The sequence below is a fragment of the Colletotrichum fioriniae genome (genome assembly GCF_027942845.1).
Source record: "Colletotrichum fioriniae strain IMI 355084 chromosome Unknown scaffold_5, whole genome shotgun sequence".
NCBI classification, from domain to species: Eukaryota; Fungi; Ascomycota; class Sordariomycetes; order Glomerellales; family Glomerellaceae; genus Colletotrichum; species Colletotrichum fioriniae.
Window position 1 is genome coordinate 1,748,386 of NW_027076841.1, and position 137,803 is coordinate 1,886,188.

General features: G+C 53.2%; 28 protein-coding genes and 1 non-coding gene across 29 annotated transcripts; 13 read left to right on the forward strand and 16 right to left on the reverse strand.

Annotated features, from left to right (window-relative positions):
- Positions 1–4,443: 4,443 nt before the first annotated feature.
- Positions 4,444–4,988, forward strand: RPL30 (60S ribosomal protein eL30; the record flags this gene model as incomplete). Its single annotated transcript, XM_053191318.1, has 3 exons — positions 4,444–4,490; positions 4,548–4,734; positions 4,890–4,988. The coding sequence occupies 3 exons, from the start codon at positions 4,444–4,446 to the stop codon at positions 4,986–4,988; spliced, it is 333 nt and encodes a 110-aa protein (XP_053051301.1).
- A 2,405-nt stretch (positions 4,989–7,393) lies between these two features.
- N0V96_005155 (uncharacterized protein) lies at positions 7,394–9,336 on the forward strand (the record flags this gene model as incomplete). Its single annotated transcript, XM_065757316.1, has 2 exons — positions 7,394–8,018; positions 8,069–9,336. The coding sequence occupies 2 exons, from the start codon at positions 7,394–7,396 to the stop codon at positions 9,334–9,336; spliced, it is 1,893 nt and encodes a 630-aa protein (XP_065614085.1).
- Positions 9,337–10,781: 1,445 nt separating this feature from the next.
- Positions 10,782–11,489, reverse strand: N0V96_005156 (uncharacterized protein; the record flags this gene model as incomplete). Its single annotated transcript, XM_053191320.1, has 3 exons — positions 10,782–10,865; positions 10,995–11,079; positions 11,272–11,489. The coding sequence occupies 3 exons, from the start codon at positions 11,487–11,489 to the stop codon at positions 10,782–10,784; spliced, it is 387 nt and encodes a 128-aa protein (XP_053051303.1).
- A 522-nt stretch (positions 11,490–12,011) lies between these two features.
- On the reverse strand, positions 12,012–12,143 carry N0V96_005157. Its single transcript has one exon. It is a non-coding gene; the product is annotated as a tRNA-Leu (tRNA).
- Positions 12,144–13,551: 1,408 nt separating this feature from the next.
- Positions 13,552–16,386, reverse strand: VAC7 (Vacuolar inheritance and morphology protein; the record flags this gene model as incomplete). The annotated part of the gene is made up of 2 exons (XM_065757317.1): positions 13,552–14,987; positions 15,231–16,386. The coding sequence occupies 2 exons, from the start codon at positions 16,384–16,386 to the stop codon at positions 13,552–13,554; spliced, it is 2,592 nt and encodes an 863-aa protein (XP_065614086.1).
- A 7,566-nt stretch (positions 16,387–23,952) lies between these two features.
- Positions 23,953–25,470, reverse strand: DIM1 (Dimethyladenosine transferase; the record flags this gene model as incomplete). The annotated part of the gene is made up of 8 exons (XM_065757318.1): positions 23,953–24,315; positions 24,371–24,445; positions 24,498–24,626; positions 24,686–24,853; positions 24,908–25,015; positions 25,069–25,206; positions 25,263–25,319; positions 25,372–25,470. 8 exons carry the CDS (start codon positions 25,468–25,470, stop codon positions 23,953–23,955), a joined length of 1,137 nt encoding a protein of 378 aa, XP_065614087.1.
- Positions 25,471–25,836: 366 nt separating this feature from the next.
- Positions 25,837–28,671, forward strand: prp1 (U4/U6 x U5 tri-snRNP complex subunit Prp1; the record flags this gene model as incomplete). Its single annotated transcript, XM_053191323.1, has 2 exons — positions 25,837–28,467; positions 28,525–28,671. 2 exons carry the CDS (start codon positions 25,837–25,839, stop codon positions 28,669–28,671), a joined length of 2,778 nt encoding a protein of 925 aa, XP_053051306.1.
- Positions 28,672–28,944: 273 nt separating this feature from the next.
- On the reverse strand, positions 28,945–29,459 carry N0V96_005161 (uncharacterized protein; the record flags this gene model as incomplete). The annotated part of the gene is made up of 3 exons (XM_053191324.1): positions 28,945–29,112; positions 29,184–29,287; positions 29,351–29,459. The coding sequence occupies 3 exons, from the start codon at positions 29,457–29,459 to the stop codon at positions 28,945–28,947; spliced, it is 381 nt and encodes a 126-aa protein (XP_053051307.1).
- A 1,985-nt stretch (positions 29,460–31,444) lies between these two features.
- Positions 31,445–32,482, forward strand: N0V96_005162 (uncharacterized protein; the record flags this gene model as incomplete). Its single annotated transcript, XM_053191325.2, has 1 exon — positions 31,445–32,482. One exon carries the CDS (start codon positions 31,445–31,447, stop codon positions 32,480–32,482), a length of 1,038 nt encoding a protein of 345 aa, XP_053051308.2.
- A 1,032-nt stretch (positions 32,483–33,514) lies between these two features.
- N0V96_005163 (uncharacterized protein) lies at positions 33,515–35,508 on the forward strand (the record flags this gene model as incomplete). The annotated part of the gene is made up of 2 exons (XM_053191326.2): positions 33,515–33,520; positions 33,619–35,508. 2 exons carry the CDS (start codon positions 33,515–33,517, stop codon positions 35,506–35,508), a joined length of 1,896 nt encoding a protein of 631 aa, XP_053051309.2.
- An 802-nt stretch (positions 35,509–36,310) lies between these two features.
- Positions 36,311–38,449, reverse strand: PTC2 (Protein phosphatase 2C 2; the record flags this gene model as incomplete). Its single annotated transcript, XM_053191327.1, has 7 exons — positions 36,311–36,672; positions 36,870–37,130; positions 37,187–37,393; positions 37,456–37,540; positions 37,607–37,680; positions 37,798–38,107; positions 38,414–38,449. 7 exons carry the CDS (start codon positions 38,447–38,449, stop codon positions 36,311–36,313), a joined length of 1,335 nt encoding a protein of 444 aa, XP_053051310.1.
- Positions 38,450–41,159: 2,710 nt separating this feature from the next.
- Positions 41,160–43,964, reverse strand: AXL2 (polarity establishment/cellular polarization; the record flags this gene model as incomplete). Its single annotated transcript, XM_065757319.1, has 2 exons — positions 41,160–43,788; positions 43,957–43,964. 2 exons carry the CDS (start codon positions 43,962–43,964, stop codon positions 41,160–41,162), a joined length of 2,637 nt encoding a protein of 878 aa, XP_065614088.1.
- A 1,273-nt stretch (positions 43,965–45,237) lies between these two features.
- EFM6 (Protein-lysine N-methyltransferase efm6) lies at positions 45,238–46,433 on the forward strand (the record flags this gene model as incomplete). Its single annotated transcript, XM_053191329.2, has 3 exons — positions 45,238–45,485; positions 45,677–45,844; positions 46,118–46,433. 3 exons carry the CDS (start codon positions 45,238–45,240, stop codon positions 46,431–46,433), a joined length of 732 nt encoding a protein of 243 aa, XP_053051312.2.
- Positions 46,434–50,697: 4,264 nt separating this feature from the next.
- Positions 50,698–51,570, forward strand: N0V96_005167 (uncharacterized protein; the record flags this gene model as incomplete). Its single annotated transcript, XM_053191331.2, has 1 exon — positions 50,698–51,570. The coding sequence occupies one exon, from the start codon at positions 50,698–50,700 to the stop codon at positions 51,568–51,570; it is 873 nt and encodes a 290-aa protein (XP_053051314.2).
- A 1,332-nt stretch (positions 51,571–52,902) lies between these two features.
- N0V96_005168 (uncharacterized protein) lies at positions 52,903–54,693 on the reverse strand (the record flags this gene model as incomplete). The annotated part of the gene is made up of 3 exons (XM_065757320.1): positions 52,903–53,359; positions 53,413–54,197; positions 54,418–54,693. 3 exons carry the CDS (start codon positions 54,691–54,693, stop codon positions 52,903–52,905), a joined length of 1,518 nt encoding a protein of 505 aa, XP_065614089.1.
- A 705-nt stretch (positions 54,694–55,398) lies between these two features.
- SUI3 (translation initiation factor eIF-2 beta subunit) lies at positions 55,399–56,869 on the reverse strand (the record flags this gene model as incomplete). Its single annotated transcript, XM_053191333.1, has 4 exons — positions 55,399–55,544; positions 55,609–55,632; positions 55,707–56,544; positions 56,858–56,869. 4 exons carry the CDS (start codon positions 56,867–56,869, stop codon positions 55,399–55,401), a joined length of 1,020 nt encoding a protein of 339 aa, XP_053051316.1.
- An 877-nt stretch (positions 56,870–57,746) lies between these two features.
- Positions 57,747–58,144, forward strand: N0V96_005170 (uncharacterized protein; the record flags this gene model as incomplete). Its single annotated transcript, XM_053191334.1, has 2 exons — positions 57,747–57,972; positions 58,041–58,144. 2 exons carry the CDS (start codon positions 57,747–57,749, stop codon positions 58,142–58,144), a joined length of 330 nt encoding a protein of 109 aa, XP_053051317.1.
- A 704-nt stretch (positions 58,145–58,848) lies between these two features.
- Positions 58,849–59,370, reverse strand: N0V96_005171 (uncharacterized protein; the record flags this gene model as incomplete). The annotated part of the gene is made up of 1 exon (XM_053191335.2): positions 58,849–59,370. The coding sequence occupies one exon, from the start codon at positions 59,368–59,370 to the stop codon at positions 58,849–58,851; it is 522 nt and encodes a 173-aa protein (XP_053051318.1).
- A 3,175-nt stretch (positions 59,371–62,545) lies between these two features.
- N0V96_005172 (uncharacterized protein) lies at positions 62,546–65,138 on the reverse strand (the record flags this gene model as incomplete). The annotated part of the gene is made up of 2 exons (XM_053191336.2): positions 62,546–64,750; positions 64,800–65,138. 2 exons carry the CDS (start codon positions 65,136–65,138, stop codon positions 62,546–62,548), a joined length of 2,544 nt encoding a protein of 847 aa, XP_053051319.2.
- Positions 65,139–67,284: 2,146 nt separating this feature from the next.
- Positions 67,285–69,733, reverse strand: DPB2 (DNA-directed DNA polymerase epsilon, subunit B; the record flags this gene model as incomplete). Its single annotated transcript, XM_065757321.1, has 2 exons — positions 67,285–68,947; positions 69,000–69,733. The coding sequence occupies 2 exons, from the start codon at positions 69,731–69,733 to the stop codon at positions 67,285–67,287; spliced, it is 2,397 nt and encodes a 798-aa protein (XP_065614090.1).
- Positions 69,734–70,204: 471 nt separating this feature from the next.
- On the forward strand, positions 70,205–70,959 carry N0V96_005174 (uncharacterized protein; the record flags this gene model as incomplete). Its single annotated transcript, XM_053191338.2, has 3 exons — positions 70,205–70,234; positions 70,297–70,829; positions 70,884–70,959. 3 exons carry the CDS (start codon positions 70,205–70,207, stop codon positions 70,957–70,959), a joined length of 639 nt encoding a protein of 212 aa, XP_053051321.2.
- A 1,940-nt stretch (positions 70,960–72,899) lies between these two features.
- Positions 72,900–75,258, forward strand: SNF1 (Protein kinase; the record flags this gene model as incomplete). The annotated part of the gene is made up of 4 exons (XM_053191339.2): positions 72,900–73,321; positions 73,387–74,222; positions 74,283–74,930; positions 74,984–75,258. 4 exons carry the CDS (start codon positions 72,900–72,902, stop codon positions 75,256–75,258), a joined length of 2,181 nt encoding a protein of 726 aa, XP_053051322.1.
- A 10,126-nt stretch (positions 75,259–85,384) lies between these two features.
- On the reverse strand, positions 85,385–87,461 carry N0V96_005176 (uncharacterized protein; the record flags this gene model as incomplete). The annotated part of the gene is made up of 3 exons (XM_065757322.1): positions 85,385–86,756; positions 86,830–87,055; positions 87,218–87,461. The coding sequence occupies 3 exons, from the start codon at positions 87,459–87,461 to the stop codon at positions 85,385–85,387; spliced, it is 1,842 nt and encodes a 613-aa protein (XP_065614091.1).
- A 3,773-nt stretch (positions 87,462–91,234) lies between these two features.
- On the reverse strand, positions 91,235–91,663 carry N0V96_005177 (uncharacterized protein; the record flags this gene model as incomplete). Its single annotated transcript, XM_065757323.1, has 1 exon — positions 91,235–91,663. The coding sequence occupies one exon, from the start codon at positions 91,661–91,663 to the stop codon at positions 91,235–91,237; it is 429 nt and encodes a 142-aa protein (XP_065614092.1).
- A 10,714-nt stretch (positions 91,664–102,377) lies between these two features.
- On the reverse strand, positions 102,378–103,025 carry NAT2 (DUF1279 superfamily; the record flags this gene model as incomplete). Its single annotated transcript, XM_053191342.2, has 2 exons — positions 102,378–102,649; positions 102,707–103,025. 2 exons carry the CDS (start codon positions 103,023–103,025, stop codon positions 102,378–102,380), a joined length of 591 nt encoding a protein of 196 aa, XP_053051325.2.
- Positions 103,026–115,232: 12,207 nt separating this feature from the next.
- Positions 115,233–117,753, forward strand: NTH1_1 (alpha,alpha-trehalase nth1; the record flags this gene model as incomplete). The annotated part of the gene is made up of 5 exons (XM_053191343.1): positions 115,233–115,376; positions 115,481–115,544; positions 115,613–115,737; positions 115,811–117,552; positions 117,606–117,753. 5 exons carry the CDS (start codon positions 115,233–115,235, stop codon positions 117,751–117,753), a joined length of 2,223 nt encoding a protein of 740 aa, XP_053051326.1.
- Positions 117,754–119,989: 2,236 nt separating this feature from the next.
- On the forward strand, positions 119,990–121,759 carry ICL1 (isocitrate lyase 1; the record flags this gene model as incomplete). The annotated part of the gene is made up of 3 exons (XM_053191344.1): positions 119,990–120,376; positions 120,442–121,337; positions 121,402–121,759. 3 exons carry the CDS (start codon positions 119,990–119,992, stop codon positions 121,757–121,759), a joined length of 1,641 nt encoding a protein of 546 aa, XP_053051327.1.
- A 793-nt stretch (positions 121,760–122,552) lies between these two features.
- N0V96_005181 (uncharacterized protein) lies at positions 122,553–123,935 on the forward strand (the record flags this gene model as incomplete). The annotated part of the gene is made up of 2 exons (XM_053191345.2): positions 122,553–123,670; positions 123,740–123,935. The coding sequence occupies 2 exons, from the start codon at positions 122,553–122,555 to the stop codon at positions 123,933–123,935; spliced, it is 1,314 nt and encodes a 437-aa protein (XP_053051328.1).
- Positions 123,936–131,863: 7,928 nt separating this feature from the next.
- On the reverse strand, positions 131,864–133,871 carry LAP2_1 (Leucyl aminopeptidase yscIV; the record flags this gene model as incomplete). Its single annotated transcript, XM_053191346.2, has 2 exons — positions 131,864–132,749; positions 132,811–133,871. 2 exons carry the CDS (start codon positions 133,869–133,871, stop codon positions 131,864–131,866), a joined length of 1,947 nt encoding a protein of 648 aa, XP_053051329.2.
- Positions 133,872–137,803: the final 3,932 nt, after the last annotated feature.

The window sequence follows — 137,803 nt, forward strand, 5'->3', positions numbered from 1 at the left end:
GGGATTCATAATAGGAAAAAGGTCAAAAGATGGTCGGATACAGGCCACACACGGGATATATGTGGCAGCAGTCTACTGGAACCAACAGCGGACAGGAAGGAAGGAAGAAAGCGGGATGGATGATAAGAGGAGGATAAGGGGGGTGTGAGGGGTGGATCTCTCCTGCTGGGCCACAGCCAGAAAGTACAAGATGACGGTGAATGGGTCTGTCACTGATTAAGGCGTCACCGACTAAAAAGGGCGGGTGCGGGCCAAGTACCTCAGTACACAACACCTACCATTTCGGTCATGTACCTTGCACCGCGCGCCGTTACGAGTAACCCCGAAGAAGTGGGCGAACTCGGTGGGACGGCGGGACAGGCGCGGTATTCTCAGACAACAACCTCAAGCTGAGGAGACACAGAGACACGCAGAGAGCCCAAGGGAAAAAGCAGATTGGAGGAGCCACAAGTGTACACTACGGCTACCTACTGGAGTCTGGAAGGGGGGGGCCAGGCGGGCGAATGGCGCAGGGTCGGAGTGAAATGGGGTGTGGATGATGTGCTCGCGTGCGGCGGGCAAGGGATCCAAGGACAAAAACACCACCTCAACTCCATGGAACCTTTGACTTTGATCCATGACTCTGGGACATTCCGGTTGTCGGTTGAGCAGATAGGAGAAGAGGAAGAAGGAATAAATGCAAGGTGGGGATTGGGGAGGTACCCAAGTTCCAACTTCCAAGCGCTCATCAAGCTTTGAGGAGGGAATAGGTACAAGCTTTAGACTACCGGCTTTTGTCCTCCCTCCGTCTTGATTTGAGGTGGTTTACTTAGACGGGAAGGCAAGAGATCACCAAGACGCCCATCCGCCATGCTCTCCCCAGAGTGTCAGAATGCCTGAGCGCCCAAAAGTTGACAGCCCACTCACCCACCTCATACATGGACAGACTTGTAAGCTGGGCTGATTTGACTGATGAGGTGCTGATGGCGGTAGGGCCCTCTTAGAGACTGGCTGGCTCGCCGTCTACTGGCTACGCGAAGGGTCTGCCACACCTTTCCCGTATGCAATAGTTCAGATGCGCCCTGAGCGGCGGACATGATGATTGATGAGACATGGCGGTAACACTCGAATGGAGGGGGGAGCTATGAACTCTGTTTTGTTTGTTCCCTGGTAAACGCAAGTTGGAGCGCCTCTAGAGCGGATACGGGCAAGACGGAATAGAGATAGGTCAGGTTATGTTCGTGTCATTTCTTGAGGCATGTCGAAATCATACCGCCAGCTTCGCACGACGGTTGCAGATACGCCCAGCAGACGGAGCCAACATCATCCCAAGAACACCTTCCAAATGAAACTGGAGACTACGAATTAGGGAGCTTTTTCTCCTTGGCCAGTTCCTCCTGTAGAATAGCATCCGTCTCGTAGGTAAAGCCACCGAGGGGTTGGTGTCACGTTGGTGGCTATCTTTTCCCGTCCAACAAGCAGATCCATGCTTGCCATGATGCCTTCTTCGTTAGTCGCAGCAGTCTGGGAAATCCCATCGAAATGGAAGAACCGCCCGCCAACTTATCACCGAGATCAATGCCCCTCCCAGCTCCGAGTCTACTTTGATATGCTAGGGCCCCATTCAGCATCGGAGGGGGGAAGGCAAAGGAGAGAGATTTTGTCCAATGTGTCACCCATTCCACTCTGGATGCTCTGGAAACTGACTCTTTTCGCTCATTTTCGGGTAGTTGGCGTCCATCATGCCGACTTTCGGAGCAAGCTTGGGAGGTTTCTCGAACCTCTCACGAGTCGTAAACGCTCAGGAGTCAGAAGGTCCCAAAGGTACTTTCCGGTATCCTCAACCAAACAACCCGGGAGGGTCTAGAGCCCAGAAAGACATCTCAAACTTCGCGGACCGGTACCTACCTCCCTATCCCAACGTCTCTCCAAGAAGTCTCACACCGAGCACCATCCGAAATCCCGATAACGTCATTTAGGTCACCTGGGATCTCAGTGGGACCTGATCGCCGCCCACGCTGCACCACCACCGCCGTCCCCCCTTCTGAGTCCTACTACTGAGAGAATTGAGTCGTCGGCTCGACCGCCTGCTTGTTCCAGGTTCTCCGTTGGTCGGTGTCTGCACCCCAATCTCATTCCTGCCAACCAGCCCTTCGCCCCCAGATCTGGTGTCGCCCTCTGACTGGCGCGCACCCATCCCGTCGCCCTGCGCTTGCACCTGCTGCTGCACCTCTGACAGGGCGCTGCTGTTCAGGCGGTTTAACGGGCTGTTCCTGCACTGGCTCCCAATACTACGATACATGACCGCAGTTACGCAAGTAAGATGCTATTCTTGCGTACTTTGTCCATACGATGTATCCAGGACCTGTGTCCGTAGAAACTCAGCTCACGGTGTCTGATTCAGCCGTTGCGCTTACGAGATCACGGTCACTTTCCGGGTCCCGGGAGAAAAGGGAAAAGATTTTTTCCCCTCTCCTCTCGTTTCTTCTGAGCATTTCTCAGCATGAATTACGTACTATTCGCCTCACAGAGGCTCCATCCCATACAGCATCAAACCTCGCCACATTGGAAATTAGATGGTGGTTCCCTCTCAGTGACTCCTGTCAGTGTGAAGACATCCCAGGCGAAGCTGAGCAGATGATGGTTGGAGGGGTTCGTCCGCGTGACCCAGCTGAGGCCGTGCCCGCTGCCCTCGTGGTGTCACCCTCTGCTGCGGGTGATCCACGGGCTCTAAAGTGTCTGGCACAGCATGTCACTTTAGAAACTTACCATTTCAGTTTGACATCATCCTTGGTTCAGCCTCACGCATCTTGGCTCATCTGCAGGTCTCAAAAGGATGGATGGTATCTGTTTTTATTTCCCGCTAGGCTCGATCATCAAGCGTCTTCTAAAGCCCAACTCATGAAGCTAGTACACAGTTGATAATCCCGTTCCCATTCGTCATGTAGCATAGAGGCATGATGTTGTGAAGTGTCAATGATTGAATTCCTATCTAGAGTCTGCCGCGGCATGACTCTCATCATGTTGACATGCAACCACTTTAGACGCCAGCCCGTAGAAACCCAAATCCCAGAAGAAAGCCGAAACCACTAACTTAAGCCTCGGAGGCGAAAGCATCGGGGAAGCGCTTCATGTTCTGCTCGAGGGAGCCGTGGTTGGCAAGGAACTGAACATAGGCACCATCGACCTTGACACGGCCAGCAGCCTTCTTCTCGAGGTACTCCTCGCGGCGAAGGGGGGTGAAGCCCCAGTTCTTGGAGATAATGATTTTCTGGCGACCAGGGAACTTGTACTGGGAGCGGCGGAGGGCCTCGAGGGCAACGGCCTTGTCTGTTTTATGTGTTAGTGACATCATTTTCCCGCCTTTCTCTAGAAAGAGGTGAGACGTACTGGAATCACGAGTGCGGATGGACATGATGATCTGGCCAATGTTGACACGGGCGACAGTGCCGTTGGGCTTACCCCAGGCACCACGCATACCGGTCTGAAGTCTATCGGCACCGGCGCAAGACAACATCTTGTTGATACGGACGACGTGGAAGGGGTGGGCGCGGACGCGAAGGTGGAAGGACTCCTTTCCGGCGGTCTTGACGAAGTACTTGTTGGCGCAAATGCGAGCGGCCTCGAGAGCCTCGGAACTCAGCTGCTCGTACTCGTTGGAGACCATGTGGATGCAGAGAGGGAAGTCATCGACAGTCGCCTTCTTGCGGCCAAGATCGAAGATGCGAATCTTGGGGTCGGGAACACCGCGGTTGAAGCGCGACTTGGGGTACGGCTGAAGAAACGATCAGTTAGTATGACGACCGATGTCTGGATGATGCTCCCAAGCCTGCGATAATCCCCTCCATCCCACTTCATCAAGTGCGTCATTCCGATCCTCGAAGATTCAAAGAGTAGTTGCCAGTTTCTCCGTTGACATGTCGCCTGTTCCTAAGTCGCACTTTGGTCCTCCTCTTTCAATGCGTGGGATTTCGTGGGATGTCGGAATTCGCGGGCGTCCAGAATTTGACGGAGGTCGCTCACCTTGTTCTTGCAGTACCGGTAGCAACGAGCGGGACGACGGGCCATTTTGACGGTATTGAGATCTCACGGGATCACTCGTTACTGCTATGTGTTGGTTAGTTGGTGGGTTGGGTTTGGTCTCCAGAACCTGGGCGTCACTCACTTTTGAATAAGTTGCGGCGATTGCGATCAGACAAGGACAATACGATTGATTTCTCAGCAAAGCGGAATGAGCAGGTGGCCATGCCGGGATCCACTTTAGGGTTAAGAGCGCGGTGAATACGCATCGTTGATTGGATGTGCCTTGCCGAAGTGACTCCCCGGCGTGTGGGGCTTACAAATCGAAAAAATAAACTCCAAAACTCCGCGATCATTTTTTCCTTTGCGAACGACAACCAGCCTCAACGCCCAGCGACCACCAGACCTAACCACCCAGCCAATTCACCCGACAAATCATTCGCAATGGCTCCCGTTAAGAAGGCGAAGAAGGACCAGAACTCCATCAACAGGTATGCTGAATTGCATCCAAATCGTCTTGCTTTGGCAATGGTCTAACCCTCTCGTAGCAAGCTTGCTCTTGTTGTCAAGTCTGGTCGCATCGTGCTGGGATACAAGGAGACTCTCAAGACCCTCCGCACCGGCAAGGCCAAGCTCGTCCTCATTGCTGGCAACACTCCTCCTCTCCGCAAGTCTGAGCTCGAGTACTACGCCATGTTGAGCAAGGTCCCCGTTCACCACTTCGGTGGCACCAACGTAAGTTGTTTTCGCACAGAAGGGAGCTGGCACTGCCTCGCTCCCTGCCTTCTCTTGCTACCGATCTCGAAGACCTCCAGTCTCTTGGTCAACCCAGCGAAGAAGTCTCTCAGGCTTTGGAGGGTGAATAAAGCTAACTTGCTACCCCTCTTCAGATTGAGATGGGAACTGCCGTCGGAAAGCTCTTCCGCTGTGGTACCTTGGCCATCATTGATGCCGGTGACTCCGACATCCTCAGCGACCAGGTCGCTTAAGTGGATTGAGTCCGGTCTGGCTGGTAACGGCGTTGGGGAATATGGTCGAAGGAAAAGGAAAAATGCATCCCGCAAATCGGGATCGCGGCTTGGGATATGCCGCTACGATACCTCGGGATTGTCAAAAGGACATGACTTTATGAAAGATCATAGGCACTTTGAATCAAAAAGGACTCGCCTGTTACTCAGCCATTTTACGATGCTCTTCGGTGTTTTTGGACTGCGGTGATCGTTGAATATCGAGTGACAGCTTAACGGATATCCTTGCCGTGCTGGATCAGAAGATGAGATGCGTTGTTACATGCCAGCCCCAACATCAATGTCACGGCCAAAGGCGAGGCAGTAGCTGGCTGCGATCGACTTAGTAAAGAATCCCTCATTGCTTTCGAGTGATTCCTCCATCAGATTTCACACCTTAACCCAGACTCGGCGCCAGGGACTTTACCATTATAAAGTTGGCTAACCACCCGCCATCCCTGTACTCGGAATGTAACCAGCATCTGGTTATCGAGTGTGTCGAGCCTAATGCCTGCCATTTTACCGGTTCGTGGTCAGGAAATTGGCCAGAGGTCTGACAGGGCTTTTGTGCCTTGAACCCGAATCTGGAAGGCCGTCAGAAGTTTTGCATTGATGGCAACATGAGAATAATTTCACGGTTCCCACCACGGTGAGTTCTGGCCGGTCTCGTGCAAAGTGCCGTCCAATGACTCGATGGGATCCCTGGGTACAAAGACGGGCCGAGCCCACTAACATCGACGGGCTCCGCATACCGGCTTCTCACCACGGGGAGAATAGGGGTGCAGGTTGCGTGAGACCCTTGGCCGTTGCATGTGCTTGCTAAGACAGCTTGGTGGCTTTCTACTATTGACAGGTACCTGACTACCAGTGCTCTTGACAGTTAACCAGCAGGCGACCGGAGTACAGGCTAAAGTGAAGCGAACGTGTACAAGAGCTACTCACCAAGGGCAATGCCTGGCTGTCTGGACAGCGAACGAGGGTGTTTCAGTCGACAGCCAGAAAGCATTGTGATCCTATTCGTTCATAACGGTTCTTGCGGTCTACGTGTTGTTGTTATTGAGAACGCGATGGGCTGGTATTACTAAAGGGAATCGATCTATAAACGTACTTAGTATTCCTCCATTTCATACTGGCCATCTAGAAGCCAGCTCCCCGAGTAACCCAAGAACTCGGAAAGAAACCATACAGCAAAGAAGGTTATCATTCATCCCATCTCATCCAAAGACGAGACGGCGTCTGCAGCATCTCATTCGCAGCGCTGGCCACTGCCTGGCACTGCCGCCATCGCCCGCTATCCACTCAAGCTACGAGCACCGGGTGACCAAGAGACGGGACTGAAACGAGACTCACCTCGGACGCATCCCAACGAGTGTAGTCTCAGCTCAGCGCAACGCAACGCAATACGGTACCGAACAATAGACTGGAGGGCAGCGAAAGGATTCATCGAAAATAGCACGCCAAAGAAAGTTTCCGTTGCCTGACCTACCACACTAAGCTGCGCCGTCAAGAAGGTGTCAAACCACCCGAGAGTTCCACGGTGACCTACCCGCAAACTACCTTTAGGTACCTACGGATAGGCTTTGCTGGATGACGGTCAGTCTTCAGAGGCGTTCGCGGGTAAAGTTAGTTGGTGTGTCCACGGCATTCCCGTCTTTTGCAGTCTGCACTCAGTCTGCACTCTGCAGGGCGCTCAAGCAACAAGCAACGCAACCCGGCGAAAACGTTTAGTGGCGCCGGGGTTGGGAGGGTGAAGAGCATTGTTCTCGTTCCATTCCTCGTTTCCTGGTTGGCCCACGTCTTCCCCTTCCTGCACGGGCTAGCGAATTAGACCCCCTGGAGCAGCCCCGAAATATCGGAAATTCACTGCAACCTGTGGACTGGACAACCGACACCGACACCGACACTCGCTGCACTTGCCGTCGAAAGAAGAGAGGAACCCAACCTATTAAGTGTCTACTTGGAAATACAAAGTACTTGTCTGAGAGGCGCTTCCTGCTGGGCTGACACCGTCTGACTTAAGCTTGCAAAGCTGCTGCTGCTGCACACCCTCTCGTTCTGCACCGCACTCCTATTTGGCTACTATTTGCCTTTCGCATATCTGGGGAGCCCAACGATCGACAACTTTCCCGCTGTTGTGTGTTCCGCGTCACCTGTTCCAAGAATAAGCAACTACATACATTTGGTGAGATAGCCTCTTCTCTCTGGAACGGAACATCGTCACTACAGAAATAACTTTCCGCACTGCCGTTGACCGCCAACCCTTTTTTTTTTCTCTCCCCTTCTCCCCTTCTCGACGAGTCTCCCCGCTTACCTCCGTTTCCCCAGGTAACCCTCCGCTGCGAACTACAACAACAATCATCGCCACAACAAAGCCTCACCGCGATACCATGTCGGCTGCTACAGCAAAGAAACCGCCCGCTGCGGGCGTCGGTCGCGTTTCCTCGACAGATTCTGCATCAACCCCTTCTGCTTCTCCTGCGAGAACACCAACGCGATCCTCTACGCCCACGGCCGCTTCTGCTGCGCGCAGAGCACCAGCTCGCTCAGGAACTCCCGTTTCCGCTCGCGCAGCTGCAACAAGGAGGGACTCTGTCCTGAGCAACAGCAACGGCAATGGTAGTTCTGAGGCCGAGGAGGCTGCGAGAGCCGAGACCCTTGCGCTATTGGATGACCTCAAGGAACGCCTTTCCAAGGCCGAGATCTCCTCTGATCAGTACAGGAAACAGGTCGAAGTGCTGCAGACGAGATTAGACGATGCAATCAAGGAGTCATCCAAACTGGAGGAGAAGGTACACGAGACGGAAGAGCAGATTGAGACGCTGAAAAATGAGAAGAGAGATGCCGCCAAGAAGATGCGTGAGATGGAAGCGATCTACGAGGCCGAGCGAAGCTCCATGACCAAGGAGAAGGAAGAAATGTCCAACAGAGAGGAGGAGATGCAGACCATCATCCAAAGACTGAAGGACAACCTGTCGCAGCGGAATGATGAGGAGGGCCGTCCTTCAAGACAATGCAAGTTTTATTCTGTCAAGCTAGAAGGCCTAAAGCTAACAGTTCTCCAGCGGCAGCAACATCTCCCAACGTTGATAACGGCAGTTTCGCACCTCCTTCGTCCCTCAACCGCAGCGATTCACGGAACAACTCGAAGCTTTTGCTCCAGAAGGATAAGCTGATCGAATCTCTGCGGCTCGAACTTGCCGAGGCCCAAATTAAGCTGGTCGAGTCCGAGAACCAGGGTGGCGGCAGACTGCAGGAGGTCGAACGCCTATTAATGGAAGCCCGCATGGCCAATGCCCGCCTCATGGAGGATAACGAGAGCTACCAACTGCTTCTCCAGGAAAAGACGCTCAATGGCGATTTCTCTAAGAATGATTTCAGCTACATGGGTGTTTCCGCCAACCAGGATGCGCTCAATGCGCTGGAGGGCCGGTCCGGAGGCGCAAGCTTGGCCGATGAGCTATCCGAGGATGCATCAGATGCCGGTGGTAACGACAATGAGCATGCCCGCCGCCTCGAATCGGAGCTCAAGTCCATGAAGGACCAGAACAAGGCGTTGACCCTCTACATCAACAAGATCATTGAGAGGCTCCTGCAGCACCAAGATTTCGAGCACATCTTAGATACCTCTACCGAGATCAAGCCGGCTGCAAACACCAACAAAGACCTCCCCGCTCCGCCGAAGGAGGGCGCTTCCGGAGCGTCGCTCTTGCAACGAGCCAAGACCATGGCCGTCGGCCCGAACAAGCCCAAACAAAGGCCCATGTCTTACATGCCTTCGGCCCAGCCAGCCAACTCGGCACATACGGACCCAGAGACGGCGCCTCGCATTCCTATCGGGAACATGACCCGATCCTCCAGCACCCGCCGTGCGCGCCCGATGAGCGAGCAGTTCACTGGTGTCAACCTCGTCAACCAGATGTACCGAGGGCCGGACGGACCCATCTCCCCGCCTCTCGGCTCCCCTCGTACTCCGCGAACGTCGCAGACCTTCTTCGGTGGCAACCCCAACGCGGCTGCGCGAGCACCCAGCGGCCAGCAAGCACCTACGGCAGGTAACTTCCCCGGCATGCGCAGCGAGACCTCGAGCACCAGCGGCGACTCGAACGACCTCACGGGTACGCCTCCCTCGCAGTCCCCTCCGCGGTCTCACCACGAGAAGCAGACCACTTTCGCTGGCAACAAGCCCCGTCCTCTGCGCCTGGTGCAGGAGAACAACGAGGCCAAGCAGGAGAACAATAAGCGATCCAGCTGGATGGGCTGGGCCTCCGGCTGGGGCAAGAAGGAAGAGGGCGCCGCTGCCCCCGGATCCAACGAAGCTATCCCCGAGTAATCGGCACATACTGACGCCGTTATGTTTATGACCTCCTTCTTTGCTTTGCATCGCATAGATTTCTTCCCTCTTATCCAACCTCATCTTAGTAACCGGACTTTGGCATTGTTGGATAAGGAAAGCAAAAAAAGACACAAGACGGGATACCCCCTGATCTGCGCTGCTTGGTTTTCTCTATGCACACGGGGTCTCGGTTGGCATTTACGGGTAGTGTACGAACGAAACATTGGGTCTGGAGGCGCTGTCCATTTCGTGGATATTATTGTTTGGCTTCTTTCCTCTTCTTATGGCTATATGTTAATGCCTTTTATATTTTGGGTACTAAACACTACACTATATCTACTCTTCAGTTTTCAACGGGGGAAAGGGAGGCAGGCAGGGACATTTGTATGGACTGCTGGAGATGGATGTGGATGATTGAGGTGGAGAGGGGAGCTTCCCTGGCGGTGTTTTGCTTCTTCTTCGATCACGAACAGGCAGCATTACCTTGAAAGGGTGCTGGAAACTTGATGACAAGCGCCTGCTACTACTACGATATGGCTTTACGGATGTATGAGTCCTTTTGGCTATGGCCTGGCTAGACGCAATGTTGGATAGATACATGAGTAATGCTGAGATGGCTTGACGTTAGTTAGACTTTTGTTCCTCGTCTCTCGTGATTTGTGCTATGTCGCGACTTGATGTGTCTAGTGTATAGTTCGTCCAGTCTCAAGGCCCGGATCAAGGTATGGCTTTTGTGAGGTTCGTGACCCGCGAAGAGGCTTGATTGTTCGAGAGGCTCATCGCAACGAGCGAGCATTTCACACCAAGCTCGAGGCAGAATCGTGACATGAATATTGACGGTAGCAAATAGTCATTTCAATTAATGAAGGCTCAACTCCTACGAACCTTTGCCAGCCTTGATAAAACTTACTATTCTCTTTCTCTCCAGAAATTACCTCAATTGTGATCCTATCTATCTTGTCTGTCTTCATCCGACAGACTATCCGACTACGTATATGCATAGACGCAACGTCTGCCGGAGACCCGACTAGATAGGGTCTTTAGTAGTCAAACGGTACGAAACAAGGGACCGAGCACTTCTCCCGCCTTGGTGCATTGCCAGCTCGTTGGACAAGCAACATGCTTCATCCTCGCTCAACCGGATCCTCGATGGCGGGAATCCGGGGGAGCATAGAGCAGTCAAGCCTGTCTCCAACTGTATATTCTCATATGAATGAACGAATCATTAGTTACACATGCGTAGTCTAAACTTTCCATACTGCGGTAATTTCGTCTTCGCACTTTGCTGATTCTATTTCAATTCACTGACACTGGAGCTTGAGAGGTAAGAGTGGTACATCTTGCTCCAGGACCTATTGTTTTGATTGTTTTGATTGTTTTGATTGTTTTGATTTTTTTGCATTTGTTTCTTTACCCATGCGCTTTCAGTGCTTTCCAAGCGCCTACAACCGGCTGCTACCGCTGCCGACAAAGGCGTCGAGCTTCTTCTGGTCGTAGACGTCCGCCTCGACCAGCTTCTCCCACTTCTACCGTTGCATTGGTTAGCAAAAGCTACCATCCATCTTTCCCAACGTGACAGAAAGGGAATCAGGCGAGATATAAGAGAGGAGGATGGGAAGAGTTTTGGAACGAAACAGCAAAAAAAAAAAACGTACCTTGTCTCCTGAGACCTTGATGAGGGTGGGCAGGTTAGTCACGTTGAACGGCGCCTGTCTCCACGGGTTCTCCTTTGTTCTCCATCTGTCATGAAGTAACTATTATTAGCACAAAAAAAAAAAAAAGATGTCATTTTCATAGGCCCCTTTTTGAGAGAATGGTTTCCCACAGATGATATATCAATATGAGAAAAAAATTGGTCGTTGTTCATGCGACTACTGCACACGAAGAATGGAGAAGGGGCACAGAGGTGTCGGGGGTGCAAGTTCAACTCACTCATCGGGCAGCCCCGCGTAAACGACCCGGACGGTCTCTTCACCGCTGCCAAACTTCTTCTCAATGTACGGCTCCGCGGCAGTGCAGTCGCCGCACCACGACCTTCCGTTGCGGTGCGAGGCGTAGACGACGAGGAACGCCGGCTTGGTCTCGCTGGCCTCAGCCACGAGAGCCGCGGCGACGGCCGAAGCGGGCTCCTTTGTGGTAATGACGGGCATGGTGTATTTGTGTACGTGTGTCTTTTCAGGGTGAAGGTTACGTTTAATGTGAGTAAGTAACCTGATGCAAAGCGAGCAGAATCAAAGTGCCTCGGCTGCTGTTCTCGACGTGTTATATGACTCGAAAAGAAGGCAGCGAATGGCATAATACACTCAGTCGTTTGCGTTATTTCGGGGGTGGTTCACGAATATGCAAAGATGGCATGTCCCGAAGCTTATCCGAACAGCCTCACACAATCGTACCCTTCTCGAGCCCAGCAGAAAATCACCAACATCTATCGCACAAAGCAAAGAGGCACATCTGGTTACCAATTCCGAATGCAACGAAACTTGATAATGGGACTAAGTTAGTAAGCAAGCTCACTCGCGAGGCCAAACAATTGCCAGCCCGCTTGGAGATATGAGCGAGAAACACAGAAACCCTGCAACACAAAGTCTAGTAAAAGACTATGGGTCTGTACGAACATCGTTCAGCACGTCAAATAACTAACTGATGTAGGACAAAAAAGTCAAAAAGATGTATGACAACTGTGAGATTCGAACTCACGCCTCTTTCGAGACCAGAATGCTCCCTGGTATCAGGGAAGATGTAGGTCGCTTTAAGGCAGCCTGTCATCTTGAGTCTGGCGCCTTAGACCGCTCGGCCAAGTTGCCCGATTCCGAATCACTCGTAGATTCTCGAGTGGATCAGATGTGGATGCCAAAATATTGTGCAGAGGAGGCTCAATAACCCTTTTCCTCCTGTTAGTCTTCATGCCATCGTGACCCCCCCTCTTCTGTTCCCTTCCCCCCCAATCTCCACCAGTACGCAGTAAATAATTATACCTTGGTCAGTCTGGCACATTCATCACCGGGTGCACTGTACTGAGAGAGTCGGGCTTCCTACCACGTACCCTACTCCGCACTACGTAAGAAGAGTCCGAGGACAATACACAAAAAGCAAACAAGAGATGTGCAAAAAAAGCAAAGATAGAGGGTTGCGGTGGGCTCGGCCCGCCTCCGATCGGAGAGGTCAACTTCCAGGGTGCCTGGGCATCAACCCCTCCTAAAACCCCCCCACGTTGCTTGGGGGATCTGTTTACTTTTACCCACAGATCGTCCCCTTGTGATGTAAAGGCGGTCAGTGGGAAGCCCTCGTCCTTTGATGAGTTGCCAGCTGGCAGGGTCATGCGAGATGCACACAAACATGTTTCGGGATGAGGGCCTTGGGTGCATGATTGCGGAGGATGTCTGTTTATTCTTGGGTTAGCGGGGGCTGGCCGGTGGCCAAGTAACTGAGGCTCTGCCATGTCAAGATTGTCTACGTGTGTGGGCCTTGTGAGATGAAGTAAACAGGTAGGCATGTTTTGTGGCAAATGAATGCCCAGTCTCAGAGAAGCTAGTATCGGCATTCTCTAGCTGTCTACCTGGCTCTGGGCTACCTTATCCATCGCGAACATCGCTTAGACTGCACAACCTCCAGTCGAAACTGACTTTCTTGTTTTTGTCGCGCACCTCTGTGGGCGGGCCTGACCCCTTGTCCTCTGATCTCCTCTGTTGGTCGTCAAGTTTCGTTACAATTACAACAGCGTAGTTGCTACTTTTCCCTTTCTAATGAACCCAAGAGCTGAAAAAGGCCGTCGCAAAGAAGATTCCCATACTGGTAAAGAAAGCAACGCAAAACCCAAATGCCCTAATCCTTGCCCCATATGAAGAACGGTCCTGTGCCTGAATGAGTGCGTTTCGCTGTCCTATCCCGTGATTTGCTGTGCCGAGGAATGGCATGTGGTCCACCAAAATTGTGGTCTGGCTGGATGAAGAAAGTCAAACGCAAGAAACAAAAGCTGCGTGAAAACGCCAGCTGGAGATACAAGAGTCATCGTGATCAGCGATGCTCTCAGTAAGAAAAGTATATACAGTTCGCTTTTGTCTGTCTTTGTTCCCAAGCATTTGTTGCTGGAAAGCCTCGCTCAACGCCGCTTTTCCCCCTGAAATACTATGCTATGCCATGCACGCTCAATATACAGAACAAACTGACAAAGAAAAATGATCGAAAGTGCCGACCTCCAGTGAGGGAGATGCCCTAAGGTTCAAGACCTGGAACCTCTCCAGGGAGTGTTGTGTTTGGTCGGAGAGAAGGATCGTTGGCCGAGTTTGGCTTCACTGTTGTTCTGCCAGAAATTGGTGCGCTTCTAACCCGCTGGCTCAACGGTAAAGAATAACGCACGACGCCTTTGACGATCAAGTCGAATTCATCCTGGATGATACGACCCCATCGCTCAGAGCCTCCTGCAGAGTGGTTGCCCGGAAGATGAAGTCTCATGGTGCCCGTCGATGCCGATACACCCTTATTGAAGAAAGACCCCTCAAAAGATAACGGGCTATCAAACTCCATAATGGTTCCGAGTCGCATGTTTGGAGCATTGTCTTCGTCTGGTGGATCATCGGGAGGATCATCTCGAATGTGCATGTCTGGATCTTCTAAGTCCCCTTCATGTGGCCGCTTCCACCAGTCAAAGTCGGTACCCGCGTGAGGCGACTTTGCAAATATCTCCAGATTCGCCTGATCGATAGAGACAACCACGATGTTGGGGTTGTGGGCTTTGACCGTCAGGTCGAACATCAGTTCTGGGTCGCTGGCCAAGACGTTCTTGACAGAGACCAACTGAATGTCTGTCAGCGGCTGCGAGGTCGCGAACATGAAGCCGATCGCGCCAGTAATGACGAGGAGCAGCATCATGGTGACAACCAAACAAGCTGCGAATCGATTCAGGTAGGATGGTTGCTGCCTGTACGTCTGTGATTCGAGATTCCGAAGATTTGCAGGTTGACGTCTGCTCCTCCTGGAAGACCTGACTGTAGACGAAATCAACGGGGTGCGCTCGTCGTCAGCGCCAGTGGTCGTAGTATCGTCGGCCGCATCATAACGAGCCATCTGAATCGACGATCGCTTTCCGAGTGCGTGAGGTCCACCTCTAGCGGAGCTTGCAACCCTGGGACTAGGAGGGCCGGATGACTGTCTCGAGGTGTTGCCCGAGAGCTTAGACCGAGCAGCATTTGGAAAGAGTGATTCGTTGTCGAAAAGTGAGGGGTGTGAGTTTCCTGGCTGTCGCCCCCAGCGACCAAAGTGATTGTGGTGGTGATGCCTACTCGTACCTCTGCCCGATCCTGGGCCCACACTCCTGCCGCTGCCCTTACCATCTTCATCGACGCCAAGGCTCTCTGCTCCATTGCTATTAAACGTGTTGACGAACTTCATACTCTTTTTCAGCCCGACAGCTGCGGCGGCGGCGCCGCTGCCCTGTAGAGCCTCGTGGATTGAGCGCATCCCCATACCGCCAGGTCTGTCGGCCTGGCTAATCATCGAAGTAGCGCTAGGTGTCCGCGAGTGAAATCTGCGCCTGTCCCCGACATCCGGAGGGTTACTATCGTAAACGAATGTTTCTTCCGAGTCTGACGTATTCGCCTCGTCAACGGCGCTGGCCACTTTAGCCTCAAAAATATCTGCTTTCGAGGATGCTGATTCAAGTCTAGTCAGTAAACTGCTCATAAATGGTATATTCCGTATAATGGGTAAGCTGCAAAGGGAAATCCAGATGCGATATCGGAACTGCCGCGGAGAGCCCACTATCTCTGCTCGCGGTCCCGAAAACGTTGTTTCGAGCGGCGACAAAGCATCAGTTGCTGCAGACACTGATCGCAGACTGTGCTGGTGATGCCGAAGGGTCCTAGAAGAGTACAAAATTGAATCTGGTGTCTCACCATTGCCAGAATTGACTGTGGGTTGCTTCCGGCTCGTCTTCTTCTTGTCTTTCTTGGGCCTAATCGTCTCGGTACTTGGCTTTGCCCTAAGTGTGCCGCTGCTGACTTCCAATTTAGAAGCAGGTGCCAATGCCACCTGGGGAATAGACGACACGGTTTCCGTCTCGACTATGAGAGAAGACCCTTCTCCAGTTGCTTTGCTCTTGCCTTGCTTGTTGGATAGCACACTAGACTGTCGCGTCACCGTCGGGGCAGGAGCGGAGCTCTGCGATCGTACTCTGAGCGTTCCGTTGTCGCCCATGTTATCGTGGGCCTGGAGGGCTCCCCTGCTAAGGCGAATGGTGCGATTGTTGTCCACTTGCGTCGCCAGGCTTTCGGCACTCACAGCAGCCTCGTGGGCCAACTTCTCGTTGACCTGCTCCAGCGTAGAGTCCATTTGCCCTGGCGAATTCGGCAAACTTACTTCCTGTACTGTTTCCAGAGTCGAGCCGTTTACGGTTACTGGGGTTCGCACGCCAGATGGTAGTTGCGAGTCGTCGGTTTCGCTCTCTGACATGGAAGGGAGGGTGTCCGGTTGTGGGGACGGAGAGGCTTTCGTGAGATTCACTCTCGTGGCTTCCTGCTCAGCTTTTCGTGCAGTAGGCGGAATATGAGGCTTGTTGAGCTGAGGAGGGGGCGAGCGCAAGCGAGGCGACACAGGCCAGCGCGGGCTGTCTCTCGTTTGAGCTACCTCAGTATTGAGGGGCGCCTTCTGAGGGTTGATGGATTTAAGGAAGGATTCTTGGGAATTCGGGAGTAAAGTGGGAGTTGTCGCGGCGGAGAGCGTCCTTGACGACGTCGCTGGTCCTGGTATGTTGGTATTGGACCTGGGTGTCCGTACTGCAGTCAAGTCCTGTTGGCTGCTCTTACGCGATCTCAGGCCGGGCGTAGATGCCGATTTGGGCGCGTGAACGGGCTTCTGTGCCTTTCGTGACGGGGAGGTGTCGCGGGAGTTGTAGGGTGATGGTGTTAAAGACGTTGTGCCGGAGGATTGTTTAGAGTGCGGTTGGGTCTCGGCGGCGTTGTTTGAGGGAGTAGTGGTGGACGTCTCTGTGTGTTCTATGCGTGACTGGCTTGCGTCAGAGGGCCCGTTTGTGGTGCTGGATGTCTTTTCCATGGCCGAGGATTTTCAAGTGAGACAGCAAAGGGAATGGAGCCTCGTCTAGTCCTCATACCAATCGAATGTGGGTATTGTTAACTCGGGAGCCGGCAATCGTAGTTCGGAAGCAGGCCTATCATGATGTTCGACAATGCGACGTGGGATAGGATGGATTTCTGGGTGGAAGGCAGGGACCCTATCGGGAATCTGGGAATAACGTCTGAGTGGTTGTTGTGCTGCTTCGGGGCCGATTTGAGGCAAGACGAATGCGCGGTCGTGTCTAGGTTTCGTGGTCGACGGAGTGCTAAGCTACTGACGATTGGGCTGCTGTGGAGCTGTTTGACAGGAATACAAGAGTGAGAGTGATTCGCAGAATGTTTCCTGGTAGAAAAGAATACGGGTTGACAACGAAGAGTAAGAAGCTCTAAATGAGGGGATTGGAGGGGGGAAGAAACCAAGTGTGGTGGTGTAAGTTGAGAAGGGGAGTGTGTGGTGTGTCTAATGTAAAAGACGAAGACGAAGGCGGTTGGATGTGGTGGAGGTTGTGGGAGACCAGACGGGAATGAGGTCAGTAAGGTCAGTCAGTGCAAACCTAAGGTAAGCCAAAATTTGCTGGGTGCGCTGGCACTGGTGAATGGATGGATGGCGTCGGTGCTGGTGAGGAAGGCACTTGTTGGTGCTGGTAACTGGGTGATTGGGGAATTGGGGGGGGGGTGGATGGGCTTTGGGAGAGAGAGAAGGTCAGTCGGGTGGTATGTGCTGGGATGGACCGGTCGGTAAGGAGCGGGCTCTAGCGTGTGACGCCTACGACCTGCCCAGCGAGAGAGTCTCAGAGAGACCTCAGCGGCCCAAGGTTGGGTGAGAAAGCACCTGCCGGAAAGTAGTGCCTTGTTTGCCAGGGGAACAAGGAAGGCAAGGTACCTAGGCACATGGCCCGTGATACGGTCGGTACGTAGTTGCAAGTAGCCAGCCACCCGTAAGGACCCATGCGCCATGCTGTTGCTGGGGGCCGGCCACAGTCATCAAAAGGGCAGGTACGAGGATACATCTGCGACTACTTGATTCGAAGTATCCGGCTCGCCCTGCTCTGGCTGAAATGCTCTGGGGCGCATTTTGCTGGTACCTATGCTTCTCCAAAGGGCATAGGTGCTGCCGCTGCCGTCACTCACTCCGCCGGAATTGAAGAGGGTTGATATTCCCTCCGATGATTACCCTCTAATACTGGACTCTCTCGCATTGTACTAGGACCCCAGATGCCATCGAGATTTCCTTGAGCCTACCTACCTACGCAGTAAGCGTAAATGTGTATCGTGTACTGCTGCTTCCCGTGCAATCAAGCCGAGGTGTTTAGACACAATCCTACGTATCCATCATACACACACCTTTGGTATCAAACCAACCATGCCCTTGAGCTGGCTAACCAACCACGAGGCAGGGTGTCTTTGAAAGGAACGGCACGGATGTGAAGCAAACAACCGTTTTGACAGAGGCCCGTCAGAAAGGCTGCCCTATCGTCGATTCTGTGGGCGAGGTAACAAAGACATGCCAGGGCAACGAGTAAGGAGCAGCAAGGCAATTGACAACCAAGAAACCCAAATGAAAAGGTGAGGGAGAGAAAAATTCAAAAAAGCAAAATTGCAATGGCACCGATTCATGAAGGGAAGGGCGACCCTGATGCGTTGCCCCTAGGCTCCTTTGACTGCTTGATGTCTCTTATTAGCATTCGATATCGCTTCCGTCTCCCTCCCATTCCTCGTCTTTGTCTCCGTCCCTACTTTCCGTACTCTGTAGTACTTTTCACGAATTTTTCTCTCGCCTCCCAGCTCCATCCTGGCATAGAAATGTTTCTGCTCAACTTCGGCGCCTCTTGGAGAGCGTAAGGGCCAACGGAGACATGGACAGGTCTAGGTCTGAGGGAGCTTGGTGCTCGAGGCACCGCGGAAGCGTTCCTGAAAGTCCGCAGCAATCAGAAGCTTTGGTCTGGGACCCATCAGAACAAGTCAGCAACGAAGCTTTTCCCGTCTCAGCCGATTCTATCTTTTTCAGTTTCCCGTGCGGTGTGCCGTGGGCAGAAGGGCTCAAGCCATGTGCTCGACGTATCGTCTTGTCCAGTCCTGCCGGGTAACGGATTGCGTTTACGGGTCGCGGTGAGTGGGATCCTAGGCTTCTCCTCCTGCTTCTCCTCCTCTCCTCCCCTCCGCCGAACTGAAAAATCGGATCTCTGGAGACTGGAGACTGGAGACTGGAGAGGGGCGGCGCAGCGGACGGATTCCTTCAGCAGCCAACGCGAGAAATGGACCCGAATCTGCTGCAGGTCCCAGCATAGCGTCGCACAGGGCAAAATGCGGAAGGCCCGGCGGGCGAAGGAAAGGAATATTGCGACTGCCAACTGACACTCTGGGAGACTGCGAGACTGCGACTGTGAAGAGGGGGCAGAAAAAAAGAGGGGAGAAAAACAGATAGGTACCTTCGGTCTCCAGTCTCCAAGTGCCAGGCCAAGCCGGTGCCAGGCACAACGTCAACACCGCTGCACCAGTGACCAGCATGCCCATTGCCCAACCTCGGAGTTTGCAACAGTCGCGACCGGCCCACGGTACGTACCTGTCTACCTTGCTTTCCATTCCGACGACACGGAGTGACCTTCCCGGGCGAATACTTCAGAAGTTCTAGGTACGTTCCTTTGTTGCCGCTAGACATGGACCACTCTGTCGGGGGAGGAGTCCCGTCTTCCAGGATCCTTGGAGGCACAAAAGGAGGCACGAATACACAGGTACAAAGGAAAGTACCTTTTTTACTGCCATTAGTCCTCATGTCTCTTTTCTTCCAGTAGGTTGGGAGCCGGGCTCTGCCTCACTTCTTCCACGGATACATAGTACATAGTAGGTACGCAGTAGAGTTCATTGGGCCGAATAAGTTTAGGAAGTTAGGAGAGACTGCGACCGGCAAACCCCCTGAAACCACGCGGGATGCCTCAGACCGCAATTCTTTCCCGGATGCTTTTCTCCATATTACCACTTTCCCAAGAATCCTGTCACCCACTCACTCTACTCCGTATGTATGTACTATGTACTGCGTAGTCAGTCTGCTCGCTGGGCTATGGGCAAGAGTGGATGTCAAATGCAGCCCAAGTCTCTGGCCCACGACGCCCAAACTCGCCCATCCGCAATCTGGAATTTTTCTGGATGCAACTTTCATCGTCGGCCCCCCTTGCCCTCCCCCGGGTTCCAGGCAAGGCAAAGCCAGGACACACGGCGCAGCTGATCTCCATCCAGGAATCCACCCCTATTGTTTTTTCCTTTGGCGTATTTTTTTTTTCTTGTCTCCCGTGAATACGGAGTACCATCGTCCATTCTGCTGCACCGGCGGCCTGTCACCGACCCCCCGGGAGCCATCACCGCTGATTAGAATCGGGCATCGTGGGACCTCGGGACAGCTTCCTTCCAATGAAGCCCCCATGGTCTTCTTCAGACTTCTTGTCACCATCCCCTGTTCCCAAGCAGAAGAATCCGGCTTCTACGAAATACCTACACTATTCGTACGGATACAAACTTACAAACTCATGGCTGCCATCAACCACCGTCTACAAAGTACACTGCCACTAGGCCCTTTCTTCTCTATCCACAATCACACTCGGTTTCTCGAGTCTTCCATCTTGGCTGATGTCGGCTGCTGTGGACGCAGTTTCCAGGGCCAAGGGTCGCAAGTGCTCTAGTCAGGAACTGGAGGACCGGGACCGCGGCCGGGACCTGCAGTCTGGCGCATCTCTTGCTTCAAAATTTGACATTCTCAATATTTGGGTACCAAAACCCAGGCGGAAGAACCCAGTGATATTCAGCAAATTCCTAATAAGTCGTTTGATTGCCACCATTTCGCTACCATACAATCTGTCTAGCTCGCGGTCAACTATAACTTGAGAAAGAGTCACAGGATAGACAGACAGCAAACAGTCGTGCTGTGGCTTTTGATACCCTGACGGGGACGCATGCCACCGTTCCATACAGGGTACTTTGCAAACAAATCAAGGGCCTTTACGTGGGCTTCGGATCCGGTGCCGAAGCACTATTGAAGTTGACGCATGTCTCTTGAAGCTTTTACCCTATCTTAGTCAACCAGGCACAACTTACACTTCCGCCCTTACCACGATTTACAAACCAAGGTTCATAACGCCCGCCGCGATCGGATGCCTGCTTGCTCGCTTCTAACCGTTGACCGTTGAAGTCGAAATGGCGGTGTTATGTCAGATACCTCAACACAGAAGGTTCTTGTCGGGAGCATACTACCACTGCCACTCTGACAAGACGAGGAACGGCCTCATCGATTTGGAGCGTGGTACCTCGCAGCATTTTACTCATCGAGAGAAAACAGACATAACTTTCAGACAGTGGCATTACAAACTCTTGATTCAGTAGGCAAAAGTTGGTTCCAAGTGTACATCGTTCCGGCCCAGTATTTCTTCTTCTTCTTCTTGTTTCTTTCTGGTACTCTCCCGTCTCCAACTACGGATACGACTGTCGACAAGAAGTCTGTCTTTGCCAACAACGGAATGTCTGCAGGTCAGCAGATCAAGATGAAGCCAACGTTCCTCCCGCCAGCTGCCTTGAGCCTCTCACAGACGGCCATGTGGACGACGTGGCAGGCACACGACTGGCTGCATCTCCCATGTGAACCATACTTGGGCACTGGGTTTAGGGGGACGCTATCTTGGGGGCTTGGGTTCTGGTCCTCTGGATAACCTGAGACATTTCCCAAAGCGAGGAAAAGTTGCACCGGCCCCAGGCTCCCGACAGAACGTCACAATAAACCCACCCGCCCACGATGCCCTGATGGTACCGAGCTATTGGGGGCTTTTGCGACGTTCGATTGGTCGTCGGCCGTTCCCTTTGGATCCCACAATCTGGGGACAGGCAGAAGAAAACGACTGGAAATGCGCGGTGAACGTTACCAGGTCGATTTGACGTTTTCCGCATCTGCCCATAACTCACATCGCATAGTCATCGCCGCCTTTGCAGCGATGGTTGTACAAGAGTGGGATCTGGATTATGTCAAACGCGGCCGTTGCTGTTGCTCTCTTCATCGACGCCAATCCCTTTGCGGTCCTGGCCCATCGACCTTGACCCATCGTATGATAGGTCGCGGCGGCCCCCGCGAGACAGAGTGACAGGCTCCGTTCCCCGCCCAGACCGAGGTGCTCACCGGCCATAATGAGCACCGAAACCCGACGAACGGCTGATCTGGCAGCTGATGCTGTGCGACAGAAGCGCTGAGCAGGTCGTTCCGGCGATGACAGGTCGTTCTTTCGGCTCTTCTCCACGTTGCATCGAAGACGTTGCCTCTAGCCTCCTGCTCTAGCCTCTGCTCATCTTTCACGGGAGGGACGTGAGCACCGCCAAAGGTGTGGCACAGTCAGGCGCAGAGTAGATGATGCTCCGTACCAGAAAATAGGTACGTCAGAATCTCCGCTGCAGTAGCACATATTCCATCCGTCTAAAAAAGGTGTCCGGGAGGATCGGTAGGCCAGGCAGGTCTCACTCTTCCGTGCGATGGTACCGAAGTGGTGAGCACTTTCTTAACCCGTGGGGCTCGAATCATAAGTCGTAGGCTTGGAGCTCAGGAGGGCAAAGCAAATCAGGAAAGCCAAGCTACGGTTATCTAATGAGAAACACGGCTCGCTCTGCTGGCTTTCCCCGTCTAAGCTGTCCTCGCTCTGTCTCTTGCTTTCCATTCCCGCATTACTTGGCAGGCCGAACCAGATGTCTTCCTTGGGCCCCCACCCACATAGAGAAGCGTGAAAAAAAAGAAAGAGACAAAACCACGTCAACGTCTCTCACGTCTTCGAAACCTTCATGTCCGGCGCGTGACGTTAATTCTTCCAATGAACAGAAGAAAGTTCTTTTCCACCTACCGAATCCCTCCAACAGCCCCCTACCCCCCGCGTGTCAGCGCGCCGGCGGAGGGCGTTGATCATCTGCGCAGGAACCCGGAAGTCTATAGGTTGGGACAGTCACGGTTTAGTATGTAATGACGTTCCACACCTCTTTGGGGAGGTTCAGTTTTCGAGAGGTAAGGTAGGTAGGTTCTATTAGGCAGACGAACAAGACCATAGCCCAGCCAGCCCACGCGCAATCCACACCCGATCCCACTGGTAGGGTAGAGATTACACCCGCCATTCTGGGAAAGACAAAGGCGGCGCCTGTCAGATGGGACGGGCCTTGTTCGTCTCGTCGCGATGCGCTGGCGGGAACGCAATCCGCGCGGGTAAGGCAGCCTTGTTCTCTCCCCCTCTCTCTCATGCTTACCACCCGCCCGATGGTATGTGTCTACCCATACGTCCTCGGACGGGAGTTTTTGGCCCGGTCACTTGGTGATGGTGGTGGTGGTGGTGGTATAAGGCGCAGTCGGATTGGGTGAGCGTGGGCGTGGCCTGTTGTAATTTGTTCAGACTCTTTGAAAGAACTGACTGCATGCACAAAGCCACATTGGCCCGCCCCTCCATCCCCTTTTCCTCCTATTAATGACTACGTCTCTCATGTTTTCCTTCCGATTTCCTACGGCGGTGATGTACCTACCGGTACTCTCTGCCCCCTTCCAAATGAGGCGTATCATGATACTCTATACTCGGCTGCGGACCCGAGCGAGGTGGCTAAAGTCCCATTACCCTTCCCTTCCCTTCCCTCCCTGAAATAGGTGCGAGGCTTCCTCTTCCATCGGGCCAATCCGGGCCAATGGAGCGAACTGGTGTTGTAACGTCGAGCACGCATTTGCGGAAAATGGAGCTGCCATTTCGGGCGAACAGCCACACTTTCTGCCTCGCGGAGAGAGTTGATTCGAGAGGCTCATGGCCAACCAAGAGTCCAATCGTTTCGTTCCAGTAATCAAAAGAGTGGTGGTAGTGTGACAGATTCTTGGGTGAATAAGACGCCGTCATGATGACTGCCTGACAAACGATGACTCCTAGACCTTTCGGCGTTGGTTGGTCCGGAATCAACCCTCCCTGCCCTCTTCCTACGGAGGAGACTGCGTGGGTGATCTTGATGGGGGCTGTATGGTGTATTGAGTTACCTCAGTAAGGGAAAAGATGGACTCAGACTTGTAAAGGTTTCAACGTCTTCTAGAATCCAGATGAGGGCTTCGGGATGACACGATGTGCCTCGATGTGGGTAGTGAGCGGTTGTGTAAGTCATGCTGTGATGTGCAAAGGCTTCTGATGTATTTCTGCCCAGCACGGCTATGGTACAAAGCGAGTGGCTGAAAGTTGTATCCAGGTGCAGCTAGTTGAGATCCTGCGTTCGCCGTACCTGTCTACAATTAACGCCTCGATACCTAATAGGAGAAAACACGAAGGTCTTCACTTCGCTTGGAGGGACGCCCGAATGCTTCACGGGCTAGACAACCACTTATGTCTGATGGAAAAAGCACAGCAAATCTTCATTGAATGTGATCCACAGCCTTCTACCGTCATATCGTTTCCGCAACCTGATATCTCTTCTCATTTTGTACGCCCAAACGCCAGGCCATGACTGCCCGTTCTATAAAAGTAAATTCCATCAACAGAGACCGGACATTTCCGTCAAAGGACGGACACATCTAAGCAAAGTGAATGCCCTCTGAGTTGAGAGCGGAAAGTAGCTTCAAGAAATCCGTCTCGTCGCACAACCGCGCTCTCTTCTCCATGAGCTCGGTGCTCTCGAGCGCGCGTTCAATCTTGCTGCGCACCAGCGCCGCGACCTTGGTCTTCTTGCGCTTGCTCTTCGTCTTCTCGGGCGCCTTGGCAGCTGTGGCGTTGAGCTCCTTGAAGAACTCGGGTGTGTCGTCGTCCATGGGCTCGACATCCTCGTCATCGTTTCCGCCGGCGTCCGCGTCGTCCATTTCCATGGCGTCATCCTCGTCATCCTCGACAAGAGAGTCGTCCAGGGGCACGTTGTTCATGGCAGCCCATGTACGGTAGTTCTAATAGCAAATCAGTACTTCTATCCTTCGTAGGTGCACAGCCTCAAAAACTCACCTTCTCAAGCATCTGGAGCACTTCTTTCGTACCAAGCCAGCTGGCTCGCATGGTCCTGTTCTTACGGTTGAAGCACTGGATGGATTGTCAGCTGCGAGATCTCTGGAGTGATTACAACACTACTTACAACGCGGAGGAGGCCGTCGAATTCCTCGAAGGCGATTGTGGGACGCTCGGCTCCCTGCTTAGGCACAATGCGCACAACGCAGGAGTCGACCTGTGGCGGCGGCCTGAAGTTGGCCTTGGAAACCTTCATCTATTGGAGAGCATCAGTAGACCGTTGCCAAAGATGCATTCCCGAGCATCTTTACTCACCACGTTGGAGCATGTCGCCCAAAAGTTGGCGTTCACACTCAATCTTCCGTAGAGCTTGTCGCCGGGCTTAGCCACAAGTCTTTGTCCGAACTCGAGCTGAAACATGAGAATCGCTTGCCGCGGCGGCTTTGGCATCGCGAGCATCTTGAAAACCAAGGGCGAAGAGATCTAACGATAGGTTAGCTACGCCGCAGCTTGCATAAGAAGCAACAGAGAACGTGCCTGGTAAGGTGTGTTTGAAATGAGAACGTCGAAAGGAACCCATTCGACTTTGATCGCATCTCCGAGCATAACATCGAGCTTGCGCTGCTCCGGAGTCCCTTGCACACGCTGTTTTGGTCCCGTCAGCCTCCAAGCATCGTCCTGAGGGCGTTTTGTCCAACCTTTGTCACTTCGGCCGCCATTCGAGGGTCGAACTCGATCGCAATGAGCTTCTTCGCCTTTTCGAGAATCCTCACTGTCAAGTTACCAGTTCCCGGGCCGATTTCAAGAACAGTATCCGTGGGCTTAAGTTCGGCTTTCTGTATAGACACACTTAGTGTTTGGTTCGTTCTGGACGGGGGGAGTCTGGGCGTACGTGAACGATCGCATCCGCCACACCGGGGTTCTTCAAAATATGTTGACCAACATTTGTCTATTATAGGAGTTAGTCAAAGATCCAAGACGTATTCTGAAACGCGACGCACGTTGAACTTGAAGACATTGTTCGTCTTCTGAGAAGGTCGAGAGTACGGGCTTCCCGTGGAAGCGGCCGCATTCCGCTTGCCAGCTTTCGCTTTACCCATGTTGCTTGTGTAGACTGTCGCACTATCGCGCTAAATGGAAGAAACTGGATTTCTGACAAGCCGTCGACCTCTGGCGTACAGTATTTTGGTGGCGCGAAGTTTGGGACCCTGAAATCTTCGCGATGTCGAAGTCTGCGGTGAAGATGGAGGGGCAGCCTTTTGGAAATTTTAGTGGACCCTTGTCCCACTACCACCCGGTGCGACAGGGATTGTGCAGCTCAAAAACTTTAGTACCATTTCAGCCTTGCGCAACCAGTTCCAAGCATAGAGCGAGGCCAAACCTCATTTATTGCCTACAAATCCCCCATCAGGCGCGCCCTCTTGATCTTGCTGCCGCACCGAAGAGCCACCTAACCAATCGCCATCATGTCGGGCAGGCGCGACTTTCTAAGCCAACCGGCTCCCGAAAATTACGTCGCTGGTCTTGGTAGAGGTGCCACCGGCTTCACGACGCGATCAGATCTGGGTCCTGCGCGCGAAGGACCGACTGAAGACCAGATCAAGGAAGCGGTCGCCAAGCGCGCAGCACAACTGGGCTTAGGCACCGACGGCAAGAAGGCTGAGGAGAAAGACGACGACGATGACCGATTTAAAGACCCCGATAACGAAGTCGGCCTGTTCGCAGGTGGTGTGTACGACAAAGATGACGAGGAGGCCGACAGGATATGGCAAGAGGTTGACGAGAAGATGGCGAGGAGGAGGCAGAAGCAACGAGAAGCGCGTGAAAAGGCCGAGCAAGACGAATACGAACGAAAGAACCCCAAAATTCAACAACAATTCGCAGATCTCAAGAGAGCGCTATCGACGGTCACAGACGACGAATGGGCGAACCTCCCTGAAGTTGGAGACTTGACAGGAAAAAATAGGAGAAGCAAGCAGACCTTGCGCCAGCGCTTCTACGCGGTTCCAGACAGCGTTCTGGCTGCTGCGAGGGACTCATCAGAGCTGGGCACCACGGTTGCGGATGACGGAGCAGCGTCAAGCTCTGAACAAGCCGACGGGACGATGACGAACTTTGCCAAAATTGGTGCTGCCAGAGACAAGGTTCTTAAATCTAGACTCGAGCAAGCGTCACAGGACGGAACCGAATCATCAGTCGCTGGCAGCGCGTCGAGTATCGATCCCAAGGGCTATATCACCAGCTTGAACAAGAGCGTCCTCAACGAATCGCAAGCTCAGGTCGGCGACATCAACCGTGTACGCGAGTTGTTAACATCGGTGATCAAAACGAACCCGAATAATGCGCCGGGCTGGATCGCCGCGGCGCGCTTGGAGGAACTGGCGGGCAAGACGGTCGCTGCACGCAACGTAATAGCACGCGGATGTACGCATTGCCCCAAGAGCGAGGATGTGTGGTTGGAGAACATTCGACTTAACGATGGAAAGAACGCGAAGATTATTGCCGCCGAGGCAATCAAGAAGAATGATCGATCTGTACGTCTCTGGGTCGAGGCGATGAGGCTGGAGAATGAGCCTAGGGCGAAGAAGAAGGTAATCAGACTCGCCCTGGATCATATTCCCGAATCAGAGGCATTATGGAAGGAAGCGGTCAACCTCGAAGAAGATCCGGAAGATGCCCGGTTGCTGCTGGCCAAGGCAACAGAGCTTATACCCCTATCCGTTGATCTGTGGTTGGCCTTGGCAAGACTGGAGAGCCCTGAAAACGCCCAAAAGGTGCTCAACAAGGCACGAAAAGCAGTGCCCACGTCTCATGAGATTTGGATTGCAGCTGCTCGGCTGCAGGAGCAGCTTGGTCAGGGCACAAAGGTCAACGTCATGAAGCGTGCCATTGCAGTTCTGGTCAAGGAGTCCGCCATGCCCAAGCGCGAGGAGTGGATTGCCGAGGCAGAGAAGTGCGAGGAGGATGGCGCTGTTATTACGTGCGGAAACATTATTAGAGAAACACTGGGCTATGGTCTCGACGAAGACGACGACCGCAAGGACACCTGGACAGAGGACGCACGAGGCAGTATCAATCGTGGCATGTACGAGACAGCACGCGCCATCTATTCCTATGCGCTGCGTGTTTTCGTCAACAGCAGGACATTATGGATGGCCGCCGCCGACCTGGAAAGGAATCACGGAACAAAGGAGTCGCTCGCCCAGGTCCTGGAGAAGGCTGTCGAGGCATGCCCCAAGAGCGAGGTGCTGTGGATGATGTTGGCCAAAGAGAAGTGGCAAGCCGGCGAGGTCGACAACGCCAGACTGGTGCTCGCCAGGGCTTTCAAGTCCAACCCGGATAACGAGGACATTTGGCTTGCTGCCGTCAAGCTCGAAGCCGAGAACGGAGAGACCGAGCGCGCTCGTAAGCTGCTGGAGGAAGCCCGCGACCAGGCCCCCACGGATCGCGTGTGGATGAAGAGTGTGGTTTTCGAGAGAGTGCTGGGCAACAGCGATGCGGCCCTGGATCTCGTCCAACGGGCGTTGCAATTCTTCCCTGCAACGGCGAAGTTGTGGATGCTCAAGGGACAAATTTACGAAGACCTTGGAAAGGTCGGCCAGGCACGCGAGGCCTACAGCACAGGTGCCAAGGTGGTGTCCAAGTCTATTCCCCTGTGGCTGCTTTACTCTCGACTGGAAGAGAAGGCCGGACTTGTCGTCAAAGCTCGCAGTGTTCTCGACCGAGCCCGACTTGCTATCCCTAAATCGGCTGAGCTGTGGTGCGAATCTGTCCGCATCGAAAGACGCGCAGGCAATCTCAACCAGGCCAAGTCTCTCATGGCTAAGGCACTCCAACAGGTGCCCAAGAGCGGACTCTTGTGGAGTGAACAGATCTGGCACTTGGAGCCACGGACTCAGCGCAAGCCGCGGTCACTAGAAGCTATCAAGAAGGTGGACAACGACCCTATCTTATTTGTAGCTGTAGCCCGAATCTTTTGGGGCGAACGCAAGCTCGAAAAGGCACAAAACTGGTTCGAAAAGGCGCTGGTGCTGGACAGTGACAATGGCGACACTTGGGCTTGGTATTACAAGTTCTTGCTCCAGCACGGAACAGACGTAAGTAGCCGCCTTGTGGGCCATCGATTTGACGCTTGTAAGCTAACTCAATCAAAGGAGAAACGAGCGGATGTCATCAACAAATGCGTCTTGAACGAGCCTCGCCATGGCGAACACTGGCAGGCTATTGCCAAACAGCCAACCAATGCAAGGAAGGGAACCGAGGAAATCTTGAAGTTGGTCGTAGAAGTCTTGGAGAAATGAGTTATGTAATAGCATGTGTATCAAACATCAAATTCGGGTCGGTCGGGAAGGATAGAGGAGAAAAGGTCACTTTCAAAATCACCAAGCAAGCAAGAACAATACCACGAGGAAGCCCCATGAACTTTCTTGGAATTGAACATGAGTCAAAGAATTATGATTGATTCGTATTGCGACTCCTAATCCAGAGCTGAGAAAGCAAACCCGATGCCCATTGTCATGATTGATCCATTACGTAGAAGACAGAAGAAATAATCGCCGGAGTAATTATACGACTTATTTGCCGCCGAACCAGCTGGAGATGCCGCTCTTGGCCTTGGCGGCTTCGGTCTCGACGGTCTTGTCAAAGGCGTCGACCTTCTTCAGAGCTTCGGCCTTTGCGTCCTTTGCGTACGCCTCGACGTTGCTCTTGGTGGCAGAGAACTTCTTGTCGGCCTCAGCGACCTAGTGAGATTGTCAGCGATGATTGATCATTGAAGCTATGCTGGAGGCAGGCCGGGCAGAGGTGAACTTACGGCCTCGTCGACCTTAGCACCAACCTGCGCGCCCCTGTTCTGGGCGTCGGGCGTGCGTCCGGGGAGGTGAGACTTGACCTCAGCGGATGCCTTGTGAACGTCACCTAAATAACGCGGGTCAGCACTCGAGACGATTAAATGGCGGCGATGCGACAGGTGAAACATACTCTCGAACTTCTTCTCCGCAGCGGTAGGGTTTCCGCCAGCGCTGTAGAGGTAGTAGCCGACACCGCCGGCGGCAGTGAGACCGAGGAAAAGGGGAGCCTTCTTGGACATGTTGATTGGGTTTGTGTGTGCAGTGTAGGGTGTAGTAGATCTGATTGACGTGGGACTTTGAAGCTACGATCGGGAGAAGCTTGGAGCTATCGTCGTGATTGTGTGATTTGATTGATTGAATTGGAGAGAGGAGAGAGAGAAAGCAGCCTTCGTCACGAGAAAGAGCAGGATGGCATGATCTATTAGTACCTTACTACCGAATCACTGGCGCCGCAGCTCTTGTCTCATTTCTGGCGCGGTTACAGTCTTTCCCACACGCCTCCTGGCACCAAATCACACCAGTGAGCTGCACTACCGACATGCCGTCGACCTGGGGCAAGCAGGCGAGGAACATTTGGAGCTACGAAAGCTCCGGTTGACGTGAAGGTGTGAGAGATACATGACGTAGAGCGGCATAAATGCGGGGAATAGGAAGTAGCTTCCCCCCAGCCGCTCCTGGCCGAAGAGCTCCACTTGGGGCCGGGACGACGAACTCAGCATGCACAGGCCATCACCTCCAGAGGGGACGGACATGATACCTTGAGATTACGTGAAACCGAACGAGGGATGAAGTATTCGTGACGTACCTCTTCAGACCTGATCCTGGTAAGAGTGCAGCATCCACTGGATCTCCAGCGTCACCTCAGCCTGTCAAAGCTCCGAGAATCAGCTGTCACTTTCAATGTCCATAGTAGTAATGTTTTACTCTTCATTCAGGTCTCCTCACAATTTCCAACGAGCGTAAAGGGTCGTCTCGGCCGGTGATCGTGCCCGTCAAACCGTTGCCTGTGGCCTCAAAGTGCTCCATGTGCTTCAGAGCCAAGTCTGCACGTTAGGTAGCATGACAACACCTGTTTGAGCTGACTCTCTGGCACGCAAAGCTGAGGTGGTGGCTAGGGGGTCTCGACGTTCGCTGGAAAAGCTGGGACATTACATCATCGCCGGAGCTGAGTACGCGACACCTCACAGGCTCACAGGCTCCTGGACTGACTGGCTCGTGGAGCGCTTGAGCCAACCCGTGTTCAGCTTTTGGGTCTAGGCCTCCAAGTCTAGCCAACGCCTCCTGCTTTCCTTCGTTATTGCCATTGCTGCATCGTGCTAGCCTTGTTCAGCGTCCTCCATTTGGCCACTGCCAGCCGATGGTGGTCTAGCCCACGCTAGGTCCGAAGAAGAGGTCCCAATTGACTTCCCTGAATTCCTCGCTCGTCGGACCATCAACCTTGTAGCCTCACATTGGCCTTCTTCCTCTACGGCCTCTTTTCTATTCACACCCGTCAACGGGGCGCGCTTGGAAACATCACTTGGCTGAGTAGATTCGGCACAATGTCAAGGTAGCCCACCCAGACTACGCTTCTGTATTCCACCATTCCAGGGCGAGAGCCGCCAATCACTCCCGAGAAGGAAGCTAAAGCACCTCCGGCCCGGATTCCAATTCTCCCCCCACCAACGACGAACCCCCTTCCACCCTCAAGGGTGCCGTTTCGGTCTCACTCCGGCACTGAGCCTCAGGGCGGCAGCAACACGGAAGCTCTCTGACACCGGGCGAGCGAGGCTGCGATACGGCGTTAGAGCGATGCCTTCCTTTCGAAGCTCTCGTCGGGTCACCGGCTTGAAAGATAGTGATTATGACCACGAGATCAGCCTAGTCAACCATGATAACCGCGGTTCACCGAGCACCGAAAGCCTTAGCAGACCTCCCCGCGCGTCGACCGCTTCGCAGTTACTCCGTGATGATGAGGACACTACTGAGAGTCACGATGCGGAACAAATTGCGGGCCGCAGTACGGAACACAATACCGATCAGGATGCGAGTACGTCTGGACACTCAGTAGAGCCAGTACAAGGTCAACAGTCGAAAGCCGCTGGGCATCGGAGTGCTCCCACTCTCGAGCCTCAAACGACAACGGCCACCACAGCACCGTCTATCGAAGTCGAAGGTAAGAGATAGCCATGTCCAGTCTGTGGTGTAGGTTCTAATAGTACATGTTAAAACAGAACCCACGCCGATGGAAGGCACAATGCCCGGCAGAAGCAGCAGTCAACGACGGAGGCCAGCCACTGCCGAACGAGAAACAGCCATTGACGTGCTGTGGGAGAACGAGCGAGGCTGCTTTGTTTGTCGTGTTGCCCTGTTTTCCGGCAAGGCTTTAGGCAATCTCGACCCGTCGCCGTGGACGAACCAATTCCACAAGACGAGTCCAACCACGACCAAGACAGCACAAGTACCCGATCCGTCGTGGGAGTGGGCGTGGCCCGAGTGGAAGATACATCGCGAAGAAGGTGTGGCCATGGACGAGTTCGGTTGGGAGTACTCGTTCATGTTCTCCAAGAGATATTCCTGGCATGGTCCGAAATGGTGGAATTCCTTCGTTCGGAGAAGATGCTGGGTTCGCAAGCGCATCAAGAAGAAACCGGAAGACATATCGGAGGACCCGCATATGCTGAACTCCGACTACTTCACCGTCACGCCTGCTAATCACAGCCGTTCCTCTAGCGTGGCACGCAGCCGTCGAGAAAGCGTTAGCAAGGCGAGTGTTCAGACCAGTGTGGCGGAGGAGAAGCAAGATATCGAAGACGTATGGACGCTCATGGCCGTCCTTCGAGGCTCTCGCATCGACCGCGAAAAGATTGAGGCCTTTGAGAATTATCTCGCGCACGCCAAAGACAACCTCGAGCACTTACAGGAGGAGATGCACGATGTTATGGGCATTTTTGTGTTTCAGGCCTCGAGAAGACTACTGTTGAGTCGCTTGACCCAGATTTATGTTGAAGCGGTCGCTGCAGATGAAGAGAAGCACGAAGATGCAGACAAGGCAAAAGAAAGAGAAGAGAAAAGGAAACATCTTGCAGCGGCAATTAAGCATGCAGACGAAGAAGTCAAAAGGCTTTCGTATTGGAGCGATGTCAAGGGGCTTGCGGAGAATGGCGAAGCCAAACATGCTGTTGCGGAAGACGAAGGATGGAACGAGGGGTGGGAAGGCGTTGATCAGAGCGGTCCTGCGCAACCCAATTCCGGTGCCTTGCCTGGTTCACCAAAGAAGTAATAGGGACGGGGTGGTAATCATTCTTTTCTTGTATACCCGACTTCATATATACAAATTTGCTAGTCATTGCCCGCGGTACGGGTACCTTGCTGTGAGGTAGTTGAACGAACAGTGCAAAAAGGTAATATTATGTGTCGCTCACACTGTTGTCGGCCGGCAGGGGTCGGGTCAAATTTCTGGGGCCGAAAGACCGGGATCAATCGGCGCGAAGTGGAAATTCTCCTGCGGATAGCTTGCCCGCGACTTCAGCGAAACCGATGGCATTCGTTCCATCACACCAAATGCAACAAATTTCAAGCCCAGCACACAACATGGGCCATTCATAGCAAATGTCCCTGGGAATCACGCTATCATTGAGAGCCCGATCTCACCGTATCGGCTCCTCTGGGATCTCTCCGATTTCCAGGGTTCCTCAAAGATGGTCTCGGGCGCCTCGAGCTCAACTACCATTTCCTCGTCAATGGGTGCACACAGCTATTGATGCAGTCAGGCCCAGCGCGGTTGAAACTTCCCCGCCACAACCTCGAATCGAAGATGAAGGAGCGAAACATGGCGCCAACCCGACCTGCGATACCGCTGTAAGTCCTACCCTGGAACGCCCGATCGCCGAAGACGAAAATATCAAGACGCCACGGAGAGTTGAGAACTTGACGCTGGGTAATGGTCCGGACACAAAGCCGAAGGAAGTACGCAAACCTACGCCGCTTCATCCACTTGATACCATCAGCGAGCGTCGTAAACCTGTTGAAACGATATATCTCCTCAAAGATGCCAGCGAACGCAAGTTTAAACGACCGAACAAGACGAGCCCTACCCAAGCACAGCACGACTCTATACTCGTTACGCCGACGATACGGTACCAGCCGCAGCGAGAATCTCGAGCTAGTGTCCAGCGATTTCACCAAAGCATAACCAGGCAAATTTGGCTCGAGACTGTCCGACAGGTCAAAAAGGGGTCGTTCAGCAACTGGCGCAATACTTTGGACCTTCTTCGACGACAGACCCGGCCTGTCAAAGGGCCCTGGCAGCGCAATGTGCGTAAGATCACAGTCGGGGTTGAACTCGCATATACACTCCTTCATGATGTCGACCACACTATTTGGGATATACACGAACAAACGAGATGCCATATTGAGATGCGATGGCCGAAAGATAAAGAAGGGACACTCAGTGAAGTGGGATATCTTTTCCTCTCGGGCGACGAGGATGCTTTGGAACACGCGAGCCAGGAGATCTCCAGACTTGCTGCTCAAGCCGACAGCACGATCAGCATAGAAGGAGCTATCGGCAGCAACTTCTCTACAACACGACGTGACGAGGTAGCTGGCGCAAGGAACGAAACTGTATGGAAAAGTTCCGAGGAAGAGCAGCGTCCAGCGTATATGAGGGAATACTCACACAAGCACACATACGAAAATATCCCGAAACCGAAGGAATGGACGCCTGATTCATTCTTGGCCTACATAACCGCCATCACAAACGCAAGGATTACTACGCATGACAAGTATAAGATGTACGGTGCGGGCCCTGCTGCAGACAACGCGGCTCTCAAGCTCCTCTTCAGCGCATTCACAGATGAATCTTCGAGACATGCACGGTCGAGGCGCGCCTTCAAACAGGCGTTACGATTTATCGAGCTGCGTGGCAATGCCTATCGTAACCACGCCAGGGACCTTTTCCAGAGCCAGCGGGATGCAACTTTTCCGATGGATACCGGCGTTTTCAACATCATGCTAGAAAACTGTGCCAAGTTAAAAGATCTCCGCAACTTTCACGGCGTGTTAGGGATGATGATTAGCTATGGTTGCCAGCCAAACGCGAAAACATGGGCGCTGTACATGGATATGATCGAGAGCAAACAAATCATTCAGCATGTTCTTCGACTCATGCACTCGCTTGGTCTGCTTTTGGATCCCGGCGTCGTGCCACTCGTCACGAGGCAACTCGTCACGGAGGACATGCGCAAGCTGGAACACAACTGGCCTGGAATCCGCTCATTCCTTGAGACACTGACCGCCAAATACGGTACCGGCTGGTCATCGAGGCCAGTCATGCACGCCATCATGAACGAACTCGGACGCATGGGCAATTTCGCCTCATGCTGCGACCTCTGGGACATCATGGCCGAGTCACGAAATACCTTCCCTACTACGCTCACGCTCAATACGATGCTTCAACATGCGAAAGCCCAACGCCATCTCATATTCGCCACGGCCGCTTTGGAGAAGGCTCACAAGCACTTCGTCTTGATGAACGAGCAATCATACCACATACTCTTCTTCCTTGCCTTTAGGCTCGACAGGCCCAATGCCATGGGCGTCATCTGGCGTTACGCTTGTATAGCGGGCAGAACCAGCTCGGACATGCGCAATCAAATCAGCAACTGGCGGTTCGGCGTCAATCCGGAAAACGTTCTGCAGCACACCATCGAGCCGAATCCTAAAGCCCACGCGGCCCCCTCCGCTCTGCCGTCCTGGTTCGACCAGGACGTAACGGGGCCGACCCAAGTCAACGGTGCCCGGATTAGCAAGGCTACGCACGATTATTTCCGGGAACACACAATGCGGCCTTGGTACCCGCTCCATCAACTTCTTTCGTGGGCTTGGGAAGCCGACGGTAAAATCATCGCAGCGGTCAAGAAGGCCAAGCAGCAGAGCCTGCAGCATTCCCCTCCCACGCCACTGCGTACCGTCACTACGCCGGGAATCATGGTGACGTACCAACGAAACGGGAAGGGCTTACGGACGCATCACATGCAGTTGAAGATTGAGCATGTTGCAGCCACGGATGACTTGCCACCGTCCTATGTTGATGGAACCGACCAAATATCATCATCGTCCGTGAACGAACACAAGACGACAATAGTGCCGACTGATGGTCTCACAATACCAATATTGGCCATGGAAGATGGCCAGCCGCCATCATCTTTTGACCCAGACAGCCAACCATCACCGCTTGTTGACAATTACAAGACAACGATAGTGCCGATTGACGGCCTTACAATACCGGCGACGCAAGACATATAGGCTCAAAATGGGGACCAGAGTCAAAGTCTCTGCATAAGGGGAAGGCCATTTCGCAAAACTACTTATATTAGAAATAACTATGTACAACAGAAACCCCTTCTTCTTGTAAGATAGCTAAGAGGCAACTGGGGCCGGGGAGTGCAAAATACCCATAGAATTCTGTACAAAAAGACAAACCTTGATGACAATTGCATATCCCCAACGTGAAGTTGCTTCGTCGAAAATGACTGGCTGGTATAATGTAAGTGTACTGCGTTTATTGAGTCCATGTCTTCGTTACTATTCAGCAGTGCGCTTATCAATTCTCATGAGTAGTCCCAACACAAGACGCGTTGAATATCTTGAGCCCAGTCAGGGAAGATAGACACCTCTTCTCAACAGAAGAAAGGTTAAGGAAGTAGCGAATTTCAAAGTGTCGGTGGGGTTATGCAAATGATCATAAGTAAGCGTGACAACTAGGTAAGCCCGCAGAGGGCTACTAGCTACAGCACGCAAAGATTGAGTCTTTTAGACTCTCTCAACATGCGGCCAGCCCTCTCTCTCCCCCCTTGAGCCGCCGCGACTGCTGTTCATCCCCACTCTGCCTGATCACAACCCTGTCAACGGCCTCCGGGACACCCAACATGATGAGGAAAATAACACGAGAAACATTCATTCATCCATTCCAGCCAAGCCATTGAAAAGTCTCTCAAGCTTTCTTAAAAGTCATACGGATCCGTTGAGTCCGGTCTCTTCCAGGCCCAAGTGCACGCCCACGTCATTCATCAAGGTATAGAAAGTCGACATCCCCCAGCCGCGGAGCTCACTTCTCCTTGCTCTCCTCTGTGGACGCGGGTACTGCGGCCGGCTTTGACTCCTCCGCGGTCTTGTCCGCCGCCTTAGTCTCCTCCGTCTTCGGGGCTGACTTGTCCTCAGCCTCGCTATCCTTGCTGGTTGCCGAAGAGGCCTTGGACACCTGGCTCTCGAGGTCCTTGTCCTCCTCAGCGTTGTCAAACATCTCCGTGTCGTCAGAGTCGGTGAGAACCTCAGTGCCGTCGCCAAGGAAGATGATGCGGCCCTTGTAGCCACCAATGCCGAAGGGCTTGCCCTTGTTCTCCACATCCACGTCGTAGCCGCTGTCACTGTCGTCGAAGTTGTGGTGAACTCCAGGACCGCGGAATTCAGCTAGGTGCAGGTGATGGATCAGCGCTCCTCCTTTGGAAAGAAATTATGGGACACAAAAAACAAACGATGGCTACAAAAAGGGGGATAATGGTTGTATTATGGGGATAGAGAGACTGGTCTCATGATAGTGCAGATGGAGGTCGGCGCGCGCTCAACTCCTTAGGAAGATGTGGATTCGGACGTGGATTCAGTCGTACCGTATTCGGGAGGGGCGCAAGGTCCGTCTCCAGCAGCAACCCGCTTGGCAATCTCCTCGTACCACTCCTCCTTGGTCTTGCCGCGCAGAAGACCAATGATGCACATGGTCATGTTGTCGCAGCCAACACCTCCGGTCTCCGAGTTGGAGGCCAAGCAGTTGTCCATCATGTTCTCGCAGATCTTGTCCAGCTCCTGCTTAGCCGCAATGCCACGACGGACAAACTCGACAACAGCCTGGGAAGACTGGCAATCCCAGATACCTAAGAATTTCGTCAGCCAGTGATTTCTTTCCTTATATCCGGCGCTTCCAGCTTACCGTCGCAAGCAATGACCAAGAACTCATCGTCGTCGCTGATCTCGTGGGTCTCAACGTCAGGGAAGGCGGTGACGATCTGGGCCTCGGGCGAGAGCTCTGCGCTCTTCTTGAACTCGAAGTCACCAATGGCGCGGGAGAGAGCAAGATTGCCGTTAACACGGCCAAAGTCAACAAAGCCACCGGCGGCTGTGATACGGGACTTCTCGGCTATGAGGGGATTTCAGGTCAGCCTCAAGGTATTGTTGCCTTTGCCATGGCCTAGTACTCACCCTCGAGCTGGGGCTTGTGGTCCTGGGACAGGGGCTTAGCCCGTCCCTTGATACCAAGAACGCTTCTCGAGTCGCCAGCGTTTGCCTAGTCGCGGAACGGTCGGTAAGTAATGCGAATACATCGCGCAAAAGCGGACGTAAGCAAACTCACAACGTAGATCTTGTTATCCGAGATCAGGCCAACGCAGGCAGTGCAGCCAGAAACCTCCTCCTCGTACTTGGGATCTGGTACACCCCAAGATTAGCTCATGAATGCAGCGTAAGGGGCAACAAATGGCAAGGGCCAAGACCGCAGCACGGCTTAGCCTCCAGGTACTGCCGGATCCAAAGTCGTGAATTTACCGTTAAGAATTGCCCGATCGGTTGCCAAAAAGCCATCCTTCAACGCCTGTTCGTAGTTGCCCTTCTTAAAGGTCTCCTGCTTCTTGATGATGTCGTGAATGTTCTCTCCAGCGAACAAGGCTACTTTGTCGCCGCCATGTCCATCAAAGACTCCAAAGAAGGAGAGTTTTGACTCGTGTTTCTTGGCTTCGTCGCTGCCGGGGGTGAGAAGGTCGAGGATGGTGATGTGAGCATCCTCCATGCTTATGCGCCAGCCCTGCATGGCAGAGACGCCGTAGAGAAGACGCTCATCTTCGCCCTTGGCCGAGGACTATAATCGTAGGAAGTCAAGTCAGTAGGTTGAACCAAGGTATGTTGAGTTGTAGAGGTACGTCATCGGGTGGACATTGCTGCGAAAAAAGATTCATGCCACCTTGCTGTGTCGCCTGCCCGCGCGAGATCATGGGCAGGAACGACCGAGGCAAGCGGGGGACGGAGGGGACCCCGGAACTGGCTGCGAACAAAGGGGAAGAGGCCGCGAAGGAAGTAGATTGGGTATGAGAGCGTAATGATGGGCAGAGCGAGGGGAAGCAGCGCGTCTCGAGAGAGGTAAGGGTAGCAGTTAATTATGGCATACCTTCTCGACAACGGGCTCGGAGAGAGTTTGACCCATGGTGACGGATGCAATGAGTCGGCAGCGCAGCTACCGGGTTTGACTGGATGTTTGGTCGGTCAAATCGTAGTAGGAAGCGTAAGTCGGTATCGTAAGGTTGCCAGAGAGGAGAATTTTTTCAGAGCCAGTCGTGCGTGCGCAAGAAGGCTGCGGAAAAAAAGAGGCGAGGTGACAGGAAGGTGGTGCGGTAGCAAAAGGTTCTAGATCGCGCACACTCGAGAGGAAGCGGGGTATCCGAATCGCAAGGGAAATGGGCAGGGGACAGGCGTCGATCCCTAAGAGATGTTGGGTCTGCTATCACAGGTGGTAGAGGGTCGAGTTCGGGGTGCGGTAATGCGAGGAAATTGGTCGCGCCAAAATTGTGAGGTTGCGCAAGAGAAGTGAGGGAGGTAGAAGGAGGGAAAAAATGACCCGAACTCAATCGTAGCTCGGTGTGGGTGAGGTTGTGAGTAGGAAGAGTTTTCTGGATGGGTGATGAACAGAGACCAGGTCGCGTGTTGTGGTGAGTGGTGAGTTGGTGTGTTGTAAGGCAGAGAGAGCGTGGTAGCGGCAGGTGGCCCAGGGGCGTACAGAGTTAATGTGCGATACGGAAGGCGCAAGCAACGCGGGACAGCACAGGGCAGGATAGGACAACCCAGCCGCAGACAACAGCCTAGGCACCTTAAGCTGGGGCAAGCAGTTGCTTGGATTGCTGTCCCCGACTTGCTCTACTTTACTTTGGTAGGTACCTTCCATAGCAACTGGAATGGAAGTCGGGACTGAGGTGACTCCAGCGCCGTGGGGAGGCGGTACGTACTACCAACCTCGACCACCACAAAGATACCTACTACCTCACCTTACTTACTCCCCTACCTTACCTACTAACCTACGGAACTAAGGTAAAGCACGGCAGGGAAGGGGCCAGTCTTGCGTATCCGTTCAAAGGCCAGTTGGCGACAGGATTGTGAGGCAAACTTGGGTACGGATAGAAAGGCCACGCTACGGATACCCAGGCGCTTTACCTCTCTGGCAGTACTACGTCTGGGTATGAGTCTGGGTCTCCTCGCGGCATCCACTGCCTTGCACCAACAGCAATCAAATCTGTACGAGGGGTTGGTCACATTACCAGTCTCTCCTCAACTCAGTTCCTTTCACCGAAAGGGTATGTGGGTATCCTTCAACCTTGCCTACTTCAAGTCGCCTTGAACAGTTGTAAGAAAGACCTTGTTCTCAAGGACATATACCACCGAATGAACAAACTTGATCCGAAATTCTAGCGAGCCTTACAACAACGATTTGACAGGCAAAACTGTGTAGGTAGCCAATCCCATAGACCAACGCAACGTCTACGGCCAGAGCGGGATTTGCTTGCGCCTCTCATTCTTACTTGCATATTTCGCCCCAGCAAGACTGGCAACAGCCGCCAGCAGATACCCACGGAGGCACATTGACCCTCTTGGAGGCGGCAAGTACAACAATTCGTCGTCATTGCCTGCCTCTAAGCTGTTTTGTTCAAAAACCTAGCAAGGTTTGCGTGCTACGGATCCGATACGGAACTACCTGCTGAAAAGAGACGAGTTTACCTGCAGTTGCGTCATACCCGACGTCGCGAGCTTACCACAAACAACCTACCGTATCATGCTACCTAGGCGGGCAAAATTCCTCACAAAAGCTAAGGTAAGGCATTTGGCTCGAGGTCCAGGTTCTATTGGACTCTCACTGCCGACATCCATGGAGTTGAATGGCTACGAAAGTCTAGATTTCGGACCATGGGAACCGATGTTGAACTCGGTGAGCACAGGTACTGTTATCTGCAAACCACAACCAAAGCATCAAGAAACACACAGACTTCCATCATCGCGTTTAGTCAAGTCCTACCTACCCACCTGCCATATCTACGGAGACTGCACGGTTCTCATGCAAGGGCCTCCCGCCCCTCTCTCTCTATACCGCCAAAACAAAAGAATCCCATCTTCCCCCTCCCCTTTCAGGCCACTTTCAGGCCCTCCCCCTCTCCGCCGTTCTCACTCTTCCCCCGTTCCCTTCTTGGCCCGAGCGAAGCTAGGACCTGAACAACCAGACATGAATGGACGGTAAATGAGGTCCAAGCTCTTTGCTGTCGCTTCGGGGAATCCGATCTAAGTGACTACCTTAGTGTTAACCCCAGAGGCCGCTTTTCCCTAAAATACCTACCTATCCAATCGTGCCAATCCCAGGCTGGGGCACAGGACAGGCAGGGACCCATGAGGGATGTTGTCTCCACTTTGTCCGGCTTAGCTAAGCTTTCCATTTTGCTGGGTATCTGCCATTTGATGCTGCCGTGGGCGCGATGCGAGCCATGTTGGCCAACCCCCCACATCTTACAAGCCTTTCCGGAAGCACAGACTCGGCGGGATTTTGCTAAACAAAGACACAAAAAAAGGGGTCCGCCCTCTGAGATAATAAACTTTTGTGGCATCGCCAATTCAACATTACGGTCTGGGTTTCCCTGGACAGGGTTGTGGGTGGTGGTCGTTATCTCTTCTCCATACAAAAAATATTACTAGATCCTCACATCCATAATTCCCACTTTCCATCGTCAAATAACGGACTAAATCAAGTAGAAAACATTTGAGCAAGCGACTCTGCTCGGGCGGGTATAACAAAATCGCAAAGACGCTTCTGAACGAGAGACAAGTTATATCGCGGGGCAACGAGGTGTGGCCATCCCACCCATCCTCGTCACCTTTTCTCACATGAACACGCGGAAATCCTCACTGCTGCTGTCCCGCCGACTCCGAGGACCCTTGTTCCCCACTGTTCCGGCTTCCGTCACCCAGCCAGATCCCTCCGACTCGGGCCCTGACGAATATCGCGCCAGCCCTTTCCCCTTGCCCAGCACTTCGCTGCTTGCCCTCGATGATGCGTAATCAGGTCGGTTGCCCGAGGCACGTCGCTGCATGAAAGAGTCTCTATTCCAGCGTCCTGCCATGATGTTGGAGCTGGATGATGATTGCCGTGACAGAGGAGTTTGCTTGCCTACCCGGCTGTCCCTGTTCACTGGCCCGCTCGAGTCTTTCTTGATGATGCTGAGGGGCCGAGGAGACAGCGATGGCGTGTGTCTCATAAAGGGAGAGCTTCGTGTCAATTCCTCGTAGGCAATGCCGAGCGAATCTCTTGGTGGCGGTATCGTCCGCCAATTCTCTGTACCCCTGGCCGATTCGAGGGAATCAGAGTCGTCGCTTTCCAAAATGTACCTGTTGCGCGAGGGAACAACCGACCGGCCGCCGAAGAAGGGGCTTGAATCGGATTTCCTACTGATCGGTCGCGAAACTGAGCCATGGCGCGAATCCGGCCTTGAATCCTGCCGAACGAATCTGCCCCTTCCGGATCCCGACCTCGAGCTGCGAAGACTGCTTTGCGATCCCAGGTCGCTCATGATAGGGAAGGCTTTCCGTGGTCGTTGTGACGGCGAAAACCTATTGCCGTTTGTCGGATTTGAGCCCAATGGCGTTGGCTGTTCTGGGATCGAGGCCAGACTGTCAGAGCCAGAAGCGCCCGGTAGCAGCTGCGACCTGTCGAGGGTCAATCTGGAGGGCTCTCCCCACGGACTCGTATAAGCAAGGTCAGGCGTTGCCTGGATACTGCTTGTTTCCGCATTTATAGATGGGATGGTGACGTCCAGCACGCTCCGGAAAGAATCATCTCGTTGGCCCTGAAGGAAGCCAGAAGACCCAGATAGCACGTCACTCGGGCCGTCGTAGGTGCTCGTCGATCCCTGATGCGTGTGCTGAGGATGAAATAGGACGCCCTCTGTAAGCCAAGATGACGTGACGGACGGGGATCTCGGCGTAGGGCTTCTTTCGGATCCCCTCCAGTATGATGAGCGGTTGTTCGTGTTTGACTGTGACATACGAGAGCCAGTAATAGTCGAAAGCGTCCTAGACTGTCTCATCTTTTGTACAGCAGAGTTGAAATAACCCCTGCTGCGTCGATTGTCTTCAGGCTTCTTCATATCCCCAACCGATGATCCGTCTCTGCTGTGAGACCCTCCATTCATCACAAACGAGCCAGGAACTGGCTCTGATATGCTGTTTTTGAAGTTCTCGTGAATCGATTCTCGCTTTTGCCTCCTCCTCCGACAACATATGATCAACAGAACAACAATGGCGAGGAATAGGAGCGGTAACAGAATCGCTAGTGCGATATAACCAGCTTTCAGGCCTTGTTGCGGGTCGCTTGTGGGCGCGGGATTCGTTGGCTTAGTAGAGGATGTGGGAGAATCGGTGGTAGTGGTGGCTGGCAGAGGTAAGACTTCCAAGTCTGCCGTCACCGTCTCGGTCTCCTCTGAGCTTTTTGATGCCGCCTTGACATTAACTGTAATGTTCTCGGGAGATGTTGTCTTGGGCGGCATTCCCGAAATGATCAAGCCATCGACCTTGACCCAATCTGCCGAGGATTCGATACTTAGATCAATGTCTGAAGGCGTCCATAGATAAGGCTCCACGTCGAATGTGAAGTTCTTTCCCGGTGTCGCCTCGATGCTCAAGTTCGTGTCCCGGAAGATTCGCGTGACGACGAACACCGATAGAATAACGTCGAGAGTGTCGGAGTATACATCCCGAAAAGTGAGCGTAGAGTTTGAAGATTTCGCATCCTCAGGGGGGTTACCCTGGATTTCGAAAGTATTATTATCGACCGAGAGCCAGCTCGGAAGGCCGGATACGGTGAGGTTCAGCTCGGATGGTGTTGTGGTATTTCCATCCAACTTGATACTACCAGCGAGTGCTGTATATGACACATTCGTCCCTCGCGTTGCGTTGATTTCGATGGTAGGTGTGTCTGTTGTCAATCTGTGGGCACCAACAACGATCGAAAACACAACGGATACAGCCGAGAATCCGATAATATCGGAACCAACAAGACTGAAGTCGAATTTCTGGGGCGGCTGGACGAGAGACTCGAATGGTGGTGTTTTCCCGGCAAATGTGAGGCTGCCGGCGTCAAACTTGATCCACGAAGGCAAAGGGCTGCTATCTGCGGAAGTGGCGTAGTAGTTCAACCCATCTCCAGCATAAGAGAACGTGTCCTTGGCGAATGTGAAGGAAAAGTCGGAGGCAGGAGAAGCCACGACGGCAGATGGAGATGATGTATCGCCAAAGTTTTGGATTTGCTCCGATAACGGGATATTGAGCTTGGGCGTAGGTCTCCTCGTCACCACCAGAGTCGCCGTCATCGTAGCAGACCCAGAATCATCCGTTGCAACGATGTCCACCGGGATGCCCACCACTTCTCCTGCCGGAACATCTTTATCCTCGGGAGTCCCAGAAAGCCGGCCAGTGTTAGCATCGATCGAAAGCCATGCCGGCGAGTTCAGTAGGCTGTAAGATAGTCGGGATTGCGAAGAAAACGTTTGAGGTGAAAGAGTGTACGAAAATGGTTCCGATATCCTCGTTGCAGGCGGAAGCTGAGAGTTGAACGGGAAGTAAACGACTGGTACGGCTCCTGCAAGCGCAGCTAGACTCAGGAACACAGACAACATCACGTACATTGCCATGACTGATGGGTTGTACGAAAGGAGCGGCATCTGCGAGCCAGAGGAGCGGAAAACAAAAACAAAATCAATCAGAGAAGAACATGTCAAACAGAAGGTTATCTCATCAGAAATGAGAGAAGCCTAGGACGATGACTTTACCCGTAGAGGATATCCTCGGCGCGAATCTCGTGGTCCATGGCTCTCGTTTTCTGGTGCTACGTGTCTCCCTTCGTGCCAGTGCTCACGCCCTGAGAAGAGAGTCGCGGGTGGGCGCGTCCTCACCAAACTGCCGCCCTTCCATGTGGTCGGTTAACGGAGGGTACTACTTCACTCGAAGAAGCAATCGTTTCAGCGTGGCAAAGGTTCACTTGCCATACTGGGAGTTTAAGAAGGCGACTAATCGAGTACTACATTCCAGCGGCGGGTTGAAGCGCCTCAAGGGTGTTGAGGACAGTTTAGGCCCTGAGGCATAGAGGGAGGCGGGATGAGACATGTCCACTCGGAACGTGTGCTTTGACGAGGTCCGGAATGTATTAGGTGTGTTCTGCGGGTTAGTTCGAGGGTTGATTAGACAGTCCATTGCTTTACATTGGACGGCACATTCGTCAAGCTCATGCGGTCTTGTGCTTGACAGGAGGGTAAGATGGTGTAATTGGTAGTCATTGGGAGAGGCAGGAGAGCAGGATATGTGGTTCCCTGCATATTAGGTAAGCCATACTTGAGTATCCCGCAATATCGGAGTGCAACGAAGGCTTCTTCCGATTTCCACCCACCCACACGAGCCACGCCTCTACCTGTTCAGTGAGGCTCAAATCTACTGTTGTTGGCAAACAAATTGGAAAGAGCGGAGAGAGCAGGACCCTGAACAGGGTTGAGGCAGAAAGCGCGCAGAGAAGAAGGGGCAACCCCGCTTGAGGCAAAACGCACCTCCCCTTATCGGAAAGTCTAGATTGTCGTCGGCCTTAGCAAAACGGACGTTGAAATAAAATAAAAATAAAATCCCATGCAAAAAGGGCCAGCGATACCGCTCTTCCGTGCCTACCATTTTTACCTCTAGCCTCTGACGTTTACCTTACCTTACCTGAGGTAGATCTGCACCGTTTCCCGACAATCACTGCCTGCCTAAGTAGAAAGAGCATCGCTCAGCCGCTTGTGTCAGTCACGCTGCTACCAATAAGCTCAACTTACCTTACCTCGCCTTATTACTTCAAGCTGTTTCCGTGTGCTCCCTAGGCTACTTTTCACACACAATAGCATTATGCGGATTCTCAACAACCCCCTCATACCAGAGAAGATGGAGTCACTCGACCGCTCTCCCTCACCTGAGTTTTCGCCCTTGGCCATCGGCGAAGACTTCACACCGCTCCCCACCTACAAGGCCGCAACTACGTCAGCCTATGACATGTCTGGCCTCCTGTCAACTCCCCTTCAACTCCATGAAGATCTCGCCTCAGGATGCGGCGGTCAAACCTGGCCTGCAGGAATGGTGCTTACAAAACACATGCTGCGCTACCACCGAGAGAACCTCAAGGGCGCGAGAATGTTAGTCACTAAGTCACCTTCTATTGCGTACTGCCACATCTGCTTCTCTTCTCGGCCTCGTGGTCTATCATGTCCTAACACTGGTTCATACCACGCAACATGATATTGGATCCTAGTCCAAGCGCCGCCCTCGCACGAGAAGACATCATTTCTTTGGACTGAGCTAACTCGGGGCTTTTCGGAGCAAATAGACTTGAGCTGGGCGCCGGCGGCGGACTCGTCGGGCTGGCTGTGGCTTTAGGTTGTGGACTGCAGGAAACGCTGTACCTCACAGACCAAGACGAGATGTTCGAGCTGATGGGACGGAACACCAAGTTGAATGGCCTCGAAGATAAAGTCAAGCCCAGGATCCTGAACTGGTGAGTAACTTACCCTCAGCTCGCTTGATCCCAGCCGTGCGCATCCACCCCCAGAGGTTCGGTCCGGGTGACTTGGACGCCACGGGTGCCAAAATGGCTATGTGCACGGTAGAAAACCTAGGGGGCTTCGAGATACTCGAGATGCTCGAGACCCTCAAATGGGTTCAAACTCGCGTGGTCCACGTGAACGTCCGAAGGTGTTCTTCTGCAGGAAACTCAAAGGGACTCGGGCTCCCGTTCGGCTGATGTACGGATGACTGATCAATAATACAGGGGCGGACCGCTATCTCAAGAGGTTGTCGATTTCAAGCCCAATGTCATCCTGGCAGCCGATTGCGTCTACTTCGAGCCGGCATTCCCACTCTTGCTGGAGACTCTGACGAACCTGTTAGCCTTGGAACCAGACGCAGTTATCTACTTCTGTTTCAAGAAGAGGAGACGTGCGGATATGCAATTTCTCAAGAAGGCACAAAAGGCGTTCTTGGTGACGGAAATCGTCGACGAAGATCGCCCTGTCTTCAGCAGAGAGGGTCTATTCCTCTACACTTTTGCAAGCAAGAAGCCGACTTCAAACGGGAACCGAAAGTGATGAGATTTGATGTGATCTTTAAATGGCGGCCCATTTTCTGGAGCGATAGAACATCGTGCCTCGGCCGCGGAACACCAGGTGTTCCCAAGCACGAAAGCTCCTTATCGGTTGAAGAGACTCTGCTTCTGCTGGACAATGGCATAACTGCCAAAACAATCCAGCCATGAGTCAACAATAGAGGGAACGTAGTAGCAAGCAAGGTTGAAGATGGCCGTCGGAGATGATACAAACATATTGGAGACCGTCATTCGGCCATTCAAATGGCTTAGCCAGCGGCACAATGACAGACCGCAGAAGAGCCAGATGATGGCGAAGCTTGCACGTGGTTCCTTGATAGCGTTCCGGACCCCGGCAAGCAAAGACCAGCTTGCGGTATCTCGAGTGCGTGACTTTGAGCCACGGCAATTGTGCCCCGGAACTTACGTCAACATCAACGCCGGATAGCAGGGACTTCCATCCGTATCGTCAGCGAGATGGGGAACATCAATCTCAATATCCGTAGAAAGCAATTCATCAATGCACCATTAATAGTTTACATGCCATGTTGATCGACAGGAACGGTGGAGACGATGGAGCGGGAGATAAAAACAACCTGGAATGCGATATTCGACTGCTCTGTCCGGGCCATCAGTCTGCACAAGTATTACTCGACTTGCCTGGGACTATCAAGGATAATTAGATACAACAGCTGCTGCGGCCGATGTTTGCTTCTCTGGTGACCTGGCCAAGTATCGCAACTTCAACGTCCAACACACCGGCAACGGGAGTGAAGAAGGTGTGAGGGGTTTTCTTCCCTTGTTGACCTTCAGCCAGCTGCAGGGCTGCTGCACGCCCTTTAAGGGCTCATCCAGTGAGATGCCAGAATGGAAAATCTCTGCAGGTTTGGCGCTCGTGGAACGTGGTCCGACGTGTTAGAATATCCACCGACTACTGCAGGTTGGTTGGCAAGCCCGGAAGCGGCAGAATGGGCCCCCAGAGAAGAGGCATGTCGTGTCAGATCAAAAAGGAGAGGGAGCGATTGAAGGGAACCAACAAACAATATCCCACGGCATGGCTTGCAAGAGCTGGCTGCTGGCCCAGTGGGTGAGTGGTTAAAGTGATGTGGCATTGCCTGAGCTGGCTGATCGTCCGGGATCAGAGCCGGGCCAGGGGGCCAGACGGGCTGTGAAGGTTGCGCTGAGAGAGGGGGCTCAGGGCAAAGTCTAATTGTGATTGGCGCGTACCTTGCAGCTGCAAGGAACCCGTGCAGGCTGGGTTTGCTCGGAGCCGTGGGCGCTGGACGTCGCCTTGTTCGGTTCTATTGTTGCATCGTTCCTGGAATTCTGCCTGTTCGTTTCTCCTGCCATTTTCTTCTTCCCCCTCCGGCCCTTTCCCAAGCAGCCAAATTCCCCCCTTCCTTCCTTCGGGCTGGCAGGTGCCCATCTGGAGCCTCAGGCACACACAGTATACCTTCAGAAGCCTTGTTGGTGTTGCCCTCGGTCTCTCTTCTCTCGCGACTTGATGTTCCAACGACGGCCCCTCGGCACTGGCCTGGACTTGAGGAATCATCCACACATGCGCTGCAGTGTGGTGCTGACGTTAGGTACGGATATGGATACCTACGCTCACGGGGGCAGGCGCGGCGTGGCAAGGTAACATCCCCAAGTTCTCGACCATTGTTTCTCAATGTTTCCATGCGCGCACAGTCTGTTCAATGTTACATCGCAGCCAACCGCCATGGGCGCTGGACACTGCTTCATCCGACCAAAGAAAGAAGAAGCAAAAGAAGCACTGGAATATTTTCTGTCTTTCCAGCGCGGCAACGAGCCGTTCACATTCCAGCAAGACGTCGCAGGCCTCCGCGCAGCACAGAGTACCTTACCGAATGTGCGTAAAGATTGGCGGCTGACAAGCAGGTACCCGTTCTCAACTGCGGTACTCTCTGGGCCCCCCCGGAGCCACCGGCTGATCGTCATTCTTTTGCATCCAGGATTCCCAAGGAGGGTGTTCAACGGTGTTCGGACCCTGGCACTGCCTGGGCCTCTTCGCCCCCCCGCCCCCTTGGACTCTTGACTTGCGAAAAAAGCTGGAGCCCTTTTCCCAGTTTCCGCGTGTTTCAAGGAACAAGCACCTGTCCGACGGTTCGTCCAATCATGCAATGCCGGGGAAGGAAACAAGATGACATTGTGACAAGCGACAAGGCAAGTTGGACAGAGAGATTTGAGTCCGTGGAGAGACGAAGTGAAAGGTTGGACGAGCGGGCAATGGCAAGGACATGGGATGGGGTCACTGGGGACAAGGGAGCGTGTGGTCAAGCCTTTCACCCATCAGCCGTCTACCGCGATCAAGCGGTTGTCGCGACAAAACAGCAGAGCACATCAGCTGGCAAAGATCAGAACAGACCAGACCAGCCGCGAGGGAATCGGTATCGGTAAGGCCCTAGAGACATGTGATGGGCTCAGTGCTTGGCTATGTGATGCTTGCTGACTTGGCAAGACTTTACGACTTTCGGCTATATCCTTCCGCCCCCGAAATCCAAGATCCATGGCCTGCGCCTCGCTGCCCACCTCGTGTTGTCCGATCTTCTTTCCACTTCCCGATAACCCAATTGCCGTCCATACGACGATGGTTTCCTCTCAGTCCCAAAACGAGTCACGACGCTGGCAGTTGCTGGTTCAATGGCTGGCCAGAACGATGTACGGCTTACGTTTCCTCGGCACCCAGTTCCGCTTGTCTGATGTCTGGGTAGTGTGCAGTAGTCCGCCCTGCTTGCCGTGACTAACGGCTTGACTTCCAGACAACGACAGTTTTGGGGTCCTGGGGTTGGTTAGGCGAACGGCCAGCAAACATCAAAGATGGTGGATCGATCGAGCCTTGTTGGAGGGTCAAGAGGGGGGCCACGCCCGTATCAAGGAGTCGAGTCCATCCCCTTCAAGGCTACGAAGCAAGCCCGGCCCGCCAGAAATGGCCCGAAGCACGTCTTTTTGTGTGAGGATTGTCCCTTGGTGGACCGGTGCCAATGATGCAGCGAGCAGGTAGGCCAAGAGGCTGCGCTAACGCATCCAACGGGCTATTCTCGCACCCCCATGGACCGTTCAAGTTGCTTTTTCTGTCTTGGTACGTTCTTTTTTCGGACGTCCAGCCCCAGAGCCAGGGTCAACGAACAATAGCTGCCGTGAAGTCACCACCTCAGCGACGATTGACGACTCGCAGAGAGACTGCTTGGGCCAAGAGGGGCCACCAGTACCACTGGGTTCTTCTCTCTGCACCTCATCCTGATGCCAGGCTGGTCCATCTTTGGTGGCTGCTGTTCTCAGTGGAGGTCTGCAGTCGTAACCCCACTTTTGCTGTTTATTCCCTCTCGGGGCTTTTGCGACTTCTGTAGGACGCTACCCGTCCCTACGGTGCGGCCCTGGTTGTGCCTGGGCAGCGCTTCCATGCCCTCTCAGGTACCGATGGCACCGTCAACAGCTCCTTCGTCACTTGGTTGGGCGAGAGGTGGTGGCATTGGATGAATGGTGCCAGCGCTAGCAGTACCTGCAGGCCTCCTCCTCCACCGCGCACACCCCCTGAGCCCTGCTTTCTGTGCCCACCCTCTTCCCACCTCGCCCAGTCTCGCCAGTCCCGAAGTGGCTCACCTGTGCCTGGCCCTGTGGTCTGCCCTGGATGTTGCTGTCCAGGACTCCAACGTCTTGTTTGTGTGTGTGCCTGTCGTCTGGTGCAGTTTTCGCGTGCCGTACAAATCCCGGTCGACATCCGCTTCCTAGTTTCATACACCTTTTTTGATCTTTCTTTTTCCTCTCTTTTCCTCATCCAACAACGCTCCCTCTTGTTTGACCACAAACCCATTCATTCATTTTTCTTGGACCTTTGAGCAGTGCTCGACCAACTATCAGTCCTACCAATTCATTCCTTCACAGAAGACTGTTTCGAGGTTCATCCAAACTACCAACCAACGGATTCATCCCGTCTTGTCGTCACACAGAGAGTTCAGTGAACTCCCTTTTCATCCCAACTCTACAGAACCAGCCTGCCTCAAAACAACAAGTACATACCAAGGACTGCTCCGAGCTCCCATCGACAACCTTGAACCCAACCAGGCTTCCCACGCTGTAGCAAGCACATTCCCTGATCAAGAGGCTTAGCCCATTGCATTCATTTCGCTTCCAACTCCACCTTGACGGAAAGGACGATCACCAACTTGACTATCAAGAGACCATATAAGTCTCCTGAATCACACGAACCAAAACCACTTCGACTACCAGCCAACTGTCTTCAAGCCAAAATGAAGACCGCCGCCTTCCTCTGCGCCGTCATGGCCACCACCGCCATTGCCCAGCCCCATCAGCATGGAAGCAAACGCCGCCATGTCCACGGCAAGCACCAGAAGCGGGCCCTCGTCACCGAGTGGGTTACCGAGACCGCCTACGTGACCGAATACGTTGATTCAACCGCCACCGTTTGGGTTGAACCCGAGGTCTCTTCAACCAGCTCGGCGCTTCCTACCACTTCCGTTCCCGCCCAGTTCTTCGAGCCCGCCGACCAGCCGTCTTACACCACCTTGTCAACCTCCACCAAGCCTTCCGCGGCTGCTTCTCCCATCAAGGAATCCATTCAGCAGCAGGCGCCCGCTCCCGTCCCCACCACCACCTCTACGCCCGTCCCTGCTCCCCAGACCCCGACTCCCGAGCCCGTTCCGACATCAACCTCTGTCTACGTTGCTCCCCCGCCGGCTCCTACCACGTCCACTACTCCCGCGCCCGCGCCTCAACCTACTACCAGCCAGGCCGCTCCCGCGACCACTTCCGCTGCTTCTGGTGGTTCCGGCGGTGGTTCCGGCGGCAACACGCGCACTGGTGACCTGACTTACTACGCCGTTGGTCTTGGCGCCTGCGGTGAGGACGACAGCGGCAAGGACAACACCGAGAACATTGTTGCCGTCTCTGTCTTGGTCATGGGTGCTCTGTCCAACGGCAACCCGTACTGCGGAAAGAAGGTCCAGATCACATGCGACGGCAAGACCACCACAGCCACCGTCCGCGACAAGTGCATGGGCTGCAAGGCGGACGATATTGACGTCAGCGAAAAGACCTTCCTCGACCTCTTCGGCGACCTCGGCGTTGGTCGCGGAACTGTCGAGTGGAAGTTCCTTGACTAAGAGGCGCACTGGTGCGCGCTCTCGCTCCAGCCTCCCTGGGGTGCCGCGGGTGCTTCATCGTCTTTTGCCATGCCGCTTCCCAGTGGAGGTGCCGCGCTGATCACCCATCATGGCAGTTTCTCAAGACAGCCATTTTTCACTCGAATCTCAATAACAATTATGGTAACATTTCACCACTCTTGAATGGGGACGGCGCCTGGTTCACAGCACGGGACTGGATTGGATAACAAAAAGACGACGAACAAAACTACGGTTTTGATGACGTGATGACAAATATCTCTATACCTGTGGATGCATACTCCATTCGTGGGTCCATCATGGGCGGATGCATTTGGTGTTCTGTTTGTGGATATGCTTGTCCACCGGTCAGTTTCTAAACTTAACTTTCAATGTATATATCTATTAGGGGTGTTTACCGCCATACGGTATCCCCGAATGGGCTATTGGGACCAGTGTGGTTTCCAGGACGAAAATAAAAAGTAGAAAAATCCCATCATTGGAACTCGATCTGCACTCCCACTCTCCGCGTTTCCTGGACAATCGGCCGAGTGACTGCCTTCTGCCATGTCTTGGCATTTTTCATGTCTGACAACGTTCATGAGATTCTCCTCGACCATGATGACATTTGACGAAATGCTATCTATGCACCCACCTATCGTAGGCGATGAGGGGCAATCTTAGCCTCTCACTGGTTCGCAAAATGACACAGTTAAACATTCCAACGACCAGCTCAGGTGACTTCCTGAACTCCAAAGAGGGCAGAAAAAGCAAATATCGCCCAGCCTGGCAGAGACATTCTGCATCGCATCTGTTACCGTGGCTGCGTTAGTCGTCGAGCCCCAAAGGCCCCTCGCCGCCCCGTCTCTGGAGTCTGCGGAGGCGATTGTCTCTGATACCTAGACTTGTACGTGTCTCGCTCCGCAACGATCCGGATCGTCCTGGGCCTGTCCAGCGAGCCGGGCGGCGTGTAGCATTCCTCGTCCGAGCCGCGCCCCCCTTCACCTTTGACTTGTTTAGTAAAGTCTGGTTTCACGAGCCAGTGAGACAGAGAAACAGAGAAAGGGCCTCAGTCCAGTCACATCTTTGCAATACGCCTTGCCCTCGTTGTTGTCTCGTCTTGGCGAGGGAAGCTATTCACGAAGTGTCGGAACCCCGTCGAGGTGGTAGGTGAAGTCTAGATGATCTATTCAATGCCACAGATTGGGGACTTCCGTGGCTGCAAGAGCTTCGCTGCAACGAGGATTATGTCGAAAACTCGCAGTCAGACTATGCCGTTTATACACGCTCCTATCCCGAAGTTGCACAGAGATGAGCCATGACAGGTAACTCAGTCTACAACAAGAACATATCCAAATCATCCATCTCCTTGATGGAAGGCAAAGCCCTCGCCTTCTCGGCCCTCTCTTCACTAACCAAGAACTCCGCCGGAAGCTTCTCCTCCTCGCCCGCGTCACCGCCCTTGCTGACGCCGCCGCCCATCATCATGCTCGCCACAGCCCGCCCGCACAGCGCGGCCTGCGGCATCCCGTGCCCGGTATACCCAGCGCAGACCCACAACCCTTCCCCGCCGCCGAGGCCGGTCCCGGCGGGCACCTGTCCGACCCACGGCCTCCCGTCACGCGAGAAGGCCATGATGCCCGTCCACTCGTGACTCGCTTCTAGCTCCTTCTTGCTGTGGCTGGTGGCGCTGTCCTCATCCTCCTGCGTCTGCCCAATTCCCGCGGCAGTACCAGTATCACTACCAGTAGTAGCAGTGCTAGCAAGGTCGAGATTCCTCGCCCCAGCCCGCCTCAAATACGAAGCAACAACGGGGTCAACCTCATCATCGTCAGAAATACCCACCCCGCGCAGCGTCCCGTTCGCCCGCCCCCGCCCAGAATCATCTCTAGCCCGGGGCCGGGCCGCTGTATGAGGTAATCATCCTGGTTCGGCTCACCCTTAGCAGCGTCGGAGCTCGCCATGAAGACGTAGCTCCTCCCGAGCTCGGCGCGCGGTCGGGGCGGGAAGAGGGCAGCGACCTGGCCTCGGACGGGGACGACGAGGTCCGCGAAGCGGGGGAGGAGACGCGAGGTGTAGGCGTTTGAGGCGAGGAGGACTTGACGGGTGGCGATTTGCCCGCGAGGGGTATGGAGGATCCATGACGGTGTGCCGGAGGGGGTGGAGGGAGGAAGGTGTTGGAGGCGGGTTACGGGCGTGGAGGTCTGGATGTTGAAGGAGACACCTTGCCTGTCGTTCCTCGTCAGAGTGTCATCGTCAGCCCTGTCGACTCCAAATCTGCGCAGCAGATCCTCAAAGATCCACGTGACGAGCTTGTAAGGCCACACGCTCGCCGCCTCCTCCTGCACGACGGCGCCGACGGCGTCCGGGATCCGGAGGTCTGCGAGCTCTTCCGCGTCGGTGACGAGGCGAGCGAGGGACGCGAAGCGGGGCGGCAGCGCGGCGATTTGCTTGCGGGCGGCGTCGACGAGGTCGGGCGTCAGGAGGGCGTGGACGCCGCGGAGGGAGACCCAGCCGCAGGGTATGGCGTTGGTGGCGATGAGATCGCGGAGGTGAGCGTAGTTTGCGAGCTCAAAGGTTGCGATGGCGGTGTTTGGGTTGTAAGCTACCGGTTGGCAGTGGCCGCCGTTCTAGATGATCAGGTTAGTTCTGATGGTTTCTCCGTAAGACTTTTGGGAGGGTTTGGGATGTTCATGTGAATAGTAAGGCGTATATGAGCGAGTGAGATGACGGTAAGAAGCCGGCGCTCTCGTGATGAACTCACACCCCTCTAAACCCCTCCAAAGGACGGAGGAACCTCCCCCCATAACGAGACGTTCTCAAATCACACAAGAAATCAAAAGAACTCACACGTCCAGTAGCCCCCCAACAGACCTCTCGCGCCTCAAGCAGAACAACCCTCTTCCCCTCTCCACCAGCGCGGGCATCAGCCCGCTCCAGCAACTCCTTGGTAGCGAAGGCGCCCGTGATGCCGCTGCCGATGACGACCACGTCCGCGGTCGGCGGCAGGTCCCGTGTGGTCCTGTGGCCAAGCAGCGTCTTGGAAGGCTCACGGTGCCAGTACGACGCCGTGCTCTTGGCCGAGGGCAGGTCGGCTTGGCCTGGTTGGAGGGTTTCGCCTGTCATTGCTTTGCTGTTGAGGGTTAGAGATGCTTGGGGCTTCTTATCGGGGAGGAGGGGTTGTTGATAAGCTTTCTAAAGCCGCGATGTGCCGTCTTCGAAATGATGCGTACTGGATGTCAGAGACTTGTTACTGCCAGCCCGAAATTCTTTGTAAAATGCAGTGGTCTAGGTTACTATTTATGTGATGTTGGCCGCGTGAGCTGGTCGGTCATGTGCTTGAGTGAGCAAGGTGGTGATGGTGGTGGTTGATCATAGGTCGCCGCACATGTGAGGTCGGTCGGCCTTGTCTCTCCGGCCCTTGCACTCCTCTCACCGTACGAAAGCCGAAACGCGGCATCATCGACACACGTCCACGACCTGCGTCACTGCTGTCGTGGAGATCCACAGATTGCCAGGTACTGCAGATACGCGTTTTTCAAAATATGCCACAAAAAAAAAATACAAGTGTCATCAAAAGATTTGACATTACTGCCCGACTACCGTACCAATTTTTAAGGGTGGAAACGCCAATTTTCTCTATTGTGCCATCAATCCATTGGCCACCCGGAGCGCCGCAGCCGTGAATGCCGCAGTGCACACTGCCTGGGCCAGCGAAGGTCATATCTACAAGACAAGAGTACGCTAAAGGACGTAAATAGCGTAGAAGAAACACCTCTCCAACTCTTTTCTCGTTTCTGGTCCGTGGGGTCGTAATTTGGTTGTTGTCGCTTAACCCTGCATCTTTCTTCTCTTTCCGATCTGGGCGGAGAAACCGGTCTTGATGGCGGTGACGGAACGTCTCGAACCGCAAGAGTTGCAAGTAATGAAGTACAGACGGTTCTCTCCCTTGGACAGCTCGGTGTCGGCGGACTTGCCTGGGGTCGGTTGTCAGCGATTGCATCGAGAGGAAATGGTGGGGTATCTTATTCGTAAGCTTACAGGTCTTGCAGGTGACGTACTCGACTGTAGGGAAAGAGAAGAACTTTGGTTAGCATCTACGCGGCAGTGAAGATCAGGCTCACAAAGCATAGACTCACTGATGTACTTGCGCAACACGTTCTCGAGCTGCTTCTGCTGGAAACGACCCTTGATAACAAGGCGTCTGCTGCCGTCGACGGAACCACTGGTACCCAATTCGGAGAAGAGGTAGGCCGTGACGTGCTCCTCGGTTCTCTTCATGCGCTTGCAAATCTCGGCAATGTTGGCAAAAATGGTCTTCTTGTTGCCTTCACGCATGCATTGCGGGGGCGGGATCTTGTAGCTCTTGGAGCCGCTCAGGGCGTGGTCGGGGTTCTTCTGAGACAGCTGGTGGAAGAAGCGGTTCAGGAGCAGGCTGTAGCTGAGGGCCTTAGTCTCGTCGTGCTGCCAGATACCGGTGCCTTGGTCCATGTCGCCATCGTCGGCGGCACCCTCAGCCTCGGCGCCCTCCTCCTTGCCCTCGAGCTCAAGGGCCTTGAGCTTAGCGGTGAACTCGTCTTCGTCGCCGTCCTTGACAATCTTCTTCTTCTTCTTTTTCTTGATCGACAGGTCAAGACCGCCGTCCTCACCAGCGGCAGCCTCCTCGGCGTCGTCACCTTCCTTGGGAACCTTCTTCTTCTTCTTTTTCTTCATTGACAGGTCGAGACCGCCATCTTCAGCAACATCGGGGACAGGGGCCGTCGCATCTTCGGCTCCAGCTTGAGAATTGGCATCAGCATGTAAGGCTTCAAGGGCTGCGGTAAGCGGCGGCGTACGGGGCGTGTGCGACTGGGCTGTCTCCTTGGGTTCCTCGGTGGCGTTGACCATTGTGACTGAGCCGTCGGCGTCGACTACTACTTGTTCGTCTGTAAAGGCAACGGATTTGCGCTGTTTGCGTTCGGGGGCGGGAGTGGTATCCTGTGGGGGGAGGCACCTATGTTAGAAAACGATATTCAATGATGGTTGGGGGGTTTTTTTTTTCTTCGTTTGAGGAATTGAGAAAAAAACTGGATCAGTAGAAGAGGGGACGGGGGGTCGAACAACGGTCAGGTGGTGATGATGTCCAGCAGCTCGGGCGATTTGACAGAGGTTGAGTCACGGAAAATGTTCTGTTCAATTCGTGTCTGGTTCCGGTTCGCAGTGGGGTAATTAAGCATGGGATTGGTGGAGGGGCCAGTGGGTGGTGGTGCTCAGAAGTGCGCATGAGGGAGGGCTAGCAACGGTAACTTACTTCGACATCCATGATTGCGGCCTGTGTCTCACTGAACCGAGTCTCGGTTAGGTATCCTGGGGCGGCGCCTGGCGAATTCCTTTTGGGTTGGTATTAATCTGGGCTGGTCCACGGTGCGACTGAACGAGTCTACTGTCGGCGCGATATGGTGCAGAAATCCCAAACGACCGGTCTGTGAAATGGCGGAAGGAAGCTGGCTGTCTGTGGTCCGTCACAAAATGGTTCGGTAATGCGAATTTGTGAGAGCAGAGTTGAGAATTGGCTGCAGCAGTTGGGAGATTTTCTTGAGGGGGTGTGACGTGAGGGTGGTGGAAGACGACTATCTTTGCCCACTGTGAGGTAGCGGCTGCGCGCCCGACAGGCGAGGGTGGGCTGTGACTCAGTGATTGCACGTCTCACGTGATCTCGAGGTGACTCTCTCTCTCTCCGTTTATGCCCGTTGCTGTCTGTCACCATACCCCCTCGCCTCCAGCGTCAGTGGGACCCATCAAAAGCGACTTGTAAGCCAATTATAATCGAGGTTCTCAACGTCTGCGAGTGGCCGTCCCGATTGCCGTTTCTAGTTGAGGAAACGGGGGGGAAGAGAGCTCCAGGCGTTCCGATCTCCGCTGTTGGCCCATTCAAGCTGCACCGGCATAAACCATTGGAGAGACATCGCGGACCTTGAATCAACTCTCCCCCGCGAACGCCCATCAAGAGGGTCGTCTTGTATCACAACAGCTACGAACATCAAACGGGCGCGTGCAAGGGACAGACTCTAGCTATTTCTGAAAAGCAGCGTGCCGACCGAGTTGGAAACCCTCTTCCCCCGATTCATTCAACGCACCTGGACCCAAGAGCCGAGCTGCCGACATCCAAAGACCGACGAAGCCTACCTTACCCCGACATGATGGCATCCACCGACTCCTTCATCCTGCACGACGACGTCTCACCTTCCTCCGATAACGACGAGATTGACTCCCTGCCTTCAATATCGAGCAGCGTGCTAGACTCCGAGGATGATTCAGACGCTCAGGAGGAATGGGAGCGTAGTCTGGAGCAGGTCCAGCTCCTCTTGACCATGATCATTGTACCCTTTGCCGGCAAATACTTTGGTCGCAAGTTTGCATACTGGAGTAAGCACCGCCCCAGTTTCTAAAGTCTCTTGTCGTTGTTCAAGATGCTGACGCGGTATACCCCACAGGCTGGTCACGATACATGGAATGGATGCACAACGTCGAGGTGCGGTGGACGAACAAGGGCGCCTTCAAAGCCGCCGGCGCGGCTGAGGCAGCGGCAACATTATAAGAAGCGTATTTGGGGCTTACTGGGCTCTTTGGAAAAACGAGACTTTGGGGAATCCACTCTCAAGCCTGCAACATCCTGCATGGTGTTCGGCGTGTATACATGGTTGGCGTTGAGGGCAAGCCGTCATAGAAGACTAGACGGCACATCTTGAGGCGAGGCATCCAGCCCGGCCCAGAAAACTAGATCTAAATCGAACATTTGAACGAACATATCCGGCATATTTCGATATTAAGGGAGTGCAAGGCTCATCTGGCTCACGTTTGTAGTGAGTTTGATCTCCAGGTGACCAGTCCTGGAGTGCACATATAAACCATGTCCTTTGATTCCGAGTAGGCATCACAAGCAGTGGGAAGTAAAATAATTGTTGTGGAATGGTATCAATTCGTCATTGCACTACAAAGAGCTGATGATGGCTCTATGGCCAATACCCCGGCTCCGAAGGCACTGTAAGCCCCGCCGTATCCATGACAGTATATCCATGTCGTCCCATATCCATATCCTGTCAATCATTACTACCACATACCATCGTGAAAGGTAAAGTAAAACAATAACCAGCCGCCAACGCCGTTAGGACTCAGTGGTCTTCCCGCAAGTCTTGCGAAACCCAAACATCCTACCCAGACGTTCTATCCAGTTCCATACCCCGTTCCCGTTCTATTTCATTTGCGGAATCTGCGCCGCACATGATTGAGAGAGCCGGAGGCTTAGACGCCGACCTGGGCCATGCTGGGGCGGGAGCTGCGGACAGAGCCACCGCCGCGACGGAAGTTCATAAAGGTGAAGAAGCCTCCTGCGCAGAAGCTGGCAAAGAGGAACCACATGAAGACGGTGCTGGCCTGGATTTCGCGGCAGCGCTTCTCATCGTCCCCGGAACCCCAGACGATGTAATCGCTCGGTAGGTCGCTTCTGTTCAAAGAGCCACAGTTGACTGCGCGCAGCTTGGCGGAAAGGACAATGGCGTCGATGAAGGTGAAGAGAATGGCGGCGCCATCAAGGGCCAGCATTACAATGGGAATGGCGATGGCCGAGACAAACGCGGCGGCAAGGCCGTAGAGAGCCGCCAGCCAGCTGAGGACGGCGACGAACATGGAAAAGTTGATGGCGGCCATGGCGGAGCCGGCGCTGTTGATGTTGAGGGCGATGACATTGCCGATCAGTGCTGTGACAAGGAGGACCCAGAGGATCTGTACACCCCGGACGAGGACCTGCAACATTGATTCCATCATGTTGGGCTGATTGTGTATTGTATGTCGTGAATGTTCGGCAAGAGGATCTCAGATGTCTAGAGAGCTTGAGGGCCGAGAGAACGGTCTTCTATGAGCACTGGAATGTGTAATTGGTGTCGATGGCTTGTTTATAGCAGTGTCTAAGACGAAGCTGGATGCTGTGGCGTGACTGGTGTTTGATGACGATGGTGAATCTTTGTTGGTGATGTTGCCAAACCAACAACAATGCGTTGATTTCGGACTGTAGCTGTATGTGTGTGAAGTGGAGGAGGACAAAACCGAAGAGTCCTAAAGGGTGGCGTGGAACAAATAAGACAGTTCTGGATCTGGACTTTGGTTGTCGGGTGATTAAGGTCGTGGCGGAAAGGCAGTCGCAATGAGCAGCAGACAAGGGTATCTTTAATAAGTTGGGAGGGTGGGATGGGATCGGTCGAGGAGGGTTCTTCCCAGGCAAAAGTCAGTCGGACATGGATGGGAACCTAACCTAAGCCTCTACTGCGTAAGGTGAAGAAGAACTCTTTTCGGCACCGGGCATGGACATTGTGCGCTGCTGCGGAAAGCTGCGCGCGGACAAGGAACAAGAGAGCAATAGAGCTTCGATGATGGATCGGCACTTGCGGGAACTATGACCTCACCAGCCAATGTCTTTCCTTCACGCGCGCAAAATACAACACAACACCAACAACACTAAAAGGGTACGTACTGCTGGCACTTGTGCCTCGATGTACTTACACACGCGCACACGCAAGACACTGTACATGACACCGTTCTGTAGGGCGCGAGCTTTCACGCATTGCTTTGCAGCTTCAAGCTTGACATTGCTCGAGCGCCTGACATGCCTAACGCGGTCCAATGGCATCATCCAAGGGTCCAAGACGGCTCCGACGATGCCGCTAGACGGCTTGGACGAGACCGCGTTCAGCCCAACGAATCCCTGGGACATCCGCGACCGTCATACATTTCGCGCCCACCGACCTGCCCCGTACTGACGGAAAGGGCATATCCAACTGGCAATAACTAGCTTCTGAAACCAAGGCAGTAGAACTTTGCAAGGGGGGGGAGTAAAAACTCGGAGCTGAGAGACCTAGGAGAGAGATTTCTTACAGATGGTGGCGCGTTTCCGGTGGCGCCTCTCCCGACGTGCCCGAAAGCCGTGGACCACTGGGCCCTCTTCTCATCCAACTTGTGGACTGTTGGGAAACTCTTGAGAGGCCGCAAGCAAAAAGGGAGCAAGGCCGCAGCGCTCGTGGTTGCGCGGCTCTCATTGGCAATTGTGGCTCTGTTTTCGCCCTTGCTGCAGGGTTCATGAGTTTCCCACTCAGCTTTCCTGTGGAGGGATGGAAGGTGAAAAGGCTTTTCTCGGTGCTCTGAGCCCTGTCAACTCTGTCAGACTCTTTCCCTACAGTACCAACAAAGCACAATCCCTACATCCTGCACTCCGTAGGTTTACCGGCGGGGTGATGCCGGTTGGCAGGTGAAGAGCCTCGCAGTCCCCCTCCCACTTCTCTGGGATCCTTGGAAATCCTCCTGCCCCTCCTTCTTCGCCCTTGTCTGCCGTGCGTTTCCCGGCCCCCTGCAGAAAACCCCCCTCTCTTCCTGGCGATTCGCTGTTGCTTTTGGGGGGAGGAAAATTGGCCGCAGCCCAGCAACCATCCCCAGAGAAAGCATCCATTTCGACCATCCACATCACATCTAAGCCCTGGTCAGTTGTTTCTGTACCCATGTTGCGATCGCTGTCGTCCTATCGAACCTTGTGCGACTACTTCGGTGAAACAAGGTGAAGCCAGCATATCCCGCGCTTGGGAAAATCTGTCGCATCGAACTTGAGCTGCCATCCATCGAGGCCATCACAGATAGTCAGCCAGGAGTCATGATAAGTAAGGTAAATAACAGAAGACGCAGGGGCAGCAAAACCTCCGGTGGCTTCCCACAGACAAACAGCCACACCCGCGTACTATTCAATAAGCTTCCGCCGTGGTGAATTCACGGTCATGATTTACATCCTCAAATGAGCGCTACCAGTCCATAGTCCCCAAGTTTCGATTGACCTTTTGTCGCCGTTTGAGAGCGGGCAGTGTCTGGTTATTCTTAGCATCATACTAATATTAAAGGTCAAAATGACTATTTGAATCTTCATACATCTCAACGGATAGATTGTATGACTGTCCTCAAAAGCATTAACCTCTTGCTCCTGAACTTTCACTTAGTTTCATTGAGGGCGTAACATGGAGCGATGAAAGGTAACTCTCCAAAAGGGACATTGTAGACCTCAACCACTCGTTAGTCGCATTGGAAGAATCACGGTCTTTTTTTCTCCCTCACAACATCCAACTTCCAGCTTCTGAGACGTGTGTTGTTGCTGTAAGCGAAATAGCCATAAGGGCCGGTGGCAGCAACAAAAGAACCTACGTTTGCCCAATGTAAATCTTTTGGACTCAACTTCTGTCGAGTCATCATTCAGTCCTGCTAGGCCCTCTGTCGCCCCATTTCCAGACGTAATCGAATATTCACCTGTTGTCGCCTCCAGAAAACCCCTTAACCCCAGGGCCAAAGGTGACTCCTTACTTGCTCTACCCTGCTGCTCTTGATCGTGACGTTTACAACACTTACTCACTCACACCCAAATACGATCAAAATATCGTGAGTCACATTCCCAGATCCCATGGCGTCATGGCTACCGAGCCGCTGTCAAGCTACCGTGGCAAGAGAAGAATTACAATTCCTCTAGCGCAGAGAGTATGAGCTGCTGCTGTTCCTAATAAGCCTAGTAAAGTAGACACGCAAGAGGCACACAGACACACGCCATGGGTTCATAATTAGCCCGAAGCCAAGCCGGGCACTTTCGTCCTAAAAAGTACGCCAACAGAGGAATCATGACGTTACTCGAGTGCAATGCGCTCACGCACGGTCATGAGATATCGATCTTGGTCATTCATTGTCAAATATTACCCGCATCTAATCATGTTCTTGGCGAGAAAGAAAAAAGTCCACCGCTGATGTGTATCACCATGATGTCTCCCCTGTTATTGACATGAACCCAACGCCATAGCTGTAGCTAATCCGTATCCCGCTGCCCGCGTACTCCGCGTGTCTCTCAACCTAGAAGTTGGAGAAGGGGAAGATATTGACCACCCACCCGGCCTCCCCAGGCTTCGGAGAAAGTGTATCATGTTCTTTACCGACTAAAGTTCAAAAGCCCCTCAATATACTTCCGTGTATCAATGCCGATCCCCGATGCAAGACGGCCCGCGCCGTCGCCGCCCCACCCCGATCCCGTCAGTCCTACGCCGCCCTCAGCGAATGACGAGCTGACGCCGCGGTAGCCGGCGTGATCGCTAGCCCTCCGGATCAGAATGATCTCCTTGCTGACCGTCGGGCTCGGCGACGGAGGCGATGACGGCCGCGCCGTGCTAGACCCGTCGCCGCTCGCCGGAGAAACGTCCTTGTCAGACGTCGAGTGGGCGTCATCCTCGTAGTTCTGCGTCGGCTGGTATGCTTCACCGGTCGTGGCGCGTCGATTCAGGATGCGCTGCCAAACGACCCACCAGCCACGATTGGTCTTGCAGGTCCTCTCGAGCTGGTTTATTTCCGGCCTGGTGAGGTTGAAAATATTGAGTAGTTGCATGTGTGTGTTCATGGCCTCCACCCTTGACCAGGGCAATGGTGCGTTTGAAATAAACGCTTGTGCATGGTCCGGAATATTTGGTATGGTCGAATGTACCGTCATAGCCTCAGTGTCCCATACGAGATCGTAGATATTGGACGATGAAGAACTGGCCTCCGGCCTCTCTGGCCGATATTGGATCGAAGATAAAAGTGGCTTTCGTAGAGGTGCCAATTGGAAGTGAAGAGACCTGTAAAACGAGTTCCAGGCCAGCGAGTCGGTCCTCAATTCAAAGAGGAAAGTAAATATGAAGGGTTTGTTTACGTAAACGACGACGCGCATTTTGCTTGCTTTGTTTAAGTCCTGGTTTCCAAATGTTGGATTCGAGCTCACAGCGTTGGCTCCAAGAGGCGTCACATCATTCGTGAGGTTGCCGAGGTTCCTCACGACATCTGCTTCTCGGCGGTCCGTACCTACTTTGTCAAGCTCAACGTGGACGGTGCGGAGCAGAGTGCGAGAGTTCGGTTCGGGCTCAGCTGCTTCATCTGAGGCTCCGTTTTCCTCATCGACACTACCCTCCTCGATATCACCCATCAGGCCGATGAGGTAGTGTCCCTCGTCGTCATCCATCTGCTTCGGTTTCACGTGCTGGTTCACCGCGGCCTTGGAAGACTCCCCACTTTGCAACGCAGCAACGGCAGATAGTTGGCTCTTAACCGCAGATGAAGAAGCATCCGATTTGCCGATAGACCAATACGTGCCGTATCCGAGCTTCATGACCGTCATAAGTTTGTCCATATGGCCATCACTTTCTCCTTGAGTTGGCGTAGCGGTAGAACCGGTAGCGGCTTCAGTGTCGGCTTCGGTGTCGCCGTTTTTAGGAACGGGGGGTGAACTGTCATTGGTGACACTTGGCCTTTTGGCTTCTTTCACCGTACCAATCTCAAGCCCACGCCGCTCAGCCAGCGTTCTTGTTGAGGTCGAGCTTCCAGAAGCAGAGCCAGAGTTTGATCGATGGTTATCAGGGCGAACCGGCGGCCGTACTGCTGGCTTCACCGCAGGCGTCGGGGCTGGGGTTGGTTCGGCTTCCGGGGCCGGCTCAGATTTCTTCCCCCGTCGACCAGCGCGAAGAGATGTCGGACTATCGATGACGCCGTAGGCATTCTCTCCCCACGCATACAAGTCTTCCATCCACATTGTTATGTCTCTCACCGACTTGCGAGATAACGCTCCTGTCCCCAGGAAAATGGCACCGTCTTCAGGACCTGGGTCTTGTCCGGTACCCAGCCAGGACCTCTTCGGCTCCTTGCCGTCTTTTGAATCCCCATCGGCACCCAAGGATCCAAACTTTGAGACCACGAGGTCTTTAAGACCCTCAACTCTGGTGACGAGGCCTTCCAGCACCTCTCGTTCTCCACTGCCCCGCTCCTCTTCGCCAACGCCAATGCCTAGTTCGCCAGAGGCAGCGATGTTGATGCCTCCAAATACTGTGCGAATCGGGTTCCCTTGTAACATCACGTTCCAAGTTGACAAGAACAGGTCCCAATACCGACCGAGTAGGCCGAGGAAATTTGTTCTTCGGGAGCGAACAAACAGAGCACTGAGAGAGGTGCCATGATGAAGCAGGAAGATGGCATGAGCACGGAGCAGATCCTGCAAAAGAAGAGATGACGGCTTAATCTCCTTGGATGAATACTCGACAACCTCTTCCGGGGTTTCTTGTGCTTTCCCTGTCTGAAGCTTAGGCGGCAGAGGAATGCGAGTAAGATCAATGGACTGCAGTGAATCAGTCATAGGAAACAAGTCAGTGTAAGGTGAAACATACCGCAAGAATCCACCAGTCTTGCTCCAGCTCATGGAGGATCACACGTGTCTTATCCGTGTCAATGGAGTCGACAGGCTGGCCGCCAGAGAAGCTTTTGCTGAATTCGACCATGCCCTGGGCAAGACCAATCTGACGAAGACGCTCATTGCGCTCGTCCTGAGACAGATTCTCAGTTGGCTTCGCACGTGAGCGGTGACGCTTTTTATGCCGTTGGGTGCTGACTGAAGAGTAGTAGACAATTTGATCGTCAAGAGTCTCATCAGAATGACCCAACGAAGGGTTGAAAATGGCGAGGAAACCCAGCTGGGCCGGAACAATGCCACCCGGTGACAATGCCATGGCTTTTTTGATTGATTGGGAGGGCGCGGTCCTGCCAACGGCGGTTCACTGAGAGCGGGGACGGAATGTCGTGATGTCCAGATCCATAAACTCCGAAAGAAACGGGTACAATGTCGGTGCGGCGGAGTCAGACGGTAGGGAGCAGCAACCTCTGACGACGGTAACCAAATGATACGTCCCACGGCTCGTGAGGTGGCGTCTACAGGGCTGCCGAGAGTTTCTTCTTACGCTCTAACAAGCGTCAAGGACAGCAGCAGCAGCAGCAGCAACAACAACAATCCAAGCTGGGATGCAGAAACGAGGTAGATTGTTCGAAAACGGAGCTGGTGTCACTGACGATGTCAGTCAGCAAGGACAAGCTCGAGGTCGAGGCTGCACACACAACCTGGATGTGGCAACGCAGGCGCGCACGCAGTGCTGGCGAGTGGTGTTCGCGATGCTGGCGAAAGCCAAGTCATTCGGTTGTGCCTCCTGCGTCGTGTTGGAGCAAGATCAGCGGTCGAATCTGCCCGGGAACGCCGAATGGGGCTTTGCGCGGATGATATGGGAATTCTATGAGATCTCGATCGAGATTCCCCACGATGCAGGGCGTGCTCCAGTGGCGCCCAGGACAAGGCGATGTTGCGAGGCGATTGAAGGTGCGTGGTCTGGCTCTGACTTGATTGGGCCGAACCAAAGCACTGTACTTTAGAAGGTATGCTGCGGAGGAGTGGAGGCCAGGCCCGGCCGAACTTGGCGTTGGTGCTTTCTCGCTTAATTTGGCCCGCGGTCTAGGCCGCCATGGACTTTCAACTCTTGTTCTAAGGTATTTTGTTCTTCCTCGATAATAAGGTGCCTGCCCAAAGCCAAACTGTGTCTAGGGGAACACAGACGGACAGTGTTGTACACCTGAGATACGTACCCCGGGACCACAGCATACCAAGGTACTCAAGGTCGGGCCCGACGGATGCTGGGACTTAGGACGGAAAAAAGATGGGATAGAGAGACAGGACCGTCGGGTACCTATCCCACCATGGGAATGTCGACCAGGGGGGCGGTAAGTGCTGTTAGTGCACGCTCGAATTCGTTGGACAGTCCGGGAGGAAATTGCAGACGTGTGTGCAAGTGCGAGAACGAAGGCCGCAAGAACACCCAGGACGTGGGCCGACTTCGACATTCTGGTCAGCTCCGTTTCAGCAGCGGTCAAGCGCAAACCAGGCCTGGACTGCCATGACTGGCTGGAGGCTGGACAGAGAGTTACCTAGGTATCTTTATGTTATGCAACCTACGGAGTAGGGTACCTACTCTCCCACGACTGGACGATTCTCCTGCCTCCCACGGTCTAGTGGTGCACTAAGCCATGAAAGTTCGCGACGACTCACGTGCAGCTCATTCCTCCCGAGCGCTTGGGAACATGTTTCTCCACGTGGAAGTGGAACTTCAACCTCATGCGTTGGTGATAATTCCGACCTCGAGCTTGTACTTGTGGAAGTTTGACTCTGGAGTCGGGATCCAATGGCATACCTTCCCAGCAGCCTGATTTAGGCTCGGAAGCAGCGCCATCGATGTGGCCACGTCTACCTTAGTGCTGAATTGCTACTTCCGTAAGTTCTACACAGCCAGTGAAGCTCATAAAGATCGTCAGAAACTTCAACATCACTTGGTCATATCATCTTGAGTGGCTTATGAGCCAATACATCCTCTATGAAACCATTACTCGGCCGTAGAGATTTGGACTGAGAAGTCTAGGCTGGTAGAATCGACAAAACTGACTAGCGCTCCGTCCTTGAAATGGCATTTGAGCAACCATGTAGTTTGAAGATCCAGACCCAGCGAAGTAAGACTCTACAGTTGACACACCGTTTCACGAAAGTTGAACCGAGAGGATTCAAACCGGTTCTTACATGACAAACTAAAACGGAGGTCTTGCTGCACACCATATATCGGATCTCACTCCTAGGTGCAGGACTGGTCCAGTATACCACACGTCCATCACAGGATAGACCAGACACTTATTTCATGCTCAGATTCGTGACATCGTTCAAGGTAATTGTCTTTCCTTGAAGATTGTGGAATTATTTTCAACCCAGTTGCCAACGGCCCATATTAGGTAGCCACAACTGCGGCTCCAAATCTATTACAAAACACAAAGCCGCTATGCTGTAGCTCAAAACGTCGTCTCCCGTAACTTGCCAATCTTCCCAATCTCGTACTCTATCCAGCGACTGACCCGCGTCCGTCCAGGCACAAGAATGCTGCCTGGGTTCATGACATGACAACCCTCATACGTCACACAAAACGGCGGCGCCGTCGTGTCTACGAGGACCATTGATGTTGGCAAAGGGTAAAGGTGCAGAGCTGTCGCATAATCCCAATGTACTGGGCGGGTCGCTTGACGGAAAGGCGACAGATACCCCTGGTCCAAGATTGTCTTGACGAGCTTCCTCGCCGTGTGGATGTCTTGAGGCAGGCTCGAGTTAACCTCTTTGACAGCGGGCTTCTCGCTGGGATTATCAAGATCCATAGCCTCCTCTGGTGCGACCTGGTCATTCCCTGCCATATCGACGTCGTCTGCTCCGCTTCCGGTCTCGGGAGGCTGGTTCTCCTCATCCTCGCCCGCATTTTGTTTCGATGACTTCAGGCGGACTGCCGTGCGGCGGAGGCGGGCTGAGATGTCGTCTCGGAAGACGACAACTTCGTGATTCGGACCAAAAAGTGTCAGACGACTCGGGTTTGATGTCCAGATGGCCTCGCCATCGCTCTTGGCCCCAAGCTCTGCATTTGCCGCCGCGAAGACACGTCTAATGCGTGATGTGAAGACGTCCGGTGCTCCTTTTCGGGGCAGCGGTGTCGCAGCGCCGGCGGTGAACGATGAGATCCAACCATCATTGTCTCCTGGGACGAACACAAAGGTGGACGTTTGGAGGAGCGTGGGGTAGTCGGATAGGGCCGAGGCCAAGGCGTCAAAGTATTCTTTGTACTCGATGCTGCCGCCGCTGCCACCCCTGGCAAGGACAGCATGCTGAGTGAAATTACCCGTGACAACGAAAGTCATGGGGCTTGAGCCTTCGGGCTCAGCTGCGTATATCGCGAGTATCCTCCGCAAGGCTTGCAACGTTCGTGGTTGGTCGAGGTTCAACTCGCCAATGATCACCATCCGGCCCCTACTGGGCACCTCCTCAGCAGAGTGGCGGGGCAGTAGCCGCTGCTCGAGCTTCCGCATCTTGGATCCGACGGCTCGTTCGCTTCCGACGCCGAGGAAATCGATCCAGCCGAATCCACCTCCTATGGTGTGATCTTGACCGCCATCGGGACCGCTGACTCCTAATGTGGCTCTCCTTTTCTCGCATGGTGGTTGACCAATGAAGAAACCTTGGAACCTGCCGCCTAGTGTTCCTCCGACACCGCTGCTACCACTCAGTCCCTTGCCGACGGACTCCTCTTCTTCCTCGTACACACCGTCCACGAGCACAATCATTCCAGGGGCGAACCAGGCTGAATCTTCGGGAATTGCGACAGCTTGGGACACATCTAGAGCAATAGTAGCAGTCAGGTCGCTAATCGCGAGACCTCCCGCAGGCAGCACATTCAACATGCCCAAAAGCATGTGATGGCTACCGTGGCGACCTAAGAGATTGGCGATTGGGGTAATTTTGTGGCTCAGTTGGTTTGATGATGACCGTTTGCCCGAAGGGGCCCTCGTGCTTGCGACAGCTGACGTCTGGAAAGACTCATTCCTGAGTAATCTTTGGTGTATGACATTGTACCTGTTTCTGAACAGCGCAGTCTTGTGTGATGCTGGCGGTAGTAGTGACGGTTTTGAGGTTTCCCTGCTCATCGTTAGCGAGTAAGTTCCTGCCCAGGGCAAAATTTATCTCGTACCTCTCGAAGTGCTTCTTGGCAACGTTGTAAGAGTACCTTGGCTGGTCATACGCATCAATAACGTTGAACCACTTCCGCGGATCCTTGATATTCTCGTCGTCCTCTTCTTCCTCAACGCCCAAACTAGACATGCCAAAGCTCTGTTGGCTGTCCTCTCGAGCCAGTGACGCCTGTGCCGGCCGCAAACCCAATCTCGCATTTGACATGTCCGCATCTTGCCCTGGTTCGATCAGAAGACTATTCTGTCGACTCAAGCCTCTGGCGCCGGCCACAATTTTGCCCCCGCTCATGTTTCCCTCCAAGTTTTTCAGAATATCCTTGAGCTCCGGGCTTGCGCCATCAACGATAACTCCACCGTTGCGGCTTTTCCATGACTTTGCCACCTCCTCCAGGACTTTCTCTGCGAGTCCCTCCTCTCGCCATGCGGAACCGCAATGCCGGCCGATAAACGTAGCCAGTTCTTGTAGGGCGGAGGAGGCAAGGGTCAGACTGTGTTTCTTTGTGAAAGTTCGGAATGCCAGTGGTCGCAGTGTGGCCGGGGGTAGAATGATGGGGAGGATCGCATGTTTCGTCGGCGCTGAAACTTTGAAAGGCTTCAAAGGATGGACTGGGGTACCGAATGCGGGTGAGGACGAGGGTATTGCAGAAGATGGAGGGGCAGGTGTCCTTGCGGCAAAGATGTTGGCCATAGGCATTTGCTTGCGTTTGGGAGATATTGACGGTGGTGGATCCATGATTGAGACGCTTCTTGGCGGCTTGAATAGAATGGAGATCACAGTGTATCAGGGTCGGAGATCTTCTTCGGAGTGGTGGTTGTCGCAATTGCTACGAAGTATTCGTTGAGAACAGTCGCGGGGACGCTAAATGTTTAATTGAGACGCGTCCGTCGCAGCGAAGCAACGCGCCTTGGTTAATTGACCGCGCTCTCCTAACCCCGCGCCACAGTCAGCGGAAGTGGGGTTTAGAATGCTATAGCTGTGGCTGAAGAAGGCGGTGGCTTAAGCTCCCTCGACTCTGGGCAGCTGGCATGCTGTCATCGAAGGAAATTGGAGCTATCTGCGCCAAAATTCGAAAAGACAAAGCCTCTCAAATGCAAATGCGCCGCTGCTGTCTTTCGCACCACTCCAACCACTATACTCACAATGCTGGCACCAGTAGCTCGTTTCATGCCGAGGCATGTTTCTAGAATTAATTTTTTCCGTCCCATGTCCAGCTTGCCGTCCAACCCGCGCATTGTGAGTTCCTATTCCTGTGTCATGCGTGTCGACACAACCAGCTGACCGTTTCTACTGCGCAGAAAGTCTTCCCTGCAGACGCATCGCGAGCCTCCTTTCTCCTATCCTACCTCGAAGATGAGCCACCCAACCAGAGAATAGCCATTGGCTTCTCTACGACCGACCCTCCGACGCCACGATCATTCATCGAGAATCAGACCTTTACCAAGATCCTTTACGAAGTCCTCGCAGAGCATGCGCATAAAGACAAGGATCTATTAGCACAGGCACAAGCCTTCGCAGGGCCTGGCGGAGCCAATCTTGGTTCCGGAGGAGCACTTTTCGCCCAGAAGAACAAGAGGCGCTCGTCGAGCAAGGTCGGTGGCGGCGGCGGCGCCGGAGGCGGTGGTGCTGGTGGTGCCAGTGCTCAAGGCGGCGCTGGAGGAGGTGGGCATGGCGGTTACGTCCACCTCAGTGATTCAAGAAACCCTCCAGACTTTGGTCGCATTGCCTGGCCTGAAGACATCCTGGGCAGCGTTGAAGTTGATCAAAGCGGCAACATAATTGGTCAGCTCGAGCCAAGTGGAACGTATCGAATTATCACCAACGAGGGAATGTAAGTTGCGAAGCCTTAGTGCAACAAACTGAACGAGCAGACTAACACGAATAGTCTCGGATTGAGTCCGTACCTTTCAGAAAAGCTCGTTGAGAGACTTCGCGAGGAAGACGATAAAGACCACTCGTAATTGCGCCACAGGCATTTGGAGGACTCTCTTTAGGGCGGGGGGGACAGCTAGCCGGCCTACGGATACTCGCTGTAAAATTGTACACTCATGTAATAGTAGCTCACCACTTTACGACTGCACATATTGACGACATTTTGTCAGTCAATTCCTAGGATGAACATGAGTTCACTTCCTTGGCCAAATAGGTACCTTCTGGCATCAAATTGCATTTTGAGAGATTGGACGAAGCCTTCGCGAGTTGTGAGAACCCACCCACCTCCACTTGGTCTTTCGTTTGGGCATTGGGCAAGGAACAAGCATCCATCCGGAGGGGATCGTGAGCTTGCTCCTTTATTAACCTCGGGAATGGAGTTGCTGCAGAATCTTTCGTCCTGCAGACACGGTTTGCCCCCACAACCCCGTACTCGACTCCCGCCATAATATGCACATGGACGAAAGGGGCCCAAAAACAGAAGCGGGCACATGCACCAGACTCCAGACCGCCGGTTGATGTTCTCGGTTGAGTCAGTTCGGGTCTGTTTTACCGACCGACCCTGGAAATTCTTATTGATAGTGCTGAAAGATTTTGATTCTCGAATCTCTGCATCTCAATAGTCTCCCAAACGACACAACTACTTGGGTCAGAGGGCCGTTGTTCCTTTGGATGGTAGGATTGATCAGGGTTGTTTAGCCGATGCAAGCAGCTGCGGCGCCTTGATCCCTGGGTGGCCTGAGTTGCCGGGCCGTCCAAAGGATGACATGCAGGCGAGCAATGATGCCAGCGATCAGTTGGGCTCTGCTTCCTCGAGTCAAGGGCGAGGGATTTCCTGTGGCCAAGAACCCATTCTGTATCCAAACCTAAGGTAGCAATTGCTGCGTAAGAGGTTCTGTGACCAATGGCGCAGTATTCAAAAATGATACGCTACCAGAGTATGCCTCGAGCCGCCATCTATCTACTGGCCAGGTCTAGTCACTACTTACTTATCAACATCGAATGTCTCGTGTCATTGTGTGTATTTGGTGCGCTTAAATATGACTCGGGACGAACGTGGATTCATGCTATTATAGCCTGACGGAGAGTAACTACGGATACCTGATCCTGGGATTTGCCGACGAATGAGCAAGTATTGATATTGTCAGGCGATGTTCGGGCCTGCAACGGCAGTTGTGTCTGTCTGTTCTCAGAAGGGCGTAGCTATCATGTAGTCATAAGGCTACAGCCACCAACTTCACTGGTGATGCGACCTGATGTAGTCGGACCGGCTCACTCAGCGGTATGATTATGAGCTGTCACTTATCAGCGACCGCCTCACACCGCAGCCTGGGGAAATGAGGTATATGATATCCAACGTGAGTTTTATAGTCTGTCTAGCCATTATCTGCTCACCCACCTTAAACTCTACTTGGATTTCCATCTTGGGCCCAATGAGACGAGGGCTGAGATGGTTTCAGTCGGATCATATCAATGACTACCTATCTGAGCTACACTTGACGCTCCGTTAATAGAGATGATAGCAGCATTGCTAAGTATGATCTCCTTCTAATAAGCCCGATGCCGTGAATACTCGCCCAATTCGCGATGATTCTTTCATCAGACTGTGGTGAGTAATAGGAATTGTGGCGCAAATATGAAGGACGGGACTTGTTGAAGCACAGACCATAGCGCACTTTCTCCCCACCATTGCGGGCAAGAGCCGGCGGGTGGCACCTGGCATGGGCAGGCAGATGGAAAAAAGAAGGGGGGGCAGGAAGCCTGAAGGTGCAGAACAGCCTGGCACAAACCAGGCGAGCCAGGGAGCTTCTTGGCAACCACTCCACCTCACCATTCCATGTTCCCCTCCACAATCCACATCCAACTTCGTCATGCCCACTTGAGTGTGGTCCAAAGGCTTGCTCCGGCCACAACCCCATTCAAACAAAAACGACCTGAGCCCCCGCCATCCCCCCTTCCGACCGACAATATGGCTTCCGGTTTTGACGAGGAGGAGCTCCATATCAGTCTCTCGCCCTCCCAGATCCGTCGACGCTCCCAGCAGCACGGTGCCGCCTCCGATGCTGCCGCCTCCGCCGCCGGCCGTCACGAACTACAACCGCCTGTGCCCGGTGCCGTAAACATCGCCAATATGGGACCGCCCGTCGATACCACCGCCCCGCTGCGGGATAAGATCAAGACGGAGCAGCGCATTGGCGCCTACAAGATCATCAAGACCCTGGGCGAGGGCTCCTTTGGAAAAGTGAAGCTGGCTATCCACAATGGTACCGGCCAGCAGGTCGCTCTCAAGATCATCGCGAGGAAGAAGCTCATCAGCAGAGATATGGCTGGTCGCGTGGAGCGCGAAATCGAATACCTACAGCTTCTGCGACATCCTCACATTATCAAATTGTATGTCGCATATTTGAGACCACACTCGCTCACTGCAGACCTATTACTAATCCAGATCAACACAGATACACTGTTATTAAGACCCCCAACGAGATCATCATGGTTCTTGAATATGCAGGCGGAGAGCTTTTCGACTACATAGTGCAAAACGGCCGGATGAAGGAGCCCGAGGCGCGTAGATTCTTTCAACAGATGCTATGTGCCGTCGAGTACTGCCACCGACACAAGATCGTGCATCGAGACCTGAAGCCCGAGAACCTTCTTCTGGACGACAACCTCAATGTCAAGATTGCCGACTTTGGTTTGAGCAACATCATGACGGACGGAAACTTTCTGAAGACGAGCTGCGGTAGTCCAAATTATGCCGCACCCGAAGTCATTGGTGGCAAGCTTTACGCTGGCCCAGAGGTGGATGTGTGGAGTTGTGGCGTGATTCTTTACGTCCTGCTGGTGGGGAGACTGCCCTTTGACGATGAGCATATCCCAAGTCTCTTCGCAAAGATTGCGCGCGGCACATACAGCATACCACAATGGATGAACTCTGGTGCTGCAGGCCTCATTAAGAAGATGCTGGTCGTCAACCCCGTGCAACGTGCCACTATTGATGATATCCGTCAGGACCCCTGGTTCATGACTGACCTGCCGCCTTATCTGGCGCCGCCGGTCGAGGAATTCTTCAATACAGGCGTGGACCCCAACAAGGCCATCCAGAAGAGTGACATAGCACCCAATGCCCCCCCTAAAGTCCAGGAGAAGTTGCACAACGAGGTCACAGAGAAGATCAGTAAGACCATGGGTTACGGAAAGAAGGATGTAGAGGAGGCTTTGCAGGCTGCGGAGCCATCGGCCATTAAAGATGCGTACATGATTGTTCGCGAGAACAAACTCATGCAAGTGAATGGTACGTATCTACCAGCGAGAGCTTATCCACATGATGAGTGCACATCTAACCTTTCAACAGAGGCCATGTCATCGCTTTCAGTAGATCAAGATGGCTCTAGTAGTCCACTCCCAAGCGCATCGTCCGCGAGGTCCGGCGGGTCAACAGTCGGTGGACAACGACCCTACATCAGCAAGATCGGTATCCTGCCGAGCAGTCTGCCAAACTACCATAAGGAGTACATGGAGCGTGAGAAGGCTGGCCCCGAGGACCATCCGGCGCCAACAATCGTCGTCAACGAACCAGGCTCATCTGCCCGCACGGATGCAGAAAGGGAAGAGACAGCAAGACATCTCAAGCCTCACTCCAGGAACAGCCAGGTCAGACTCGACGATTCCAGCAAACGGCCACAAGGCATGACGCCCGTCGTTCAGGCGAAGAAGACAAAGCCGGTGAGGTGGCAATTCGGTATTCGCTCGCGCAATGCGCCTTGGGAAGCCCTCTTGTGTATTCACAAGGCCTTGAACAAGCTCGGAGCGACTTATGTGCCAGACGAAGACTATGAGAAGGTCCACGGCACTGATGCTGATCAACCCAGCAACGACGGCAGCTTCGTCGAGGAATACGCCCCTCAGGGGGCCAATGATTCAACGAGCAGTATTGATCCTCTCAAGAGATATAAGCTACCAGCCGACCCATGGCATATCAAAGTCCGATGGGAAACGTCGAGTAAGTGTTTGCATACTTCCTGATCTGCGATTCCCCCACTAAGCAGACTACAGCACTGCATCAGGCCTCAGGAACTCCCACAGAGGGTAGTAAGACCCCAGATAGCTTTCATGTCGTGGGCGATGATGAGGGCAAGCGAGATTTTGTAGCCTTGCACGTGGACATACAAATATACGAGATGGAACACGGCGTCTATCTCGTGGACTTCAAATGTTCTGGCTACGAGACGGCCGACAAGAGACTGCTCGAAGAGAAGGATGTCACAAGTCCTTTCCCTTTCCTAGATATGGCTGCTAGGTTGATAATGCAACTAGCCGAAGCAGACTGAAGATCCGTCTTGGTTGATCCGTTATCCTTCGGGGATGGTAACTCCCATCCGTTTTCTTCAGGGGTTTGACTTGGGAAGTACTTTGAAAACGGTGGGCTCAGCGATAGACATGGGAAGACATGCCGATCGATCGGTCATGTCACAGCGTCAGGTTATGCGAACAAGGGAGTTTTGGTACGGAGGAGAGGGATGGTGTGTGGTGTTCTTTTTGGTTTCTTTTGGGGCAGAACCCAGCGGCAACGGGAGGGCGTGGCTCTCGTCCAGTCGTCTCAGCTGAGGCGAAAGTGGCATCGTGTGTTTCCACACCACCAGGTCGGGATCTAGAGGACATCGGGTTGTACTCGAAACGAGGCGTGGGGGTGAATTAGACACACTATTTTGCATCACGAATAGGAGTTGAATCGTCAAGCATCATTTCACCACGGCGCGTACACGGCATCTTTACGAGAACTCTGTCCATCTCGGAGATCAGCTCGAGCCCGAGACCCCTTACAGCCAATGCATCAATCGGCGACCACGGCACCGAAGCAGAGCCTCACGACTTTGGAAGTCCGGGACGAACACACCACGAAATGTGAAGCTCCAAAGCGCAAAGGCGGCGAGGATCTTGGCTGAAATTGGCAGCCAGCTCCGTGGTGTGTGTCCTAGAGACGATCATCACTTTCACAGACCTTCGGATCCCGCACTCTAGATCGAATCGAAATACAGTATAGTTGCTGACCCCTCGGGCGTGTTTTAGCAGAGCCTCATGGAAACGAGCGCCAAGCAAAGGATTGAACTATAAACTTTGGAGACTGCCCCCAATTGCGTCTGTACACGGGGGATGGGCAGCGGAAAGCAAAAATCGAGACCGAATCCTCTTCTGCTCAAAGCAGAATCCAGCTCCGTCCCCAAGTCCTGTGCGGTGTGCCACGAGAAAGTCAAAAAAGAGGAAGGCAGCGGGCAGGGAGACAGGCAGCGGCAATGGACCCTGAAAGGGGTAAGTGTCAGTTTCAACGAACCATGACGGTGATTCCTCTCCCAGCAGGTAGGTGGGTGAATGTTTATTCGCCCTGGATGGAGGCCCTGGACAACTGACAGAGGCCCTGGATGAGAAGACGGCCCCCCGCCCACGGGACTCGGGTCTTGGGACGTCGCGGACCACTTCAGACGATACACTCTGGGGCTCGGGACGGGAACTCCAGACGATACACACGGAATGGGGGGGTTTGATTACGTACGTCCCCTCCTGTGCCGAAGGTGGGATATTGACAAACGGCATACGACGACCACGTCGGCCACCACCGCCACCCAACATCCCGCCGACCGAGGGCTCTTTTCGGCGAGTTGTAAGTTTCGGTGGAGATTATGGGGCCCTTTTCACGGCAACGGTCGATAATCTCCGGGACAGCCGGTCTTTGCCATCCCGCCGGAGTGCGATTGAGAAACCGGCATACCCGCCTTTTGCTTGCGAGTCGCGAACTTGCAGAAGCTCACACGACACAATACCGAACGTGGAGATGCCAAGCAGTGGGATGCGGGTCACTTGGCAGCAAGGACTATACTGAGCCTTCGAATACTCTCTGTTTCTCTTTCGCTCTCGAGGCTCGGAGGAATACCTAGCTTAGCTTCGAATCGGCTCTTGAGGAAACTTTCTGCCTCGGATCGGATATTTTTCTTCCATAATATAGTATCCGTGGTAGCAGCCGCAAAGTCAGCAGCATTGATCAAGGCAGGGCGCTTGCTTTGCGTCTTAGTGATGCTGACAATATCACAACTTACACATATTCCTGGTGCCGCGCATCGCGCATCGCGGAATCACGGACTTCTGGCCGTTCAATCTATATCCAAGCCAACGATCATCGTCCGTGTACATGTATCCGTGCTACGGTGCTACCGTACAGATAGTGTAGGGTTCCCTTGGCCCCCTCTTTGAGGGTCCATCCAGTGCAAGATTTCCCAGGGAAACAATGGTCGCAACTCTGCAGTTAAGGACGATACCCAACCGATATCAGGTTACTAAAAATGGTCCAAAGGAGGGATGGGCCCGGGACGGGAAGGAGACGGCGAAGGGCAGCGCCAGGAAGCAAGTGAGGGCGGGAAAGGGGCGCGCGGGGGAGGGGAAGAGAAAAACACCAGATGTAAGATTTGCAAAGTCACCGAAGATCAGGACAAGGACCAAGGGACGACCGAGAAAGCGACGAAACGTGCTCTATACTTTGACCCTTTCTCACTTTCTTGGCCACAGACTCCGATTGTCATTACACCACATTAACCAGAGTTTTGCAAGTTTTGAAAGTCCCATTTCTCATTCCCTTATCCCACCTCCCTCGCCCTGAACCTTGTCTCTTTTTCTTCTTCTGTGACCGCATCGTCAGATCGAAATTTAGAGTTTTGATTCTCTTGGTTGGTTCATCCCGCAACCAAAACCCTTACACCACGCGCTGGGGACCACTCGAAACGCAAATTCCAGACAACGCGAGACCCCATGAAAGCAGCAGGAAGAAGGGGTTGGTTAGGGTTCAGGTTGAAGTGCCGTGTGGCGGTGGCGAAGAAGGGAAAAGCCAAAACCAAAACTCGACACTTGCGAGGAAAGTTGTGATGGAAACGAGGAAGGTTTTCCCTAGCAAAAGAGCTCAGCCATTGGAGAGAGAAACACCCACGTACACACCGTAATCTCTCATCAACTTGTTTTGGCCCTTGCTTGTGCGCGTTGTACGACCAAGGAAAGTCATTGTCTCTCTGATTACCCATCTCTGACTACAAAACTACATGACCGCTATAATCAGATTTATAGTTTAGTTGGACTATTCAGCTCGGTTGCGCTGAAAAGGCACCACCCCGCGATACACGAACAAACAGGGAAAAGGACAAAATAGCTCTTGTCCACACGCCCCTCCAAAGTCTTTAGTCCATCCCCTCATCCTCAACTTTTGGAAGCCATCATCTCCAAAAGATCTAAGCCTTCATCTTCCATTCTCAAAACCGCCTAGACAACTCTACAGAGTCATCGCGTCCCCCTTTCTCTGTTGTTTTGACAACCGGAATCTACTCCGGAGAATTGTTGTTCGTCCAAGCCAGCTTCAAGCCACGCTACACACACCCCCTTCTGCAAGAAGACTAAGGCAAAGCCCGGCCATTCTCGATGACAAGACAATAAGGCATTGCTAGTTCCTACCGCACTTGGTTACGGCCGTACGCGTGTACTTCTCCATGGCCCACGCTCACGCCCCTCCCACTTTCCCTTTCCCCAAAATACTTTCTGTATCGTCGGTCGCTACAACGGCCCTGAGAATATCTCTCTCTCTCCCCTTGAATAAGCAAACCTGTATGTACGCCCCTTATCAACCCAGCGATATTTAGACTCTGGTGGTGCAGCACGGCACGGAATCCCTCTCAAGCCCATGGTAGTACAGACCGCCCACGCCCCGACGAAAAAAAGACTTGAACAATATCAAGAACGCATGCTATACTTTTTTCCAAACTTTGCTTGGCCCATCCTCACGCCCCCCCTGTCTGCCTCCCCTCACCATAACCCACCTCCTCACGCCCCCTGGCTTTGTACTTTGGTTCTTTTTTTCCCTCACCGGTCGAAGTCATCTCCAATTTTTGGGAACGCCTCACAAAGCAAAGATCTTTTCCCCCTTTTGCCTGCCGGCCTCTTTTGCCTGTACCGAGTACGTCGTTTACCTCACACTATGCCGTGGCACGGTTGGGGGAAACAACCATGGTTTGGGAATGTGGGAAGTGGGGCCAAGTGCGAGGGGGCAGATTTTCTTCCTGACTTGACACATTTGGATGAGTGAACAAAGGCAATTAAGGTTTATATCCCACATTCAGGTTTTCGGTTTTTTTTGGGGGGTTTGGCGTTACCTCACCGCCGCAAAGAATTGACTCAACAACTACGTTGGTTCTGCCAAAAAAGAAAGTCTTGTCCCATTCCTGCTGACCCCGTTGACAGGTCCGAGGGGGGGGCCGTGAGAAGAAGATGCTCTCGTTCGGTCCAGGTCGATATGCAGGATCACATCGACCTGAAATCCGCATCAAATCATGTAAAAAAAAGAGGTCCTCTGACGAGTTACACAGGAATGCGCTCGTTTGTGGCGCGGAAGTTTATTATCCCTCTTTTCCACTTGCCTCTTTGATTTCTATTTGCCCTTGACACGTAAATTAAGCCCAAGACCTGCGCGGTCAAAACTATAATCTCTCCCTCTTTTCTTTTGCATTTTCCCTCTCATCATTTTGCCCAATCTACCCCGTCCGTTCACAGTCTTTAACTCTTGGACGAGACCGTGGACCGAGAAGTAAAACTCTAGAAGTCATGGTCAAAAGGAAAGAGAGAGAGAGAGAGAGAGAGAGAGAGTTTAGTTGCACGGTCAAAAGAGAGGCTTGAACCACCAAAACCAAAGCTCCCCTCTAACCAAATGTGGACTCTCGTATACATACTATTTCATTTTGTAGGTTTGTAGGTTCTTTTTTGTGCAAACTTTTGAAAGCTCCCGGTTGCGAACCGAACCTACCTACTACAGACGATGGAAATCCAAGGTGCGAGTGCGAGCGGAAAGACGTCGTCGTCGTCGTCAACAGGTCCCCTTATTTTCGTAAATCCCCAAAGTATATTATTAAAAGATTTGATCCTGCTGACAGAGACGAGCGAGCAAGACACAGTGACAGTGAGAAAGTTAAAAAAAAATTTTTAAAAAAAAGAAGAGAGCTTTGACAGTGAGTTGCCCGCCCGCCCGCCCGGACGGGATGAACATGTCAATCGGTAAATGTCATGCATCTCAGCGCCCGCATCTCATTTTTGTGCCTTGCCAGACAAAAGAGGTCCAGCAACTTCTACGGAGAACCTACTACTCAGCTTACGCATCTTTTTTCTTCCGGGGTTCGGTTGACACGATGATGTCGATCACCACTCCCCCTGTCACCCATTTGCATTTGTTGTTCACTGCAACTTTTTGGCAGCATCGAATAGGCGTAATGCTAGATACGTAGCTTGGTTGTAATGAACCTCTGAAGCCTTGTGCTTGCATCAAATGCCCGTTATGTTTTTTTTCCCTTCCTTCCCCGTTTTCCAATCTTGCCCTCTTTTAGGGGTATGCCGCGAGACTACACCTCCTTACGGCGACGACGGCGGGTGGACGGCGGCGCCGTCTGGAAAAGAGAGTTGTAACTTGTAAGCCGAAAAGGTGGACGGAAAAGCATAGTGAGGAATGGGAAAAGGAGCATCCGCAAAGTAGACGTGAACGGCGTGAACGATGCCACGCGATAAGCGATACGCCTTGTTTAGGTGGTGCAACGCTAGATCACCAGACACCGGGGAAGAAGAAGGAGGCGTGTGGGAGGTTCGTCGTCGTCGTCGTCGTCGTTGTCGACGACACCGGATTGCCTACTACACAATCTAATATCTAACCGCCCGTATCTTAGCATTTCAGTAGTCTTCGTTTTTTCCCGCGTCAGCGGCGACTATTCCCGTGATTGCTTTGGGGTAAGAAAATGGTGTGGTGGGATGCCTAGACTCTCGATCACATGTCTTTGTGACTACAGAACCCAAAGGGACGGGATAGCTTCCCTTTCCTCTATAGGGGACTTTCGTAGAGGGTGTGTGTATGTGAGAGACAGATGTAGAGAGATACGTCTGCGCGAGAGTGAGTATATGTGTGTGTGTATGTGTGTGTGTGTGTGTGGCTTGACTTGTCAATGATGACTACATCCCACCAACCGCAAAGGAGGCTAGAGCAAGAACGCCAAATATGCGGAATTCATGTACGCGCCCCTTTTGGTAATTAAGGTTTTCCCACCTGCGCCCCGTCCCACCCTCTTCTTTGCTTCTTCCCTCTGACCCTCCTCGGGCATACGCCGCCCTCGTGCTTCTGTTTCTGCTATGTCATGGATACCTGTAGCTATTGCGGTACGCTTTCCTTCTAGGGAGTGTACACGTACCTACCATACTTTCCTCCAAATTACTCTCTCCCTCTTTACCGTCCCGTCCTATTTTCTCATCAACACACCCAAAGGGCCTGGGCCTAGGCCTAGGCCATGGACGGCATGGACCAGGAAAACGCCAGCTGTCACACCATCTACCCGATACCCCTTTCAGCGTTTTGCTTTTGTTCAGCAAACTTCATACAGAGTGTGGTTTTGGCCAGTTCTCTCCTGCGACAACTGTCAGAATATGGCTAGGTAATCGTTGCGGTGTGCATGTACTCGCGTACTCTCCCTCTGGAATGGTCAATGAACCCAGCGGCTGAAGTATGCAAAGTTCGCCCATCGATGGCCCATGGCAAGCTGTGCTTCCGGCGAGCTCAGTAGGTGATTAGTGGTATTGTACCCAAACGTGCCGTTGAGCCATATCACCACACCCCTTGGACAGCTGAACCGTCTGAATGGTGTAACACACCGGGCAGACAGAGTTGTGAAGGAAATGAATGGGCAAAGCAACCTGCCGCAGCAGCATCAACAGCGTCCGTCGGTCCTGATCGGTTGACAACTTTGACACTGGCATCGGCACATCGGCACCGACACCGGCAGTAGCAATCGCATGGACGCGCTTCATTTCGTCGATTCGCTTTGAACCGATATCACGTCCGTCCAAGTGCCTCGCATCGAGCCCATCAGGCGGCGACGGCCCTACTGTCGCTGCCGCTGCTGCTGTGCCTGAACCTATTCGTACCCTGCCATGCTTGTCTACTACCCAGCAGCCTGTCGTCCCCCGCATGCCCGCAGCCCCAGGCCATGCTTCTGCATGAGATGCCTCACCTTGAAGCAAGGAAGAGAGAGAGCCACGAATTCTTCGTCCCTTGTAGAGTTCGCCCCTTGCTTGTGTTGTATGGCATCAACAGGCTGCAGCAGGCCAGCAGCAGGCCTCACGCAGACGCAGTATCGCGGCATCGCCAGGTTCCAAACGTGGAACCTGAACCTAGAGGTTTCCCCTAGTTCAAGTCCGTAGGGTGTTCCGTAGGGAAGTGTAAAAAAAAAAAATAAAAAAAAAAAAAGGAAAAAAACTGCACATGGCCGAACCGGCCTAACCCCAGTTTGCAAGCTGCAGGACAGGACCAGCATCGCAGTAGTTCCCAAGAAAGAAGAAAGAAACTCCCACCTTCAACTCCCGAGTCCAAGAAACCTTCTAGAACAAAACATACGATCGAACAGTGCCCAGCACGACCGCAGCAGATGCTTTTACAACTTCACGACTTGTTAGACTTTTGACTTTCCGGTTCTCCAGTTCTCCTGTAGGGCGTGTGGCCGGCCTGGCAGGTCCAGCTGCGTGTCTCTTGTCTCTCTCTGACAGTACCAAGTCGGCCTTCGCCTATTGAGTTCGACTCTGCCTCAAGCTTCCAATCTGGCCTCGCCGAGCTGCCTCACACTCGCCGAAGCGCCCCGTATGTGTCCGTATGCTGCGCCGTGAAGGGGTTCGTAATGTATGGCCTTGTGATGCTGACCATAATCACCTGCCCCAGCCCTGTATCTCGCTGACTGGCATACACCTGCTGGCCCGGTGATGTACGGTGAAATCGTACCGATACATTTCGAGACGCACGATTTCTTTCACGCGACAGATTCTCCTCCCTCCCTCCCCGGCCAACGTCACGTTGGACTCCGCTGACCTCCGCGCTTCGCGTTACGTACTGCGGTACGCTCCCCGTGCGGTGCGTTGCGGTGCGTTGCGAATCGATGGGACAAGGACGGCACAAAGAGAGACCCGCATCTGCACCCACGGCGGCTCTAAACCTTCTTTTCACTGCCCACCCGGGCCCCGGGCCTGGGACTGCTCATAGGCTCGGAAAGGGCGTGTAAATGGGGTCACAACTATGAGATCTTCTATGGGGACGACAAGTCTTAAGATGATCCTCCAATCACCGCCCCCGGTTCACCTCAACTTGGCAGTTGATGTGCTCTCTAGGTAGAACTTCGGCTATTTATCGTTAGGGTACTACCATATCAGGATGAGAGGGGGTGATGGGGGTGGGCGTGAGTCAAGTACTGTACTCCATATACAACCAAGAGCCAGGCCTGTCATGGAATGTTGGAGGAAAGCTTGGCCATCTTGGTCGGTTAATGGGCGACGGCGCCAAGGGAATCCAACCCGATTCTTGCGAAAAAATAGTCGCGAACTACGAGTATGGAGAACGAAGACACGAGGCGCGTCCCACTCTTGGAGCTTGCGGCCAAGCCAACCGCCAACCGCCAAAGCGGCTCCCACCAAGACTTACTCGCTGCGACCTTGCCGTTCCCATACAAGAGGCGGCCGCCCCGTAGCGTGGTATTCTCGACTGGAGACCGCACTACCGTGATCGATCGCCCGGGCACCATGTTGAATGGGGAAGCACGCAGTAAAAGGCAACTCAGATGGTGAGCAATGCTCTCAAAGCTTATCTGCGACGGAGTGGACATCTGACGATCATAAAGTTTGTGAAGGATGAATGCGAGTGTGCGTAGTGTCTGAGAGAAGACGAGAGCCAGTGAATGAGAGTGAGGAAGAATGACACCGGTAATCACTAATCGGTGGCCAAGGCAAAAGGAATATTAAGGTTTTCTGATAGTGCCTTTGTTGCAGTGTATATCGACGATCGACATGGAGCTCCACGGCGATGACCCCTATTTTCGTTACTTGAGATGCGAAAAAAGGAGATGGTGTGGGAATGGAACTGGGACAGACCGACACAAGCGCCACACGCCCCTCCATGGTTTGTCATTCCCGTGTCCTCCTTTGAGCTTTTCCGTGAGGTGTGCGGCGTGCGGCGTGCCGTGCGTGCGTGCTTGAGGATGGTCCCTCTCTCCCAGACTGCCGGGCTTCCAGTGATGTATGAGGCTTGGATCGAGCGCTTGCAAATCTCATTAGGCTTTCTGTCCAAACGTCTGTAGCTGCTGAGAGGCTGGTGCGGCGCGCTAGCCTCCCTCGCTGCTGGGAAAGCCGCGTAACTGCGTAATCTGCGTATCGTCTGTGGTTGGTGTGTTTTGTACAGCCGTCTCGCGGGCACGGGATGGAATTGGAGGAATGATGAGATGGACGACAAATCTGCCCAGGTGGAGCATATCGTCCGGGAAAGGCAGTTAGTTACCTCGAAGCCCCCCCCAAAGTATCACATAGTATCCGTAGGCAAGACAGAACATGGGATTTGTGATTTGCCGTGGGATTTTTTGGGGTCTTTTTTAGACTTTCGTAGTGCATGACATGCTCTCGAGCTCTCGCACAGGGACTGGTTCCCGTACGAGAAGGAGGAAATGTCGTGCCATGAGCAGTGGATGAACAGTCGGTCCACCCTCCAACGAGTTTCCCTGGCAGAAAGTGGAATTAGCATGAAAGGTCGTAACGAATGGCCAACAACGATGGAAACATTGCTGGTCTCGAGATCATACAGGACCTTACTACTTGGTATTGGCACTCCCTGATCCTGCCAGAGCGCGATGCGATGTAACTCAACCTGCCACTCAGATTCGCTGTAGATCGCTGCCGGGGAAAGGGGAACGAGATTTGGCAGGCGCGCCGTAAAGCTTATCCCGAGGGATGTAATTGTAGGCTGTGCTAACTCTATTCCTCCCTGCCTTGCACGCCTGGCAGCAGGCTGTCTTGCTGTCGTTTAGGCTGGTCTCTGGCTGCCTAGATGCTCCATATGGCCATCCTATGGCTCTCTGGCTGGCTCGCCTCTGGCCTTGCTTTTCTATCTCCGTACCCCGGTCGAGCAAGCTGCACCGAAACATGGCTGATCGGTTCGTATGGTGGACCGCGTATGAATACACTACATTAGACCGGGGGGGGAGAAGGGGGGGGAGATGACGGCTATTTCGCCGTTTGCTTCTAACCCCGAAAGTTTAAAAAGCAAATCCCGATTCGACAACCCTGCCAACTTGCCAACGGCAGTGTAAGGTGAGACACTTTCTCACCTCTGCCACAAACGGCTAGCAGTGCTGCCAGTGCACTTGGGCCCAGCTCAGTAGTGCTAAAGTAGCCTGAAGCCTCCCGTCTTTTCGTCCGTGCCAAATTCCAGCTGGTCGGTGTAATCCGGAGTCCGACATGGCATGTTTGTCCATGTTTGTCCATGTCTGTTCAGCAGCTGCTCACGGCTGCTCCCAAGTGCCGTATACTAGCCTCTTGGAAGTTGAAACTTGAGGGCTTTCACCTGTAACTAGTGCACATTTGCCGATCTTAATTGGCTTCTCCTAAAGGGTCTGAGACGGTCAAAACCTTCTCACGACCATCGGCAGACTTTTCTTCGTCGGAGAGCACCGTGTTGTTGCTTGCTCTCACTCTCCTCGTGTATAGCTCCACGTCACGTGCCCCGTCCCGGCCGCCGCTGAACCGGAACACTTGCCTAGTAGTGCCAAATGCTGAGCTGCTCTTCATATCTGCCGGCATGTTGAAGACTGCCGTTCCGTTCCGGAACGTCGAGAGTTTGGAAGTCTTGTACTGGCTGCTTTGTCCCTGCCTGTTGCGGGTTGGGTTATTGTAAGCCTCAAGCCCGGTCGGGTATACACCGACACCTTCGACTTCCAACCTCAGTTCTTGGAATAGTGTTGCGTCCAGGCTCAGATCACCATTTGCTGACATGTTGGCAGTTTGATTGACGATCAGCGGGTACGAATATGTTGATTTGTATGTGCCCATCCCTGTCAGTTCGTCTGTTCCGGTGATGATGAAGTTATTGAAGCCATTGCGACCAAACTGGCCTAGCGTCGCATTGTTGGTGTACGATAACTTTTGAGTCCATTCTGGGTTCTTGGTTCCTTTCTTGGAGACTACTTCGCCTTTGACAGAGATCACCCTCGTCACATCCAGATTGAATGCAAGAGTTTCGTTGGCGCCTGTAGAGTTCTTTCCTAGGGCCCGACCAGTGATTTTGATATCAGGGTCGGAGATTGATACGGTGGGTGGTTTCCCAGTCGTGATGGAGCCCTCTTCGTCCAGCCATAGGAAAACTTTGCCAGACACAACCCAAAAGTTGCCAACTGTCGTATTGACAAAAGTTTTTTGCCCGTCATCCGCGAGGCCGGCGACTTTGATCTTGAATGTGTGCTCCTTGTCATCACTTAGAACCGGGAGCCATGGCGAGATATCGATCTCGTGTTCCCGTAAATCATAGGCATCAAGGCCTACGAGTGGCCGATGAAAGCTGGGGACCACGCCTCCAGTGAAAATAACAGGGAACGGCCATTGAACCCCAGCTAGCTGATCATCAATGATGACTTGCACCTCACGCCACGGGCTGCCATCCGGGGCCATACCGACAGTGGCATTGAAAGCTGCAGCATCGCTCTGAAGGACGTTGCTCCACCAGAATTCCTCGGTTCCTTGGCCATTGGCCGAGACGGAGAAGACTGCTCGATTGGCATTGCGCGGAAATTTGACAGTGCTCACGGCTTCACGTTCAGGCACTTGCCAGGCACTGCCTGTGTTGGAGGACGCGTTCCGTGACGAGATGGGGATGATGAGGTCAGCCGGGGGTGCACTGTCGGTTTCGACGTCGCTTTTGAAAAGGTTGCGGTCAGGGTGCAGTTGAAGGGGCCCGTAAACCTGTCGTCTTGGCGGCGCGTTAGCCGTTTTGGCCCCCACTCCGAAGTCTCCGAGGGAAGGATTCGGGGATGGCAGGTCACTTGGTTTTGGAGCCTGGAGGAACTGGGATACGGGACATGGGCTTACCGATGAGGTTGGGCAAGTCGAAAATGATCTTCTGGGGAGTCTTCCAGAGACTAAGATACGGGGTCATGTCTTTCCAATAGGTCCAGGTGATTCCGGGCGCCGCTCTGGGCTCCGCAGTGGATGTTCTCCATACCTCCGTGTCGCCGAGATACAACAAAGCCAACCGATCCAGTTGGCGGCCTGCAGAGGTGGCAGTAAAGTTTACAATGACGCGGTTGAAGTCGCAGCCAGGGGGGTTTGTAGTCGCCTATCAACTCCAAGTCAGGATACCTATTTCCGGGTTATCCACCACGCATTTGATTTGCGTTGGTGGTGATGTGATGAGATTGCCATGCCACTTACCAACAAAGGGCTTGTCGAAGCTGTTACCAAAAGAGTGGTCCATCAACTGCACTTTGCACTCTTTGGGATCCGTCGTCGGAGATTTACCCTTGCCATCATCAAAGCTGCCCGTCAACGCCTGGTAGATGGGGCCTTTGGGACCCAACACTGGCTGTGCGACTTGAAAACAGTCGAGCGGCTTCTGTTGCTGGCCGCCCTCTGCATCTAGCAAAGTGCCCATTGGCGCCGGAGTATCGGCAATCATTCCCTGCTGGCGGGTGACATAGTCTGACAAGGCCGCCGCTGGAATCAGATTGCGTGAAGCCACGTAGCCCGTGTTCAGTACGAGAACAAAGAGAGACAGGGCAAGCGCCCGAGTGACTGGCCGAGGGGAGCATCGTGGGGCCCTGTGGAGGGTTCAGGCTTGACGCCTCACTCTGTAGCCTCGAGGAGGCCCTTCTGCCCTATGTCTCTGAGTTGGGTTGGGCGCGGTGTGTGTCTGGTGGTTGGTGTCAGAAACCGCGTGACGGAGCAGTAGGTATGAGCAAAACGGCGCCTCGAGTAAAGCCACCAAATCCCAGAGGGTCGGGCAGGGAGAGGAGGAGTGGAGACACATGGGAGGAATGCGAGCGAACCCGGTGAACGCCACTCAAAGGTAAACATGAGGAAATAGCGCCTGTACAAGCAGCTGAGAGGCACTAAGCAGTAGGCGGCGCCATGCGCCAGACGAGATTTGGTAAACGAAAAGACGGGATACAGTACGTAGATCCGCATCTATTGGAAGTATAACGGTTTGGGCGGCTGGCTGGCAAGGGAGCGGGGAGGGCTGTAGGTCGAACCACAAGTGGCTTGGTCTCTGAAGTTTTGTGGACGTACCTTACCTGCTGCTTACTGAGATGATGATATGGCTCCGAGGCGGTAAACAAGGTGTCAAGATGATGAGGTGGAATAGGTCCGACACCCCGCGCGCGGCGCCGAGGCAGAGACGGATAATGTAGAGGTAAACGCCGCTCGAGACGATCCAACCTCAGCACAGTAGGTGACGATTGGCAAAACGAGAAGCGCCGTCCAAAGGTAAAAAGATGGCGAGTTGTGCTATGATGTTGAATTCGGTCAAATGAGCGGTAAACGGAGTCGGTGAGGAACAGATTCAGCGTCAAGGACCGGGACCGAAAGGAAGGGTTTTGTCTGGACATACAACAAGCTGGCGGAATTGGCTAAAGTAGATGTAATGGACAGGTCCGCCGCTGGATCCGGGAAAAGATACAGCACTAGAGTGAAGCCACCATTCGATATTGAGTTATGCTTTGACGAGGCTGTTTCGGGAGGACGAGCTGAAGGGGAGCAAATCACAGATGGAAGAGCAAAGGTGGAATCTGTCTGGTGAAGCAGTGGGAGCCAAAAGAAAGCCAAGAAGCACGAACCCGGGGAAATCTGCTGTGGCTGTTGTCGCGTGGTTGGGTTTGTATGTATGTGTGTGTATGTGTGCCTGTGTGTTCGTGTCTAATGTGTATTAACTTTGACCTTTCCTCACTTGCTGCGCGTGAGTTTCTTCCCGCCTGCATTCTTTCAGCTCAGGTACTTGCCTCAAACCATGAGGAAATTCATGCAGAACTTTGTGGCAGTAGCTTTCTACCACTTCCGAGAGAGAGGGAAATAGAGATGAAGAAAATCCACCGGATAGGAAGTAGGGACACCCGATGGGCTCCCCGATGGGAGAAGGGCAAGAAGCCGGAAAAGAAAAGTCTGAACCTTCTCAAACAAAATGGTGGCTGCTTTGCGGCAGGAAGCAAAGAAGTCTTACAAATTACAGGTGCTTTCCTTGCTGGATTTCATATCCTGTCACCAAAATCGCACCCTTCGCACCCTCCGCACCTGCCAGACCATGCAAGCCAAACAAAACGCTGAATAACCTTAAACGCTGCAGGAGTGCAAGAACCAGCCCGGGATCCAAGCTGACCTGAGGCAGCCACTCCAGCCTACCTTACTTCGTGCCTCATGCGCTTGCCTCATGCGCTTGCCTTCCGTTCCGCACTCTGAATATTTGTACCCGTCTTTCCAAATCAATACGCGCAATTAGGGGAAACCCAGAGTATCATTGAAGTAATGACTGCCACATTAATGCATGCGTCGTCACTAGACACGATCATTAATATTTCACGAAAAAAAGTTGGTCTAGGTCAAGTATTGATGGATGAATAACACAATTGTTTCCCCAGTGTTTATACTATTTTCCAGAATGCCACCTGTCTGGAGTATGTCTATGATACATGAAAAGTACAAAATGCCATGTCGCAATTGGTCATGCTTGCGTATAAGAATGAACATGAATGGAATAAAAAAAAGGAATTTAGCCTGCGCCTAAAGTGCAACTCGAAAACGTGTGATGAGATCACACTTGCCCATCTCTTCTCCGGCGATCGCCCCATGATTGCTTTCCCTCCGCACTAAGACATCTGTACATCGCTGCTCATTCTCGACAATAATCCCAAAGTTTAAACTGACACAATGTCGCCCATCATCCGTCTGGCCCGCGCGGTGCCCCGATCCAAGACACTTGACTGGCACAAGTTCACTGCAAAGTGAAATGATACCATACTTTGTCGTGTCATGGCAGCGTCTTAGCGGCTCTTCACATAGGCGCCTCGAGCGCTGGCCAAGCCACACTTGGATGGCAATGAAAAAGGGTGTAGGGAGGCAGCAAAGTCATACAATGTCGCCAGTGGCTTGAGTGGCTATCGGCAACCAGTGATCCGAAACCAACGAGTCGTCCCTTAGACACCGCCAGTCCAAGTCGTCTCAACTCGAAGCGAAGATGCCGCTGCCAGGCCAGCTGTGCGGTAGGACATGCTTGACCATGGCAGAGTATCATAGCTGTACGAGTTGCTGCAGTCCTCGTCGCATTCATACAACAGCGGAGCGGTCGTTCGATGTCTGTGCAAACGTGCTCTCGCAGTGCTGTAGAGGCGCTAAAGGAAGGATGGTCGTGCAATTCAACGTCTTCGCATGCTCTCTAACTTCAGAAGTTAAGCGAGCCACAAAGAGGCAGAGGTAGTCGGGTCCAACTGGTAGGCAGCAGTATGTTGTTGCATGGTGCAACAGATATTCGCATGCCTGCAGTCAATTCAAGACATTGTTTCGTCAGTCCTCTCGTTGAGCCCGCCCATGGACTGCTGATCAGATCCCGGGTCCGAGTTGCCTGCCGGAGCCTTTCGCATTCTCCCCCTCTCCAAGCCAGGTGCGGGCTACCGCCTGCGCTGTGACGTCCGCCGCGCTGGATGTTGGGGAGCGCGGAGCATTCTTGGGAGGAATGGGATTGGTGAGATGGTGGAGGTCCCTTTTTTGTCCCTGCCTTGGAGGAGGGAAAGGGGAGTGAGAGGACGCTTGGACACGACCCACTTTTCACTCGTTGTTGCAACGCCCCGGAACAGGGATTTGAGCTGATAAGTGGGTGCTTTTCGGGTATTAGAACGGATATATGCGTCTGGTGGATTTGATGGTGGGCTGATGAGATTATGGGACGGATAAGGGGACCGAGGCGCGCAGACAGCCAAGACTGGATTCTCGGGTACGGCAAACACCTTACTAGGGCCCTGGCGGAGTATGGCGGAATCAGATGCATTGCTTGGAAGTACAAGCTATGGCAAAGGCGAATGAATACCATGTCCGGTATTCGGCTACTTCTTCCACGGAAGAAGATATGCGGGCGCCGGCTGCGAATCCCCGAGAAAGTGGGCAAAAGCTGCGTCCACTGCGAGATGTACCTCCCAAGACAGAATGAGAGTCGTAAGTCGTGTAATTCCTCGAGGTGTGGTAGCTCCTTTATGTGTATGCGATGCTTCCCATGTAAAAGTCGAAGGAAATGCCAGACCGGGAAAGTGAGGCTCGCGGTTGGTTTGTGGGAGGATATGCTACTAGCAGAGCTAGAGCTTCATATGAAGCTCTTGTTGCTAAGTTGCTTTCCCGGCCACGCGCAATGATTGGGTTGCGCAGGAGACCAACATGCATGGTCCCTTAACAAAGTCGAGGGCCTGGATTTCATGCGCGGGCGTTGTCCCAGTAGCGCTTGCGTGCGGCCATGGCGATCTTGTTGCCCATGAAGCGGTGCTGGAAGTAGTTGAAGACGGCGAACTCGTCCCGGTTCAGGACATAGGACTCGGGCTGGGCGGCGACCTTGGCCCAGATCTGGCTGATAGCGCTCTCCAGGATGCTGCTAACAGTCGGGTCTGAGGCTCCGTCTTCGCTCTCTCTGGCGATCTCGAGGGCCTGCGCAACGCTGGCTGAGTCCTTGAGCGAGGCTGGCGTCACCGAGGCGGTGTTGCCGACGTGAAGGCTGTGACCCATACTGCTGGCGAGGCTGCTGAGGAAGGGCAAGTCGGTGCAGGGGCGGCTCGAGGAAGACAACGGTCTAAAGGGAAGGTAGAGGGACTGCTGGTGGTGATCTCCCTGGGGTGTGATGGACAGCATCGTAGTTTATAAGAGACGAGGTGTTGTGTGTGTATATATAAGATGGCGAAGACGAGTGTTGATCTTTAGTGATGAGGCGAATATAGCCAAGAAGGTAGAAAGGCTGGGGAGGATGAGAGATGATATATAATGTGATGGGCTGGTCCGATCTGGCCTAGGCGACGGGGAGGGGCGACGATATTTAATGAGTAGCGGGGGGGCAGCAACGAGGTGTAGGTTGTAGGTACAAGAGCCAGAACCACGGATGCTGGGTATCTCCAATAAAGAGGCGCGCACAGTTGTTTGACGTTGTGCCTTGGCTTGCGTTGTCTATTGCAGGGGAAGGGCTGGAGCTGGGTCTTGCTGTGGATTCGATGTGCGATACAAATGCACCGATCCGAATAGGACAAATCCAACCCCGGATTAGACGGTTCTCTTATAGGAACTGGCCTTGTCACCACGGATGAGGGAGCGGAAGGGCAGCTCAGGACAGGTACGGGTACGGATAGTCAGGCATGGGTTGAAAAGTATAATCGTCCGTATAGAGTGTACGTATCTGGCAGGGAGTGTGGGATTCAAAGTTTTGATTGGGGGGGAGTGTGAAAGAAAAGGCCCTAGGGGAGTGCAACGAGATAAAGTGACAAGTGCAAAAAAAAAAAAAAAGAGTGAGCGGAAGAGAGTGAGAGAGTGTGGGTGTGAGAAGGCGTGTGGGAAAGTAGGTGTGGGATCAAAAGAAGGACGGGTGAAAGACGAGAAGAAGCTAGGCCCTGGAGTGTGAATTGAGAGGCGTGGGAAGTGGGAGAGGGAGTGTGTGTGGTGTGGCGTAAGAGAGGTGTGCGTGGGTATGCGTGTAAGTCATCAGTCAGTGAGTTGAGTTTCTCAGAGGGAAGGAAGGTTGTCAGTTCCAGCCCAGTCTAATTCAAGTCATGGGCCGTGGCATCAGCAAAACAAGACGAGGAAACAGATGTACGGGTCACTCTCCTTCTGTCAACCGACAGTCGACCTGGACTCGCAACAGTAATGCGACCTGCATCCCGTCACCAAGAGACTGGGGCCTCCGTTGCAAGCATCCAGCCGCCATGCAAAGTGTATAACGTGGCGGCATTCATTAGCCTCGTACTGAGTCTTGGCACCTAGAGGATAGGCTGGGTACCTGCTGGCTGGCTGTAAAACCCAGAAGTGACAAGAGGAAGGTGGGAAAAAATTAAAAAGGACACAATTTGCATGGGGTGAAAAGGACACCACCCAGTACATACGCCGTGGGGATGTAGTGTGGACAACAGCGACAGATCCCAACCCTCGAGGAGTGGGGAGATGTGATGAGGTAGATGGTCCTCCCACGAACATGGAGAAGGGAGGGCGTGTAAAAGAGGAGTGGGGATCTAGAAGGGTAAAGGTGAAGGGCAAGAGACCAGAGGTGTTGGGGGAAGAGGGAGGGGAAGGGGGTGTGTGAATGTGGTTCAGGAAGAGAAAGGTTAAAGAACCCAGTAAGCGGCGATGAGGAGGACGACGACAATGACAACTTGGACCGATGGTATTTGACTGACTGACGGAGGTTGACGACGAAGGAACTGAACTCTAAGAGAAGCTTGCCTTGACCGGGAGACCATCGGTGTCTCCAATTTAGTCACGAGTTGAAGGAGCTTGCTCTCAAAGTCCCTTAGACTTGCAGCCACCCGTCAGCCGTCAAAACCGTAACCAGCCAGGAGGAACGACATGCAGATAAGTGTAATTGCAATGCCGTGACCCGGGGGGTTGTGACTGGAGCCGATGCTGGCGCATGAGTAGGTACTGGGAAGCAGTGCTCATGCCTCCTGTTGTGCGTAGCATGGAGCGCAGTCGAGGTCAAATGATGGTAGTATCGGTACTATACCGCAGCGCAGCATAGCACAGCACAGCACAGCGCAGCGCGGCATGGCTTTACGAGGGTAGGTTAGGACGCGAATGCTAATCACCCATCAAGACCTAGATCGGGATGGAACAAGAGAGGCGTGGGTGGACTCCACATGGCCAAAAGTCTCTTTGACACAACACCAGAACGGAGGTATTTCCGTTTTGGTCCAAGCTGTTTGGGAATGCGATTGACTGAGTGTAAAGGCAATTCTGAGTTCCCGACGGTCTCTCTATCCAGTGTCTGAAGGCATGTCGGAATGTGCGTGTGATGTTGATAGTTGAGACGGACAATAGCAAGCACAGACTTGTGCGTACTGGAGAGCCATGGTATGATGCAAATATTCGGTATGTGCGTGAGTTGGCAAAAGCCTATGTTCGGCTGGGCCGTGAAAAGTCGAGACGGTGTGGCGAAGAGGCAGGAGGCACGAGTAAAGACGACGGCGGACAGAAGAGCGCGACGGAAGAGTGGATGTCAGGGTTGGCGTTTACCGCGTATAGGCATGATTAATGAGGCCCGGTGAGGCCAGTCAAGGCTGAGATGGAGGGGTGAAACACCGTTTTTTTCTTTGGTTTTTTTCTGAGGGTGGGAGCCCGACGATAGTTTGAAATACCTACGCAGTATGGGCTAAGAACGGTGACAGGCTCCTCTGCTTCAAGTTGAGTTGCTCCATGGTATTCGCAGGTAGGCTAGTAACTGTTAGTCAAGAGAAAAGGTCTAGAAGCATGCTCCTCATTGTTTCGATACCATCCTAGCAAAAGTGGGCGAGCAGAAAAAAGGGGGGCAGGGCGTGCTCTGGCGAAGCTGCAGCAACAATTGCAGCAAATGGAAAAGCTATCGATTGATCAGGTCTGTCTTGGGATTTCCCTGTGAGCAGAAAGACTGCCCAGTGGCTGTGAAAAGGGAGGATGTCAGGATCTCTCTCTCTCTCTCTGGAGCAAGCATGTTTGAGAAACAGGGCGTTGAGATGGCACTCCTGACTCTCGAGTCTTCTGCTGCCATCAGACTCCAGCTACTAGTGTCTAGTTGCAGGAGTTGGTGTGTCGGTAGCCAGTCTCCTGGCAGGAGAATGAGTGTGGCTGCGTATGACAAGTGGTGGTGACTGTGTCTATAGGACGATATGCGAGAATGTGTCTTGTGTGTACCGTAGGTGTGTGTACTCCGTAGGTGGTGTGTGTGTGCTTGTGTGACACTGGTTGTGTATGTTTGTGTGTGTGTGTGTGTGTGTGTGTGTGTGTGTGTGTGTGTGTGTGTGTGATATGGCAAAGGCGACAAGGAGCATGTCAGTCAGTCAGTACCTTACACAGTACCTTAGGAGAAGGAGAGAAAAGGGCCAGCGACATGAAAGTTTGGGAGTCAGGAACCAACCAGAACGAGGCTGGATTTGATGCAGCGTCACTCTTGCCCTGGGAATGGTCCATCAAGTCCCATCAGGGCAGGCAAAAGGTGGGCCCGGATTTATGGCCAAGCTACTGTTCCGGACCCGCCTTTACAAGCCCAGCCAAGGGGTGCGTTAGTCATGATATTGTCCATTGACTGACTTGCAGTAGTCAGGAGCTCAGAGCTCCAAGACTCTCAAGAGTCAGGAGCATATGCTACGGGCCCTCACCTGCCTCACCTACCTCACCTCACCTCATTGCGTACCTTACACAGTAGTACATACCTACCTCGCTCTCACCTTCCCTACCAATACAGCCAAAAGTGGACGAGACGAGGGGGCATGGGCATCGGAACGGTCCAGTCCAACCTCGCTGTACGGAGTACCTAGCCGCACTACGCTTGTTGCGCTCCGCGGTGCATAGGCGCATAGACATCCCGGCTCATCACCTGCCTTGGCTCAGCGATATTACCTTCTCTCCAGGCCTGGCTACCTACGGATACCTACCTTACCATTGCTCCATACGGATACCTTACTTCGCCTACCTTCCTTTGCAACTCGTAAAGTAGGCACGAGTACCCGTACCCGTTCCAGAGTACGTACACGGAGACGCACCCGGCGCCTCTGATTCGCTGCATCGTCTTTCAACTGACTTGACGCTGGGCGGTTGATTGCGACTCGTCCTAGCTATTGCAACCTTATTCCGAGCCCTGTCATTATTACCAACTCGATAACCACCGGAATGGAGGCTTTCACGCCTGATTTGGTTCCTGTTTGTCTCGAGGTACTGGCTGTTTTTCTTCGTTTTTTGCCTTTCTTAGCTCTGACTCTGCCTCAGCCTGTCCCACGTCTCGACCTTGGCCGAGGATCATGAAGCCTAACGTGGGCGGGCGGATGGCACGAATACAGGCAACCGCGCGAGAAAAGGGGGCTTATGATTGATCCATCGTCATTCATGAGATTGGAATGGACCTCTTGAAGACAATTAGAATCTAACTTACGCCCTCCCCGCCGTATCATCCGTGGAGCTTACCCTTCCACTGTCCAACTAAACTCGAAGCTATCCCATGCCATTGCAATAACTCTTACACCCTAAAGCATGTGCCGCCATGCGAAAAGAAAGACGTGCGGTTGCCCGACGGCTGAAGACAGGTAAGCCACCGGGCGGCCGCCTCTCTAGGCCCAAAACTTCACCCTCCACACCCTTTACCCTTTCCACACTATCCGCCCTTCACCTCGCGCCTTTCTCGCGTCTTCACCCCCATGCGGCGACGCCCATCCCATTGACCCATGAACCGGGATACACACATTTCCCTGTGACTTATGGGCTTAAAGGAAAGAGGGAAAAAAAACCGTTCTCTTTGCGCTAGGCACGTAGGGGCCGCGGGAAAGCATGCTCGCAACAATCAAACAACCAAACAATTAATCTTGGGGGGCCTTGCCAGACCACGCCTGGCCTAGCTGACTTTTTCTTCTCGCACCTATCCCAAGCTTCATCATGATGTCCTGGTGGGCTCCGCAACATACGTAAGTCTGCATTTCGAGGAGTTTAAAGTGCGGATACCCTGGGTCCAAGGATATGACCCATCACATCAAGGAGACCGACATCCCCATGGTGCCCTTGCGCAAAGCATTACGCCGTACGGAGTACGGTGTACGGATATGAACCAACAATGGAACGATATGCATGCTCTCTATTACAGCAGTACGTAGAGGAATACACGTAACCCATTACAGAGACAATACGTTGCAAACACGCTTGTGTATCCCTCTCCAGACACGGAACAGGGACTAGAATCCTCTGAACATTCGCCCTGAAGTTGCCTGCCGTAACACAAGTAGGTATCGTATCGGACTCTGGGCACCTTACCGGGTCCCTTGTTATCACTTTGTGCCCATGTCTTGCCTGACAAGCCATCACATCTATTCCCTCAGGTCTCACAGGGGAACGAACCGTCTCAATGCCTCACATGTTTGACGGGATACTGCAGATGGCCATGATTCACAGTCTGACAGTCAAGTATCAGATGTAATACTCCCGAACGGTGAAAGAGAAAACATTCACAAAAAGAGAAAAGGATCTGCCATGATCCGTCTCATCCCTGGCCCTATGACACCATAGCGTGCTAATCACTGGAGGTTGGGGGCCGCCCGCGTCGCGGTTGATTGCTTGATTGTCTGATTGCCAGCCGGGAGTCGTAGTCATATGCGGTACGTATACCTCACCTATATCGATATCCCGTTGTGCCATTCTCGACTACGGGGTTGCTCTCCGTTTTGGCCCCCTCGTGCAGCAGCTTTCGCACTAGGGCCCTCCCATCCCCCGTCCATCAGTTTGTAGCCACAAGGGACCAGCACTGGACCGAAAAAAAACCTCCCAGCTTCCAGTCCACTGGATCTGTCGAGCCAGGATACCCGTCCCCTCTCTTCCCTTCTGTTGAAAACCGTGTATGTATCTGTATGTATAAATGGTGGTGCTCCACGGTATGTGCGCGGTTAACGCTCTGTGCTCCTCTCGTGTCAAGAGTGGATTTTCCTCCTTCTCCATTGTGTCGTATTTAATCAGCTTGTCAGCGTATTGTTCTCTTCTCAACGACAAGGTTGTCTAAGTCAGGTCAAGCGACCCCTTGAGTATCCCGTAGCCGTAGCCGTAGGTATTCGTAGCTTTCCCCTTGTTGTCGCCAAGACTTCCCTCCACCCTTCACCCTGGGGCATGTCCTGGCATCTACAGACTACGGATACAACCCTTTCTTTCCTGCACTCTCACCCCTCGGAGCACAAAGGTGCGGGGCACCTTGGCCTAGCTACACGTCTCTCTCGGGCTGAAGTGCGAGGGAGGTGACGCCGCAAGGAATGTGGAAATTTGCTGCCTGCATGGACAGCGAAGTGCCTTGTTTTACAATAAACTCTATCTTTCCGAGTTGCTGGGAGGGAGCGAGCCGACTTCCGACCCGGGATTGGCGACTCGCGGGACGGAATACCATAGGGAACTTTTTTGGGATTTTTTCGTCTTCCTTAGGGGGAGTGGTCCTACGATCGAACGACGGCTGAGAGCCAAGCTTCCATCCCTTCCCTTTCGCCCTTCCCGCTCTGCTGCCCACAGCACCCTCTGTCCTTCGCCTGTCTGCAGCTGCGTGTGGATCGGGATGGGCAACAACATCGTCATGGCTCCAGAATATCTAACTTTTACAGTGTTTTCTTTTTCCCGTTCGTGACTCCCGTTGTTTGCGCCATCCCGCCAACATCGTGGCAGCGCCCCTTCTTCGCCTCCCGTCCGAGACGTTGTATAACCTCATCCCGAGGTATGGCAACTCCGATCCTCCAGGACAGGCTCCCGAATACGGCAAGACTCCCGTTGTTGGATGGATGTATGGATATGCCTTTCTCATCAAGAGTCAGACGAGGCCCTGCCTTGATACAAACTCTCTTTTGATTATCATCATTCTCTAATTGAATCCTCCGCCTCTATCTCCCGCGCTGGCACCGAACTCGCTACCCATTTTTAACCATCTCGGCCCTTTCATAGCCTTGTTGTTCGACATGCCCCAACGTGCCAGCCGGGCCCAGCGACTGTCACGCTTGCTTTCGGTCGTTGACCGAGACCAGCCCCATGCGTGCGATCATCAACGCCTCACGCCCAGCACGACGCTGACCCATTCGCTGTGGCGTTGCAGCGAAGGTCACTCTAAGCAGGGAACCCCGAAGTTGCGAGATTCCGTTGTAAACTCTCTGAGAGAGCTACCCCAGCTCTCCTTCAACCCGTACCGCCCTACTACTTGAGCACCAAACTGGTACAACTCCCTAATGTAGATAGTGTACAACTGACCTGGCGCTCATTCCCCCGCACGTCCAGTAATTGAGGGAGAAAAAAAGCTCTCTGTCGCTGTCTTATTATTGGACCGCTGCAATGATTCTATTCGCTGTATGGAGCCTATTCGTCCCTTTTTGGCATATTTGTTGTCCAAATTTGCCTTTACGCGGACCCTGAATAGTCTCTGGAGACTGGAGCCTCCCTGCTGACACTCCGCTCAAAGGCTGAAGCACCGCCTTACCTGACTCTCGTCATCCAGACATTGACCTCAACTCACGATAGAGATTGGCTGGTTCGTAAAGCTGGAGTTGTAGGATCTTCACTAGCTCCCTGTCATTTGACCGTTTGGGCCCCCGGCTCTCAGTGATTCTCAAAATCACCACGCAACTGCAAACCCCTACAACCAACCCACTGTGGAGTTTCCCTCTAGGTTGTCTTTCCGCCTGGGCTCTTGGGAACGGTCCAACAGTGACTAGGGCATGAGGTTCGACAGCGGAGAAGTAATCAGAATGGGGCCTTGGCTTCCCTACGAAACCTCGAATCCATTACCGCACTTAGTCGACATCTCCGTCGCTTAGCCTAGAATGAATGGTGCCACACCTTGGGCCGCCGCAGCAGACAGAATACCAGTACCTACGGAGGTACTCGTTCAGTGCTGTATGTAACGGTATTAGCTTGCCTTGACCCCTTACTCTTCCCGGGGCGGCTCTCGATCTCTGATCTAGCCGACGTCTCGGGCCCCGTTTGCTAAATTGCTAGGTGCTAGAACACGCGCTATCTGGAGCGCAAGGATTGCAGGAAAACCCCGAGCCACCGCCAATGAACAGCTCGATAATCATCACCAGCCTGCCGGGTCTCTGTGGCAAAGCAAGAGCATCTGTGTAAGCCCGGCCGCGTTCGACCAGATCTATGTATTAGTCCCGAATTTTGCGGAGTGGCTGGTGCCCCAAAGGGCTGAAGAACACCACCCACGGAAGCATGCAAGAGGGGGGTTTTTGTTTTTGACATACGTCCGTAGCACTACGGATATCAGATGGCGCAATACTCTTTCTCTCTATTCTTTGACCGAGAGCCCGCGCGGTCTCGACGACGGCGCCAACGCTACCGGGTCCTCCAACGGCGATACAATTTCGTTACTCAATAACGAGGTAAACCGTGGAATTACGATGACGACTCCTGGGGCCAGTCGAGATTGTCGTGAAACAGACCTGACAACTGAGCGGCGGTCGCTCACCACGGAGGTGTGTCCCAGTTGGGAAAATGCTAGTCGCTCCTCCGAAAGGCAAAACGGCATCACAGCAGTGATGAGCACCGCAAGTGTGCCAGGCAGAGGCTGGACTTGAGAGCTGGGCCGGGTCCGGCACAGGGGGCCTGCTGTTGCTCATCTTTGGCATTCCTCCGCGGATTGTCCACCTTCACCCCCATTCAGAGTTTGTTTCTGAGGAGCGGCTTTTCCGGACCGGTTGTGGATCGACCATCGTCTGTTCTGGCCTGCCTGTCCACAATTCCACCGCCCTGCCTGTCTTGCACCTTTACATAGTGAGCTCCGGATGTGCCAGGCACGGAACGGCACAGGTAGGCGGCTTGGTGATGGGGGTCAAGCGGAGTTGGGGTGCGCCGGCCATCATCGCACGAGACACCCGGGCCAGGGCATCAGCCAGTTGCAGGTACTGTACGACACGATTTTGGCAGAGCCTGCAGTAGTGAAGGCTGACCGAGAGGTACCTGAATGCTGAATGGAATACTGATCAGTGATGGGTGAAGGGGCCGAGGGTAGTGTGAGGTAGGGGGAGGCCAACTTCAGATCCCGAGGTTGCTGGGGGGCCCCCAGGCCCCGCGTAAGAAACAGAGTTTTGATCCAAAACCTAGACAGCTTGTGTGGCTTCCACATGGTTATCATTTTTGGAAACCCCATCTCACTCATCGCTGACAACGACCGACGACAAAAGTCAGAAAGAAGGGCTCTGCTCCGTCGAAAACCGGGGCGAGTCAGGATTCGACGGCCCACCGGTTCCCACCTGTTCCACCGGTTGGACGTGCTGCCCTGGCTCTCTTTCTAGAAGACCGAGAACTTTAAATTCTGGAGAAGTACGGAGCCGGGCTGGGTGATCATGCAGAGGCCTGACAAACAGGAACCAACAGTGCCACGGCAGACGTGAGGGAGGGACGCTGTGGGTGTTCTACCGTTTGAGGTAGACGGTCAGGTCCCGGTCAGACGGCGGTGAACCTGATTGCGTCGTTCAGCAACCCACTCGGACTGAGCAATGAGAAGCACCCCTCGTCCGTTATTGAGGTGGCCAGTAAACTCTATGCTCCTTCAGCTCTTGAGTGTGGAGAGTTGACTGAAGACATCACCGTCAGGACCCACGCGAGAGTCTCCAGGGGAGGGGGTCAAGAGGCGAGTCGCGGATAGGCAAGGCAAAGCGAGGCAAGAGGCCATCCCATTCAGTGCCGTGGCACCGTTCCGCACTTCGATTTCCGCTCACGGGGAAGAGATTCATCTCAAGGGTCTGGATGGCTCTACAGACTTCGGGAGATTGTGGGCGGGTCGGCTTCGACGGGAAGCACATCGCGGCCACCGACCAAAGCTTTCACCATCGCGTGGCCAGGCCCGGTCAACCAGCCTTCAATCGGCCACATTCCGTTGCCCACTCTGACCAGCAGCCACCATCACCACCCGGTGCTTGGTCCAGCTACGCCGCAGTAAAGCCGTGGCCGTGCCGGAGACCTGCGTCACCTTATCAATCTGGGATATCATGACCGGCTGGGAATCCCCTCGCGGAGTCGGTTCAACTAAGGCAGTAGCTCGGCCGTGTGGTTTTGACGTTTGGTGCTCAACCACAGACCTGTGCGCGCCACCAAGACTGAAGCGGTCTCTTTTTGTTAGGGAATCATGAATCGAGCATGATTCTCGAAGGCCGGAAGAACATTCAGTAGCGATGTTTGCTACATGCGCTTGGACGACGCTTTGCTCCTCGCTTGTCTTGCATCCGCTGTATGTCAAGTCAACTGCAACTCTTTCATCCGTTCCAGTCCCCACGCCAAGGCCCTCTTCGGGCCCTTGACTTCGGGCATGACGTTTCGACGATGGCAAGATTCAGCAAAACTTTGGATCATTCCCACACACTCGGGAGTCACGGCTCGTTGACAGCCCAGCGTCGATTACAATGCGAAAACACAAATAGTACCGTCTGTTGGTCATCATGCCGTGCACTTCCGGTAGCACTTTGTATCGAAGCAAATTCTATTCAGCCAAGCCAACTGTATTATACACCTATCGGCACAAAGTTTGCGTCCTTTGCGGAGTGCTGTTGGATGCTGCCATGCTGTTCTAAATGGTGAGTGGATCTATAAGTCGTCAATAAGAAAAAACAGGACCGATTCGCACGCCAATCCCGAGAATAAGGCGAGCGTCTCGTGCAATTGATAATACATTAAGGAGGTGTCCGACATCCCAGGACCTCCGACCCACCAGCCGAGCGGAGGCTGGACGGGCCCCAGATTTCGGCTTATTTGCTCCGCCGTTTGCCGATCTGCCATCCCCATGATCTGAGCACCTTGACAACCTTTGGCGTTACCGCGGCGGTCAAAGGCACTCTGAGGAAGATGAAACTTTTATGGATTGCATATGCCAAAGCCAACTGAGTTCCCAAGCCTACAACAAAGTCAGTTCGTGGAGCTTCTCAACCCTCTGCCGCGGGAGGCCTCGTGTAGCAGTTCGTGTCGACTTACTGGCTTCTGCTTTGTTGGCGCGCTGAGCTTCCTCAACTCCCCAGGTTGCCTTCTCAACCGCATCGCTGATGTCGTTGTTTCCCAGCTGCTCGGTCTCGGCCTTGCTGAGTGCGGCTCTGTATTCGGTCCACCAGTTTTTGACTGAATCAGGGATCACTTTTTGAACGTGGGACACTACCCAGTGCTCCAGTTGACCTACAGCCTATGTGTCAGTACTGACTCACCACGCTTAGACTCGCATGTATTGCTCACCAATCCGGTCGGTTCCAACGATCCGCACGAGCAGGAAACAAAAGGGAAAATCCAGAACGCTCAAGGCCAGATACACACCAACGGCCGACCACCCATATTCGCGCGAAAGCTTCTTCAACCTTTGACTGAGCGAAAGCGATTCCTTGGCAGTACCGTTTGCTGAGTTGCTCTGCCTAGCGGAGAACCGGAACGTCCGGCGTGATGACCGGAAGATCGTTTCGAGCCGAGACGTGATCCAGCTTGAAGTCTGACTTTGCGACCAACGGAATTGGAATTGCGATGCGCCAGGTCTTTGATATGTTGCTCGCGAGGGTGTCATCGTGAAAGTTCTCGTTGGCGCAGTGAACTGCTTCCTCCACAGTGCCTCTGTTGCGTTTTGCCTCGCTGCCGGTATCGCACGGCGCGGTATGGTTGCCAATTGGAAAGCCGGTCTCATCATCTTGATGGCAAGCAAGATCGCTCCAGTAACCCTTTAGACACAGGCTGTTGAATCTTATGGCTTGTTGTGGTATACCTCGACTCGAGTCAAGGTTGTAAGGTCGGTAGTGAACGATGGGTTGCGCTGGAGACGCGCCGAGCTTATCGAGCTTGCGTGCAAACGGGATTTCTGTGGGATGCTTAGGGTCCGAATCGCCGTAAACTCCGCGTGGATGACGACAAAAAGTGTGTTTTGCCTCCGATGCGCCGGTCTCCGATGGTGCCGTCGTCGCCGAAGCTTCCAGTCGTCGAGGTGCGCACACAGTCAGCCCAAAAGTTCGCAGAAAGGCTCGGTCGTACTGATCAGTGCGGATGCTGCTTCGGTGGCTTACGCGCGCGGCGAACGTTCTCGCGTCTTTGACCCTGGATGTTGAAAAAATCTGACCAGAAATGGAGCTCTTCCGACGAACTGCCCAGCTGTGTCGTGGGTACCCGGTAGAGGCGGCACCAGCTCGCGGAACATGCCGTAAGAGATGTGGCTGGTGATGGATGTAGTGGCGTTTCTTCACGTGACTGCTCTCGGAAAAGATTGGTGCCGGTATCCGACCTCATCTCATCTCTCGGAAGTCGGCCCGGGTCAGTCTCAGATACGAACGTGTCTGCGACAGGCCACAAACTTTAGTCTCACCACGCATGCGCAGTGTCTTACACGCCCCATGATAACTTCACCGCCATCACAAATCTATCGCACTGACTAGTCCGTCCTCTTGGCTCCATCAACAGGCAGAAATTTCGAGTGGTCTGGAACCAACATATTGGACTCATCGCTCATTAAAAGTCAATCTGCGGAATGTGTTAGCCTCAGCGCATCGCTGCGATATTCTCCCATTCGCTCGCGTCAAATTTACGAGGGCCATCTTAACTTAAAATCGTATTAGGTGATTAAATAAATTGTCAGCAGGTCTGAGAACTGATGCGATCCCTCGAGTGGAAAGGTTTGCCTACGAATACGCACTACTTTTTCTCAGGATCTCTGCTTTGCCCCACGATCTTCTCTGGGTTGAGGGTTATAGTGAATACGTCCAGGGTGTTGGACAGGGGCTCCCACTTTGAAAGCTACCTAATGGCTCAAGCTCCGTGACACCTCGGAGTATCGATAGGTCGGCTGCGCCATCCTCCGTCCAAAGCTTCGTAGAAGTCCTCGGTGTTTCTCTGGCACCAGTTTCTCCTTTCCTGCCATCTTGGTACGCGGTGTTGATGCAACCATCAATGATTTCATCCCAACGTTCAGAGTTACTGTAGCAGGTAAACGGATATATCAATACAAACTCTATCGCAATATATGTCAGCATACAGGTTTTCTGCCAAACTCTGGAGCGCGCTTCGAATCTTGAATAGAAAACGAGAGGTTCGGAGTGAGCCCGAAGATTATCCAGGTGGACATTCATCGGATTTAGGTCCGATCAGCGTTGGCATTACCACCCTGGCTTCGCCATGGAGTTCAAACATGAACGTGTCATGGACCGACAAGGACCGCCGGGTTCAAGCTCCTCAGCCCCGATTGCCGCCTATAGCTCCAGCCGCCGCCGTTATCTAATTCCACCAACCGACCGTACTTCCGTCCCCGAGACCCGGAAGACGGTGGGCGGAGAGGTCGGTGATCCCGGCCTGCCATGGCTTCGATAGTGCTACTTGGGAGTTTCTTATATCACCTTGATAAACTCTGAATTCTACCGAACGATTCAACCGAATCATCGAGCGTTCACTATTGGTGTTTCAGTTCAGCCTTGTTGACCGCTTCAAGTACGACCAAACTTTGCAGGCAGCAGGTGATCACGGTGATCTCTCCGTCCAGACAGGGTAATTGGAGGGATATCAATAGCGCAAACTCTCTTAAGGACCCTTCAACCCCGTCCATGTCCCGGTAGTGTAGTGTAGAGCGCGCTTGCGACGACCGTGCGGGGCCCGGCAGGCAGAAGGGTCTTCTACGGACAAGGTTTGCGATACAAGTACGAGTGCTTGTCGTCAGGGATGCGAAAGTCAAATTCCCACCAGGGCCCGCCGGGCTGAAAAGTCAGGAAGCTTTCATGAATTTACATTACACACAGCTTACATCACATTGTCTAGTGGTCTTCAGTCGCACGATATGCCGTTGGTTGGTAATTGAACAAGGCCACGACATGCACCACCAGTGGGCTTGGCACCCCGAGCTCCTCCGAAGCCGTTGGCGCACTTCGGGTCCGGTTCGTGGTTCATGGCGAGACCCTCTGGACATCTGGGCCCCCGGGTACGATGCCACCCCCACCGCGGATATTTTGCTTGGCGTCTACTTGGATCGGATGCATACATCCTGGAGGTAGCTGACTTGTGGGCGAGGGGTGAACGTAAGGATGATCAGTGTGGGTGGGTGGGTGTGCGTTTGTCAAAGCGTGTGTGTGTGAGTGCGTGAGAGAAAGAGCGTGCCCAGAGACGTGAGTGACTTGCAGCTCTCTGAATGCTAGCATTCGATGACACAGGCACATAATTCGATAGTTCGGATGGTCTATTTTCTGAGGGTTTTTCTTTGCCCTTTCCACCACCATTTTTAGGCGTGGCCTCCGCGGCTAACGCGGGAGTCAGGACCCCGCGATAGTTTTTCACATAGACTTTTTCTCGAACTTTTCCAACATTCTTGGCGTCTGTGTCTAAAAGGCCTCCCCCAACACCGGTGTCCGTCGCCTTCACCGAGGTCTGGAAGTTTAAACCGTACGGAGACAATGCCTTGGCGGCATGCTGCAAATCGTCCACTTTACGCACATCTTGCGACTCGTTATCCCAATTCGTACTCACCCCTTCCTTTCGTCCTTTTCGCAATATGTGCAACATTCAACGTTCGGTCCACTTAGTGGCGGGTATCGTGCATCGTATTCGATACTTCAAAAAATTGTACACATATCCCTGCATCCCATCGATCCATGATTCCACATGGCTATGAGTTGCCGGCCGGGTGCCACTTCCAAGAGCTGGAAGTGACGGGCTGCTCTGATTGGTACACCCCAGTTTACAGGCTATCGTGGCTGCTCCGCCTGAAATGGTAATCCTACTAGAATTGACACAGATATTGCGATACTGAACCTCGGACTCGAGTCAGGAAGAGCCTCGGAATGGGCCTCGTTACGCAGTATATGATTATCAAGCGTCCCAGCGGCCCATTCCGCAATGACTAACGAGGAGACCCGCCGTTTGTTACGCATAGAAACGGTCCCCCTCCGACTGCTGTACCAACAATCAGAAGTTCCAGGGCGATAGTGGGCTGTCGTCTGAATCAGGAACCGGGCCAGGTCCGACAATAGCATCGGGCGGGCCCCCCATGGCTTTCCTTTCCGAGGCAATCCCGAGCACGCCTTTTTCTACTCGAGCTTGATGTTTACTGAGGCGAGAGCCCTGACAGTGAAGCCTTCCGCCCTCTGACTCGTTTCTCGGGGCGTGGCCCAGTATGGCAAGCTTCCAGAAGCGTGGCACGGTTGGTTTCAGGTACGTATTGCTGACAAAGGGCCAAGAGGAGAAGAGAGTTTGTCGTTGGTTGGTGCAATAACCTAAAAGGGTTGTCACGAGTTGCTGAGTTGCTCAGAATTGCTCCTTTGGCTTGGGACACCTTTGGACGAATTACCGTAATCGTCATATGTCCCGAAGCGAATATGGCATTTCACAGAGACGAAAAGGAAGAAAAAAAGATCAGATGGGTTTGTTTCATGTCGTCTGGAAATTTCTGCCCAGAAATGTCGTCAAACAGACATCATGGGACGCTGCTGCCCACGATTCGCAAGTGGCTGCGTGCGGACCGGGCGGAAAGATTCCCGGGATCGATCCCCACTGAGCACCGTGGAACGGTAGCTGAGATGGTGTGTGGACGTCCAAGTTTGTGTGTCCGGCCGTTGCTCACCCGTGCTTCCACGTGTATCAATACAGAGTGGCCATATCCTGATTGACGTATGCAGGTAGGGTCAGGACGAGTATACAAGGACCTCATGACACATCTCGAGAATGGCATCTCCGTACGTGACACCCCTCTATAAACCTAAAATTGCGGTTCGTGTATCGGGCGTTGACCGTACCGTGCCATACACGTGTAGAGTCCCTTGATTCTTGCAAGAGCCCTGCTCCCAGTCTCTTCACTGAACAAGCTTTCGATTTAATCAAATCACTTGCCTGCCCATTGCAAATTTGTCCTTTTTTAAGTCACTACGCCAAGACATGTTATATCGCCAAACAAGCTCGATATTAGATGTCTGGCCGTCTGTGATGGAACACGTAGGTCATGGCGCACTTTCTCCGATACGAGAGTTGCAAGCATTGTATTGACCGCGAGATTCAAACGTAACCTAAGCAATGACATCCACCTGACAGCTGCGACAGATTTGTCTCTTTCGGGAAGCTACCACTCAGCTCCTTCCCGCTTCCCGTACGGCGCAGTTCCTCTGAGGTCGTGAAGTGGGCGGGCTTGGGGGTTGTCCGGAATCTCCTTGGGGGAAGGGAGGGAGCATCAGCCACCCCGAGAGGCGAGGCCCTCGATGGAAGCTTCCAACTTCTGAGTGGGATCCGTGGTCGAGAGTCATGCCGGCCGGGACAGTATTCGTGGAAACTGGAGCGGGATTGCGTGCAGCTGCCAAAAGGTTAAAACACCATGATGGTGTGTAGTCAAGTACGGGAAGGTGTGCGTGCGTGTCAAACATCATCATGTGTCACTTGATCAAAGCCCGTAAAGCGTTGTTTTCAAAGACCGAAAAGCTTAAAGTACTAGCTTTGGTGACCACTTGGCTGTTCTATGGTGCCTATACAGCCTTTCCGAGTGCGACAACTAACCTAATGACGGTGTATATTTCGTTCTGCTTCTGAACTCTCTGTGAATTCCATAATTTTGTCTTTGGGCTGTCAAGAAATGCATGGTCACCAACTAAAAAGTCTTGGAAAAAGTTGTGGTTACATTGATCTCTGTGAGAGTTCAGAGTTTCGTTAAAGCAAGTCTTGCTGCGCCACGAACTGAAAGCGACAGTCAGGAAACTTGTTTCGCCGGCGTAGGATTATCTCTCAATCGTAGTTTTGCTCCATCGGTAGGTATTTTGTCTTTTGGTTGCCAACTAACCTCCCGAACTCTCAGCTTCCAAAGCTTTTCGGCGAGACCGAAACCCTACCGTGAGCTATGAATTCCGTGCAGAGCGCTGAGATATACATAACCTACACGCTGTGACGTGGATCGCGATCAGCCAGTAAAATGACCTTGGCTGCAGAGTCAAAAGGGAAAACCTATCCCTCGAGCGGTGAAATGTTTGCCGTCTATCCATGACGGCTGCATCTCGGTCAGAAGTCATCCAGGCAATCGTGCCTCTGAAATGGAAGGGAAATACTTTCTATTGCCGAGCCTGGAGGTTGCCGGCTCACTGACTATCCTCTCACCCCCCTAGCAGCGAAGGCAATGGTCAGGTCTTCCCATCACAGTTATCTCCAAGGGCCCTAGCTTCGGAAGAGTTCATGATAGCAATTTGCCCATGGAATGGTACAGTAGCAGTCGACGCAATAAACGGCTATTGTGTATCGTACCATGATGATGCAGCTAACAGCAGGTGCAAGAGGTTCGTCACAGAAGGCACTGGCGGAACGGAGGGTACCCGGTCTTGGCACGGCTCGGGAGCGTGAAGGAGGGGCTTCGAGAAGGTCGGGAAAGGTTCCGTGGAGGGCTTCTCATCGGATACGGGACGGCTGACCAAGCGGTGCCTGAGTCGGTAGGAGACGATGTCCCTGCCCGTTTTGGAGGGAGAAACAGCCAACCTCCCGGGGCTTGCGTCATAGTTCCACCGAAGATAAATACGAGATATTAATGGGCAGCAAGGCACTGAGCAAGTAGGGCAAAGTATGTAGCAGTGTGCATCCGGCAGGCAAAGAGCTCTTGTCAGGATTTTCAGGGACCAGCTAGATCGATCCCCTTAGTCAATTCCCTTGGGAGTTGACAAGTCATTCAACCCTGCAAAAAGTCGATGCTCTGTCCGGGAGAATACAACTCCACCGGCCATACACACACGACTTTTTAAGGTTGGTGATAGCTCCACGTATCTACATGAACAGGTCCACACGTTGGCGGTCAGTTGCGACTCAGTACGTCTTTTGAACGTAATGATGGTGTGAACATGACGTTAGAATAACGGTTCAGCAGATCATTTTTTTTTTCAATTGACGTAGTTGGTTCCAGTTATATCTGGATATCACAACTTTTTGTGACGTATTAATGTCCAATTCGCCATGTAGAGAATGGGGGAAATCCGAGTTGTGACACTCTCGAGTCCTGAGTCGTTGTTATTAAGCCCTTGTGAAGAGTAGTTGCAAGCGCAGTTGTGAGCGCGGTTGCAATCCTCCGGCGCGTTTTACTTCCCTGACATACAATGTGACGGCGCTTGGCGCTCCCTCGTCTGCCCACGCAATCCCAGGTCCTTTCATGCCTTGATGACTTGTAAACTTTGATTTTATCTCATATTCAAGAGTCAGTTCTTTAAGCTCAAAGTGCCCAGGCTGATCGTAATGACAATTCGATGTTGCCGAATGAGGGGTAGACATAGCACCTGAAGCTTCACTATTACGAAGCACGAGAGTTGGTCCTAAAATCGTGGTGATGAGGCTGACGTCGAAGCTCTAAATGACTTCAGAAGACTGACTTGAGATGGGAGCATAGGCCCGTAAATATTGGGCCTTCTCGTGGTATTCAGCCCGTTCTACCCGGTGATCTACATGGGAGTACGGATAGAGGTGAACAGCTCTTGAGACGAAATTAGCATACAAATGTAGCCCTTGTCATGTCATCTATCTGGTAGTTCGGAGATTTTGGTCACGTTGGTAAGACGTCGGAGGGTATAGCACATCTTGGCGTGTCTCCGTGAATGGCAACACTCGCGAAGACCAAGTCTTCTGGCTTCATCAACAACTCACTGCCCCCAAGACTTAAACCTCGAACGCAAAGATTGAGCGGTCTATCTGAAGCGCACTAAGAACAAATCTGAGAGAATAGAGATTATTTGTGTCCGGTGAACTCTACTACTGCTGCCAACAAACATATATAACATACACCATTGGCGTTGACATTGTTTGCAGTGGTGAGAACAAAGTCAAATGTTAGCTGAGGGCTTACAGGCTACAAGTCAGCAGGCAAGATCGCAGAACGGCAGAGTTGCCTTGGTCTCGGAAACGTACTTACGATACTATGTACAGATCAAGCTCTGGACCAGCAAAGAGGAGGTGTGCATAGTGTGCAAGCCTTCGGGGGCTAAATCCACGTCCATTCAACTTTGTCGTTGGGAGCATGAGCAGCTTTGCAGCTAGCTGACGGATGACTTGGGGTCCCAAAAGCCGTTGGTGATAATGACCCTCACGACCCACGTAAGCGACAGATTGACGAGGCTGGTTGAGAGCATTTCACCAGATATCCGTATCAACAGAACAGCCTAGCTTCCAACCCCTTTAGAGGTGATTCAGCGAGTTCAACATACCTCGGAATATTACCGACCATGGACTAGACGTAGTTCATGATGAACCGAGAGAGGAAAAGGCACCTCCATGTAGAATCGGCATATTGCTCTTCACTTTCGCCTACCGCTTGACGATTCTGTAGACGCCTTTATGTTCATCCCATATGTACACATGATACACCACAATCGAAGCACATATATTCCCCTCCGACTTCATTCCTTTCATCATCTAGACGGTGCCCGCCTAGGTCGACGGATCAGGACAAGCTGGGTGGGTAGTGGAGTAGTCAAAGGTCAACGATCAAGTACACTCATAGCCTGTTCGAAGACAGGCTCTGAGTTCGAGGTAGACTCCCAGCATGAGTGGCAAGAGAGGTAGCTCACCGAGGTGAACTCTTTTGTGCCTTCGAGAATATTTAGGGTGTCTGTCTATTCCAATCCCCCCCCCCCCCTCCTTTCCTGTGGCTGGGCATAAGAGACGGGAGGTTGAGATTACATGCTGAGTGAGCTGCCCTACAAGTACGCGGACGTTCATAAGTAGTAGTTTGAGTAATAATCTTGGATCAATCAGAATGCGGCTTACTAGAAAGATACGGTAGGCATCGTATGCGCAGCGCGAGGCGCCCTTGTAACTATGGACTACCTCCTTATATTTCATTTCACACAAGCCTTCACCAACCATGAGGTTCCTGAAAAATGCTCCTATAACCTGAATATGTTCAAGTAAATAGTCAAATGGGCAGTATGGTCTGCAACTGTAATTTTGAATCTCGTCCAGGCGAGTTAGTAAGAAGATGTGAGACTTTCCATGCATTCACCCTTCCCATCCTTCCCGTCCTACTGACGGTGCGAACACAAATGTCGTCGCTGGAAGCCCGAGAGAATGAACATGAACTGAGAAAGAGTAGTCATGTACTCAAGAGTCGAGTCTACACACCTTCTCTCACATAGAGGTCTTCTTGTAGATCCCATTAGTGTGGGTTCTAGTGCCGTGCCATGATGCTTCTCTCTTAGGAGGTTCTCATGCTCACCTGACCCCATTGAGTGTGGGCTCATGATATAGATAGTTGATATGTGTGCTTATCGTAACTTCCACTAATGCTATGGCATTTGTTGTAATTAAACCACTTCATACTAGCTGCACTCTGGCCATTGCTGGGTGAGGCAGTTCCGGAGGAGTTTTGTGAGTATGATGAGATTCTCTATCGACCACTCTGCCTGATGAGGTACATGTCGCTGAATGAACAGAATACCGCTGTGGCTCTTGAAGACACTCATGAGGTGCTGAATCGAAGTATACAACGGGATTGAGAGCGTTTACGGATATCTTCTCGATGATTGCCAGTGACGGATAACACACCACAGTCGCCAGGTTAAAGCTAGCATGGATGGCGATGGGATAAGGCTTTGCTGTGCAAGAAGACCCTTGATGACCACCAAGACATTGAGATCATATCCAATAGACGTCTTTTCTTCTATAAAGACGTCAGGAGATGGTGTTCCTCACAAGAGTGTCCCAGACTTATGATTCCCTTGCGTGATAACTCTAGCCCTCTGGTGCTAGGCTCCTTGACATGGTCTATCCAGAAATGTGTTCCTGTGTATGGTTCACTCATACAATGTAAGTTGTTGGCATTCATGAAGCCCCTTCAAGTCTGGGCAGCGAGTTGACTACGTGCTTGGGGCAAGGTCATCATGTTCAGCTCAGTATTGACTTGCAACGACTCGACGATATTCGCGTTATCACTCTGCAAGTGAATCACTCTATACAATATAGGACCCTTTTCCGTAGCCAAGTTTGCGGAAACCATGTCATCAAAGCGATGATCCGTGTACTTTTGACGGCCACATGTTGCCATGAGCTAAGGGTTGCTAAGGCAGGTTTGAATCGTCTGTCATGAAGCATCTCACCCTGATGGGCGGATAGACTGGTGGCGGGCCAATTGTCAAGGCCTGTTTACCTGGCACTTCACTACGGAAAGCCACCCCTGTGTAGTCGTGTATAATACCTTCATCTTAGGAGTTGGACGAAAAGACGGTGTGACATATCTCGCAGCTTTGCTACTCGCACGCCACCAGGCGTTGACGGCTTTGATCAAGACACGTACCAGACTTCATGGTTACAGCAGCGATGAGATGTCACTCGGGCACCGAAAGTACATGAGGTACTAGAGAGGCATTGAGGCATTACGAGGTAATTATGGAAACTTGGTTAGCCAGAGGTCCAATTTGAGCCATCAGCCAAGAAATGAGTGAAACTGGATGGATGCCCTGAGCGACGTGGGGGGACCAGATACGATGCGGTTGACAGGCCTCATATATGATGATTCCAAAGCATTCAAGCTTCCGTTTGAGTAACCGCATTCATGAATTCTGGTGACTGGCTCGTTGAATGAGATTATCCAAGCTAATTACATACGGACTTAGAGCGAGGGACCACACGACCTGGCTGGTTCATGATGCTGGAGGCATTGATGAAGGACCATGATACAATGAGGTGAAATACGAAAAGACGCTTGGCATGGTCTCAAACATACGCCTAATTACTCAAATATTTTGAGAGATTTTCGCGATCAATGACTCGACAGTGCAAAAGATATCACTGCTGGCATAAGCGAACGCTTGGTTGTGAGGGCATCATCAACCATGGTTGAGAGAAAGTTAAAAGTCAAAGTTTGCGCATGGGCTAACTCGTATGTTTTCATTACCTTTCAAAACAATAACGTAGTCTAGGATACGGTTCACCATATATTCTGTGACTATTGTTAAGTAATGTGGTGTAGTGAACTAGCAGCTCTGTGCGTGTAAGCCAAGCTAGGTTTCCTACCTCGGATCCCGAGGGCGTCAAGTGATTAGCAAATGCCCTCCTTCATGTCTGTAATCTGAAACAGCCTACACCAGCGCAATGACCAGAATACGAATGATGAAGGCTGATAACAGTCTTGGAGTCTTGACCAGTTCCTCCTCATTGACATCGTCAGATGGGGGAGAGGGGTGAAGAACTACACTGCTCTTTCAGCATGTTGAAGAACACTGTCCAGGATGAACTTATGTACTGCTGAAGCCTCTATTTTATATGTCAGCTGCTTCCGAGCTTCCTAGTGTTCCTGGAAAGGTAGCAAGTAGTGAGTGCTCTTGGCATATCTCGGCAAGTCATTTGTGATGCGACTGAATATCAGCATAGAATTGCGGGGTGAGGTGGAATGAGAGTTGAGTGTTTGGGGAAATTGGATAGTCATCGCTGGCTGACGAAAGTGTAAAAAGAAAAAAAGAAGAAAAAAAGCAATGATGGGAGCCCCGGCGGCGGAATCTCCGTTGACAGTTCTTGGAGGGGGCGTAGTCTGGATGAAGCGACGCCATATTCAAAGGTCTCAGAGTCCGCGGGGTACGCATTCCTACCCCAACTTATGCCATGTTCCACCGGACAACGGAGGCAGATGCAAGTCCCTTGAGGAATGTTGTATGAGGCTCAATTAGAGCGCCATATAAGCTAAGCGAGTCTAGAGCTCTGTAATGTCCTTCTGCCCGAGTATCACTGGTGAACTCGAATTGGCGTGTTGCAGGATACAGCGGACAAGGAAAGCTTGGGCCGACTGTTCAGATGGATTCACGTGACCCAAGGAGCTGGAGCGGAGAAAGGCCGGGCTTGGTTGGATCGAGAGAGCCAGGTGGGTCGGAGATGACCTGAAGACGATTGATTGGCTGATCAGAGGCTCCTGGCCCACGCCTTACCCGGCACCTCTCACCACAGCGTGCAGCGAGGCGAGAAGGATGGGGGACCGGGCGTGGGGGAGACCGCTGGAAAAGCAACGTCTGGCACGATAGCGTCATTGGGACCCGACTTGGCTCCATTTAAAGAATTGGAACCGGATTTCACACGAGAAAGAGTGCAGTTGGTATCTGTACAGGCTCACGTAGCTCTAGACTTCTTTCCCTATGACGACACAGAAAATTACACAGACACAACAGAGTACCTTACCCGAACGAACTTCACTTTAGCATCTCCGACAACTATTCCGTCCCACGTCGGAGAAAAAGTGTTGCAGCATCTATTATAGTACGAGTACAAGCGCACATTCTGCAAACGTAAGGTACCAAAAAAAGAGCAAAAGAGCAAAAGGGTGCTAACTTGTTGGCTGTCAGCTGCAGGAAGCTGTGTACCTTGCTTCAGCTGCAACCCTACCTACCCGTACCGTCCGACACCTCTCCCACCTACATCTACCTACTTTCCTGCCTGTTGCGCCTGCCATTTGCAGGTACCTTGATTGCTTGGCTCAAGACCTGAGACCGCATCAGCCAACACATCCCGCGCGCCGCCCTTGTCTCTTCCCACTCACATTGGGGTCCTCGTGACACGGATTCCTACACACATCAATTTCCCCCCATTCTCTCACCGAGCCAACTCCCTACACCGCCCCAATTCTCACATCGCCGAGTATCTTTTTTCCTTCCTTTCGTTCGATACTCCTACAAGTTCGACTCCGGCCAGCTCGGCGTATACCCTCGCTCGATACCGATCCAGCGAACTACCTCTCCCATCACACGCAATTGACTCAAGTCTTTCCGCTTTCCCATACCGCCAGCTATCGCCGCGAACAACCCCGCTTAACCTGCGGACAATGACTTCTCCGACGAGTCAACGCCGTCCTCGCGGCGGCAGCGAAGACCAAGGCAATGGTGTCTTCGACGATGCGAAAACCTACTATACCTCAGAGGAGCGCCATGTCAACCGTGCTGGACCTCGCACCAGAACCTACTCACAGGTACGTTGTCCACCGCCCGCCGATACCGCACGCCTGACCGCTTCTTGTCACCCATTGGGGGCCAATGGTAGTAGATGCTAATTCTACTTGTTGTTATGTTTTAGAACAGCTTGTTCCAGCAATTCGAGCGCATGGGACTTCGCGAGCCCTTCCGAAGAGGCAGTCACGGTCAGTTCATTTCTGCTGACAGCTCTGTTACTCTGGGCTGCTGATGTGCTGACCTACGCATCCTCTAGACGAATCCTCCATCCTTGCGAACCGAAAGTTCCTCATTCAAGTAGATGAGACGCTCAAGAGCTTGCAGGCTCAAGAAGATACCGATGGAAACATGCAAATCACTATTGAGGACAATGGTCCTAAGGTATGCATACAGCCCCACTGCCGTCGCCCACTACCTAGGAGGAGACAACATATCTAATACTGATGTGACCCAGGTCTGGTCCCTAAGAACCGCTGCCTCCGCGGGTCACAACCGTTTCGATGTTCGAGGAACCTACATGCTTTCCAACCTGCTGCAAGAGTTGTCGCTTGCTCAACAATACGGCCGCAAACAAATCATCCTTGACGAGGGCCGCCTGAACGAGAACCCCGTGAACCGATTGTCGAGACTGATCAAAGACCATTTCTGGGAGGGATTGACGAGAAGAATTGATGCTTCGACCGTGGAGATTGCAGCGAAAGATCCCAAGGACTGGACCGATGACCCGCGTCCGCGTATCTATGTGCCCGTTGGAGCTCCGGAACAGTTCGACTTCTACACCAAGGTGGCTCACGACCGCCCAGAGATCCGATTGGATGTTGTCAGACTTCCCGAGGTCATCACTCCTGAGCTCGTTCGCGATATGAATGCCAAGCCTGGCCTTCTCGCCGTTGAGATGGAGAAGATTAAGGATCCCAAGACGGGCGAGGACACACTCAGGGGCCTGCCCTTTGTGGTGCCGGGCGGACGCTTCAACGAGCTTTATGGATGGGATAGCTACATGGAGTCCCTTGGTCTCTTGGTTAACGACAAAGTCCATCTCGCCAAGTCGATGGTGCAGAACTTCTGTTTCTGTATCCGTCACTACGGCAAAATCCTCAACGCCACTCGCTCCTACTACCTCTGCCGTTCTCAGCCCCCCTTCCTCACCGATATGGCCCTCCGCGTCTACGAGAAGATCAAGCATGAGCCCGATGCCAAGGAATTCCTTCGCACGTCTATGCTTGCCGCTATCAAGGAGTACCACAGTGTCTGGGTCGCTGAGCCGCGTTTGGACCCGGTGACTGGTCTCTCGAGATACCGACCTGAAGGATTGGGTGTCCCCCCCGAGACGGAAGCAGACCACTTTGTCCACATTCTCGAGCCCTATGCCGAGAAGCATGGCATCACCTGGCAGGAGTTCGTCCAAGCCTACAACCACGGCAAGATCAAGGAGCCGGAGTTGGACGACTACTTCCTGCACGACCGAGCTGTGCGTGAGTCTGGCCACGACACCTCCTACAGACTGGAGAAGATCTGCGCCGATCTTGCGACCATTGACCTGAACTCGCTTCTCTTCAAGTACGAGACTGACATTGCTCGCACCATCCGGAATGTCTTCAACGATAAGCTTGTCATCCCTGACGAATTCGCTGTTGGACCGCTCAAAGCTGGCGAAGTGGTTACTTCAGCAATCTGGGACCGCCGGGCGAAGCGCAGAAAGCTCGCCATTGACAAGTACCTCTGGAACGAGGAGGCGGGTATGTACTTCGACTATAATACCGCCAAGAAGGAGCAGTGTGACTATGAAAGTTGCACCACTTTCTGGGCCTTGTGGGCAGGCGTGGCCTCTCCCAAGCAAGCGGCAGCCATGGTCCAGCAGGCCCTGCCCAAGTTCGAGGCTGTCGGCGGTCTGCTGTCGGGCACGAAGAAGTCCCGTGGTGAAGTTGGCCTGGAGCGGCCTAACCGCCAGTGGGATTATCCCTATGGCTGGGCTCCTCAGCAGATGCTTGCCTGGACTGGACTTGTCCGATACAGTTTCAACGAGGAGGCTGAGCGTCTGGCATACAAGTGGCTGTTCATGATGACCAAGGCCTTTGTTGACTTCAACGGAGTGGTCGTCGAGAAGTACGACGTTACTCGACCAATTGATCCTCACAGGGTCGATGCCGAGTACGGTAACCAGGGCCTTGATTTCAAGGGTGTCGCTAAGGAAGGGTATGTCGTCTGTGTCTGTGATATTCCGTGACGACTCTGCTAACAAAGACTAGATTCGGATGGGTCAACGCAAGCTATGTGTACGGACTGCAAATCGTCAATGCACACATGCGCCGTGCTCTCGGAACGCTTACCCCTTACGAGACCTTTGTGAAGGCCGTCGAAGAGAACAATGAGAAGCAGCTTGCCGAGCTTCTCTGAGTGACTCTATCGTGGTCGGGAGACGAAGCTACACATAACGCATACGATGGGCCATGAAAAGCACGACGAAAAGCTGGTAAAAACGGTACAGGACCTGTTGTCGAGTCTTGGGTCGAATTGGATTGGCCTCGAGAGGGGTCTGCATTTGCTCTCACATCTTGCCGCGGCACGTCGGATATTGGAGGTTGGGAAAGGAGTTTGCAAAGGACTTGACGTTAAATGGAAGATGCATGACCATGCAGGTTGACTGCATCGAGACACGAATGAAGGGATGGGCAGGGTCTGGTAGACTGTTGAAAGAGGTTAGACTGGCTGCAAAGCCAAACCAGATATCCACCCAATGCGATCCAAACTTGTACAAGTTGACGTGACAAGATGGTGATATGGGACGAAGTGACGGGGAGGGATGTGTTCGGCACGTGTCGATCGGACAAGTTCCGTGACAGCAGATTGATCAAGCCTCAATGAGCTTCAAGAGGTGTGGTAAGAGGCTGGCTTGTGGTGCGTGGTGTGAGGTAACCTGGTATGAAGACAGGACATGTGACACAGTGACTGACAGTAATGGAGGATACTACCGGTAGGTATTGAATGACTTGAGGAGGAGGGTAGGGAGATTCCGGAAGCATCTTCGCAACGGCGGCTGGATTCGGCGAGAGGTACAGTGTCGAAAGGGCCGAGGTATCTCTCCAAGTCTTTCCCGCGAGTTGGAGAAGCTGAGGCCAGGAAGTGTGACGCACGCCAGGAAGCGTGATCAGCTCTGGGTTAAGCCGACGCCAATGGAATGGCTGCCGACTCAGGCACAGTTTCTTCACATGCTCGAGAGCCGCCGCTACCCCGCGCAACAGATTTGGGGGAGATTTGACAGCAGCTTCGACCTTTGTACTCTCTGAAGTGCCAGACGGGTTTTGTGTTTCGCAATTTACTTTCATAGAGCAAAAAAAAGCAAAAGGATAGACCGGAGCATCGAATACAAATGACAGACGGACGGAACTTGGTGTTGCAGAATCTCGGGGACCGGCAGACGTACGGGAACTGCGTGCAGTCGGGTTGCAGAATGTTTTCCCATGGCCCGGCTGCGTTGCTGGTGCTGCTGCTTGTACTTTCCCCAGAGCCCAGCGTCCCCCAGGTACGGCGGTACGGTACAGTAGCGGGAGAGGGCATTGGTATGGCGGGGCACGGCGGGGGACATGCAAGGAGCTTCGGCAACTCGGCCAATGACGGCAATGAGGAAAGACTGGCTGCGTTTCGCCCCAAATCCGTCTTCCCCTTTGAGCCGAATCCAGACCTCTCGCCCGACGTCACCCCTTTCTCACACTAGGTACTTGGTCTTCACACTTACAGATTGACTGTCAGACATTCCGCTACCTACCGGTATTCCTACCTACACTATGAGACCATCAGTCAGTCAGTCGGTCACTCACTCACAGCAGAGAGCCTTCATTCCGCTACCCCACACCAGGCACTCCGACAAGAAGACGCCACCATTACCTATCCTCCTCTCTCCACGGAACAGACCACGAGGAGAAGCAGGGTCATTCAAAAGTATTTGGTACTTACTCCAGGAGCCTGTTCCGAACTATTTTCAGCTTCCGAGGTTTGTTTTACCCACGGTCCTGGCACCCAGCCAAGATTTCGTTCGCCCTACCAAGGACCATAGACACACCACTCACCTTATGCTTTGCCCATGCCTACAACCGTACGTGACTGGCTGGGCGAATGGAGGGCTGGGCGAGTCACCCTCACCCCGTAGAGCGTTCTTCACACTGTCCTTCAACTGGCCTGGGCCAGAGGTCAGAGGTACAAGCCTCGAAACAGATGTAAGACGATTGGTCCAGGAACGCCTTTTGGCCGAACACTGCCGATGGCGGCCATGGCCTAGCTTCTGCTTGCCTACTTGCTTCTTTATTCTTATGCTCTGCTGTGACCTCTTCTTTTTTTTTGCTTGTGACTCCTCCAAGATTGACTTTCTTTCTCCTCCTCTTCTGCCCCTCCAAGCACTATCATCTCTTCCCTCGAACTCGTTGATCACTTGCCAATTGAGTTGTGAATAGCATCATTAGTCTGCTGCTACATTGCCTTGTTCCTGGCCTGCCAAGTATCTAGGTATTCCTGTCCAACCTCGATTGCCATATACCCCTCCATCTCGAAGCGTATTGTCGCCGAGAAATCTCCTACGCTACAAACCCTCAGATTAGCGTCATCTTTCCCACAAGTCTCAAGCTACAGATTGCCCATCATGGCTGCCAGCAACATGGTCAACAACGCTGTGGACCCGAATATCGAGGATGACTTGTTCCAAAAGGAGGTTGAGCAAGTCAAGAAGTGGTGGAGCGAGCCGCGATGGAGACACACCAAGCGATCCTTCACCGCCGAGCAGATCGTCTCCAAGAGAGGCCACCTCAAGATTGAGTACCCGAGTAACGCCCAGTCGAAGAAGCTCTTTGAGATTCTCGAGAACCGCTTCAAGAACAAGGACGCCAGCTACACCTACGGCTGCTTGGAGCCCACAATGGTCACCCAGATGGCCAAGTACCTCGACACCGTCTACGTATCTGGTTGGCAATCATCCTCAACGGCCTCGGCCTCGGACGAGCCCGGCCCGGATCTGGCAGATTACCCTTATGTGAGCTATTGACCTTCATACGACCATTCTCCTAGCAAATTTCCCTGACTAACCTCCCTTGAAAGACCACTGTGCCTAACAAGGTCGCCCACCTGTTCATGGCCCAGCTCTTTCACGACCGGAAACAGCGCCAGGAACGCCTGAGCGTCTCCAAAGAGGCTCGCGCCAAGCTCGCCAACATCGACTACCTGAGACCCATCATCGCCGACGCCGACACGGGCCACGGCGGTCTCACGGCCGTCATGAAGCTCACCAAGCTCTTCATCGAGAAGGGCGCCGCCGGCATCCACATTGAGGATCAGGCCCCGGGCACCAAGAAGTGCGGACACATGGCCGGCAAGGTCCTTGTCCCCATTCAGGAGCACATCAACCGCCTCGTCGCCATCCGCGCCCAGGCCGACATCATGGGCTCCAACCTCGTCGCCGTCGCCCGCACCGACGCCGAGGCCGCCACCCTCCTCAGCACAAACATCGACCCCCGCGACCACGCCTTCATCCTCGGCTCCACGAACCCCAGCCTCCAGCCCCTCAACGACCTCATGATCGCCGCCGAGCTGGCCGGCAAGACGGGCGACCAGCTCCAGGCCATTGAGGACAACTGGCTGAAGCAAGCCAACCTCAAGCGCTTCGACGAGGCCGTCGTCGACGCCATCAAGGCTGCGCCCCTGTCCAACAAGGACGGCCTGATTCAAAAGTACACCGCTGGCGCCAAGGGCAAGAGCAACAACGAGGCGCGCGCCATTGCCAAGGGCATTCTCGGCGCCGATGTCCACTTTGACTGGGACTCCCCGCGTACGCGCGAGGGCTACTATCGCCTCAAGGGCGGCTGCGACTGCGCCATCAACCGCGCCATCGCGTATGCCCCCTACTGCGACGCCATCTGGATGGAGAGCAAGCTGCCCGATTTCAAGCAGGCGCAGGAGTTTGCCAAGGGTGTCCACGCCGTGTGGCCCGAGCAAAAGTAAGCCACACTCCAGCTAGAGAAAAAAGACTCCCGGTTCACTAACACTTTGCTTCTTCTCCAGGCTCGCTTACAACCTGTCGCCTTCCTTCAACTGGAAGACGGCGATGCCCCGCGCCGAGCAGGAGACGTACATCCGCCGCCTCGCGTCGCTCGGCTACTGCTGGCAGTTCATCACCCTGGCGGGCCTGCACACGACGGCGCTCATCAGCGACAAGTTCGCCAAGGCTTACAGCCAGCAAGGGATGCGCGCGTACGGCGAGCTCGTGCAGGAGCCCGAGATGGACTCGGGCGTCGACGTCGTCAAGCACCAAAAGTGGAGCGGCGCGACGTACGTCGACGAGCTGCAGAAGATGGTCACTGGCGGTATCAGCAGTACCGCTGCTATGGGTAAGGGCGTGACGGAGGATCAGTTCCACTGATTTTATTGAAAATGAGGGTGAGAGAGATATGCATCGGGGTATGAAGAGGCAGAAGAAGAAGAAGAAGAAGAATGGATGCGAGGTATTTACGACGCAAGGATGTTGTTTCTATTGGATGGCAGGTGTACCTATTCAGAATGGGTTTAGGGTCGGTAGCATGTCTATGAATTGTTCGCTTTTACTCTATAGTTCTGCATGCCGTTGTTTCGTCGTTTACTGCCTTTCTTCTGAGTGGGAAGTAATAGCTGATGTATCTACACGGTAAGCGGCCCCCGGGCAGAAGCCGACCGGACCCACAAACGGGGATCACCGAACCAGCCTGTCCTGCAGGGAGGCCCGTAATTCTAGGCCCCACAGCTCCGACTCCGGAAGCCCGATCATGACGGCATGCCACCAGATTGGCAAATCCGGGCCCCAACGGTTCCCACCTTTGTAGACGTTATCCTCCTTTCTCATTTGCTTTGCTACTTGCGATGAACTCCACGCAGCCCCCACACGGCTGTTGGAGGTGACAAATGTGGGTACGGAAACCGGCCCGTCCCCACACCAGCTTCATCCCATCGGACTCTGCGCCGACGTAGATTGTTGAGATAAGTTGATAGGTATAACATGAGAGAGTCGCACATCGTCAAGAGCTCACTCATCTTGAAATAAAATCGCCTTGCTTACTCTTCTATCTCTATCATCTCAAAGTAGAAAGTAGAGGTAAAGAAAGTGAGAAACTCTAGCTGGGTTTCCCCAATCTTCACACAACTTACTTCATCTCATTCATCACAACCCCACATCTTACACAATGACATCCAAAGACTCGCCAGTCCTCATCGTCGGCGCGGGCGTCTTCGGCCTCTCCCTCGCCTACGAACTCACAAAGAACCGCAGCTACACCTCCGTCACAGTCCTAGACCGCTTCCTCCCGCCCGTCCCCGACGGCAGCTCCGTCGACGTCTCGCGCATCATCCGCACAGAGTACGCAGACCCGCACTACGCCACTCTCGCCACGGACGCCTTACACGGCTGGCAGACGTCGGAGCTGTTCGGCCCGCACTACCACCAGTCCGGCTTCGTCATGATGGCCGACGAGCGGGAGGGCCCCAGCGCCTACTTTGACAAGTTCCGCAAGTGGGAGAGCGGCGGGAGGCCGGCCAAGGAGTTTTACGCGCCGCCGCTGGTGGATGTGGAGGTGAAGAAGCGGTATAAGGGCGTGCAGGCTGACTTGAAGGATTTCACGGCCACGTTGAATGCTGTTGGTGGGTGGGCTGATGCCGCGGGGGCGATTCGGGCGCTCGCGGGGCGGTGTACCCTTGCGGGCGTGTCGTTTGTCACGGGCCGGCACGGGACTGTCGTCTCGCTTGAGAGATCTGGGAAGAGGGTCACGGGCGTGAAGACGGCGGCGGGGACGACGTTGTCGGCGGATAAGATTGTTCTCGCGACGGGGGCGTGGACGAACCGCATTATCCCTGGCATGGGACACGCCATGTCGGCTTCGGGCCAGCCCGTGGGCTTCATCCAGCTTTCGGCCGAGGAGGCGGAGAGGGTGAAGGACATGCCCGTCATGATCAACATGAGCACGGGCGTGTTCTGCTTCCCGCCGACGCCCGGGACGAACTTGCTCAAGCTTGCGAGGCACGGGTGGGGGTTCGCGACCGAGGTTGAGGTTGAGGAGGGCGGAGCTGGGAAGAGGACGATTTCGACACCGAGGTTGAGGGAGAGTAATGCCGCGTCTGGGTATTTGCCGCAGGACGCGGACGAGGATTTGAGGGAGGGCGTGAGGTTGTTCTTCCCCGAGTTTGCGGAGAGGGAGTGGTGTTATAAGAGGATGTGCTGGTACACTGATACCCCCGAGGGAGACTTTATCGCGGACTATCATCCTGATTTCGAGGGCTTGTTCTTTGCGACTGGTGGTGCTGGACAGTGAGTATCTTCTTCTCCTTCGGGGTTCACCGCTGGTTTGGTGCTTTTTTGCTAACATTGAGGAAACAGTGCTTTCAAGTTCCTTCCGGCCATTGGTCCGCAAGTCGCTGATAGCTTCGAGCGCAGGCCGTCTACGACGTTGCGACAGAAATGGAGGCTGAGACGACCCACGAGCAGTGAGGAGCCGTTTGGGTTCTCGGGAGATGGTAGCCGTGCTGGGCCGTTGCTCCGGAAGCTTTCGGTACAGGAGCAGTCCAAGTTGTAGAACGAGCGATTCCCTTGTTCACTATTTCTTTTCTAAAATATATATTCACATCTGATTAATCTTGCAGTATAAGTCGTAATTCGTGCCAAAAGTCCAAGACAGTGCTCTCAACATTCCACCTAGTATTCGTCATAGAAGCCGGCGCCTTCCGGTTCGTTCGACCGAAAGCGAACTTCTTCGCCCGTGAATGCGCTAATTCGAAAAGTAGGCATCTCACCTTGACTGCTGCCTCCTTTATTTGCCATCACCCACCGGTCGACTCTTTCCAAGTACTTGGGAAAACGTCCTGGCCTTGAAATTTGAAGGTAATTGAGTTCAAGGAGAAAACGCCGGGTTGAAAGATGACCGCTTTGGAGAGCAAGATCTGCGGGCAGATTTCCATGTAGATCGCGCTTATCCTCCCTCGCACCAGACTCGAAGAGAAGCTTCACGATGGACAAGTGGCCTCTCTGAGCCGCATGAGACAGAGCAGACTTCCCGTTGATATCCGCCTCCTCCAGACGAGCTCCCCATGCTATCAACGCGTGCACTACGCCCAGATACCCGTTCTTAGCGGCTATCACCAGCGGCGTTCCATCTGGTCCCGCGGCATTCGGGTCCGCGCCATGCATCAAAAGTGCATTCACGACGGCTGAGAATCCCTTCTCCGAGGCCACGTACAGTGAATTGCCTTGGTTGGCGTCGCCACCCTCGACTAAGAGATCAAAAAGATGTTCTTCGAGGTTATTGCTCGCCGCCGATAAGACCCCCAATGTTAGGTCCTCCCTCTTCGCGGCCATACTTTCCTTGAACTTGGTAAGAATGATTTCTGTAGTTTTGTTTCCGCTGCCAGATGCGATTTTCAAAGCCGTCCTGCCTGAAGAGTCTGGGAGATCAGGATCAGCTCCTCTATGCAAGAGGTTGTCGACTATCTCCTCCAGGCCCTCTCCTCTAGCCGCCAACACAAGAGGCGTCCCACCAAGACTTTGAGCATTGGCATCCGCGCCATATCCCAAAAGCAAGCGAGTAGTTTTCGCATCTCTGATTGCAATAGCCAACTCCAATAGTGTATGGCCTACTGGTGTTCTTGCGTTTGGTTTGGCCCCGTACCCGAGAAGAACACTGATGATACTTCTTTTGCCTGTTATTACAGCCTCGGATAGAGGCGTTTCGTCGTAACTGCTCGAGACATTCGGGTCCGCTCCGTGAGATAGCAGGAGACGAACTCTATCTTCATGGCCTCGTTCAATTGCTAGTCCCAGTGGCGTTTTTTGCAGAGAATTTGCTGCATTGGGACTTATACCAGCCTTTAAAAGAGCGAACACAATGTCGTGGTATTGATACTCGACCGCTAAGCACAGTAAGTTCTCTTGGTTACCCTGAACATCTTCGTTCGCGTGAAAATTGAGCAGAGTTTCAACGACGTCTGGTTGACCAGACCGGACAGCCATGTGAAGGACTTGGCCCAGCTTCAATTCAACTGCCATCTCGCCAGGGGACAGAGTCCTCCCCAATATTCTAGGAGTATTGGTGACCATGAATTGTAGGAGCTGTTCAAGAATGACTGGGTTCCCGCTTATCGAGGCTAGAAAAATCAGCCTGGCTTTGGACCCATCTCGCAAGAAGTCGGGATGTCTTGCAACCTCGGGAAGGATCTCGGTCACGATTTGCTGGAATGAAAACAACACCGACAGGTGAAGATTGACCCATCTTTTCGGAGGTGGCTCTCCAAGACTTTCTTCGTTGGCCGTTAGAGCTTGATAGGCCGCTTTTGACTTGGCCTCGCTCGCAAATAAGCGCTTAACAGTCTTGTAAATTCTGCTGGCCTTGACCTTTCTGGGATCCTTAAGGCGCATGAAGGCAGTGACTGCGTTTCTTCCCCAATGAAGAGCTGCGTATTCATAGAAAGGATGCGACTGTAGGCGCATCTTGTACTCGGTCAGTGTCGAGCATGCTCCACTTTCGAACGCGTCAAGCGAAAGATATTTGCAGCACAGCTCTGCCTGTTCACGAGCGACGTTCAAAAACCATTTTTCCTGGTTTTCAAAGAAGTGTTTAAGGCCTGTGCTGTGAAAATACTATAAGGAGCCCAGCGCAGGATGATATGATGCTATCCAGAGATGGTCGAGGCGATGTGTTGGTAGGCCAAATATTGTCCATGAATGCAAACATAGCCTGAGCTTCCGTCGTTGTAATTGCTCTCATAGAAAGGGCGACCCAGCCCAATAGTTTCACGGCTAGCTCTGGGTGTTGAGAATGCACAACTCTATCCATTTGGCTTGCGTAGAAGTGGTTCAATGGATCTGCATCCCATCTATCCCACGTGGAGTCCGTCATGCCCCGTAGGTGGAGGTAAAAGGTTGCGAAGAGAAACCTATGCCTGTGAGATTCAAAGCCAATATTGCATTTAGAATTGTCAAACACTTACACTCCTTCGGAAAATCGGACTACTTGGTCATCAACGTGCGCAATGTCCGATGGTGTTTGTGGACGGAATGTTGATTTTCCTTCACGAACCCATAAACGTACGTCGTCGGCCTTGCTGTTGAAGGCGATAGTTGGCCAACCTTCCATGTCTCTTAACATATGCGGAATCGTTCTTGAGGTTATCAAGACGCCAACTTCCTGGTCATTGAGTTTCTTTAGTGATCTCAAAAGGGACATGCGTGTGTGATCTTGGAGTTGATCGAGTCCGTCGACAATGATGTGCACCCTTTCGAATCCAGCCACAACATCTTTGAGGGCTTCTAGTAGTTCCAGATGACTCGGCGAGTCTTTTGTCTTTTGCCACAAGGGGAGGGATTTCCCAGGCTGACTCGAAATACTTCGACTTAACTGTTTCAGCAAGCTGAGTAAAAGAATCTCTTCCGTATTTGTCGTAGATTCGCTGTAGCAAAAGAGTGTGGCGACTCCAAGTTGGACGGCGTTCTCAAGAGAGTGGGTGACGACTGAGGCTAGGACTGATTTTCCTACGCCGGGTACACCATGAATGAAAAGCAGTCGCCCCTTTCCAGATGACCAAAGTTTAAAATCGACCGAAGCTAAGAACCAAGCCAAAGTGCCAGAGTGCCATCGCCTAAAGAAGACATCCCTTGAGGCCTCATGGTCGTCGATCTTGAGCCAATCGAAATTCCAGATGTCTGAATCCGACTCTCTTACGATGTTTTCGGGCGCGTTTGAAGACGGGGCACCGTCAGGCCCTGTTTTCTCACTCAAGCGCACCTGACTACTTGTATGAGACTTCGCCAAATCCTCGTGCGAGAAATCTAGACCAGCGGATCTCAGAGAATCGGCAGATCGATCGCCAATCGTGGCGCCAGAGTTGGTCCCAAGAGAATCTCCTTCGGGTTTCTCTCCAGCGCTTCTTGATATAGCAAAAGTAGCAAGTTCTTCCATATGAAATGCCATATGGTTGACCAAGTCTTTCTTGAAAGGCCCGAACGACAAGCAGAACGGGCAAGCTTTTCGTTCGTCATCTCTACTGACGATAGAGAGTCCTGAGATACTTTGGATCTGAGTCACGCCCAGGTCGTAGTGAAAGCTCTCTAAATGTGCTGTCAATGAGTCCTGCGAACTGAACTGCATACCATGTTCGAAGCAACGCCAAATGCGGCGGTGGGCTTGCGACTCATGCTCCGTCCACGACGCTCTATTTATGAACATGACATCTGCATCGGCACAATCAATATAAGTGCACATGTATGGCTGAAGATCATGGCGAATGTGTTCTCTATGGAAAAGTTGGCCGGGAAAACGCGCTTCGTAGAGGGGAAATACCTACCTCCAACGCTTGCCTTTGGCTTCTTTGGAGGGGCAAAGCACATGGCAGTACGGACAGAGAAACTCATGCTGCCCTATGATTACGGAAGGAGGAAGTGGAAGTCTACTCGTGCTGCCACCAATGTCGAGTGCTGTTGAGGCATACGATACAGTCGACATCGTGTCGTGATCGTCCATATTCTCTTCATATTTTGTTGCGTCCGTTTCTGATACCCAAGTAGGCCCTACAGAGTTCTCTGCTCTTTGAATCTGGGAAGCAGAACCTTGTACCTCTGAGGGGCGTTGAACATTGGGTTGCTTAGTGGCAAGAATGAATTGCCTCAGGGGAACGTGCTTATCCTCTGCCCTCTCAAGCGGCGCTGCTCTAGACAATTTGAAAGCGTGTCTTTTCCAGTAGGAGAAGAAGCGCCGTCGATTAGTAATGGATTTGCTCCAACGATCTATCAGCTGCCGGTCTAGATTATCATGGTAATGCCCCGACTCCCCAAGACGCTGTGAGACGCGGAAAGCCGATCTGGGATCCATCTCAATGGTGTATTTCCGGAATTGCCGGAACATCTCCTCGACGTGGAGCCGGTCAAAGTCGGAATATGCCATCAAAAGATCGCCAGTACTTGTGTCATCGATACGGACTGATAATTCATGGTTGAAGGCCTTGTGTTGAAGCTGTGCCGTCCTGCTCACAGGCTGTCTGATCTTGAAGGAAGCCTTCATCAAAGACGATAGGATTTGATTTGTCTCGTTTGCGTTTTGCCCCAGCTCAGTCCGGTTACTGAAAGCTCTGTCAGTGTTTCCGCTGCTTGAGCTATCACTATCGCTGAAGTCTTCCAAAGCTTCGCCTGAATCTTGTGCCAAAGCTTCCTCTAACGGTAATCTGGATCCCTGTGCCATTCCGCTGCCTAGAAGTACCAATCAGTACAGTGTCGTCAAAGAAGAGGGGGGGTGGACACTTGTAAAAGCAGATAGGAAACGTTGGAGAAGCAACAAACTCGCAGCACAACTCACTTTTTGATATCACAAGTCTTAATTCGTTCAAGAACTTTAACAGTGTAGATTTCATGAGAGAATAATCCATCAAGCGGAAGTCCAGTGATGCTCGCCCATGGTTAAGTGCTCCAAGGTTTGCTGCCCAGAGTTTGAACCGATCGAACTGGTTCTTGATGGCGAGAGGAGATATCTGCTTTCGAAACCTCTCATCGGCATGTTCCATATTGAACACTAGAACATCGAAGGATTCTATGACCGATCGTGCCGCTTCCATCAATGGTGCAGGGGACTGAGAAGACATTTTTGCGAAATCGATCAAGCTTGGTCAAGCTTAAGTGAGTAGCTCTGATGATATCCCTTCTCGACCAAGGTGTCCACATGAATCCTGCCCCTCGAAGTGAGCCAGAAGTATTGAAAGACTTAACAGTATTCAAGTTTTCGGCGTCGTTGCGTAGAATTGACGGTAGAGTTGCTATAGTGAACCCTCAATTCGGTGATTCGACACCATACGGCTTGTTAGCATTTTCTAGATATGAGTGCCACAGATTTGCGCGCATACTCTGACATGCCGGCTTTATCATCTGGTTTATGAACGACTGAGATTTTCTGATGGCATTCTGGAAGCAAGCTGCGAGCAAGTTGTGGCACGACTATTTGCCGGACGTGTCCAGTTGCAGCTTCACACGAATGAGTGCAATGAACAAGAAGAGGGGTAAGGAAATACTTCTTGGGCAAACTCCTGTCATACAACCCCTCCTTCCCAAGGTCCAATTATGAACCTAGCTGCGAGAATTTCAAGGCTGCACCTGTAGCCAATCTAGCTCAGGCTTCTTGTCTACTCATGCAAGCTGACTGGACGTGCAGCGAAAAGCAATGGGTAGCCATGTTTGCTGACCATCTCAATCTTTGAAATTTTTTTTTTTGAAAAAAACCCCGCTACGCGCAGAATAAGAGAGACAGCAGGCATCCGTTCGTCATCAACAGCATTGGAATGGCAGAGATTGCCGGTCTTGTCCTTGGGGCTGTGCCTCTCGTAATTTCAGCCTTGGAGCATTACGAACACATCACCGAGCCCGCAAAAGCATTCTTCCAGTGGAAAGGGCAGCTCTCGCAGATGATTCGAAAACTTTATATGGAACATACACTATTTGAGATGAACCTGGAGTTATTACTCAGGAGAACGGTAACAAATGACGACCTCCTAGAAATGGTTGCGGATCCCCAAAATGAGCTTTGGAAGTCGAAGGAGCTCGTTGCCGACTTGAAAAGGGACCTGGGCAAGGCTTACAATCCATCAATGGACACTGTCACAGAGATGGCTTCAATTATGATAGCCATAGCCGCCAATCTGAATATCACAGGGTCAGACAAGGTTCGACTACCTGAACCTCATCAATATCTGTTTTTTTTTTCACAAGGCTGATGCAACACTATAGGTTAGCAACGAGGGTTTAGAGGCAATAGTCTATGCAAACACACCCAGGCCAGATCCAGCTGGCCGACGGAGAAAGTTCGAGTTCAAAGAGCGCATAGCCTTTACAATGAAAAGACGCGCTGTCAACGAGAAGCTGGAGCAGCTCAAGGGCTGCAACGAGAGACTCGCAGTTTTCCTGGAGAAGGCCGAAAAGATTCACTCCAGTACTCACGACGGGGACGAAAGTCTGAAGGCGCGAATACAATTCGTTGCACCCTTAACCAGTATTCGGGCCAACGCGTCAAGAGTTCACGAAGGTCTCCACAGGAGGTGGTGTGCAGATCATGATTGCCACCAGGCAGGGCTGCTTCTCGAGCAACGACTGATCCGAAAAAAGAGAAAGAATCGCCGTGGCGCGCTCAGTGACGTGGGGAAAAGGGACCGTTTTGGTGTCTCGCTTTGGCGGGTCACGGTGATGGCTTGGCTTGATACCGAATTCCAGGTTGATGACGATGCTGTAGCTATCTCGAGGTATTCGGCACACCCACCTCAAAGCTTCCTCATACATACAGAAACTGACGCTGTTCACAGTTCACACAACACTCCGAAAGTCAAATTCTCTGTTGCGGATATCAGGCATGGCTTAAACGAGGCCTTGAGATCCAACACGGCCGAGATTCAAGATATATGTATGGCCATGGAAGAGGCATTGCATCCGAGTGTCGGTTTCGCCATCGACTCAGCGAACGTCATGCGAGGGATGTATGACGTGAAGTCTGAGGAATGCCACCTTATCGACAATCATATGACTCTGAGCCAGTATCTTCAAACATTGAAGCGCAAGGAGTATGTTTTGGCAGACTTCTACTGCTTGGCTATAACACTTGCTTCATCTCTTCTGCAACTTGGCGAAACCCCATGGCTTCATCAAGCGTGGAACGGGGAGAATATTGCATTCATACGCTCTCATCAAGAAGACAACTTGACGATAGACATAAAACACCCCTACTTAACATGCTTATACTCCTCGGGTAAGATCATCCATCCCGGGTATTGCAGTGGGCACATGCGTCATATCAAGCCCTAAAGCTATAATGAGCTAACATGGCACAAAAGATACACCTGTCTCGGCGACGGCGCCATATGAACCATCACCAGATCGCAAGAACATGCTCGCTCTTGCCGTCATGCTACTTGAGATGAGCTGCGGGAAGCCAATTGAACATCTCAGACAGCCAGAAGATTTGGGCCCAAACGGCGAGGTAAACGTCGGAACCGATTTATCTACGGCAGGGAGGTGGCTTGACACGCAGGTGCGGCTCGGAAACCTGTCTAACGGCTTTACGAGCGCAATAACGTACTGTCTGCAAAGCTACCTTGATCCCACAGCATCCCTCGAAGATGGCCAGTTTCTACAATCTGTCCAAAATGGCGTGCTGGAGCCTCTGGAGCGGGAGATGCAACTTCTGTTATGGGGAGCGAACGTTTGAGTATGTGGAGGGGTTTGGTGGAACTCATGGATCATGGAATAGCAAAACATAGAGGGACAACTTCTCAGCAGAGGCATCTTTCTCACATCACCAAATAACATACCAAATACTTTACCTTAATCAGGCGCTGTCTGTTGGCTTCAAGGCTAAACTGAAGTGCCGAAAATCTTCCCCAATACATTTATGTGGGTCTTATGACATTCACATGGTGTACGTTATTCTTCGAAAGTGTTTACTCATTTTTTTGTCAAAGCTCCGTGCGGTAAGAAAGTATCTATTTACACAAGTCCAAGGTCCTTCTCCACCATACCACGGCAAATGGGGTGGTAAAAGTCCCTATTCTTCTCAAACGTCTTGAGCGCGAGCTCCCGATCAACCTTGTTGAGCGACCGGAACAGCGGCCTCACAAACTTCATGCGGCCAACATGGCCCAGCAACTCCGCGGCGCCCTGGTACGCAGATGAGTCCTCGGCGGCGAGCGCAATCTTATAGTACGCCGTCTTGAGCTCGGCGTTGCGCGATGAGACGAGGTCGTACACGGTGCCGAGCAGCTTTGCGCGGTCAGCGGACAGGGGAGACGGGAACTTCTCGACCGTCTCGAGGAGGACGAGCTTCTGGTTTCCGGAGAAGGAGGCGACGTCCTCGGCGGAGGGCTTAAAGGACTCGTCCTTCCAGTTCTCGGCCAGCTTGTAGCAGACATCGGCCAGGGTGGTGTCGAAGACGGGCTTAGGCGGGAGACCGGGCTGGTAGAACCACGTGTCCCAGTCGATGGAGGCGACCTTGTTCTTTATCTCTTCGTCGCCGAGGCCGTTGAAGAAGGTGAGGAAGGTGTCCTTGAACTCGAACGAGTCGAGAGACTTGCGGGACCACTTTGTAAAGTAGTGAGGAATGAACTTGTCAAAGGCGTCCATGCCGACAAGGCGCTCAAGGTAGTAGAGGAAGTGGAAGCCCTTCTCGTAGGGGACGGTGCTGAAGGCATCATCGGGGTCGATGCCCTTGTGGTTGATGATGAGCTTGGTGAACTCCGAGTCGGCGCCGTTCAGAGCAACGGCGTCCTCAAGGGCCTTCCAGCCGATGATGGCAGAGAAGTCACGCTCGGCGTCACCGTGGACAGCCATACCGATACGGCGCTCAAGATATGTGGTCCAGCCCTCGTTCAGCCAGCTATATCACATCGTCAGCAACCCCTTTATCACGAATTGCAACACACCAGACTCTCACTTACAAGTGCTCCCAACTGCAGCTGGTGACCAAGTTACCACTCCAAGAGTGACTCAGCTCATGCGCAATAACATCGACGTTCTGCTTGTCACCACTGATGATGGTCGGCGTCGCAAACGTGTAAATCGGGTTCTCCATACCGCCGTAGGGGAAACTAGGCGGCAAGACAAGAACATTGTACTGACCCCACCGGTAAGGGAAGACAAGCTTCTCCGCAACCTCCATGAACTTCTCCATGTCGTTCTGCAGCTCCCACTGCGACTCCTTGAGCTCATCGGGGCCCGTGGCAACGATACTCCGCGGTCCAATAGGCGCCGTGGCGATATCACCCGAGGCGAGAGCGAACAGGTACGACGGGATAGGCACCTTCTGCTCGAAGCGGTAGACCGTGTCATCACCCTTCTTCTCGTCCTTGCCAGAGCCCTCGACGAGAACACCGCTGGCGACGACGGGCAGAGGCGAGGCGAGGACGAAGCTGTACGTCGACTTGACGTCCGGCGTATCCTGGCAGGGGAACAGCGAGCGGGCGTGGATGGCCTGGCACTGAGAGAACATGTACGGGTGCTTCTTGTTGCTCGTCTGCGCGGGCGTGAGCCACTGCAGGGCGGTGCACTTGTCCGTGGTAGCGAGGTCGACGTCGACCTTGACCACCTCGCCCTTGGCGGCGCCTTGGGGCACAAAGATGTGCAGAGGGGCGCCGTACGGCTCCACGCGGTCCTTGAGCTCCCAGGTCGAAGTGGCGGCGTTGACCTTGACGCCCGAGATGGAGAGGAAGCTCGAGTCGAGAATGATCTCCTTGCTCTGGCTGTCCGTCAGAGACTCGAGCTCCAGGGTGACGGAGCCCTTGAGAGACTTGTCCTTGAAGTCGATCGTCAGGTTAGCGGTGGTGTGCTTGGTCAGCCACGCACCATAGTTGGACAGGGTGTTTGGGTCTCTGTTGGCCGATGTGGTGGACGCCATCTTTGCGGTAGTGCCGAAGGCGGCTGCGCGGCTCTGGGGGCTCGTGAGGCGGGTGAAGCTTGTTCTGATAGGAATTGAACCCTTTGCAAGAAGGGATCGCCACATGTGTGTAAAATCTTGCTGACCTTGCGGAGCTCCAGTTCTCCAGAAATTTGATGTCCTTCAACTCCTCTCGTGATGTTGTTGGTAGCACTTGCCACATTCGGACTAAGGTAGAGGGGTAGCTTCAGCCACACGTGGGACATGATGGTCAGCCACGGACGGTTAATTCGGCAACGACATAAGCCACATGTATCCAGCCACACTTTATCTGGATCTGTCATGGAAGCCACGAGTGCTACCTTGGAGAGGGAGGCTGCTTCTTTCCAGCCCCCACCTCACGTTTGTTTCACCAGGTGGTAAACCCTCGTAAAGTAGTCTTCAGCATTCATCCCAAACGTCCCAAGATGCAGGAATCAGACAGGCCAGGCGAACGATTGCTTGCTATCTCCCTCCATATACAGCATACGAAGTACCCTTCTCAATCGATCAAATCCCGTGGCTTGAGCACGACATCTAACGGCGCCATCGAGATGGCCATCCCCCATCACTCTAAATCAGATCCAACACACGCATCAAAGACCGGGCCATCGGCTGACCTGGAAGCCTTGGCTATCACACCTGCCCTTTAAACTCCAGGCACTCCAGGCACTCCAGGCACTCCGAAAACTCAACCGTCGATAAGCTCACGCGAGCCCAGCACGGGGTATCTTCCGTATCTCTCCCTCTTTTTCGTCTTTGAACTTCACACGAACCTTCAAAGCTGCAGACGCCAGCCAGAACGGAGCTGAACGAGCGAACCACGAACGAGACCAACATCCTGAAACGACGCTGCCTTTCCCCGGGGATGGGATCTCCCTGCGTGACGTATCCATACCTTGGAGAGAATCTCTGGGCCGTCTTCGCACTCCGGGATACGGGGATTGCCCAAGCCGTTCCTTGTGCCTGCTCGCCGCCGTCCCGACTTATCCTTCCTTCTCTCCCCTGGCCCCTGGGGCTTGTCCTGTGTTTCTGTTCCCCAAACCACCCGTCACCGTCCACCCCTTTTTTTTCCCGCTGCCGCATGAGATCATACACTCCCACATACCTTCGTACAGCACTGAGGGGGAGTGAGAAAGAGTTTGTTGACATTTGGCTTGGGTAAGAAAACTTCCCTCCGTCTTTTCCGGGGTCAGAAACCGGACGAAAAGTCTCCTTCTCGCCCACCCGGCTCAGACCTCGAGGCCTGGACCTGGACGTCGATAACCCCCCTTACACCATAGGTAAATACCTCGACAAGCAGTTCGTTCGATGTTCCGTCTGGCCCATCTCCCTTTCCCACGAGGGGTTTCGGATTTCACAATCAAACAAACTGCTCTCAGCGGAGGGCCTTCTTCCACGTGCGTGCGTCAGGGGAGAGAATAGTGAGAGATAGAGAATAGGACGGCAGGGCCCCAATAGCCAATGGTGATGATGCTGGGAACAATAGTCACGACTCCAGGAGAACTTTGTTTCCTCCTGAAGCTGGAGCACGACGCGTCGGAAATACAGTCAGCCGTCGTTTGAATGTGGCCGTTGCCCTCCCGATTCAGTTTCCTCGTCGCGATGCAAGAGGTCGTTCCTGTTCGTGGAGTTGTGCCAGGCCTCTTTCCCACCTCCCTTTTCCCGTTCCCGTCAACACCCTCCTTTTCGTATTCCACCCGGCCCGATCTTTGTATCCGTAGACCCCTTCCCGCATCTGGGCTGCATCTGTCTGCACCCTCATCTGCGACAGGAAAAGCTGACACAAAGTTCTTCGTGACTGCAGAATCTGAGATGGTGGCGGGTCTGCAGCCTGATCCTCTTTATTTTTTTCGGCCTCCTGCCTCTTTCCGCTTCCACCTCGTGAACAAGGTCCCCCAACCGCTCGTTCCCAATTCGCCTGGACCGGTTCGCACTTTCACTCTACTGCGTGCTGTGGTAAAAAGTCTTCCCAACGGGGTATCGCAAGAGGGCAGGGGTCAGAACCGTGGAAGGGGTTGCTCTGCATCCGCGGCCGTGGCCACTGCCCCTCGCGGTCACACCGGCGGCGCGGCATGGCGTGAGTTGTGGATACCAAGAGGTTCCAAACCCAGCTCCGGGGGTTGGCAGAGTCGAGGGAGAGAGAGAGAGAGAGAGTCAAGGGCTCCTCCTCCGGCTAAAATGGGTGGATGCGAGATATGTGACAAGACCTGCATCGTGACGGTTGCCACGGGTATGTTCATCGTTAGGCGAGAAAATATCCCACTTCGAAAGCCCACAGGTAGAGGCCGCCGCCTAGCAAAGACACCATCTAGTCTAGTCTCGTAGTGTGCTTCGTACGATTACGGATACCCAGATGACAGTCGTTACGTATCCGGGTACAATCGCTTGAAGCCTCCCAATACGTAAAGGTAGATAGCGTCACCATTTCTCTTTGCAATATCGCTTCTTGCGACGGAAGAGAAATAAGAGATCCATCCTCTTACGGGGCGAATATCCTCACAGCGATAAACTTTCCCAAGTGGAAAGCTTAGTATAGCAAAGGATAATGAATATTCTGCATCTTGAGAACCCCCAAGGAAAAGATACCGCCAAGCTTGCGGATACCAAACGGCCTCTCAATCTCAATCGCAGAGATCCATGCCTCCATCACCAATAACGGATCCGTCTTATTCATTTACTCAGGGCCCTCGGGGCTTGAGCCTTGAGGGAGCTGGGAGCTTGTCCGACCACCCTTACCCCACACTTGATGGAGGCGCGCTGTCACCCTGTCACAAGAGAAGCCCACATTCTTCTGGAAGCTCGCGTCCAACCGGAGTCCAAACAGCCAGCAGGGGTCCCGCTCGTTTCTTCGGTGAAAGAGGGAGGGGGCCACGGGGGGTAAAGGGGGGGATGGTTGGAGATTGAAAGGGGGCTGCAGCAGTTCTTCGCTATAGCGTTATATGCGGCGTTGCCTATGATAAGATGCGAGCTATCGCGCTGGGAATATCCGTACAGTTTGTGCAATATTTGCCGATATTTGTTTGCGCCTTTGGGGCGGCCTGAGAGGTTTGTGAAAGTTGAGCCCGGGATGGGCCGGGCTGTGCAAGAACAGGTGCGCTTCCCTCGTACCGTCGTGAAACAGCTCAAATGTTTGGCTATGGGCTTTCGGACAATGCAAGATTTGATCACGGTTGTTGACGAGCAGGAGATAACCTCGTTCCTGGAAGACGGGAACGATTGTCTCGCTAGCTAGGCTGTTGCAATGAGCGTCGTTGGGCTGGGCCCCTGGCTTGTAAGCTCTGACAAACGACTGCTTAGAAACTCGCTGAGCAGCAAGTAGGCAAGGCAGTGCAGGGGTGAGGCCGTGAGGGTTCGCTGAATGCCACTTCTATCAAGGCCTGGAGGCTGGACTGCTGTACTGCTGGAGGGCATGCTCTAGCCTGTGAGTCTGTGAGTTTGTCGCCAGCAGTGATAAGAGCCACGAACAGGGTGTGAAATGCAGAGCGATGCCGTTTTGGAGGTGAGATTCCGCATCGAAGGACTTCAGCCACGGAGGATGCGCCGGAGGATGGGCACCTTTCGAGTATGGACGCTTCCTCCTCGACTTGATCTGGCCCTCTCTGTCTACCACGTTGGGAGGGATCACAGTTTCGCACCACTGCAGGTGCGTCGTGACCTTGCCCTTGGAGCTTCATGGACCAGCAGCAGCCGCGGAGCGTACCCGTTGAAGCCAAGACCGGGAAAAGGGGGGCAGTATGCCAGTGTCGGCCTGCCCCTCCCAGCCTAGCTCATCTTCATACACGGCGGTGGTACTGGTGCGGCGTGGCCGAGCTGTGACTGGATAAGCCCCCCAGATCACGCTGGATAGCGTTTTCCCAAGCAAGAGGGACGCTAACAATTCAAGCTTAGCAGGGAGCTTTGCCGGAAGCCAGGCTTAACGCGTGGCTTTCCCCCCCCTATTTCTTTGCGTTGGGGCCCGAGGGGAGGGATTTAGCATCGGTCTTGCTCCGAAGCGGGGGTGGTCGGCCGAATTCGCC